The sequence below is a fragment of the Candoia aspera genome, chromosome 2, assembly GCF_035149785.1.
Source record: "Candoia aspera isolate rCanAsp1 chromosome 2, rCanAsp1.hap2, whole genome shotgun sequence".
Lineage (NCBI taxonomy): Eukaryota > Metazoa > Chordata > Lepidosauria > Squamata > Boidae > Candoia > Candoia aspera.
This window is the reverse complement of record NC_086154.1, coordinates 17,227,179-17,340,984: the sequence shown is the minus strand read 5'-3', so window position 1 is coordinate 17,340,984 and position 113,806 is coordinate 17,227,179. Positions and strand designations below refer to the sequence as shown.

Sequence of the window (113,806 nt, the reverse complement as noted above, 5' to 3'; positions counted from 1 at the left end):
AATCACAAACGAACCATAGTTTAGTTTAGTGCATTGTGCAACACTAGAGCGCTGGCCAGTTATGACTGGATTGAATCACTTGTTTATTCCAAACTTATAGCAGCAACCCAAAACCGAGATTTACTGGGTGACATGTATGCATGTTCACATATCCTGCTAAGCAAAAATATGGTCTGTTTGTGATTTTATGTGTTCATGTTTTGTAAACCTCGGGTTACAGCTTAAAATACAAACCCAATTCACTGTTATTTTATAAATCATTAAGCAAATCGGAGATGAGCATGATTATGGTGGAATAGAAATGAAATGAAGCCAGACATACAGTATGGAATTCAGCCCAACATACAGTATTGAATTCAACACAACTAAGGGAATGAATGATTCCAGTTCCTTAGTAACTTTTCTGTCTATGGATCCAACAGCAAGAAAGGAAATGTAGCAGCTGAATCTTTGTATGTTATCTTTTCAGGGCAAAACTCTGAAATAAATGGAAAGCTGGGTGGAAATATGAATCTACTACTTCAGGATATATCACTCTAAGGGCAGTGACTGGCCTGTTTCCCACAAAACACTAAACCATATTGTATTGACATACCAATCGAAGCGAATATTTGTAGCTCAGGGTTGAACTGTGAAGTCCTTGGTGCTCTCAGCCTTGTTTTCTTGCAGACATTTCACTGCCAGACTAGGCAACATCTTCAGTGCAAAGAGGGGGTGAGCCTTGCTCTCAGTTTATATACGTGGCTTGCCCTGCTTGTGTTGGTAGGGGTGTTGTTCTCTCCTTGGGAGCTCTTTGATTGGGCTCTTGTTTGCTGCTTGGTTGATTTGTTGTTGTTGTTTATTCATTCAGTCGCTTCCGACTCTTCGTGACTTCATGGACCGGCCCACACCAGAGCTTCCTGTCGGTCAACACCCCCAGCTCCCCCAGGGACGGGTCCATCACCTCTAGAATATCATCCATCCACCTTGCCCTTGGTCGGCCCCTCTTCCTTTTGCCCTCCACTCTCCCTAGCATCAGCATCTTCTCCAGGGTGTCCTGTCTTATTATGCGGCCAAAGTATTTCAGTTTTGCCTTGAATATCATTCCCTCAAGTGAGCAGTCTGGCTTTATTTCCTGGAGGATGGACTGGTTTGATCTTCTGGCAGTCCAAGGCACTCTCAGAATTTTCCTCCAACACCACAGTTCAAAAGCATCGATCTTCTTTCTCTCAGCCTTCCTTATGGTCCAGCTCTCGCAGCCATATGTTACTACGGGGAACACCATTGCTTTAACTATGCGGACCTTTGTTGTCAGTGTGATGTCTCTGCTCTTAACTATTTTATCGAGATTTGTCATTGCTCTTCTCCCAAGGGCTTGGTTGATTGCCTGAGTTAATAGTTCCTTGATTGGTCTTTTGGCTTTTCAGAGGTAAACAACATTTACATACCATTCAAAAGAGACAATAGAAAAGCCGAAAGACCAGTACACCTCCTCGCCAGGAATCAATGCCCAGATATGCAAAAATTAACACTAGGATTAACACCAGATGAACCATCAAACAGCACAATACATCCTAATCAAGGAACTATCAACTCAGTGAATCAACCAAGCAGCAAACCACAGCCCAATCAAAGAACTCCCAAGGAGAGAACACCACCCCCACCAACACAAGCAGGGCAAGCCACTATATACAAACAGAAAGCAAGGCCCTCTCCCTCTTCGCACTGAAGATGTTGCCTGTATTGACATAATTTCTGTTTTTGGCCATGTGATATACTGTGACTTAAAACCATCATTATGCAACCATACTACAATGAAATGTAAACCCAGCAACTGCCTTTAATACAGGGATCAGTAAATTCATGGACCTCCTGAAATCTATCTATAGACCACAAAGATGTCTGTGGACCCCAGCTTAAAAACCCCTGCCTTTGATCCTCCAACTGCTGAATTCTAATCTTAGCTCTAAATCAGTGAAGGGATCTTTGAAATACTGTTAATTAACAAACATACAAGAATGTTCATTTAAATAGATTTTAATGCAATGACACAACTTTTTCGGAATTAAAATATATACAAATCTGTGGACTCTTAACAAAGGAACCACAACTTACAAAATGCAAAATTCGTCAATATAGCCGCAATCTGGAAATCATTTACAATGCTGCCTTATATATTTTTACCCACAAATCCAAAAATTTTTGTTAAAAGTCACTTCCACTTTGCCAATATAGCTGAAGTGAGTAATTGATGAATTACAACCACAATCTTAATTCAGCAAACTTTACCTTATATTTTGTCCACTTCTAGTCAATGAGTCTAAATTGCAATGCCTTTCTTATAGCAAGTCATAAAATTACATCAATTTAGGCTTGAGGCAAGGGCTGCTTGAATAGTATTCCTTGCTTTCTCTTTCTCTCTCTCTCTCTTTGCAGCTCATTCAGGTGCAGGCATAATGAATTAAGGAAACAGGATAGTATTCTCTTCTATTGGAAACAGGATAGTTTTACTACTGTCTACCATGTAAAAAATCTGGCTAAACCTGTAGCTTGGTGTTAAGCACAGGTTCATAACCATCTCAGAACCACAGAGTTTCATGGGACCCTGATGGTTATCTAGTTGATCTGCTACTATATAAAATTAGCCTTTCACAGCTGCCTAGCCTTTGCTGGAAGATTCTAGGTACAAAATGCTGATCACATCTCTATATAACTAGACTCTATTCTTCAACTGCTTTTATCAACACGTTTCCCTAATGTTCAACCGAAATCTACCACGCACGCCTTGTGTAGTAGCAGATAAGATTTTGCTGTCAATACATATAAATTACTATTGAGAAATGTTTGATGATTTACTAAAATATATATAAAATACTATAGTGTCCAGGTTCAATCCTTGCCCTCTTCTGAGTATCATGTAGGATAAGGCCCCTACACAAGGTCTTAAGAGAGCCTTTTCCAGGCAAGGCAGAAATTTCCCAGTAGATTGCCAAATATGTAGTCCAACCCCCTATTAAATGCAAGATTTATACAGGCTACTTAAGCAGCTGCTGCTTAAATATTTCCAACAAATATATTCCTAATCTTTAAACAATCCTTCAAAGGCTGACTTGAATCTGTGCAGTCAATCTTAATCAAATCCAAATTGATAGGGGAAAAACAGAGAAAGAATCCAGAATGGAATTCAAAGAGAGTGAAGAATTAAAAATGCAAATATTACAAGAGTAAGAACGGATAACTGATCAACTGCTACAGCTACCCATATTATGGGTACAACCCTACATATAAATAACCTTGCAGTGAACCTCCCTAACATAGCAGGCTTTTCTTCTGAGCAAACATGTGCAGGATCATACTCCAAACTGCTATATTGCATCAAATATATTCAATGCAAGGAAACGTTTTTTCCAAAACCAGTGAGCCCTTTAGACTTTGAAAAGATACAGTTATGATGAAAAGGGAGAAAAAAAATAATTCACTGATTAAAAAAAGAAGACTGTACTGTTTTACAGACAGAACTTTCTAGCATGGATTGTTGACATTTTCCCCCTTCTTTTCTTCATCTCTAAAGGCCCATTTCACTGTCTTTGTCGTCCTCCTGTAAGGCAGTTCTTTTGCTGTGATGGTGGTAAATACCAGACATGCATTTCTATTTCTTCCCTTCCCTATAAAGACTGAGAGAGAAAGCAGTGAATCATCCTATCTCAGTTGTCAATGTATACTCTATACCCCCATTTCATCCTCCACAGAAAGAAAAAAAGATACTAAATACACTGAAGTGGCACTACAGCTGTATGGAAAGAAATCATGAGGAAGCAGATGGGCAACTAATCAATCAGGGTCAAATCAGAAAATGGAGGACAGGAAGGCTGTTGGACTTGAGTTCACTAAGACAGCAGCAGCATTGGGCTCCTCTCATTCATAGGATTATATTCCTGCTTGTCTTTTTGTAGCAAAGAAGCTAGCAACTGACTGCTTTCTTCCCAATCCCCTTTTCTGCCATTCCGTGGCTTTTATGTTGTGAGCTGTCTTGCAGCAAGTTAAAAAGTTCTTTAAATGGTGGAATAGAAACACCTCAGCTAAATAAAATCAAGCATAACTTGAAAGAGACTGGTTTCAAGATACGGAATTTTAAAAAAAACAGAGTTAATGTATTACAATCTTAAATATTCTGAGGTGGAACAAAGACGGATCAAAATGCTGAGGACGTGTTTCTAAATAAATGTTGAGGGGAAAGATAATTAGCACAGGTAATACAAAATTGAATACTTGAGAAATGTATTGCTTTTAAATTTATATTTATTCATTTATTACTGGGGCTTATATGCTACTGCAATCAGAATGACATGCAATCAGGGGCATACATTCCACAGTTCAGTAAACGGATTAAAATAATAAGGCCCAGAAAATCCCATATGGCAAAAAAAACCCCATAGTATATTGTATTAATATTTCATCTGCAACCAAAGAATAATAAAAGTGCAGAAGACTGTTTCAAATTTTCTCATATTTATATATATCTGAAACCTTTGGTTTGGATCCTAATTTTTATCTCCGCAAAACTTCTTTTCACAGAAGAGGCAAACTCCTGAAGCCTTTTTTATGCATACAACTTTCTTTGTTTGGATGGAAGTTAATATTGTAAGCAGAGCAAAAAGATCAGATCCCAGCCTGATCTTTCTTCTCTGAAAACTGAAATTCTGCTTCTTTTAGAAACTAACTTCCAAAAGGACATATGGCTAGTATCGCATATGCAAAGCAGACCAACATACTGCAGGCAGCACTTCACTGACACATTTTCAGTTCTGTATTTAGTCCCCACACTTTAAAGAAAGGATAGATTACCTCCCCGTGGAATTTAACTGAACGGAAAATAAAAATGAGGGACATATAATCAGCATCGAAAAATGCTACCCAACCCCTTTCGTAATGCACAAATACTTGAATTTTCTCTGGAGCATCGCTTAACGTTAGCTGAGTTTCGGAGGAAGTAAAAGCCTTGTATTCATTCCCACAGAGCCCCAAAGCCCATATCCCTCGTTCAGGGCAACAAACCACGGGTCCCTTCCGCTCTACAGACTCCCTGGCGACACCAAGTGCCCAATCTTGCCCATCCCCAACTTCCACCTCCCAATAATGAATTCCCGAGGTGAATCTCTCACAACCCAGCAGAATAAGAGTGGCATCAAATCTCTCCGGATTGTTGGGCAGCGGCTGGGCCACGTCTCCACGCCTCACACTTCTCTTCTCTTCACTTACCACACAGAGAGGGTGAGCTGTGCTGGGGTCCAGAGTAATGCTGGCTGAAGGGAGAGAAAAACAAGTGTTAAAAGGACTCTGTCACAACCAAGTGCCAGCACATCTGGAAAAGTCAAATGCAAACCGGAATAGGCCTTGCATAAATAAATAAATAAAAATACGGTAACAGAAAATAGCCATTAGGCCCATTTTAATCATCCTGGCTGACTAGTATACAAAGTATACAAGGGATGGGTTCAGGCATTTAAACCGTGGTTTGTTTAATCATGGTTTATTGAATAAATCATAATTGGCTTGATTTGTACAACACGCTAAACTAATACCAATTAAGCCACCTTATGGCTTAGGCAGCATGTGAATCCACCCAACAAGTAGCAAATACAGGTGGTCCTCATTTAGTGACTGCAATTGGTTCCAACAACTTAGTCGTTAAGCGAAATGGTTGCTAAGTGAACACGTGACTGAGAGACGCTGCCAAGATCTCTGGTTGTTGCCCTCTCATTCAGATAAAGTTCTCTCGTACAGTGTCCTGTGCCTGACCCAGTTTTCCCTTTTCTGCCCCTTGCAGGGCAGGGAGATTGCTTAAACAAGCTACCTCTCTCTCTCTCTCTCTTTCTATATATCTATAGCTATATCTAAATCTTTATTAAACTTTTAAGACAAAAGGTAAAAACTAACAAGAACTAATATTTAGAATAGAGAGAGAAGTCTAAAGAAAGAAGTAAGAAAAGAACCAAGACAAAAGTGCAGAAAAAAAGGAATATAAAGAAATGGCTTCTGATTTTCTTCTACAAGAGTTTTCCACAACCTATTTTTTTCCCTACTCATCAAACCCATACATCATAATTTCATTTTTTCTGTTTCACACAAACGTCAGTAAGGGGTTTCCAATCAGCATTGAACTTAGACAATGTCTTATCTCTAACTAAAGCTGTCAGTTTGGCCATCTCAGCAAGTTTCATCATCTTCACCGTCCATTCCTCCGATGTGGGTAAAGCCAAATCCTTCCACCCTTGTGCATATAGTAGTCTTGCTGCAGTTGTCATATACAAAAACAGATGAACGCTTTACAACTAGAGTAACCAGTGTGGCTATCTAAAGGTTGCTCTGTAAGTGCAGCGCTTCAGATGCCAGACTAAACTGGGGAGTCCCAGATTCACTTTGCCTTAAGCCATGGAAGCTCACTGAGAAATTCTGGACTAGCAGCAACCTCTCAGTCCAACCTACTTCGTATGGAAAGATTGGAGGAGTGAATGCCATGAGCTACAAGTAGTCCTCATCTTATGTCCATTCGTTCAGAGACAGTTCAAAGTTATGGTGGTGCTAAAAAAATGAACTTACAACCAGTCCTCGAAATTCTGGCAGTCCCAGCATCCCTGTGGTCACTTGATTGCGATCAGGGCACTTTGGTGCCCAGCTCGTGATTATGACATCACAGTGAGCCACAGTCACGTGATCGCGATTTGTGACCTTCCCTGCCAGCTTCTCACAAACAAAGTCAATGGGGAAGCCAGCAGGGAAGGTTGCAAGTCGCTCCAGCCACTTTCTATCCCAACGACTATGCTACAGAGTACAAGATCCCAAGATCTCATACTCCATAGCAGCCTCCCTCAGCCCTCCATAGTGCGTGCCTTCCTGCAGCAAACCCCCAACCGGTGTACGGCCTCTGCTGGCCCTTCCCAGGCCTCCCCCGCCCAAATATGGCCTCCACATACCCAGCTCCCTCCATGGAGCCTGCCCGCAGCACTCCCCACCTGCCTGCAGCACCCCTGCGCTCCTTGCCTGACATTCCCACCTCTTCCCAGTTAATGACTCGTGTGGTCCTGGGGTTCCAACAGCAACCAGGACTGCCGTCGTTAAGCAATGTGGTCACATGATGTCACACTTTACAACCGCATCACTTAGCGACTGCAAGCCTGGTCCCAATTGCTATCGTAACCCGAGGACTACCTGTAATGGAGAAGGGGACAAAAATGAACAAATGCTTAAATGCAAACTATCTAGATGCTCCAGGATGTATGGCTGACTGTATGACACTCCAGAAATAAAGTTTGTTTGTTTAAAAGACTTATATGGCCACCCATCTTATGAAATACAATGCTGGGTGGCTCACAGCAAATGCTTCTTCTAGCCAGATAGCATGAAATAGAAGCTGGGATGATGCTCCTCTAACTCCTTTCTAATTAGAAGTCACACTAAGTTACCATTTAATTAGTTTTGTTTTGGCTTAGCATGTTGTGTGAACCTAGCCACCTACAGCAACATCCTCCTCCTCCTCACGACTTAGTGCAATATGTACCCCAAGCCAGTATATCCTTAAAAGGTTTAGCTGCCAAGAGTTGAGTGGTGAAAGCAGCCAGTTATGAAGAAGCCAGGCAGCTTCTTCCAGAGCAGAGGGCCTTGAAAATTTCATTGAGGCCTGCAGAAACCTCAGGGCTATTGACATATGGAGGCCTCAGAACGAAACACTGTGCTTGCCATCTAAGCGATTATGCCACTAAAGAATGAACTCACCTTTTTTAGCTGATGTTTCCATTGATCCTGCTTTTGCCAATTCAGAGTTCATAATCACTGCAGGGCAAGGAGAGGACAATTTAAGCATCAGAAATACCTACTTGTTGATACTGAATATGAAGAGAGATAAAACATCAGATGCTCCCAGGAAAGGATGGAAGTACTGGCACAGCATTAGTTAAGGTTCTGCCTCTCCCGCCTGAGGCCTGAAAGCGGGCTGGGTGACCTTGGGCCTCTCTCTCAGCCCACCCCACCTCACAGGGTTGTTGTTGTGGGGAAAACAGGAGGAGGAAGGAATGTTAGGTATGTTCGCCACCTTCAGTATTTATAAAACCAATAAAGACGGGATATAAATAAATAAATAAACATTACTGAAACTGTTCCACAGAACAGTAAGTTGGTTTCATTTTTTAAGACCTAGCCACCTGACTGCAAAACAACAGCTAAATTTGAAATATGCTAAATTAGATTTTACTACAAAAGAGTTTTAACATTCCAGAATAGAAATATATCATACAGCACATACATGCCTTACATCTTATATGTAGCACCTATATAGAAAATACCAATGGATCTGGCTGAGATGTATCTTGTCCCCTGAAAAGTACAAAACATGGAGGGAGGAGGCTAAGGAAGAACCGAAGTCAGAACACAACCGATTCCTTTCCCACTCTTGGCATGCTTATGCCCCAAATCAATGCTTTTCCCTCCTCTTCACTGAATTCTCCTCCTTCCCACCAATCCTAGTTCATACGTTCCCTTTCTCGACAGAAAGCAGAACCCACAATAAACAGACCTATTCATAATGGGCACTTCACCGTACTATGTTGGGCAAAAAAGAAGGATCTTCAGGTTCTCATAAGGCAATAGTTAAAGGTAATCCATAAATATTTTAAATGAAATTACATGTGCTATTGTTGTACCTTGACATTTTTCCAGAGCTTCCTTTATCACAACGTTCTTCAGACTAAAATGCCCAAGCTGCTTTTCCAGACCAGTCGGAGAAGAGGAAACATTCACCAATCGTGGCAGCTGTCCATTCTTACATCTACAGCGGATAGCACAGAATTACTGGACCGCAGTAATGTAATTGATATATTCAGGCGACAGCTTGATTTAACATGCGAGATCCCAAACCTCCTTGCCACCCGCTTTCCAAACCATTAAGACTGTTTGATGTCACAGAATATTTATCAATATTCCAAGTTCTAATGGGGAATCCTTCTGCTATGAGGGATGAGAGGTATCTCTTTGTTTGCATTGGGCCTGGAGGCAAGAAGAATGCTTACTACAGAGAGAAATATAATGATTTAGGGTTGAGACACAGCACAGATAAAAATCTGATCATTAAAAAAGACTGAAACCTCAATAGCCTAGTGTTTCTCAACCTTGGAAGCTTTCAGATGTGCGGACTTCAACTCCCAGGATTTCCCAGCCAGCATAGCCACTACTCAGAATTCTGGGAACTGCAGTCCACATATCTGGAAGTTGCCCAGGTTGAGAAACACTGGCCTAGGGACAGGAAGGAGAAATAACACACATAAATATACACAGTCTTTTAGTATACAAAAGATGCCAAGAGAGCTAGTTTTAACACTCACTCATTCTCTCTCCCCCCCACCAAATATTGTCTGTAAAAGAGAATGAAAAAAAACCCAGTCTTGATTAGGCTATTTATCTTTGATACTCCTCTTTCCAACTTAGGAACTCATTCTGGGGGTTTAAAAAAAGCAATACATCTCTTTTCTTCTTTAGGCTGCTCCATGGATGTGGGACTTACTTATTCATTCCTTTATTCATTCAATTTATATAGCCGCTCATCTCAAACCTGTGACTCTGGGTGGCTAACAATCATAAAAACAGTTAAACAATTAAAACAGCACAAAAGAAATTAAATACAACTAGGAGCCAAGAGGTATTAAAATCCATCTACGTCAGCACAACCAGGAAACGGGGCTCTTCGCATACTTGGGGATTCCAGTGCAGCCCTCCTCACTCCTTGAAAAGGGAGGTGGAACGTTCCTTAAGTAGACCAGCTGTAGTGCTTAGACCATATTTCAGCCTCTGTGGAAGATACAGTATTCCTACCCTTTGCTCTTTCCTCAGCAGCCTTCTCCAGCCTGGGAGCTCTCCAGATGAAAGGGCCTCAACTCCAAGAATTCTTAGCTAGCATGGCCATTGTTGGAAAGAGTGCGAAGTGAACCCCATAAATCCCAAAACTGGTTCACAGCAGTGGCCTTAACGATGGAGGGTCATGGATGGCTCAAGGGAAGAAACCAACATTCATTCTTCAGATCACAGTACTGCCTCAAGAACTTTAATAAAAGTGAACTTAAGGCAAGTTTAGCCCAGTTCCACAGACAGTGATGAAGTCTGCAAAAGAGCTACCTACCTGTTCAAGATGGTCCTGATGTCCTTAGGAATTGAGAGAAACAGAAAGATCAGTCTCACACTTGTTGTAAAATATTGTCTAAATGCTCAGAAATAAGATGGTAAATAAAGAGAATATAGCCTAGTAAAGATCTGGACTAGTATCTGTTTAAAATCCATTCCAGCCTTGGCTAAAACTTTTGACCTTCACTGTTTGGGCCCAATAAAAAAGGTGGATTATAATGACTTACTACCCAAGGCTGCAAAGCTCAAAATGACAAGAACTGGAAACAAAATTTACAAGTATCTGCATATATTCATATAGTGTTAAAAAATTCCCATTTTCGAAAAAGAAGGCTTCTTATCTGCGTAAGATTTTATTCAACAATAGATGGTATTGATGTACTACCACAGTATGCATAATTTTGTGCAAGTAATAAAAAAAGGATGAACAGCAAAATAGATACGTGTGACATGTCCAACTGTTTCCATTAACCTTTTAGTTTAATCTCTTAATCCCCAAACAAATTTAAACAAAGACCAAATTCACACAACTATTTTTACTCTAATTTTGCTCTTAGGATGATCATCTGACTACTCCACTTCCATTTTCCATAATAAAAATCTAGATTATAGGCTCCTTAGGCAAAATTTGGGCGGGGGCCTCATATTTGCTTTGCAAAGTGCCATGGATGAATTATGAGGGGTGTTACATATATTGTTTTAATATATCTCAATTTCCGCCATTTCTGCCCAGGCTTGAGCTGTTAGCTTTATCATCCACTTGAGAACTTCAAATTCCCAGAATTTATAGAAGGGTGATCAGTCAGAGGGCAGAGTCTAACATCTTTTTTCAAAAGTGTCTATTTCCACATTTCTTTAGCTTTAGCTCTAAAAACCAGGAGTTTTAAGACATTCTCACCTGCAAGAATTCACTTGCTGGCTGCTGACACTTCTCTTCCACCTCATTGATCAAAGCATCAATGCGATCAGTCTCTTCTGAGAGTTTAGTAGCTTCTTCATCCCTCTTCTGGACAATCTCCTTGTCAATTTTTTTCAGCATGATAATCAGATATTGCTCGATTTTGTCAAGGAACTCATGTATTTGATTAAATGCAGATTCTACTTTCTGCTTCTCTGTTTGTACATCATCCTGTGATAAGAAAAGGGGCAGTTAGGATGGAGGAAAAACAATGCAAGGAATGTCTTCACTCTCTCTCACAGCAGTCCTTTACATGGTGTTGGGCATTCTTCATAGTGCCAGGGGCTAAGGATGCCAAGCAAATATAAACTGTCTCCTGTGAGCTATGGAAATGAATTGCATATTTTAAAGACGGTCCAGCTTCATTCATTCATTCATTCATTCATTCATTCATTCACTGGTAATCCTCAATTTACAACGGTAATTGGGACAGGAATTACCATCACTAAGCAATGCGGTCGTAAAGCATGACCAACTCCATCTCCACCCTTTCCAGGTGCCTGGGGGCTGTGGGGGCCTGGATGGGGAACAACAGGCTTCAACTGAACCCTGGTAAGATAGAGTGGCTGTGGACTGATGGCTCCTCGGGTTCCAGGAAGTTGTCTTCTTTGGCTCTGGATGGGGTGGCACTTCCCCATTCGGAGCCAGTGCGGAACCTGGGGGTCCTCCTGGACTCGCAACTCCTGCTCAAAGAGCAGGTGGCAGTCGCGGCCAGGAGGGCCTTTGCACATCTCCAGGTGGTGCGCCAACTACGCCTGTTCCTGGACCAAGATGCCCTCCGAACAGTCACTCGTGCTCTTGTCATCTCCCACATAGACTACTGCAATGCGCTCTACATGGGGCTACCCTTGAAAAGCATTCGGAAGCTTCAGCTGGTCCAGAATGCGGCTGCGCGGACAGTTATCGGGGCTGTAAAGTCAGCCCATGTGACACCACTGTTACGCGAGCTGCATTGGGTACCAGTTGGCTTCCGGGTCCAATTCAAGTTGTTGGTTATCACCTTTAAAGCCCTACATGGCACGCGACCAGGGTACCTGAGGGACCGTCTCATCCCCATAACATCGACCCGTCCCACCCGGTCAGGCAGGGAGGGCATGCTATAGACCCCATCAGTAAAGGAATTTCATCTAGCGGGGTCCAGGAGGTGAGCCTTCTCTGCAGTGGCGCTCGCCCTTTGAAACATCTTGCCCCCGGAGTCGAGACGGGTTTCCTCGCTCTCAGACTTCCGGAAGAAACTGAAGACCTGGTTCTGCCGCCTTGCTTGGGAGGGGGAGAGCGATAGCTCCACCTGGGGATGGCTGGCACCATAGCACCTCTTAGTGACTGTGTTCCATCTCCACTTGGATTTTACATTTGTTTTTATGTATATTTTAATGGTAATTTTAGGTGGTCATGTTTTTAGTGTTATTTTATTGTAAACCACCCAGAGTCCCCCATTGGGGGAGAGGGGCGGTGATATAAATTTAATAAATAAATAAAAATAAAATAAATAAACTCACTTAGCGACAGCAATCCCTGCAGTCCTGGTTGCCATCATTAACTGAATCCCACGGTCATTACGCAAGGCAATTTCCTGCTGGCTTCCCACAACCAAATTCAGTGGGAAAGCCAGCAGGAAATTACAAGTCTCAGGCCTGCAGGTGGGTAAGTGGCTGCTGTGGGGTGGGGGGAGAGAGAAGGGGTGGAAGGGGGTGCATGGGGGTGCAGAAAAGGTGAGAAAAGTGCATGAGGGAGGGTTGGGGAGGGTGCAAGTGTGTATGAGAGAGGCACCATGCAGGTCAGGTAAGGTGCAAGGGGGTGCACGAGAGGTGCGGTGCGGGTCAGGAAGGCTACGCAAGGGTGCAAGGGGGTGTGCGAGAGATGCCGCGTGGGTTGGGGAGGGTGCACTAGGGTGTGAGGGTGTGTGTGAGAGGTGCCGCGTGGGTCGGGGACAGTGCAGGAGTGACGCCGCGTGAGTTTGGGAGGGTGCACGAGAGGTGTGCCATGGATTAAGGGATGTGTGTTGGGGTGTGCGAGGGACCGGAACGGTGTAAGCACAGAGGGGCTGGGGGAGGGTGTGCAGGTGGGGGAGACTCATCCCAGCAACTTGCTACCTTCCCTGCCAGCTTCCTCTTTGACTTTCTGGGGAAGCCAGCAGGGAAGGTTGCAAATGGCAATCACGTGATCACTAGGTGCCTGGCAACCGGTTGTAAGTGCAAACTCATTGCCAAGCACCCAGATAGTGATCACGTTGACTATGGGGGTGCTGGGACGGTCAGAACTTCGAGGACCTGTCATAACTAACATTCATTCAGCACCATTGTAACTTGGAATGGTCATTGACTGAATGGTCATAGGTTGAGGACTACCCGTATATACAGTATTTTGTTTATACAGCATATTTCACACTCGAGCTTCTCATGAGATTTGTACTTTTTTCATATTTAGTGGACCTGCATCATCATAATGTCAGATTATTCCGATTTGCAAATATCTCTACCCTTGGAGGGTAAGTACATTTGTGGATACAAAAAAAAACAACAACAACCCACAAGTGTATAGATTCTCTGCACAATATATCTCTCCACTCCAATGGCAGAGGAAAGAGATATCACTCATCTTTAAACTGTTCACCAGAAGCAAGAATCTCCAACCTGATCAGCCTGGCTCCTGCACTCCAAATCTTCTTTGGATTCTTTTAGTTCCTTTCTTCTCTCCTTCAAAGCTTTCACATGGTTGGCAACCTTTTTCTGAACAGACAGAAAATATTTGTTTAGGATGCTCTTAGATGTTTTGCAAAGGTTTTTTGTTTTGTTTTGCATTTAGGCAATTTACAATCCTAATTTCTGTTATGATTTTTCAGTCCTGAAGCCTGCTGAGTTCAATACTATTGACATTCATAAAAGCGTGCCTTGATCAGAGCTAAACATTTTCAAGAGAATCACATGAAGTTTTAACTAGCTCTTCTTTGGGTAATCATATTGATAACAGTACCAGAACAGTATCTACATTACAAAAGTAAACAGGCAGTTTGAGGTGTCAACCATTAACCAACTGGCATTTATTGTCACTGAAGGCTCAGATTAAAAGCCTTCAAGCAGCAGAATAGGACAATAAACCGCAAGAAAGAATCAGTAAAACAAAAATAATCTATATTCAATCTCTCGAAGTTTAGAAAGGTCCTTCCTTGAAACATTGTTTTTCACAAAGGCCCTCTGTGAATCCAGAAAATCCTGGCTGATATTGGCTTATAATCATTTTCTATTTATCTGCACTGTACTCAGTTAGAAGCTCACACTAAATAAAATTACCGTAAATCAAAAGTAGCAGAGCTGAACAAAGGGGTTGCCTCTCCATCGTGAAAAACTCTGCTTGGAACAATCCGAAAGGTAGCCAGAAAGGGTTTCATTTTAAGCAACGTGTGAGGTATCGTAGATTGCTTAAAAGTCAGTAAGATTCGTTTACTGCCAGGCAAGCTTGGAAGCCACCCAACCATGCACAAATCTATGTGCCCATGGTGGCAGTGAAGAAGCTGTCCCCAAAAAGTTACAATTGCTCTTTTGGAGACCCAGCGACTAGAATTAAGGCTGTTCAAAGATATACGGAGAGCAACCTGATTTAATTGCGAAGGATGAGTAAGCTTTGATGAGGCAGCTTCTTTATCTGTTTGCACACCTGACAGCCATTACATGACACCAGCTTGTGATTTATTATTACTGAGTCCTGAGGATTGTCGCTTTGCTAATTTGTCTGTTTGGGCCTGAGCTTCAATAAAGGCTGAGAGTCTTTCGGTATGTTTTTCTGCAAAAGCCTCTTAAAAAGAGTTGCTTTTTAATAGATCCAGGTTATTTTTAATGGAGAATAAGTGCTTGCATGCTGAAATAACGGTTTGTGCTGTGAGTTAACACTGTTTTGCCAGGAACAAAACTGAGCCATCCCATGTCAACAGCTTCTCCCAGTCTTTACCCTGTGCAATCTCATTCTTACTTTTTTTAGAAGAAACTGGAGAGTTAGTGGAACAGACTGAAGAATGATAGGGAAGGGCTGGCATAGAATCGGACCAGTCTTTTAAACCATCTCTAAGAGAAACAGAAAGCTCCAATAATGGCTGTTTTTCTATTTCTGTTTGTAAGGCCCATTCAAGAGGCTCAAAATTATTAGAGACGGAAAACGGGGTGAGTTTACTGTTTCCTTTGGTAGGAAAAGTTCATCCGTTTTGGGCCGTTTGGCTGTCTTAGAAGAATACTGTGAGCCAGGACTGACTCTGTGACGCTTCTTCCTTTTCCCCATTCTCCTGAGTGAGAAACCATTTTTCTTCTTTCTTCTCAGTCCCTGACTCCTACCTTTTTCCTCCCCCAAGAAGTTATGGATGTATAAGTGATACCGTTTGCTTACCTTAAGAAGTCTTAACCAGCCCTAAACCGAAAAAGCAGGAATATAAAACAAGGGCTCACAGAGGATGATGTTAATAGGTTGCCATCTTGCCATGGGTAGTGATTAGCATTCACAGCTTTGGTTTCCTGTCTGGACTACCTCAAAGGGCTGAAGACTTGGAGATGATCCTCACCAATCTTGCAACAGGCTCACCCACGCAGGCCAAACCGGTTGCAATCTTTGGTACAATTATGAAAAGGGGCCAAAAGCAGGTAGCATGCCTTGTATGTTAACCCACTAGGGCAGTGTTTGCCAACCTTGGCACCTTTTAAGATGTGTGGACTTCAACTCCCACAATCCCTCATTGAGCATGCTGGCAGGGGGATTGTGGGAGTTGAAGTCCATATACCTTAGTTGCCACCGCTGCCAAACACTGCTCTAGGGAGCTGGACCCTCTTTCCAGGGTCCATCTGCTTGGACAGCGAGTCAGGCTCCCCCAGCCAACCTCTCCCTTACCTTGTAATCCTGGGCCGCCTCTTCGATGGGGAGCATGGGGTGGGCTTTATGCACTCGGGACTCCCTGCAGATAACGCAGACGGGCGTCTCGTCCTCCTCGCAGAAGAGTTTCAGCGGCTCCTGGTGCTTCTCGCACAGCCGCTGGCCCGCCAGCGACGCGGCCGTCTCCAGCCGGAGCCGCTTGGCCACTTCCACCACGTTGCCCAGCTCCCGGTTGGGCCTGAAGCTCCTCTTGCGAGACCACCGGCGGCACTGCGGGCAGGAGGTGTTCTCGTCGTCTGAGCTGCCCCAGCACTGGGCGATGCACGACTGGCAGAAGTTATGCCCGCAGTCGATGGACACCGGCTCCTTGAAATAGTTCAGGCAGATGGAGCAGGTGATCTCCCTCTGCAGGGATTCCAGGGGGCTCTCGGCAGCCATGACTGGAGGGGGCGGGCGGGCAGGCGGGGACGCCGGCTGCACGCGCCTCCTTCGTCGTGTGCTTGCTCGCAGGAGCTGGATTGGTTCCGGGGCCGCGGAGAGCGCGGGGATAATCCGCTCCCCGCGCAATCTCCCTGATGCACAAGAGCGGCCTCCCCCGATCGGGCCGGGGGGACCATTCGCCCGGCGCGCGCTAGGAGGAAGGCAGGACTCGAGGGACCCCCCCCGCCCCGCTACGAGAGAGCGGATTCCGGGGGAGGAAGGAAAAGACGCGTGTCGGCCTGTTACAACGCCGTGAAGAAAGCAACATTTTTGCAGCAAGGCTGGCTGGGGAGTTCTGGGAGTTGAAGGCCACACGCCTTAACGTTGCCGAGGTTGAGAAACACTGGTCTAGGGGAAAGAGTAGCTGCGTGTATTCGTTTATCGGATTTTTCACACCATCGGCATCAATCCAACTCAAGGGGGAATATTTGGAGAACTGCAGGGCATTGCATCCAAAGTAGCTTGGAAAAGGGGAGGCTCGCTTACTTTCGTTTTTACGTAATCTCGTAAGATAACGCCCCCCCCACCCCCAAGTCCTGCTGTGCTGCCTCATCCTGGCGAGGGGGGCGGGTTGTTCCTGGGAGGGTTGAGCGAAGAACGTCGGGAGTGTATGCCCAGAGTTTGTATTCCCAGCAGGTCACTCAAGGTGTGAAGGTCACCCCAGCTGCCCAGCTGAAGCAAGCAGGTGGCTATACTGGGCAGCAGCGCCATAGGAAGATGCCAGAGGCGGACGATCACTTTAGTGACAATGGCAAAGGCATCAATTCATATTTGGGAGAAGGTGTTGGTAAACCACTTTTGTATTTTTACCAAGAAAACCACATAGATAGGAAACTGTGTCATGGGAAACTATTTGTCAGTGTTTCTCAACCTTGGCCACTTCAAGATGTCTGGACTTCAACTCCCAGAATTCCCCAGCCAGCCATGCTGGCTGAGGAATTCTGGGAGTTGAAGTTCAGACATGTAAAGTTACTAAGGTTGAGAAACACCAATCTATGTGGTCACTAGGAGTTGAAAAGGCACATGAACATAACAGAAATCACCATACTGACATATTTTTGTATTAACTGCCATTTGGACATAAAAAATACCCTTTTCCAAATGGTCCTTTAAAACAAGCTTTCCTTTTTCATTGCCTATGTGTTTATGTAGGCTTATAGGTTTGCATGTTTGTAAATACGTTCTCTGCTGATGACACTACTTTGATAGTTGAAAATGCAAATGATCTGTAAGGTCTTGTAATGAAAGTCAAGGAACACAGTGAAAAATGGGACTGATTACGATGTTTTAGGAACTTGGTGTTCAGTTTTAGAATATCTCTTGTGGAGAATGTGTTTATAAAATAAAGCTAGGTAACAAGATTTGTAGCTAGGCTGTTTATAAAACTGAATAGAACATATACAATATCGCAAGGAAGTCAGCAGAGCAGCTGCTGCTCCGTGGCCATGTTAGCCCCACCCCCCTGTGATTAAATATAAAGGCGACCAATCTAAAATATAGCAGGTACTGCAACTAGCCTTAGAAATGACTGAAACATTGAAAGGGTAAATATTTTCTGCCTTTTAGCATCAACTATCGTCAGTAAAGGAACCAACCCTCAAGAAATGCACTGACCAGCACTTGGTAGGGTAGCAATGAAGACCATGGAAAAGATATTAAGATACGGTGATAAAAGATCAAAACCATGCAAGCAATGGCTTTCTCTCTGATATTCTAGGGAAGGAAAAGTTGGATTTTGAAGAAGCGGGATAAAAACAGTTTTGCCACTTTTGAAATTTGGTGTTGGAGAAGCCTGAGAATACCGTGGGCAGTCTAGAAAACAAGGGGATCATCAGATAAATCCACCCAGAGCTCTCATTCAGGGCATATAAGACCTGGCTCAAATTATCCTACTTTGGGCACATTTTGTGAAGACCTGCTCTCTGGAAAAGTCTCTGATGCTGGGAAAGGTGGAAGGAAAGAGAAGAAGAGGATGAGCAGCAGCAAGGGGGAGGGAATCAGTTACGGTGGTGATGGGGGCACCACAGAAAGACCAGGTTAGGGACTGGCCTTCCTGGAAAAGATCTATCTGTGTTTACTAAGTCAACACCAACCAGATAGAACATAATCAACCAAAGACTCATCCAAGTATCTTTGTGCCAAAATAACAGTGATGCAGACTGGTTTTCTATTACTTCAACACTGGCAGGGTGATGCTATGAAGAAGTTATAATGTCTTCTAATCTATTTTCTGTACTTTTAATATTCCCAACATAATAATTAAAGACAGGCTGTCATTGACTGTATATGGCATTTTATTGACAACTGAGGTGCTTCATCCCCCAACAATCTTGTGCGAAAGTCAACAATACTCCTATTTACACACTGAAAAGCTGCCCCTAGATCACAAAGGAAGGCTTGTTTTGCCACAGAAAGGGGATGTTTGGAGTTTATTCCTCCAAATTTGTCACAAGACACCAATCTCCTAATACAGGAGTATGAGTGTTGAAGCATCTTTTTTTTTAATTTTAATTTTGCTTTAACATACGTACAGTATATAAGCACAATCAGGAAATGAAGAAGAAAAGAAAGGCATAAAAAGATTTACAAGCTGGGACGAACTAAACAAGAATTTTCCAAGTAACATTAGATTAGTACTATTACATATAAGGATAATCTTTTATCAATGTTGTTACTAAAATCAAATCAATAATTAGCAAAGTCAACCAATATAATAGGAGTCATCAGAATAAATAATGTCTATCTTATAGGAGTTTCTGTTTAATGAATCAGACAAAATCAAGTATTCTGAAGCCTTATGTGAAGCATCTATTCTTCTCTGTCACTTGATTTGACTCTATTATTTTCACCCTGTTTTTCAGTCCATAGGGACACTTGTCTAAAAGAGAAACCCAATAAAGGGTAACATCATTAAAAATGAGTAATAGACAAAAACCAGAGGCATCAGATGATGTTCAAACCAACTTCTTTGACAAAATGATAAGGACCTGTTACAACATGAGGGACTGGTGAATGGACAAAAATACACAACTTTGCAGGCTACTACATAATTAAAGCCACTTGTTCTAATCCACTTCCTAGATTACAGTGCAGACATCATCCACATTCAGTGTCGTATACACAACATGGCACCACACTGATCTACGCTAATTACATCTGTAGAAACCACTTCCACTTTTTAGTACTTGCAGCTATTAGTGCAGACCAGAACTTCATTCAACATGCATAATTCTTCCTTTAAACCCCTCTCAATTTCAGATTTGATGTAATGCCATCTTCCTCAAAGGAAACTCTTCAGCCATCAAGCGTCAGCTGAGCAAGCAACACCTTGAAAAAGGGGAAAATTCTCTCGCCAGCAAACAATGCTGAGGAAAAAAGGAAGATTGAATCTTTTGTGTCAGCGTTGAAGAATTCTACCTGCCCCCTTTCATAATCCAGAAATACTCTGATCCTTCTGGGAGTGCAAAGGAGCGGCAGAGCTGTTACAGGTGAGGTGAGCGCCTGGTATTGACCGAAATCTCCTTGCAAGGCCCAAATCCCTTCCTCTGGGGTGAGTTTGAGTTCTATCTTCCTTCTCACAGAGCCCCTGGCTACTCCTATGGCCCAGATGCCTCCATCTTCCACATTGACTTCCCAATAGTGTCTCCCTGCTGTGAATCCTTCACAACCCAGCACACAGCAAGAGGACTTAAATCGCTTAGGATTATGTGGCACATCTGTCCGGGTGACATCCCATCTCGCACTTTTTCGATCCTCAGAAATGATGACTTGGGGGTTTGCTGTGTCCTTGTCAAGGGTTATGTTCACTGCAGGGAGAAATAGAGAAAGAATGAATGAGACAATTGAAATGGAAGACGAGGCACTAGTTTTATCAAAATGCTAATATAAATAATCCAGTTAGGTGACAGCAGCTAACCAACTTTGACTGATCTTTGATTTTTTGTACTGAAGGTAAACCTATAGCACATCCATATTCATGCAATATTCACCTGGATAGAATGACAAGAACTGAAGTCAGAAGTAAAAGCATCAAGCTTGATCTAGTGCATTAAACTAGCTAACTTATCTCAAATCTTCCTGTAACAATAGCCATGATTTCCTTACAGAGCCAAAGAAGCATGAACAACTTTACTTCAAATATGTCTGTCACATACTTACCCCATTCAGTTCCTAGTTCTGATGGCAGAGTGTCTAAATAAAAGGAAGAGAAGAAGGGCATTTCATTATGAAGAAGTTAACTTTCAAAATGGCTAAAGATATTAGACTCTGAGCATGCTTGCAATGAATGACTGAAGGCAGTTCATTCTGATGGTATCGAAAAGTGAACTTTGCCAGAAAACAAGCCCTTTATTTATAGTGTTTTGTTTTAATTTGTATGTGTTAGAACTTAGCTGACTTTGGCTGATCTCTAAACAGGGGCAGTATATCAACAGAAGGCTATAGAGAAAAATAAATATGTTTCATTTGAGCATTTTGTAATACTTTCAAAAGAAGTTTAAGTTAGATTTTTCCCCAGTTGTTCCATCTGATAGAAACCACAGCTGTTGAGTACCGACTAGACTGTAGCCAGGATATGGCTGCAGAGACAAAAGAGGTGTGAGGAGGTTCAAGGGAACTTCAACGTTTCAGGAAGTATGGTACGTATCAGAACTACATAGCCTTAATGTATGTAGGGGAAACATCTCAAACAACCCAGTGAGGTCTGAGCATGACCACAGAATCCAGAATCTATCTGAAGGGGCAGAAAAACTAAAGGGAACATCATACAGAATCCTAAAAGAAGGCATGGCTAGCTGGTTGACCAGAACCCTTCCCATATGTCGTTATTTTGCTGCTGAGTCTAGTCCTAACTCATATAGCAGATCTTTCGTACCTTTGAGATTCTTCAGCATTTCTGCAAGCACTGTATTTTTCTCGGAGAACTCCTCTAGTCTCTTTTCCATCTTGACTGGCATCCCCTCAGGGACTTGAAAGGGCTCCTTATCAAACCTAGAAAGAGAAGGATCAGGTCATTTTCCTCCCATGATGCTGACGTCTGACTAAGATGGTTACTCTTGCTAGTCAGGGTTGCATGACTTCCAATTAGAAAAAGAGCAAGACCTTGTTCTAAAATGACTCATGCAACCCTTACTAGCAGCATTAACCACGATGATAATATTTTAATCAAGTTATTTTCTTCTGAAACCCTACAAGATCTGCAAACCTGTGAATAGAGTGATAATAGATGAACTGCCCCACTTTATTAACAGAGGCTGCCCATCACTTACATCACTGATGCTTTCTGTTTATCATGACAGCAGTCTATATCCAAGGAATTGGATTAGCTAGAAATTAAACTGATGCCCACATCAATGTACAGTTTGCTCTCTAATTTTCTTTTTACTACCCTATTACTGGTTTGGATCCAGAGTATTTAAAGATTTATATCCTGCCTTTTGAAGCAGTTTTCCCCCAAATTTTTTGGATACACTGACATTAGTACACTGAGTTAGTCACGGTAAATGTGAGTGCATTTGTTGGTTTGTTTATTGGATTTGTCAGGGCACTATTAAATCTAATCAATGCATTATTGAAACTGGCTTTAGTAGAATTTTGAGGAACCATATGGATTGGGGTGAATTGTTGTTGGTTGTGGCTATTATACATAATTTCTACCAACTAGCCAGACTGTTTTCTCATTTCTTGCTTCACCAAGGCAAAATAGGTGCATTATTTTTTTTTTAACCTATAATCAGGAGTCTGGTAGCACCTTTTTGGACTAGCACATTTTATTAAAAGGCTTTCATGAACTGCAGCTCATTTCATCAATTGCATGGAGTAGCTAAACTGATGTAGGATTTAACTTGGGATGAGGGAACAGAGAAGACGGGGTTGTTATGAGATGCAGGTTGTAAGTACCTTATCAACTATTGTAATGTGTTAAAAACCCATTACAATATGTCAAGACCTTCTGAGATGGCTTGAAGACGTTTGATATATGTGACCCGCAGTCTCCCCCTCAATTATGCTGGTGAAGTTTGTTTGTTTCAGAACAGTTCCAGGAGGTTAAAACGCACCGCTATTATTTTGTTCAGTGTTGCACCCCAATGTCAAACATGCATCTATTCATTCTTCTACACAAAGTCTGGCCTGTTTACTCGACATAGAATCCAGAGAGGCATTTCTGGCAGATGATGACACTTATCACATTTGAAGAGCATGTGCGGTGCCTCTAATCCTGTGTCTGAAGTTGTTGGGGCTTGTGATGGTGCTGTTGATATAAATATGAGGGTAAAGCAGACATTTGGTTTGTTACAGGATCTGGTTCCCATGTTAATGTCATTTTCCTGCTGTTTCTGTTTGCTTGTGAAAATCTGCTTCAGGCTGAGTAGTTGTCTGTATACAAGTATGGGCCTGCCACCCAGGGCTTAAGAAAGTGCAATGTCCTTGTCTAGGATGGGCTGTATCTTATTAATAATGCCTTTAAGTGGCTTGAGTTGTGAGCTATAGGTAACAGCCAGTGGTGTTCTGCTTTTGTGGTCTGCCTTTTAGTAAGTCCTTCTGGTAACTGAGCTGGCTCTAATGATTTGTCTGTCAATCTCACTGGGTGGGAAGTTTCCTGAATACTTCATTTAATTCAAATTTTTAATTACAAGTGGGGGGATGAAAAGGAACATTAAATAATTTCTGTGCCTTTCAACTGGTAGCTTTCTGTCTTATGACATACCTCTATATTTTGGCACAAATAGAAACTGGCACCATTTTGAAAGAGGCAGTCTTTGTCTCTCTGCATTGCTAGCATGCAAAGGAAAAGAAAATTTTATTCTGAATAGACTGTTCTTCCTGATTATCCATCCCAGTGACACTGGTGCTTTTCTCAGAAAGGGGATCCACGTAAAATGTCCTTTTTTCATCTCTCTGGAAAAGAATGACACTGTCTTTTGGCTAAGTGGCATTATATCATTTGTTCATGCCTCAATGCATTATTTTGCACCCAGAAAATGTATTAGTGAATATGTGGACAACACGTGGTCCTCACTTGCTTCCTATGCATCCTACAAAGCAACACCTTTTACTTGCTGTCCAGATGACCGCATACTCACTGCTATTAGTAATGAAAGAAAACTGTAATCTTAATCAGGATTGTTGGAAGGGGCAGAATCAAGAACTCTGGGGGGAAAGTTAGCTTTTCATCCTGCCCCTCAGCACATCAGATGATGTGACCAGGACTTTGTGGACATGATCTGTTCCCAGCTCTCAAAATGACCCACAAAACCCCCCACTCTCCAAAGTTTGCCCATCTGTGTCTAACAACAAACGTCTGACAAGAATTCTGTGAAATGCAATCCTGTAAAGGTAATGGCTGTCTCCCTCCCACTTTCTAGTGAACTTTTTTCCCTACAGTAATGTAGGGAAAGCTTCCTCTTGTGCAGCATGAGGAGCTTAGAGACTTCTTTCAACTGAGTTAGCAGACCTATGTGAACCCTGGAAGAGAAGCAATCTTGAAATAGGATAGCCACACCGGTTTCAATAGTGGGGAGCCTCAGAGATAGAACTTGTGCTTTGAAGGCTCAAACCCCCAGGTTATTCCAGACTCCCCTCTTAAAACGCTCTCAGCTAATCAAGAGAAACTCTGCCTAGAGTTACAGGGGTCAGAACTGACAGTGAGGATCTGTCTTCACAACCCTGCATAAAGATGCCTTGCTAACCCCTTTTTCAGGACATATCCTCATGGCCCTGCCTTCATCTCATCCCAGTCCACTCTGAAGGCAGCTTATGTCCTATTTAACTGTTCCCATTTTAGTGTCCCTCTCCTCCCAATTTAAGACTTGCTATAGCAACAATCTCCAACACCTCACTGATGATGATGGTGGTGGCCCACTCATGAGCTGGGATCTGCCCAGCTCCTCTTGGCTGTTCTAGGTTGCTGCCGACACACCTTCTCCTCTCTGGTCACTGGGCACTGCCCTTCACGGACATTTGGGCCACAGCACAGAAGAGGGCAGAAACCACAGATGCATCTGTCCCCTGAATGCCTGACTGGGCATTACAGACTTCTTACATTACAACATAATGTTATGTTTTCCTGGAAGAGTTCTAGACCCTGTTTTAAAGGCATATTTGTTGTTATTTTGAAAGAGTGCTAGGCGTGTGTTTAAAAAACGGACTAGCCTATTGATCAATTTAAACCAAGGAAGAGGGTAGGTGTCTGCCAGCTGTTTGTTGCTGGTTTTGTCCCAAATGAATGTGTTACAAGTTTTCTGCTACTTCTGCTGACAAGGGGTTTCATACAGCCATATTTATTAGTTCTATTGGGGTGGGGGGGCTCCATGGCCTAGCTCAAGAGGGCTGATGGTTCACAGCCTCTTTGCTACCAACACTGCATTCCTTGCAGCACTTAGTGACTTGGGATATTGCGGGGGGGGTGAAATTGTCAGAGTTCCGCCTTCAGCTTGAGTGACAAGTCACAGAAGCAGGGACTGCTGGCCACAGAGAGACACTGCCAACGCTGCCATTCCTTTGCAGTCCTTACTGATCAAACCCTCCTGCTTCACCTGACATCTGGCTGATAGGCTGCGTGCACAACAGGGAGCACGGGTCAAAGCAAGAGGCTGCTTTCCTGATGGTGCTCACACCCCCTCCACTTGGCCTGTTGGGTTACTTCTGAATATAGGTCTAGTGCTCTTCTAGAAGAGAGCTAAGCCGGTATCCAAACAGCAGCCCAGTTACCAGGTCACGTAGAAAGGAGGGGTGTGGGACAAAATGTGAATTCACCCTTAAAGCCCAACCCCCTGCAGTGCAAGTGCAACCTATCAGACAGACTATTTTTTGGACACTGGTTTAGTGCTCTTCCAGAAATAGCTGGAAGTGATAGGGTACCTATGTAGAGAACCTCTGCTCCGATGACCTATCACTCAGGTGACTTGAAAAGTAGCTAAATCCTCTATCCCAGACATCTGTCCAAGCTGACTCATCACATGTTAAGGATGTGGTGGCTGATTTTCCTGCTGGCTAGCGACACTGCATGGGAAGGGAAATAAAGCCACAGCAATCCACCAACCACTGCCCTTAAATTGTCCCACATTAAAACTCTAAGGGCAGCACCAGCCTCATCTCTGAGGCAAAATATTATTTTTGTCAGGGTAGATGTCTGCTGGCTCAAGGACCACAAGAATGCTACCACCACGGCTGTGAGGAAGAGCCCGTATGTGGGTCGATGTCTAACGCAGAAGCCGAATGCTTCCGAAGGCAAACTATCTGCCCCCAAATGAGCAAGGGCAACCTTTGAGGAAGATGTGCCTCGAGTTGAGAGTGTGGAGCCACATACCTGCACAATGTGCTTCTGATATCCTAGAGAAAGAGAAGTGTGGGTGGGGAGAGAAAGACAGGAACTCTGCATGACAATGAATTTAACAGCTGAGTCTCATTAGAGCCACTGTATCTGAGGAACAGAGAAAGTATGTTTGAGAAACTAGTGCGACTGCTTTTAAGTCACCTTCTAATCACTGTAAGGAAAAGAACACCAGTGGGGAAATGAGTGAATCGGAATGAAAGCATACGACAATACACAGATCTGGTGGTGGTGGTGGTGGTGGGGAGAATCGTAGGCATTACAGAACAAATTACACCAATGCTGCTGGAAAAAAAAATACACCTAACAACATTGTTTACTATTTCATTAATGTCCTCAGATGGCATGAAATGTTGAATATATATGATTTTGTTCACCCAACACATCAGTGCAAAATATTGTACTGCTTTCTTGGTCAGGAAGGCAAGATGGGGTGAAACATCAAACGTTAGTCTCAACAACGATCGTTCAAACTTTACTCTTCCCACCCAACGTTATTGGTTTTACACATTTAAACATCCAAGCAACATGCATGCAAGCCACTGCAGCACCAACAGAGGTTTTGCCAGGGAGCATCTGCAAAGGATGGACATTTGTTGTGACTATAGATGGGGGAATTTTGACCGGAAATCAAAACTAGCCCCAGTTCCATTTCAGATCTGTAATATTAGCAATTAGCAAGGACTACTCAGCAGGGTTGCTGTAATCTACTCTCTCTGAGGATACAAATGTAATAATAAAGAAACACGAAGAATTAAAAGCTTTTGCTTTGGGGTTTATATTAGAAGATTTTTTGGTAAAAATTGCTCTTTGAGGATTTGGAAAAAAAACACTGCATACAAAGCGGCAATCAAGATAGAAAGAGATTCTACTTCTGTTGCTACTTCTTAGGGATTTGGTATGGGTAAGGCAGGATATGGGATAGTCATGCAGAGGCCTAATTCCATCTATGTTTTTAGAATATGGATTTTTAAATTGATTTCCGAAAGTACTTATCTTTATGGACTTCTCTGCATGAACTGAGAAATAACCTCTTCAAAAACATGGAATTCTTTATCTTCTATTTACTTCTTTATATAATAGAATCATAGGATATTTGGATTGAAAGGGAGCTTGGAGATCATCCAGTCCAGGGTTTCTCAACCTTGGCAACTTTAAGACACGTGGACTTCAACTCCTAGAATTCTGGCGGCTGGGGAATTCTGGGAGTTGAAGTCCACAAATCTTAAAGTTGCCAAGGTTGAGAAACACTGATCTAGTCCAACCCCAATCCCAGTGCAGGAATCTGCAATTACAGTATCTCTGACAGATGGCCATCCAGCCTGTTTAAACACCTCCTGTGAAGAGGGTCCATCCCACCACCCAAGGAAGTTATTTAAGGCTTCATCCCAGTGTATTTGGCACACCTTCTTTTCAAGTTTCCCCTCTGAAGCTGCCCCAATCTCACCTGAAGGAATTCACTGTCCGGCTGCTCTACCTTCTCTTCTATCTCATCAATCAGGATAGTGAGAGCAACGATTTCATCAGAAACCTTTGTGTCGTATATTTTCTGATGCTTGACAATCTCCCTCTCCATCTCCTTCAGCTGAGCCAGCAGAAGCTTCTCCTGCTCATCCAGAAAGTGATGCGCTTGCTCAAATTCCATCACCACCTTTTGTCTCTCAGTGTCTGTCTGACTCTGTAAAAGAACGGGGAGGGGAATGTGGGGGAAAAAGGTAGGGCATGGCTTTTGGATGTGAACGTTGAATCCAAATTGCATCCAAACATTCAAGCTGCTGAACGTTTGGATGCAATCTCCTAAAATAGGTGGGCGAGGATCTGAATTATTGGCTCTGGAACCCAGCTTCCCAAAGCAGCTGGTCAGACAAAGCTAAGCAGGTCATGGTCAGGGTGGGAGACAGCCTAAAATCCCATGAACCACACAGTTTCCAAACTCTTTAAAAATATAAAGAACTAGAGGGAAAAGAAATGTGATGTTGCATGGTAAGCCTAACAACAAGCTTCTGGGGTGGGGCAGGAAAAATAGAGTACAGCAGTGTTTCTCAGCTGTGGCAACTTTAAGACGTGTGGACTTCAGAGCGCTTGGGGAGGGGGGAATGGGAGAATTTAAACATCCAGGAAGCCAATGAAACCTGACAATAGAGTCTATACTAACCAGGGATTCCTGATGTCTAACCTCGCCAGCCAGTTTTAATCGCAGAAGTTTCTCCAGCTCTTCCTTCAGCTTCTGCAGACGGCATTCAATTTCCTTCTAAAGAAAGAGAATCTGAGTTTGAAATATTTCGCGACTGTTCATTGTCCCCTTTCCTCCCTGATTAGTAGCTAGCAGTACCTGGCTGAACAAGTTAGGCAAGGTAGAACTTGGTTAATAAATGGATGGGAGACCACCAGACAATCACTCCTGATGTGGCTGAGTGTGTGTACCACATCAGGAACTAGGTGGCAGAGCTAAAACATATGAATATAATACAAGATGTAAATATTATGTATTTGACTTATATAATCTCAATAGAACTGTAGAATTATTGTAACCAAATTAGTGAACTGTGAAAAGAAATTATTTAGTTAAGGTATAAAACTGCATTACTTAGGGAGTTGGAAATCCATTTCCTTTCTTTTAAACCTCTTCTTTTCTTTCTTCTTTCTCCTTTCCTTTTTTCTTTCTCTTGTTTTTGCATTTTATGTTTATTGTTGATTTGTCATTTTATGTTTGTATTATTTGTGTAAATAATTTAATAAAGACTACTTAAAAAAAAAAAGGAACTAGGTGGCAGAGCATGGAAAAAATTACTGTAACTTCCAGAAGCAGCTTAAAGGAAATGGCAAGGGAGAAAAGGTGGGGTTGTCTGAAAGAGCAGAGTTGGGTGATACCCAAATATTGCACTAAATCAAGTGGGGCAACAAGCCGTATCTTCCTTTGTCTGAGATATCTTCATCTCATCTCAATGGAAAATGCATTCTGTAAAAAATACCAGCCTGCCAATGGATGCACAGAGCCTTTTTGAGTGCTGGGCAATTGCCCCGAACAATACCTAGAGAGGGCCTCCCGTTTAAAATATAATTTCCTATCTGAAATTATCAGACGGATCAGTATTTTCCACTGAAAGCAGCAAAACCTATTGGTTAAAATACAATAATATAATAATAAATAAATAATAAAATATAATAGTAAAATATAAAATATGACGGTAAGGCTTATTTCCGGCTTCTCCGCATGCTACGGACTGAGGGAGGATGCAGGGAGAGGACACGGGAGGAGCGTCCGGATGAGGAATTTGCCCTCCCCCGACCTCAGCGGATCTTAAGCCGGCCCTGGCTGGAGGCGCCCCGAAGGAGAGCGACCGAGCGCAAACCCGCTACCTTGTAGTCCTGGGCGGCCTCTTCGATCGGAAACACCGTGTGGCTTCGGTGAGCGCGCGCCTCTCTGCAGATGCAGCAGATCAGGCTTTCTTCTTCGCTGCAAAAGAGCTTCAGCGCCTCCTGATGCTTCTCGCACAGCGGCCTCTCCTCTCCTCCTTCCTGCCCAGCGGCCCCTTGCAAGGCGTGCAAACTCAGCCGCCTGGTGATTTCTACCACGTTTCCCAGCTCCCTGTTGGGCCTGAAATTCCTCTGCAGGGCAACTTCCCGGCACTGCGGACAGGAGAAGTTGGTGCCCTGCTCCTTCCAGCACTGGGTGATGCAGGCGCGGCAGAAGCTGTGGCCGCAAGGGATGGAAACCGGGTCTCGGAAATACTCCAGGCACACGGAGCACGTGGCTTCTCTGTGCAGGCTTTCCACCGGGTTCTCCATGGCGACCCAGAGTCCCCCTCTCCTGGCCCCGGATGGATCAACTGTATCGGTACCCCGGGCAGATGAACTGAGCTACGGAAAGGATGGGCGCTCCGCCTGCTGGAGAAACGTCACCTTCTCTGTGCTGGCGAAGGGGGCTTTCAGTCCCTCTACCCTGATATCCAAAACCGCGGTGGATTTAGGGCGGGGAGGGAGACGGGGGGGCTCAGGAAGCGCAAGCCTCTACAGTCGACCCCCTCGAGTTCAATCAGGCGCGTCTGGAGCAAGGCCCGAAGCCTGCAAGGCATCTCTTTGCGGAAGCCCTCGCAGCCCCCCGCTCTGTTCCTCACAGCCTCGGGCGGCGCCGGTGCGGAGCTCTGGGGCTGCGCCTGCCCTATGTTCGAGCCCCCTGGAGGAAGAGCTTGCTCGCCATCAAGCCGCTCCTCAGTTAGGCGGCTGCGTGCCAGAAAGGAGGGCGGCAGCTCAGGAGACTGGCAAATTGCATTCCTTTCTAAAATGCGGGAGTGGCGGGAGCGGGGAGGCTGCCCTCGGTCAGCGTTGCCAAGGGTGGGAGGGGCGAGGCGGGGACTGTAGTTCCGCAGCTAAATGTCGGAGACAAATCTGTGAGAGGGAACTCCTGTTCCATCCCATTTGCAACTTGCAAGTTTTCTCTCCCTTCTCAAGTGGGGATTCACTTTGTCTCCTCAAGCAGGACGCTGAATTCTTCAGTCTCCCAACACTTTAGGATGGGTTTGCAAAGCGAGGTCAAGCCCGTATGGCCATGTTCAGCAACGCTCCTTGGGCGAGACCCCGATACTCAGGAAATGGGGTGTATTTATAATCAGTGTGTTGTTTATTCATTTAGTCGCTTCCGACTCTTCGTGACTTCATGGACCAGCCCACGCCAGAGCTTCCTGTCGGTCGTCAACACCCCCAGCTCCCCCAGGGACGAGTCCGTCACCTCCAGAATATCATCCATCCATCTTGCCCTTGGTCGGCCCCTCTTCTTTTTGCCCTCCACTCTCCCTAGCATCAGCATCTTCTCCAGGGTGTCCCTTCTTCTCATTATGTGGCCAAAGTATTTCAGTTTTGCCTTCCCAATCTTAAACCAGTCCGTTGTTCCGTGGTCTGTTCTTACTGTTGCTACTTGGTCGTTATACAGATTCTTCAGGAGGCAGACAAGATGACTTGGTATCCCCATACTGCTAAGAACTTGCCACAATTTGTTATGGTCCACACAGTCAAAGGCTTTAGAATAGTCAATAATTTATAATCAAGCAAAAAATTAATAATGGAGTTCATTACAAATTAATTATAAAAAGACAACACTTTAAAATAGACCCGATTTGCTATGCTGTACCCACTAAATGTTAAACCACAGCTTCAGCCAGGTGTAGCTGCCCTGCCCAATTTCCTCTTGAAGCCTAACCACAAATTCGAAATAGAAAGAATTCTGATGTACCTATTTCCTTCTAGTGCTTGCTAAATATTTACTTTAAACATTTATTACTATGGAAATGGCTTAGATTCTTCCACAGTTGTGGGGAAATTCAGGCTTATTTCCGGCTTCTCCGCAAGCTACGGACTGAGGGAGGATGCAGGGAGAAGAAACGGGAGGAGCGTCTGGATGAGGAATTTGCCCTCCCCCGGCCTCAGCGGATTTTAAACCGGCCCTGGCTGGAGGTGCCCCGAAGGAGAGCGACCAAGTGCAAACCTGCTACCTTGTAGTCCTGGGCGGCCTCTTCGATCGGAAACACCGTGTGGCTTCGGATTCCGTGTGGAATCCCACGTTTCCTCTTTAGCCAGGAGTCTGGAGTTCTGCCAATCAGCCCCAACAATACTGTCTCCCGACAGGACTGGGCAGGTCCCACACTGACTTCTGGTACACAAATCTCCATTACCAGCCCTTCTACAGTAGGTACCTCTGTTCAATCGTTTCTTTTCACGTCCTTGTCTGAGCCCATAATACATGGCTTTGCACTTTCCACGGCAGATTTTAACTTTTTAACTACTACTTTCTTTTTTCCTTACAAAGCTCTGATGTCTTTTGCAGTCAAGTGGTGTCCTTATTGTTCATTCAGAAGTTTCATTGCTGTTGTTGTTGTTGTTTGTTTTTGTGAATCCTGAGGACAAAAAACCCCCTCAAGATTTCTGTTGGTTTAGTGAAAGCAGTGAGAACGTAGCACTGTTTCCCCAGAGGAACACTGAGCAGTATCAGCCGGAAAGGAACAGGGCGTTTAACACGGACAGCCATCATGTCCACAGAGGAAATGACAAGAAGACTCAAAGAAGAGCTGATCTGCTCCATTTGCTTGGGATATTTCAGTGACCCAGTCTCCATACATTGTGGGCACACCTTCTGCCGAGCTTGCATTACTAAATATTGGCATTGGATGAAAAAAAACCACTTCCACTGCCCTCGGTGTAGAGCAACCAGCCGGAAAAAAATCCTGAAGCCCAACCGGGAGCTGAGAAACATTGCCGAAATTGTCCCAAAGCTGAATGAAAAGACGGAAGAAAAAGGAAAGATGAGAGGGAGGATGTGTCAAAGGCACCAGGAGCCGCTGAAACTTTTCTGTAAAAATGACCGAATGGCGATCTGCATGGTGTGTGACAAATCTAGAGAGCACAAGGACCACATGATGTTTCCTGTGGAGGAGGCCATCCTAGAATATGAGGTAAGATCAAACATAATCCAAGCTAGATGGCTTATGCTTTTCTGTTTTGGCTAAAATGTACACCCCTTTTTCATATATCCTTCATTTGTGGTCTGAGATGTTCAGTACGCTAGCTTTGTGGTTCTCTGCAGATTGGTTAGTTGGCAGTTAGTAAATGAAGACTCAGTTACATAATGAGCTGGTACAATGGCTGCTTATGGGGATATTTTGGTGAGGGGAGGACTCAAAATGTCCCTTATTTGTGGCAAAATCGATAGAGAGTCTTGCTATCTTACTTCCTCTGCTGTAGCCAGATGAAATGTTTGCTGATGAAGATATTAAAAGACCTGGAATGTAACTGCCAGTCAGAGTACAGGTAGTCCTCGAGTTACAACCATTCGTTCAGTGACCGTTCAAAATTACGGCAGCACTGAAGGAATGGTACTTACTCCCAGTCCCTGAAGTTATGGCCGTTGTAGCACCCCTGTGGTCGTGTGATCAAACTTTGGGCGCTGGGCAGCCCACCCGCACTTAGGACTGCAGGGGCGCTTCAACTCCCACTCCTGCCTATCTCCCCCAGCATCTCTGCCCTTTTGGCCACCCTGGACAGTGGCACTCCTCATCACCCCTGGGCCTCTACTTCAGCCCAGTGCTGCTGGGGCCAGCCACCCCAGCACTACAGTGCAAAGCCCCAACCCCCCACCCTGCGCTCTGCCATCCCTGCCATGTCCAGCTGACCTTTGCCGTCTTCCTTCTCCTGCTGCTGATGAGGCTTGCCCAGCCTGGCCCTATGCAAAGCAGTTGGCAACTGGGGCTGAAGTAGAGGCTTGGGGGCAGTGGCGGCTGGCCAAGACTGCTGAAGGCCCTGGGCCTCTACTTCATCCTCAGTGCCGGCACCACAGCTGAGGGGTGCCACTGTGCAGGGCAGCCAAAAGGGGGGAGATGGTGGGGGGAGTTGAAGATGAGGCAGTCGCTTACCCTACCAAGGCTTGGAGCTGGGAGGCACCAAGCCTGGAATGGCTTGGATCGGGGTAGGTCCTCGCATAATGACCCGTGGGATTTGGTTAACAATGGCAACGGGGACTTCTGGGATTTCTGTCGCTAAGCAATGCAGTCACGTGACGCCATGCTGTATGACCGCATCACTTAGTGACAGAAATTCTGGTCCCAATTTCCATCGTAACCCGAGGACTACCTGTACTTTAAAACTGGAACAATTGAGGATGATGTTACGCTGTCCTAGCTCTGCTGGGGACGAGACAAAAGCCACAACATGAGAACATGGCAGAAAAAAAGCAAGCACCAAGACCTATTTTTTGCAGGGACATCTACCCTAAGAAAGGGTCATGTGACTGTTGAATGGAGCATGGGGTGGGTTCTACCCTGTTCTTCTTGTTTACTTTTTCTTTGCTCTTGTATCCAGCTGGAGGCCCCAGTGCTGTTTTTTTTTCCACACATGGGACACTTACAAAATTAGCCAGATGTCTGTTTCATGCTACATGAAAGCACTCCTCAAAAAGCCAAAATAAGCAAATAAAGCCTGTGCTTGTGAACTGCAGCAAAACAGCACAGGGTCTTAATGGTTTATTATCATTTTTGCTGCCAAAAGTTTCTTCAAATGATCTTGGGGATAGGATAGACCAGCTTTCCCTAGAGTCTGGTGTCCTCTAGTCATATTGGTCTTCAACTGTAATAATCTCCCAGCTGTTGGCAATCCTGGCCCATGGATTATGGGAGCTGAAGTTCAGAACAGGCATACGTTGATTATTCGTGGTTAAAGTTTATGGCTTAACAAGTTATAGTTTCCATATTATTCTTGAAAGATGGACATTGAGAATGGTTAAGTCTGGAATGTAAATATATTACATGAGTGCCTGGTTTAATCTTAAACGTGCTAGTTGGAAGACTGAACAGAATCGCTTTGTGTGAGATGGGCGGCCATATAAATATGATTAATAAATAAATAAACTCAATAAATAAATAGCTGGATGCTCCACATTGGGAGAGTAAGGGGCCTGTTAAAGATTCTCTTTGAAGGGGTCCAAGGCCACAAGGTATAATAAGTCAGAATGCTGTTCTCCCTTATTCAGCAAGAATTCCAAGACCAGCTGGTATCTTTGAAGAAAGAAAAGGAAAAGCTCCTTACATTTCAGGCGGTGAATTCAGCGAGGAGCGAAGAGGCCCTGGTAGGTTCTTGAATTTATTTACTAGCAGAGGGGAAATTGCCCTCAGTCTGTCTTTTAGAGGACAGTAGTAACCAAATGTTTCCCTGCTGGAATTTATTGCAGAATACAATAAATGCTGAGATGCAGAAAACAGCATTGGCCTTCAAGCAGGTAGATCAATTTCTTGATGAACAGAAGCAGCTGCTGCTGACTCAGTGGAAATCACTCCAGGTAGCAGTGAAGAAACAGCAAGTACACATGCCACAATCTCAGAGGAGGTTTCTTGCCTGGATAGCCTGATCTCTGTGGCAGAAGAAAGATGGCCCCTACTAGACTATGAGTTTTTACAGGTTAGGAAGTTGACACTATTTTCTCTTGTGGTAAATGAGAGTTCTCCTATGAAAGATGGGATGGGAGAATAACTCCGGGACAGTTCTTGAAATTTAGAACAAGAAAGTTGGGGATGGACAGACCACCAGTGTTTTATGTTAGATCCCTCTTCCCCAAACTAGTCCCACTAGACGTGTTGGTTTTGCCCCTTCCTGGGCAGCATGACCAAGAGCATCGGGAGGAAGGTAGTTTGGGGGAGGCAAAGTTAGATAAAGGTAGCTTAACAAAACCATTGCTTCCCATGTGGGATACCTACGAGAGAAGCTTATAAAGTGATGTGTGGCATAGGAAAAAGTGGGCTTCCTCTCCCATAATTCCAGATGTAAGGCTGGATTCACACATTGCTTTGGCTAATGGTTGGGGTTTCTAAGGTATAATTGGTGCTGTTATGGTTTGTCCCATAAACCATCATCAAAACCAGACAGTTAATGTGCTCTGTGCTAATGAAATTAATTGGGAAATAAACACTCATCCTTGAAATGGCACCATTCACATAAAAGAAGGGGTATCAGAAAGGCTTAGGGCAGTGTTTCTCAACCTTGGCAGCTTTAAGGTGGGTGGACTTCAACTCCCAGGATTCCCCAGCCAGTTTAAAGAGCTGAAGTTCACCCATCTTAAAGCTGCCAAGATTGAGAAACACTGGCTTAGGGGAAGCTGAGGAAAAACTCAGAGCGGGTTTTGCACACTCAGTAGCCACAGCGTGCTGAGGGCCTGTTAAAAGAGAAATAGGAGGCCAAGTCATGGGGAAAAATGGAACAAATTCTGGAGGAATTTGAAGACCTGGCTTTGCCACCTGGCTTGGGGTAGGGAGGGGAATAGTCATGCCTGGGGCTGGCTAGTGCCCTAAAGTACCCCTCCCACGCAAAGACTGCATTAGATCATAGCTATCCGGACTTCGTTACTTGTAATTGTGACTTGTAATTTGTTACTTGTAACCGTTTTTATACAGTGCACTTTTATATACTGTAATTTTATTATATATTTATTGTTTTATTGATTATTTTGCTGTAAACCTCCCAGAGTCCCTCTGATGGGAGGAGATGGGCAGTGACAAATTTGATAAATAAATAAACAAACATTTTATTTATTTATTTTTCAGATTTCTATCACTGCCCATCTCTCCCAAAAAGGGGACTCTTTTAAATAAAATAAACTTTTATTTAAAAGGGAACTCTTTTAAATAAATAAACATCTTGGAAAAGGGCTAGTGGCTCCAGTCCACATGGCAACGTCTTGTTGTAGACTCTGCTTGTATTATGTAACGCTAAACTATTTCTTATCTCCCTCTCTCAGGAGGTGCAGACCACACTGATGAGGTATTGGTCTTCTTTGTCTTCTGATTTGTGCTGGACTGTCTAAGAAATGAGAGCCAGTTTGGTGCAGTGGTTAAGGCACCAGGCTAGAAACCAGGAGACTGAGAGTTCTAGTCCTACCTTAAGCTCAAAGCCAGCTGGGTGACCTTGGGCCAGTCCCTCTCGCTCAGCTCTAGGAAGGAGGAGGCAATGGCAAACCACTTCTGAAAAACTTTCCCAAGAAAACTGCAGGCACTTGTCCAGGCAGTCGCCAAAAATCAGACACAATTGAACAGCAGAAAAAAAAATCTAATAAATGCATAGACGGAAAAATAAAATGAAAGCTGATGAGCAAAACGGTGGGGCCATCAGCTCATAATAAGCTCCATTCCTTCTTAAGTATAATTAGAGGTGGAAGCCATTCTCCTGTTGTGAGACGGTTAATGCCAGCAGCTGAACAACCTGCAGCCTACAATTCCCCTCTCGGTGGCCCACAGAGGCCCCTCTGATCAGGAACACACAAAATCGATGGTTGCCATTTTGAGATGGGGAAATCAAACAAAACCTATGGTGTAAACTCATGTGCAAAAACTGTGCAGCCTTTTAACCTCTCCCTAAAGTCCAGCTCCCCATCTGTGCTCTGGCCCCACCTAGTACTCAGCCCTCCCCAACTGTTTCGTGTTATCTTTGCCCATCAAAAATTTACACCCCCCCCCCCGCTGCTTTATGCCTTTCTGACATATCTTAGGGCAAAAGCAACACAAATGGTCCATATGGGCCTTTTCCACCTTAGAACCATCCACCCATTCTACATATAAAATTTTCCTTCCTTTTTCAGGTTAAAGAAAAGGAAGTTTCAAGGGTTAAATTATTTTTTCCCTGGAGAGGAAGAAAGGCTTGATTTTCTCATGAGACAAAACGGGGTGGTCACACAGACTTTGTGGGAACTCAAAGGTATGAGTTTAACATTTAAATATATGTTTAGGTCCAACTTTCTAAACAGAAGTACGTTTCATGCATGTAGAAACAGAAAGGAACCTTAAATGCAAGTTCCTAAAAGAAGTGATGTGTTTTGCTACACTCTATGCAGCACAGAATTAGCGCTCTTCCAAAAGAGCATTAAATCCATTTCTCTAAGGTGCCTGCATACAATATGGTGACCACCTTGAAGAGCGCTGGTTGGACATTATGCAGGCAGATGCCTCTGCAGAAACCAGAACCAGGCCAGGCCTAAATGGCCACAGAGGGCAATTCCCAACAACTGCAAAGAAGGGGACATGCCTGCAGCAGCCTAAAGTTGCCAACAGGAGCTGGGCAGATGCCAACCTCTGACTTTGTGAGCAACCAAATGGTCAGCAAAGCTGCCAGATCATATCTTCAGCAAAAATTGTCTTGGGAAAGCAGGGTAAACATTTTAAAACTGGAACAGCTAAAGAGCCTCAAATGTAGGCTGGAAGGAAACAAAATCAACATCATGAGAACATGGCAGAAAAAATTATTTCTCATGACACCTTCATGCCATAGTTAGATGGAAACGAAGATGCATATTTTATTACTGCAGAATCTTTTGTGAATTGCAGTCAACTTCCTAGATGCATGGAGTGTAATTTGGTTGACAGAAGCCTCTGGAAATAATTATTTGTTTTTAAAAAATATGTATATACTTCATCTATATAAATCCCCAATTTGTCTAGGGTAATGTTTAAAAAGCAGCATTAGAAAATAGAAATAATGAAAAGACCAATATTTCTGGGAATTAATGGCTTGGAGCGTTGATGTAAAAATGCACATATTCATGCCCAAGCCGGGGGCCATTTGTACCCCAAAAAGTCATCAACTACAATATTCCCTCTCATTGTATTTTTATGCTGAGAAAAGCAATATACACATTTCTCACTGTTTAAAGCAACTTGCTTGTCAGTAATTTCATTGTAAGGAAAATAGAGACTTCCAGTTTACTTGTGACCATAATATAGTCATTAATTTGGTCAAGCAGTTGCTTAGCCACATTACATTCATTAGCAACACTTCTGATTCAACAACAAAAAACTGCTTTAGAGCAGTGTTTCTCAACCTTAGCAACTTTAAGCTGTGTGGACTTCAACTCCCAGAATTCCCCAGCCAGCTGCCAAGGTTGAGAAACAGTGCTGTAGAGCACAACTACATCTTTTCCCAGGATTGCACAGAATTGTACTTTCTGTAGCTGGCGTACAAAAGATGTGTGTGCAGAGTAGTGTTGCAGGTATGCCCTGGTGTGCTCTAAAGCACCTTTTTTGGCTTTGGCTATGGAGCACAAGTATTGTCACTGGTGTTACCACTGTTTTCTATAACATTGTAACTGATTACTTCTTTCTCTAGCTCGTCTATCTTCAGAACTACAGAAAGAACCTCATGAGTTTCCAACAAATTTTGAAAAAGAAACAAAGTGGCAGTAAGTTTTTCCTTCTACCTACAGTTCTGTAATGTGGTGTGGGGGTTTTTTGCACCCTTGAATGTCAAAGCCCCAACTCACATTTATTTAAAATAAATAAAGGAAAAGAATAAAACCCACTGAGATACAACCACAGTACTGGTAGTCCTCGCTTAACAACCTCAATTGGGCCCAGAATTTTGGTTGCTAAGCAAAGTGGTCATTAAGTGAAGCTGACCCAATTTTATTTTTGTGGCGGCTGTTACATGAATCACTCCAGGTGTTAAGTCATTAAGTGAACCATGCGGTTCCCCATTGATTTTGCTTACTGGAAGCCAACTGGGAAGGTTGAAAATAGTGATCACATGACCGTGGGATGCTGTGATGGTCATAAATGTGAACCAGTTGCCAAGCGCCCAAATTGTGATCACGTGACTTAGGGGATGCTGTGACAGTCATTAAGTGTGAAGACTGGTCGTAAGTCATTTTTTCCAGCACTGTTGTAAGTCCCAACTGTCACTAAATGAATGGTCATTATGTGAGGACTACCTGTGTCTTAAACAAGTACATCATTTGTCTTTACCATGAGATTTGAGGCATGTTTTGGAGGTCATCCAGACATTTAGATTTGTGGCTTCCCTTTTATCTCATCTTGTTTTGGAGAGTATTAGCTACTTAACTACAAATTAGTCATTGGCTTGGGCAACACATGAAGCCGCAATTGGATCATGGAAGTTTCAGGTCCCCCCTTGTTGGGGAGATGGGCGGTGTTACAAATATGATAAATAAATAGACTGTGGTTATGGGCCATATAACACGCTAAGCCAATGGTGCGTGTATCAGAAGGACAGGCTGATTTGGCTTTTATGAGCAGCTTAATTAGAACTACGAATGGGAGTGAAAAGGTGTGTTTGCATATATTATAGACACAGAGGTATGCTCGCAAGCAAACCAAATTAACACACCAAAACAATTATATTCTCCTTTGTCAGATGCAAAAATAACAGTGTATGGGAAAGGATAGAACCAGAATAAAAGGAGAAGTAGAAGTCATATTTACATTGTTAGATTTGACCTGGGTTAACAGAGGGGGGAGATGGGAAGGAACTGCAGTGGACAGAGACGGGAGGTGTAGAGAAAGGAAGAGTTATATATTTCACTGTATTGTAAACTCCAGCTACCTTCAGTTGTTCTACGCAGCCTCAAAGGTGCTCAAGGGTTAATTTTTTAAAACCGTTAATGTTAAGGGTTAATTTTCAGTCTTTTCTCAGAAGAGAGCTTCCCATTTCTGATCTAAATAATTCTGAAGATGAGCCCTTGAGGGTTCCAAGGTCAAAGTAAGCTCATTCCTACTGGATCAGCAGGTAGGCATGCATTCTTCTGCAAGCAGAACATGTTGACAGTCTCATCTGGAGTTCTGACCACATACATTAAAGTTCACCTTACAAATTACCTTTTTACTTATTTTAGGTAGGGCAATTTTTTGAATTGTTTAGGGCTTTTCTTCTGCCATCCACACCTCCTTTCCAGGTCCCTGGCGTAAATATAAAGTAGTAAGATACCCCAGGGGAGGCAGTCACTTTTAGCAGATACATTAATCCCCTGCCCCTGCATAGTCTTGGACCTCTTGTTTCCACTAGATGTTCTACCATGGGACAGGGAGGGGGAGGAGGAGGATTCCAGCCCTCCTGCTGCAAAAAGAAAACAGTTCCAGCATTCTCATCTTCCAGCAAATAACAGGAAATTGGAACAATACCAAACAGCAGTTGATGCTTCTGATTGTGGCCCAGAGAGCAGAATGCATTCCTCACCATCTCAGCAGCCTGTTAAAAGGGCACCAGTAGGAGACAGTAAGTGCACGACAAGGGCTTTTGCCTGTATTTTGCCCTCCTTTCTCAGCTTTCATTAAAAACAAACAAACAAGAAAATGTATCTCGTGTAAACAATGGGTGCAAAGGCTAAGGTCCCCATTTTTGTTATGCCCCCTTCCCTCATAAACTTAGTGTGATTGTTTAGCTAATGGTAACTTCATCTGCAGACGTTAGCGGTTGATAATACCATGACAAGCAGGTGTAAAGGAAATATTCTTTATTTCCTTAAATGTTAGCAGAGTCTGCAAGAAAAACCTCACAATAATCAGTTTCAGCAATGGCTCATGTGCTATGAAATAAATACTGAAGATTATGCTCCCTTTCTAATGCTCTTCTCGCCTAGCTAACATGAAGAAACATGAAAAATCATCTCCGTGCTCACTATCTTAGGTGGAATTATGTACCAAATTCTTGTAGTGATACTTCAGCAGAAGCAACACATCCACTGTAGGTAAAGGTAAAGGTTTCCCTTGACATTAAGTCCAGTCATGACTCTAGGGGGCGGTGCTCATCTCCGTTTCAAAGCCGAAGAGCCGGCGTTTGTCCGTAGACACTTCCATGGTCATGTGGCCAGCATGACAGTCACAGAACGCCGTTACCTGCCCGCCGAAGCAGTACCTATTAATCTACTCACATTGGCATGTTTTCAAACTGCTAGATTGGCAGGAGCTGGGACTAGCAACGGGAGCTCACCCCGTCATGCAGATTCGAATCGCCGACCTTCCGATTGGCAAGCTCAGGTTTAACCTGCAGCACCACTGCATCCCTACATCCACTGTAGTACCTGCTATATTACTTAAAAATGCTTCACATCTGTGTAAACCTGCCTGCTTTCTCCTTCCAAACTACTTTCTATCAAACATCAATAAGGGAGTGAAAAGAAGATCAATACAAGTAGCCCTCGCTTAATGATCACAATTGGGACTGGAATTTTGGTTGCTAGGTGAAGCGGTCATTAAGTGAATCCAACCAGATTTTATGACCTTTTTGCGGCGCTTGTTAAGTGAATCACCATGGGCATTAAGTGAACCACGTGGTCATTAAGCAAATCATGCAGTTCCCCATTGATTTTGCTTGCCAGAAGCTGTCTGGGAAGGTCACAAATGGCGATCATGTGACCACAGGACACTGTGACAGTCATAAATGTGAACTGGTTGCCAAGTGCCCAAATCGTGATCATGTGACAACAGGGTTGGTTGTAAGTGTGAGGACCAGTCACAAGTCCATTTTTAGCAATGTCGTAAGTCCGAACCATCACTAAACGAATGGTTGTTAAGCAAGGACTACCTGTATGTAAAATATTTGGGTGTCTTGTGCCTTTTAGGGTTTTTCCCTTCTTGCATTACTTACTATGAATTCTTGGGAATTTGTCTAATTGGTTTAAGTCTTACCTACTGTGAGACACTGATGATCTCAAAGAAGCCCAGGGATCAGCTGATATCACCGATAGTTCCCTTTGAATGCATCCATGCAAAGCCAAACCAAAGCATGTTTTGACTAAACTCGGTCTGTCAAAACTTGCCTCCTCTTCTAACCAACTCCAGTCCCAGCTTACTTTAAGAAAAGTGATTGGTGGATGTTTTTTCTCCTAGTTGCTGAGTTGGGTGGGAGGAGGTGGTAGATGCCAAGGGAATCTACCTGCCTTTGATATGCTCTGTTCTCTTAAGGAAGAACAGCACCATTCCCAGCATCATGTCTATGGTAGGATAAAGGATCACCAGCGAGGGCAGCAGCAATGTCTACGATGGGGCAGGGGGAGAAAAAGCAAGCTGCCATGACTGCCCTTTTGACACCCCCCTTCCCCCCACCGCACCAAGGCTGAGGGAGGGCAGCATATTTTATGCCTGGTGGTTAGCATTTTTAAGTCAGCCTTCAGTATAATTATACTGAGGAACAGCCTTCAGTATAATTCAGTCTTCATCCAATATATTTCACTGATTCTATTTTATATGTAAATTTAGCGTGCAAGCCTGCCTTCTCAGGTGAATATAGCAGTTAGATTCTGGATGGATCAGTACCAAATCAGCCCACCTCGTAGATTTGCCTCTAAAAAAACCCAAAACAAAACATTTTGCAGGCCCCGCATCTGTCATCTAGTCCCTCCCTTTAATTTTTTTTTCTAGCAAGAATCTTGAAGAAAAAAAAAAGAAAATTAAAGGGAGAGACTGGATGATAGATGCTGGGCCTGCAAAATGTTTTGTTTAATAGGGTTTCAGATGTAAAAGAAAATAGGGCATCTCTTTGCCCTATTGAAGCTTGCTGGACTTGCTGAAATTCCCTTTGTCTACACAATTGTTGTTACAGTGAATGGCAGCTGATCTCAGAAAAGCTAAATGGCTTGAACTTGGTTAATACCTAGATGGGAGACTACAAGGAAATCCCTAGGAAAAATTATGATAAAAGACATTGCAGTTTCATATTACTGTGAAGAAAATGGTCACCAGAAATCAAACCCAATGCTACCTTGTTGCACAAATGGTAAAAATACCTGAGTCCTGTCTGCTTTTGCATCTGGTCCCTAGTGTATCTGCTTATTTTTTTTTCCTGCTCTAAGCAATGAGCAGCCATATTCACAGAGCATGTTTAGACCTCATTTGGCTGTTCAGATAATTGATCCTAAATCCTTTGTGCTTTAGCAAACGGTGCAGTTTTTTCAAGCCTCCTGATATATCTTCTTCCAGGATAGGTACTGTTATTTTGGTACATATGGTTCTATTCTTAGACATTGATTGCAATTACTACATAGGAATTAAGAAGTCACATTTCTAATTTATTTTAGAGATGCTCTACGGAGGAATTTGTTTACTGTTCCTCGAAAGTAAAGCCCTTGACATGAATTTATATCTGTTTTAACTATATAAAGCTAAATAATAATGTGTTATCTGTCTTGAATTGCAAAAGATTAGCTAAATTGCTTTTTTTAATATTCCATCAAGTGCCATTAAGTGGTTTCAAACCCTTTTTTCCCAAATGAATGTATCATATTTCCAGATTCTTTGAGTTCCAGTGGCATAATTTAAATTCCTGTTAAAATATGTTTCACACATTGAACCAAGCAAAAATATGGTTTCTTAGCCTGTTGCCTAGCACTCTGTATGAGTAGACCTTGCAGTTTATTGAGCAAACCATGGCTTCTTGGCCAGTTTTGAGCTTGTTACAACCAGCAGTCTACAGTATATTCTCCCTGGTGGCCCTACTTCCTGATCTAAGGCCCATGATAGGAGCACCCATGTAAGTCTCCTGTTGGGATTGGATTGAAATAAAAGCCAGGGAAACTGCAGACCACTGGAGAGAGAAGAAATAAACAAAGACAGAAAGCTTGCATAGATAGTAATCATCATTTGGTGACTGCCTCGTTTAGTGACTGTTCACAGTTATGACTGATGAAAAAGTAAAACTTATGACTGAACCTCACATTTATGACCTTCGCAGGTCTGTAAAGCAAAGGAAAGCTGAAGTAAGATCATAAGCACATTTGCAGTTTTACTTAGTGGAAGCTTCACTCAACAACCAAGTTGCCAGTCCCAATTGTGGTCATTAAAAAAGGACTACCTGTACAGTTTTGCCATCTTCAAGATAAGTGTAAGTTTTCTGTATCATGCAAACATCAACATTTTTCTCTCTCAAGGAAAAAAAATCCATGAAATTGAATGAGAAGGGTCAAAAATGCTGATTTGGGGAGGCACAGGACTGACTTCATAACTTGTCTAGAGTCATAACAAATCATTAAAATAAAAATAGAGGGCATGGTGCTTTTATCTCCCACCAGGCAATCTTCTGCATAGTTATTGGGAGCAGCAGAGGAATTTACTTTGGAGGAAAGATTTGTAGGTTTGCACTGGTGTAGCACACCTTTCTGTAAATCCTGGCGAACCTTTGAATCGGGATCTTAAACAGTATCCCTTTTTGTAAGTATCCCTTTTTATATCTCTGCCCCAAAGCAAAGGGCGCACTATGCTTTAAAATAAATAAGACAGGAAGTCGGTTTGTAATTCTGCTTTCAGCAAAGTTGGCCCTCCAGCACTCCTTATCAACAAGCCAGCTGGCTGCATTGCTTGGCCCACCATCACATTACAAGCCTTAATTCATTCTTGCCACAAAATGTGTGTGTTCAGAATCGGTTCAGCTTCCTCTGTACAGCCTGCAGGGAGTTGTTGTTTCAAGCATGCCGTGGGGATGCCTTCTCAGCCACCAGAGGAAAGAGTGACACAACCAGGCCAAAAGAGAAATTACGGGTTCTCCCACAGAGAGAAACATGGAAACGACCAGTCTTCTGAGATGGCTGAGAGAGCAGGTTTTGTGCTATCTCTGCCAGGAGAGTTTCAAAAATCCATATTCATTGCCTGGAATTCCACACACAAGCCAAGTTTACAAGAAAGCAGACTTCTCGCACCTCTAACAGTGGTCTAGAAAAGGCGATTTCAGCAGGTGCAGTGCTACTCCAGTGAAAATTTGTCTTCCACAGCAGTTATACTATAAAATCACAAGCACCCTGTCCTCCCAGGCATCGGGTCCATATACTTGGGAATAAACTCCGTTGCTATTCATGAAACTGGCTCTTTATAGGCCTGTAGCCCTATTGTAGGATGAGCTTCCCAGCGTTAAATCTAAACTCCAACAGATAGATGATCTTTCGCGTACAGGCCAAAACAGGCTTTAGCGGTGAGAGGGGTGCTGCTCATCCACAGAACCCAAGGCTGGAGAGAGCCGAGTTCACACACCTTAAAGCCACCACGGTTGGCTTATACCGATGGTTAAGGCATCGGCTGGATTTCCCAGGACTGACCGCACCGCAGAGTACCCAACCGTGGTTTAGCCTAGTTTGGTGTACTGTGCGCTGATGCGAAGGTAGTCGGCGACAGCGCCCTGACATTTTAGCCTCCCCTTCACCAGCACGCTCAGGCCGCAGGAAGCCCGCTCGCGCTTTCGCTTCCCACCGCGCTCCGCCTTGAACAGCCCGCAAATCGAGACCGGGGCTCCCGTTTGGCACTCCTTCCCCGCGCCGTTCACACACCGGAGGGCCCCATCAACCAATCAAACCTGAAGCCACAGAAGACGACTCCTCCCACCGCCCAGGTTGGCCGGTTGGAGGAAAGCGAGAGTTTTCTAGGAAACTTTGGGCGCTGGGTCCGCGAAGCGCCCCTCCCCGCCCACCCCCCTTTCCGCCCTCCCGGAGCGCTGGAGAGGACGCGGGTCGCTCCCCTCCAGGCCATGGGAGACCGGGAGCAAGCCGTGTCTCGTGTTCAGAATGCCCCGGAAAAGCGGGTCTCCGAGACAAGGACGTCGGAAGGGCTGAGTCTCCGAGCGGCCGAAGGGTTGGCAGAAGAGGCCCTCTGTGAGAAGCATCGGGAGCCCCTCAAGGTTTTCTGCTGGAACGACCGCGCCCTCATCTGCTTGGTATGCGACAAATCCAAGACGCACCGGGCCCATCTGGTCCTTCCGGTGGAGGAAGCAGCTCAGGATTACAGGGTAAGGCAGCGTTTCTCAACCTTGGCCACTTTAAGAGGTATGAACTTCAACTCCCAGAATTCCCAGCATGGCTGGCTGGGGAATTCTGGGAGTTGAAGTCCACACCTCTTAAAGTGGCCAAGGTTGAGGAACACTGGGTTAACCTGCTGGTTAAGGCATCAGCTGGATTTCCCAGGACTGATTGCACCACAGAGTACTCAACCATGGTTTAGCCTAGTCTGGTGTACAGTGGAAACCCAGCCTAATTATCCTAGCTTTTTCCCTGAGAAACCTAGAATGATGCTCCAGAACCTGTTCCTTCAGTCCCCCATTGAAATCAGCTTCCCAAATCCCATGAGATCAAATATGTATGTTCTGTATGATGCATCTTCCCCAGCAAGATGATCTCCAGAAATGCAAGAATACAGTTTCTATCATCCCCCATCCCTGTAGTAAACAGAAGTTGCAGTTTGACCCATCTACAAGGGTTCCTTGCAAGAGTCTTCCAAACGAAACAGTTCATTGGATCTTAGCTTTGGTGCTGGCACTCAAATCAAGCTTGACTCCTGGTAGCTTCTTGGACACATCCATGTAGTTTACTTGGCAACAGTATGGAAGTGATTTGTCATTGGCTGGGATCCTGGTGGTCTTCCATCCAGTGCTAAACGAATCTTACCCTGCTTAACTTTTGAATCCAGACAAGATTATCATTATCATTATTACAAAATGTTTTTATGACAGTTTGTAAGAGGTGTACTGTGATTTATTCTTAGAGTTAGATCTAATCTTAGGTCTAGACTTAGACCTAGACTTAGATCTAATCTTTCCTCTGCAAGATCAAAAGGGCAGTAGGATTTTCCTCTTGTTTTACAGCTCAATTAGGTAGGCTGAATTGTGAGATTGTGGCATGAGTGAGAAAAAAATTGAATGAGAGTCTTCCCAGGATCGATGCACACGTTAGTCTATCTAGCCAAAAATCAGGAGGAGTCTGGTAGCAGCTTTTCAGACTAACACACTTTATTACAAGGTATAAGCTTTCAGGAGCTACAGTTCACTTCATTACACGCATCAAGTGTCTCACTTTTAATGCATCTGCATAACCACCTCATCTCCCCTCCCTTTCCTCCCATCCCAATTAAAATCCTACATCAATCTAGCACAGTGTTTCTCAATCTCGGCAGCTTTAAGATGTGTGGACTTCAACTCCCAGAATTCCCCAGCCAACATGGAATTCTGGGAGTTGAAGTCCACACATCTTAAAGCTGCCGAGATTGAGAAATACTTGTCTAGCATAAGCCTGGTAGGGTGGATGGAACTCCTTGTTTGATGTGTTTGGCTTATGGTTCCATATGTTTTAGTATTAGTTGGCCGTATTATTCATTTATTTCACTGCAATTTTTTTATCTTGCTCTGTTATATTGTGAGCCAAGCAAAGTCAGTGTGGAGTTGGATAGTGCCCAGATCAGTAAAATAAATAGCCAAAATGAGAATTGCAGAGCTGTGCCTCGGGCAGTAGCAACAGACTGGGTGTTCTTCCAAACAGCCAAGCAGGATCAGACTTGGTTAGTACTTGGATAGGAGACTACCAGGATATCCCAGACTTGTAGCTAGATTGGACAGTTGGGGGAAAAAATGTCTCAGAAAAAGGAATGGCAAAGCACTTCTGTGTTGTTGTAAAGGAAATAACGTGGATATGTCTGTGAAATCACCAATAGTCAAGCTCAGTTTGAGGGAGATTTATTTAGTGTTGGTTAATCTACTTTTCCCAGTTGTCTTCTCCCTGCTTAGGAACCTGCAGAGAGATCCTGGCAGTTGACAGGCCTACAGTATTTAGCCTAACATCCTGCTGTCCACATTAGCCAACGGACTGCCTCATGGAGACCGTTAAGCAGAACCCAAGGTGGCCAAGTCTTGTCTCTACTATTGTTCCCCAACAACTGGGGTTGACGGGCATTTTATACTTTAGCCCAGGGCTTCTCAACCAGGGTTCTGTGGCGCCCTTGGGTTCCACAAGAGGTCACTAAGGGTTCCCTGGGAGATCACAATTTAGTTAAGAATTATTTCCAATTCAGGCAGCTTCACATTAAAGAGGCAAGTTTCATTCTTTATTTTTATTTTAAAAACACTCTTATGCATACAGTATGCACAGGCCTACACATGAAACAAATATAATAGTTTTGTAACTTCTGGCCTATATTTGAGCCTGAATGTGCAGGGGTTCCCCGAGGCCTGAAAAATGTATCAAGGTTTCCTCCAGGGTCAAAAGGTTGAGAAAGGCTGTTTTAGCATTTCAATAACTGTGGGGAACAATCTTAACAGGTGTCCAAAATGGTTTTGTTTGCTCAGGAAGAGATCCAGATCAAGCTGCAGAATCTTAAATTGGAGAGAACAGCTGCTGAAAGATCAAAGCAGATTCGAGAGAAGCAAATGGCTGAGTATTTGGTAGGTAACTTGTTCATACTAGGGAAAATAATTACAGTGCAGCAGTTTCTCTTTGCTGCAGAACATTCTCCACTTTGTTGACTTTTGCACATTTCCTAAAATAAAATATGGTTTTACCTCAAGTTTCTGAAAAATAATCATGAGCAATCTGTGTCCATTTAATCCAGAATGCAGGATTATAGCCTATAGTTGCTCTCTGGCTTTATTTAATTTATTTCATGCATTTGTTACATTTTACACCTTGCCTTTTCACTAGAACAGTGTTTCTCAACCTTGGCAATTTTAAGATGTGTGGACTTCGACTTCAACATGGACTTCATGGCTGGCTGGGGAATTCTGGGAGTTGAAGTCCACACATCTTAAAATTGCTAAGGTTGAAACACTGCACTAGAAGCGTAAGGTGACATGCTTGTTTTTTCACCCTGTGAAGTAGGTTGGGCTCTAGTGACTGATTCACAGTCACCCAATTAGTTTTGTAAATGTGTGGGAACTTGATCCTGAGTCCCATAGTCCTGGTATCACAGTCTAACCAAATGGAGCTTGTCTTTCCAGTTCCATGTAATTGTTGTGTGGGTCTGTCTCTCCAAGGGGAAGAGAACAGAGATCTGCTTAATCATCCCCGCCCTCACCCCCGCCAGTCTTTATCTTCATAACAGCTATATCTGGCAGACTGTTCTTTGTCACACAGAAAATGGTGCAGATGGTCTTTATGGTCAGAAACTGTAAACCTTCTAGAGCTACTTGTCTAATTTATCCAGAAAATCAAGACACGTGTGAGCAAGGTTTCAACTTCATCCATGCGTCGTTCATGCAAACTTATGCACAGCCATTCATACCTATCTACCTCAAAGATTAGCTGGCCAGCCTAGGTCCAAGTTTCAGGAGAAGCGAAGCAACCTTAGTCTCGTTGACTTTTTATTTTCTGGCCTGTTTCTCTGTTGTCTGCAGGAAGACATCAAAGCAGAAAGAGCAAAGATTGTGCAGGTGTTCCAGCAGCTCCGCTTGTGTCTCGAAGAGCAGGAAAGTTGTCTCTTGGCTCAGCTGAGTGAACTGGAGAAGGAACAGGATGAAACTAGCACCAGGCTTTCAACCAACATTTCTTTTCTCAGTGACCTAATCTATGATCTAGAGAAGCACTGCCAGAGGCCTGCGGGCGAATTTTTGCAGGTGGACATTCTAGGGTTGTGTTTTTAACGTAAACTGTTGAGGCTGTTTCTCCCTGGGCCTAAGCATCTGTGCAGCAAAGAGGGCAGTCTGCGCTGCGCATTTAGTCTTAACTTCAGCAAGAATCTTGTGACCCTGAGTTTTCCCAGAACCCCCCTGACATGTTCTTTCTTTAGGGAACAAACCCAGGGGGGAAAAGCTTTGAACCAGGCCTCTCTCTGCTCCGTGGAGTGTTTCTAAGCATTTTGGGAAGAAGCCTACCTTTAGGATCCTCTTCCTGCTTCAAACTATCTCCCTTTGATCTCATAAAGTTATATGTTATTTTTCTTTCTTAAAAAAAAATAAAACTTTAAAATTGTTCTGAACAAGATTGTTGTCTAATAACCTTTTCCTCTTCACAAAGTAACTCAAATGTCTCTGGTTTTTCTAGGACCTCAAGGAAACTTTAAGCAGGTATGTGATTTTTAATTCTTCAGGGCTAATAAAGAAATGGAGTAATTACAGGAAAATATAATAATTTTCCTTTCTGCTCTCCTGTGAGCTCCGTCTAGAAGAGAGGAAGCCCGCTCCTATTCTTTCTTTAAAGAGGCCAGCCGGAAATTAATGTGGAGACAGTCTGGCTGTCCTCCTTATTTTTCTCTTACTGGATGGTTGGAGGCAACTCAAGCATCAGGGGAAGCCACAGAGCCAAAATAGTTTGGGACTTCTCTGATCTCCTAGGTGTGAAAAGGGCGAGTTCCTTTGCTCCCAAGAGAAACCTGTTAACCTGGAAAAAAATCTCAGTGCCATCTCTCAGCAAAGTGGTCTATTAATGGAAAACTTCAAGAAATTTAAAGGTATGGAAGCTACGCAAGAAACACATTTCTGTAATTGTAGGGTAAACCCTGTTCCTGTGAAATGATCTCCACTAAATGGGGAAAAAAGAGAGGGAAGAATAGATTAATTCTCCGGACTTGCTCTAGATTTAATGAGAATTTCTACTTCCATGAATACTGAAAGAAGCTATAGATGATAGCAGAAGTATTTAAATTGAAACTATGTTCATCCCACATTGCCCTGAAGCATTATGGTAATGTTGAGGGTATTGTGGGAGATTTAGATGGCAGCTCCTGATACTGATTTACAAGTAGTCCTTAACTTAACGACCATTTGTTTAACAACCGTTTGAAGATATGATGGCATTGAAAAAAATGACTTACAACTGGTCTTCACACTTATGACTGTCACAGCATCCCTGTGGTCATGTGATCAAAATTCAGGCACTTGGCAACCAGCTTGCACTTACGATGGTTGCAGCGTTCAGGGGTCGCATGATCACCATTTGCAACCTTCCCAACCTTCCCCAGCAAAATCAATGGGGGAAGCTGAATTTGCTTAACGACTGCGGCAAAAAAGGTCATAAAATCAGGTGTGACTCACTTAACAACCACCTTGCTTAGCAATGGAAGTTCCAGTCCCAATTGTGGTCGTAAGTCAAGGACTACCTGTACCATTACCCAAAACATTTTGTGAAAGGTCCATTTTATGTATGGATCTGCTGTTTTGACTGTGAAAATGCAGTTTTAAGCATGTCAGTAGTGTTTTGAGTCTACAAGAAAGTGTTTTGACACCTGTTTTGAACCCAGAACATATCAAAGCAAAATAGTTTGCTTACCCTGAGAACCAGTCACTTGAAAAAGATGATTGGAACATCAGTCACAAGAAAAAGAAAAATTCTAAAAGAGGAGTAGGACCAAGGCAGACATCTCCTTGAGGATGAACTATGGAATCCTGTTACATTTCAGGAAACAAGAGATCGTACATTTTACTACAGGTAGTCCTCACTTAATGACCATAATAGAGACTGAAAAACTGGTTGTTAAGCAGTGCAGTCATTAAGTGAGTCACCATGTGACCAGATCCAGTTTTACAACAATTTTTACAATGGTCATTAAGTGAATCCAGCTTCCCCAATGGATATATTTTGCCAGAAACTGGCAAAAAAGGACATAGATCGTGATCACATGACTGCAGGATGCTGCAACTGGTTGTAAATGTGAGGCAGCTGCCAAGTACCTGAATTGCGATCACGTGATTATTGGGGTGGTGCGACATTTTGCGACGGTTGTGTGAGTACAGATCATAAAGCACTTTTTCCAAGGCTGTCGTAACTTCGGACCATCATTAAACAAACAGACATTAAGCGAGGACTACCTGTAATGATCTTGCATGAGACCCTCCCTTGTCTCTGAGCATGTGGCAAGAAGTTGTGCAAAGAAACCTCAATTTTCTTTTTCTGGAGGAGAGGCAGAGAAGTTAAAGCTGCCCAGATGTTGCTGAACTACATTTCCCAGCAGCATCAGCCAGCATGACCAGTGATGGGGAATGCTGGGAGCCCCAGGTATCCCACTTCAGGTCGGGAGCATGATGTTTAGGATTGTGTTACCTCTGAACAGGAAAGCCGACCTGCTTAGAGGTCCACTCCAGATGCCACGTTTGATCCTTAGCTCCATGCCCAATGCAGCTAACGGTGCCTTCCGAAGAACTGCAGGAATCTCTTGAACACAAACTCTCTGAATCTTTCAAATTTTCAGAATTTTCTTTCTTTCATAGGTTCTAGGGCCCCGTGGGGATACATTTTTAAGTTTTTCCCACTGGGAATTTTGGATGGATGATTACAAAGACAGACAGGCAGGCAGACAGATGTGTGTGTGTAAAAAGATCTGCAAATTCTCCAATGTGCTCTTGATAGAAGGACCAACCCTTTGCCCTTATGTCTTGTCTAGAATCATTGACAGATGCATTTCAGAAAGACAAGACTCAAAGGCTAAATGCCGTCCTCATGAGCCAGGTTGATCAGCCGCAGGCTTTCGGGCCCATATCGCATGATGATGCCCTGATAGCAGATAAGAAAGGTGATGCTGGCTTGGTGTCATTTGTTTTTCGTTCTTGCACACCCTTTGGCTTGCAGCTTGGGCGGGATGAAAAGGTTGCTGCTTCTGAGGCTTGGAGAACATTCGTGTGGAAAAGGTGCTGCTTGGGATGCTGGTTTTCTACAACGCGGCCCTGTGCAGCAAGGCCCTGCCTGTGCACGATGCAGTGGCATGAGGCCAGCTGGTTGGATGGGCTTCTTGCAAATAGGCCGTGGTGCATACCAGGTGTGTTCTGAGCATTAACTAGGAGGCACCATTTCTAGAGTGCCTTACAGAGCTCAATACATTTCTTTACATAACAAGTAAATGGGCACACGCTGTGTATGGCCCCAAGGCAGGCCGCATTAGGAACTGCCAGATCAGGAGCTTGATGTAGACAACCTCTGGTAGCTCGGGGCCACAATTAATATACCTTGGGAGAAGCTGGAAATGAGTTTGCTTGCATCACACTCAGAATCAGATTTTCTAGGGAGGGTTTAAGACAGTTGAGAAGCAGCAGGAGGAGGAAGACAGTGATTTTGGGGGTTATTTCTATGTTAAGCTTAACCCTATGAGGCTGCATTTTCTACTTTAAACGGTAAGAAATTGCATGGCTCATTTTTCACATGCATAATGTTCTGGGGCTGCAGATGTCTCATCCTACCTTAAGAGATGATTAAAAGAAAGCTTAGGAGATGCAGATACTAGTAGGTGATCTCCAAAATAACAGTTGCATGTTGAGGTTGTATAGTGGATGCTGAGGCTTCGGGCAAATGAACATTCACTGTTGCTTGTGAGCATCTGTGTTGCTTTCCTGGCAGGAACAGCTTTTGCTTTAATTGGATAATTGAGAAGTCGGGTTGGAGCTAAGAAGACAGCCTGACCATCGCCCTCCTTCTGTGTCTTTCAGTCTCCCCAGTCAGCGTGACCTTGGACTCACATACAGCCAATCCCCATCTCCTCCTCTCCCTGGATCGGAAGACAGTAATGCACCTGGATCACGCGCAGACCTTGCTAGACAATCCAGAGAGATTTGATTCTGAGCTCTTTGTGCTGGGCTGTGAGAGCTTCTGCTCTGGGAAACATTCCTGGGTGGTGAACGTGGAGCAGGGGCAGAACTGGGCCGTTGGCATCGCCCAGGAGTCTGTGAAGAGGAAGGGGTGCCTCAGCCTCAGCCCAGAGCAAGGCGTCTGGGCAGTGGAGCAGTGCTGGGGCCAACTGCAGGCACTGACGTCTCGCTGGACCACCTTGTACGTGCTGAGGAAGCCCAAGAGGATCAGAGTGTGCCTAGACTATGAGGGAGGGTGGGTGGCGTTTTTCGATGCAGAGCTGGACGTTCCCATTTTCACTTTTCCGCCTATCTCATTCAAGCAAGAGAGGGTTCACCCTTGGTTCTGGGTGGGGTCTGGATCTCAGCTCACCTTATGCCCCTGAGGTCGTTCCTGGCATTTTGAATTTCAGCAATTGGAGAAGTGTTGTTTCATCTTGGACCTCAAGCAGCAACGTGACAGTTGGCTGGAGCTACTTTTGTTACCTCTCTGTCTACAGAGGAATGCCTACTTTTTTGTTCCGAATTTTTAGTTGAAGCGTTAGGTGTCACAGAAAGCATCGGTCGAGGATATATGTTCATGGAAGGAGTTGCAATTGGTCAAACTGGCTTTTGACTAGCAGAAAGCTGTGATGGGGTAAAAAATATAGCCATTTGGAAATGTTGACATAGTTGGACACACTTACCTCACAGTAAAGTTGTCCTGCCCTACCCCAGCTGTAACGGAGCGCAAAATAAAATAAATGTGCTGGAGAGGAGGCCAAGTAGAACATTTAGAAACGCAAAGCATATGTTTCTAGCCCTCATGGCTGATGGAAAGGTGCTTGGGAGAAATTGTGAGATGGCAGTTCTAATTTAAGAATTTAGAGTCAAGCTGAAAGCCTCACCGATGGCTGCCGGCCTTTTTGGCAAAATCTGAAGTCAGAGCCTTCAGCACACAGCCTTCTGGGACACTGCAGGTAGATTTCCATCCCCACCTCCCTCTCGCATGTGGGGGATAGGAGAGCTTCGAATCTTGAAACTCCTACACCCTCCCCTTCAACTCGTTTTCTTCCGCTACAGGGGCTCTATATTAATTCCAATGCAGAGTTTTCTGCATGAAGTAAGTTGCATCTCAACTGATAGTAGAACTTGCTTTCTTTTTCCACCTATTAATCGGAAATTATCTCCTCCTTTTCACACTGAGTTAGAAATAACACGTAAGTTTTAAAGTTGCACTTGAAAAATGAATCTTGCAAGCAAGTAAAATCATGTACTTCATTTCTGTAAGGCTGTTCCATTGCGCAATGCTTATATTGATTTGTCTTGGAACGTAACTGATTTCAATACACGTGGATTTTCCTTGTTTTGACATTTTTTGTAACTAATCTTGCGCAGACACACCTACTTTAAAACAAAAACCCATGCCACCACTGTGAATAACTCCAAATTGCTTCAAGGCTGCAACTGTGCTTCGGTTCGCACTACATAAATTCACTGCACGTTTTAAGCCCACCGACTGGTGATTTTTACAATTTGTACTTTCAGATACATGTGAATCTGTTACTCTGAGTTTAGCCAAATTTTGTTACATCATATGCAAAATACAGTTGATTGATGCATCCTGTTAATTTTATGATTTGCACTTATCCATATATGTGTGATCTGGGATACATTATTGATTTTTGTGATATATTGGTCGTGGACTATATTTTTTTCTCTATTTTAAGCCACACGTGAATTCTGCTTCTGGCCTAAAACATGCGCTACAATCCTTAGAAACCATGTGCTGGTTTATGATTCACTGCCTTTCCCTGATCGATAGGACTACACAACGTATGGCCCATGAGATCCTGCTTGAACACCTACCTAGCCAACCAATACTAAAGGCTGAGTGAAAATAATTCCCATTCCCTCAGATGAAGCTGTCAGATAAGTGGGTGGAGGATTGCAGCCTTATATATGCTGACTTCCCAACATGGTGTTTTCATACTGAAAACAAATTTATTTCATAGAGTTAAAGCATACTGAAAAGAGTTATTGAATGTTTAATTTAGGTGCTATCCAGCTTCCATATTTCTCTGGGTGGCTCACAATAAAACAAAATAAAACAATACAAGATAAAATAAGATGGAAATCTGGCCACTTAAAACAACGAAACACAACACCTTCACTGGGGCTTCATTCATCCTAGCCCAAAGTCTAGGAGACTAGCTAGGTCTTTAAGGCCTTCTGAAACTCCACCAGGATGAAAGCCACCCAGATCTCAGGGGGAACCTCATTTCATTTCATCTTCTATAAAGCCTTACAAGTACATACAGTTAATATACAGTTAAGCACTTTGCCAGCATTCCCACCAGGGGTTGGCATCTGAAGGCCTTGACTGCAACATCCAGAGGAGTTCCACAAATTACTTCAGAGCCATCTGAACCCATGTTTAATATTACCTTAAGACTATCTTGGAACATCTTAAACCATTTAAGAAGTTATTTTCTCAGCCTTTACCTACCTGTCAATTTCTGACCAACACAGAAATCCACTATTACACAATAGTTGTAACCCATTCACTGCCCATCAAGACCCACATCAAACATACCTTCCCCTTACCTTCCGCTTTCTGCAGAGTTAATGGATTTCTCCTTGCCTGGGAGTGGGTGTGGTTGAGAGGGCTGACAATGGCTAGTCATGGCATTCACATACAGTGGATCACACAACTATCACAATACTTTATCCCCCGCAATTTGGATTTACTTTACATATTAATGTCTCTGCAGGTTTCTCCTAAGTTTTTTATATTTTTTATTTTGTATGTTGGTTGGCCAGAGTCACTACTGCAAGATGGGTGGCCATATAAATTGAATGGATGAACAAACTGAATGAATGAATGAATCTCTCTCTCTTTTGGCCCAATATGGATGGGTTTAGCAGGTTCACATGATATGCTACCCCAGTGTTTCTCAACCTCAGCAACTCTAAGATGTGTGGACTTCAACTTCCCTAGCATGCTGACTGCGGAATTCTGGGAGTTGAAGTCCCCACATCTTAAAGCTGCTGAGGTTGAGAACGCTGTGCTACCCCACTGTTCACTTGATTAAGTAAGTTGTGTTATTTATTTATTTCATATGGCATAGCAGAATGCAGCATTGTTGCATAAAAATTGCAAAAACAATATATAAAAGTGTATAAAATATAGGACATTGGGACAATAAATTATTTCAAAAACACGCAGTACAAATGATGAATAAAATTATGAATAAATTATGTATGAGCAGTTGCTAAAGTAACTAAGCCTATGGCCGGATATCTAGATCGTTTAGCCATTGGACAGCAGTACCCACGAGATGAAAAAGTTCTTGCAGGGAGCCAGGAAACCTTCTGGGAGGACATTCCATCGCGATGGGAAGTAAAGTTTGTGGGACGTTCCCACAGTCACAGTTAGGATTTTCAACCAGCCCCCATTTATGTTTCCAATATCGGCACCTGCCATGATTAGTTTGAATCCCATTAAGCACAGTCCAGTTTTTCCTTGGGAGATCAAAGCCATAAGGGTGTTGTGCTGGATCAGACACTAGATTAAACAGATCTGGGTTAGAAGTTGCCCACTCCTGGCACCATGCTGTCTCGATGTCAAAGTCTCCTCTGACTAATTGCTGTCCAAGTTTCCACGGGTTCCAAGATTTGAGTCTAAATGTTTGATCATGGCAATCCTCGTGTATAGGTAATAATCAATTTGCCTCGCATCTCTGCCACTCCCTTTTTAAAGCAAGTTATCTTCTATGATGTGGGGGTGGTGTGTTGGATAGTACCAGTAGCCATTCGGAAGGCATCGATTTAATGGTTCCTGATATTAGCCTCATAGTGGCTTTGCTGGGTGTCCACTGCTTTTATATGAGCACTGTTTAAGCATACAGGACTACAATACTCAGCTGCCGAATATACCAAAGCAAGGGCTGATGTCCTAAGAACTGTGGCACTTGCTCCCCAGCTGGTGCCATGAAGTTGGTGCAGAACATCGTTCCTAGTTTTTATTTTATTTTACCCATGGTTTTTCTTAGGTGTTCCCTACGAGGAGGAGTTTGAAGACCTGGTTCTGCCGCCTTGCTTGGGGCGGAGAGGGGAATAGACCTACATGGGGATGGCTGCTATAGACCACTCCTCCCACACTTGGACTGCTTTAGATTCTCCTGCCATTTGGACCTTTTTTACTTTTTATTCTTATTTATATTTTTTATTTATCCATTGGAGTAATTTTATATTTGTATATTTTATTTATTGTATGATTGTTTTAATCAATTATTGTAAACCGCCCAGAGTTCTCTGATCAGAGGATTTGGGCGGGCATAAATTGAATAAAATAAAATAAATAAATAAATAAAGTTAAAGACCAATCTAGGGTCACTCCTACATACTTTGGATTGCGATTGAACTTCAGCAGCTGATTCCTAAATTCCACTTTTGGTATATAACTGGCTTATCTCTTGTTCAAATGAAAACAAGCAACCTCCGTTTTATTGATGTTGGGTTTTAGCCTCCAAATTTCAAAAAACTTATCCAATAACTTTAAGTCATTTTCAAGGGGCGTTGAAATCACACTTTGGCCTGTGTGAACCAGGCCAAAGGGGAAGCGCATCCTAACCTTCAGACTGGCCCACAGAGAGTACACCTAAAATCAATGCCATAAAGAGAAGAGAAAAATCTCAAGCTCACAAAATGTGACAAGCATTATACCAATCAGGTAAGTATTGTTTCTGAAACTTACACCATGATGCAGTGCAGAATGGACCTCAAGTACGAGAGACTCCAGAAGGCCATTCAACAAACAGCAGCTGTCTAGTAAGCAGCTGGGGAATGTGAACTTCAATTTACTATTTTTACTGAAATATGTATTACTCTTTTGGTTATTTCCAAATACACTTTTTCTATAATTACGGCTGTACTATTATTTGAATGGCCAATTATGTTTGTATTGCCTTGATCCAAAAACATGGAATGGAAGATGGAGGAGGACGGGAAGAAATATTGTGTACTGCACAGCTAATATATTAGAACATCTCTCCATAAAGAGGGTCTCCTATAAGACCAGTAAAAATTCATCATCACTGACTCCATACAGCAAGTAATGGGGGAAGAGAGGCTGACCTTCCTCAGATGCAAAATACAGTGCAATACAGTAAGGTTTGGATTTTGCAAGAAACAGTAATTTGATCCATGAGGTAGAATCATAAACATATTTATTCAAAACCAGCATTTTCCTTGTATGTGTGGCTGTAATCTTATTGCATCATGAAGGCTCTCCAGTCTGACTATTGTCAAGAAAAAAAAAAACATTTAACTGAAACTGTGATCCAGTGCACACTTAACTGGGCATAAACATCTGTTGCAGCTCAAAGACTAACATATCTATTGCAGCATATTCTGTGTTTCAGAGATCCGCTTTGTCAAAAACATGAAGCAGACATGGAAGTGTAAGTGGCCCAATACAGTATATATAGAGAAAGATTTTGCTGGCAAAATGAAGTTAAAAGATTAAGGAACAAAACAGAGTTCTTCGTTGTCACACAGCAAAAATAATTATGGACTTCTAGTAAATGAAAGAGATTCAAGTCAACCGGGATTTAAGAGTAAATGCCAAGAACTTACTTCTGATTCAGAAAGGATCCTGCAATAAGACTGCAGTTCTAAACCCATTTGGCCTGTATTTTCACATGGGGGGGTATCAGTTTTAAGAGGCAAAATGGATGGCTTAAGCCACAGAGGTCCTTGAGGTACCTACATTTCATCCCTAGAAACTGAGCCTCCTCCTACTCTGAATTCAGACTCCACCATTTTTAAGTGCAGCTCTTCATAAGCCATCCAGAGTCCAGTAAAGCCTTCAAGATGGTGGGGATTCCACAGCCCTGTTCTATGGGAATTATTCATAAATGATCAAGTTCTGTAAAAATGCAACTACTGCATCTCATAGAAGTAAGCAGTAATAAACCCAGTCATTATATTTGATAAAGGAGTAACAAAAACCTGGACATTCATGTATTTATTTTAAAAATACAGCTCCTCTCCTTTGTTAAGACTATTCTTCAACTTTAAAGTTTTATTAAGACAAGGGGAAAGGGGCTAATGGAATGTGGTTATTAAAAGCCAGCTGGAGTTCTATTTCTTTGAAAGTAAATAGCTGATAGTACATTCACACAAGAGCTATAGAAAATAGGTGGATGTCCATTCAAGTTGCTTCTCCGTACCTTTGGTAGCCAGAAAATGATTAAAGCTCTTCTTCCCCACCTTAAGAAAAGTCTATTGTCTTTAAATTTTAGCTTCACCAGGGGGTCTTACCAGTGAGATTCATCATATTTAAAAAAATAGAAAAAAAACACCCCAAACAAACTTGAAAAAAAAAACCCAATTAGAAACACTATTCTGCCTCAGTTGTCCTAAACAGTATCAACATTTTACATTCTCGTAAGACAGATGGTTCTAGCTATATATTGTAAACAGGTCAAGAATATAACTTTTCATTAAACAGCATCAGAACAACATCAGAAGTTTGTAAACCCTCATTGTTGCAATGGTAAGCTTAAAAACATGCTTTGTAAGACAACAGAAGCCAGAGAAGGACTAAGCAAGGTTTCTCAACAGCCAGAGAATAATATCCTGGTCTTGCAGCTGTTCTTGCTTTTTTCTACAGAAACAGCTCCATACTGTTACCTCAACCAACACAGACTTTAAGTTACATAAGGTATCCTGGCCATATAACTTACTGTCATTTTAGGGAATCGTTTGAAATCTCCGGGAGCAGAATTTTCTTTTGCTTTCCCATGCAGAGTAAAACACACCCACCATATTCGTACAAGTTTATGGTAATAAATGAAGTCCCACTGGACGGGATGAGATTTACTCCCATGTAAGAAGCAGAAGATTGCGGCCTTAATACTTTAAACTTTCAGCAACAAAATGTCCCAACAGAGCTCTTCAAGAAGACTCTATTTCTTGTACCCCTGGAGCAGTGACATCTGTGCCAGGACTTTTTGCAGTGTTTTTCATGTGGACTCTCCGATGGCTAACCAGGTGGGAGCTTTGGTTAAATCGCTTCGCACAATCCGGACACTCGTAGGGCTTCTCCCCTGTGTGGATCCGCTGGTGTTTGTTCAGGTCTGAATTCCGGACAAAACTCCTCCCGCACTCCAGACAGTTGAACGGCCGGTCCCCCGTGTGCATCCTCTGATGCGCCAAGAGGGCTGAACTGTAGCTGAAAGTCTTTCCGCAGAGCAGGCACTTGTAGCGCCTCTCTTCCTGATGGGACTTGCGATGGACCAGGAGCTGGTGCAGCATGCGGAAGGTCGCTGGGCAGTCAGAGCAAGCATGCAGCTTCTCAGTGTGCGTCTTCTGGTGGGAGATGAGATGCGATTTGTGGCCAAACCGCCGGTCGCACTCAGTGCAGATGTATGGCTTTTCTCCGGTGTGAGTCCGCTGATGGGCGGAGAGATTAGAGCTGGTGCTGAAGCATTTCCCACAGTCCTGGCATTTGTAAGGTTTCTCCCCCGTGTGGGTCCGCTCGTGGGCCCGGAGCTGGGAGCTCTGCCGGAAGCCCCTTCCACAAATGGCGCATTTGTAGGGCTTCTCCCCGGTGTGGATCCGCCAGTGCTTGATGAGCACCGAACCTTCGCTGAAACACCTCCCGCAGTCTGAGCAGACATAGGACTTCTCTCCGGTGTGGGTCCGGCGGTGCACGATCAGCGCTGAGCTAGTGTTAAAGCTCTTCCCACAGTCGGTGCACTTATAGGGTTTCTCCCCGGTGTGCAGCCTTCGATGGGTTAACAGGCTAGAACTGTGGCGGAAGCTTTTCTCACACATGTCACACTTAAATGGCCGGTCATTTGGGTAGATTTTCCGAGGGCTGTTCTCATAGTCAAAACAAATCTCCTCTGTGAAGGGATTCTGATGAACGTCCAGATCCCTCTTCAGATTTTTCAATGGCTTAGGCTCCAGAAAATCTTCACCTTCCTCAGATAAATTTCCTGTCGGCTGTTCCACATCAACCAGCAAGGGGTCCCTTGGCTGGGGAGTTCCTTCATCCCCTTCTCTCTTGATCCAGTTTTCACCTGCTAAAAGAAAGAGAAGCTGCCCATCAGCCATTTATCCTCTACTGTGAGGCCAAAAGGAATTTCGGATTTTGACCACAGAGGAACAGATGGGGAGAAAGTGTAAAAAAAAAAAAAAGGGGGGGGTGGGACTTAAATCTCCTTCTGCACTCAAGGAATTTGCATGGCTTCTCCCTAGTGGAGATGCTCTGATATTTGCTGCAATCTTAAATGCCAAAAGAAACGTAACTGCACTGAAGGCAGCTGCAAAGTCTAGCTCCAGCATATACCCTCTGAAGGCCAAGGAAATGGGATCTGAAATGTATAGGTAGTCCTCGCTTAAGAACCACAATTGGGACCAGAATTTCAGTTGCTAAGCAAAGCGGACATTAAGCAAATCTGACCCAATTTTATGACCTTTTTGCAGTGGCTGTTAAGCAAATCACGGCAGTTGTTAAGTGAACCATGTGGTTCCTCATTGATTCTGCTTGCCAAAAGCTGGCCGGGAAGGTAGAAAATTGCGATCATGTGACCACAGGACACTGCGATGGTCATAAATGCAAACCTCTTGCCAAGTGCCCAAATTGTGATCATGTGACCGCAGGGATGCTGCGACAGTCACAAGTGTGAGGACTGATCATATGTCAGCTTTTTCAGCACTGTCATAAGTGCGAACTATCACTAAACAAATTGTTAAGTGAGGACTACCTGTATTATATTCTTTTTCTGACTGTTCCCTTCAGTCCCAAGTTGCAAGGCTGAGACAGCTGTTGAACCGCTGGTTCTGTGGGTTCAAAGGGAAAGTTAAAGCCATTTACTGTACTTGCAAATCCTACCCTGGAGGTAGGCAGTGACTCATATGAACTCTTAGATAGGATGGGGAGGGGAAGAGTTGGCCAGGCAAGGAACTAAAAAAGGTGTAGCTGAAACAACTGTGTGTAGATATTGTTCTTCTTTTTAGCATTTGTCCTACTTGGTTCCAGGGTCTGCTTGCCTAGTTCACATGGCAAAGGCATCAGTGCATGTTGAGAAAAGGGTTTGTTCTTCAGCCAGTATGTTGCAGAGCTTGATGTTGTTTAGACTTGAGAGTGACTGGCCCATGTTCACCCAACTGGCTTCTGCGCTTAAGGGAGCACAGAAGCTGGGTTTTCCCATTCTTAGTCTAGCACCTTAACCATCTGGCTCTGCCTGTGTATGTATTATTCATTTATTTAGTGAGATACTACTAAGCCAATTTGTTCCTCTTGTGTTAGATAACAGAAGGTACCTCATACCTTGCTGGGTACTCACATGTTAAACCAAAACAACCAAATACACTTGCAATGTGGGGATTTAGTGCAATTATGAATGAAAGTTATGTGTGACACACCATTATGGTTTTTTTTTAATGGCTTGGTTTAGAACAAATATTTGACTGGGTTCACATATTATATTGTGTGTTGTATGAATCCCCATGGTTGTAAACTATAGTTTATGGTGGGGGGCGGCCAGCCCACTGTTCTATACCCCATTCATCATCCATGTTGCCAAAATTCAGTGGCAAAATTGCTGACTCTCAGAGGGATGAATTTTGGCACAAAAATTCCAAAATAACATTGGGAAATCTGATGGCAAAATGTACTTGTTTCTACCCTTTAAATCCCCAAACAATCTTGGAAGTGGTCTGTGCTGCTGCATTTAGTGGAAAAACGGCAGATTGCAGCAAGAGCTTCATTTCTGAAGTAAAAACATTGCAATAGAGCTGGAAATGGATACACCAAGTCTCTGGGAGGTAAATCATTCTCATCTCCAAATTTAATCCCCACCCTGACCTATAAAAATATGGAATAGATTGCCGAACCTGCTTCCTATGGGGATTTCACTGAATCACAGATGACCTCTGGCGGCTCACTGTTGGATCCATATAGTGGGTTGCCATCTCAGGCTGAAAATGATGATCCACTTCTGGCTATGTTTTACCATGCTGTGTGCTTATCCAGCTGAGTATGAGTATGTAAGGCCTCTTTGGGGATGTAGCCTCACCTTTTTGGTATTTAATTTATATGCAAACACATTTGTTCAGATCCCTCCCTCTTATTTAGTTTGGAGAACTGGGACAGCCAGGCACCTGGCAGCATGGCCACCAACTATTTGCTTACAGTTGTCCAAAAGACAAGCTGCTGGTCACTGTTTGGGGCAGGAGACGGTGAGTTCTAGTCCCACCTTAGGCGCAAGGCCAACTGGGTGACTTTGGGCCAGTCCCTCTCTCTCAACCCTTGGAAGGAGGCAAGGGCAAACCACTTCTGAAATCTTGCCCAGAAAACTGCAGGAACTGGTCTAGGTAGTCATCCAGAGTCAACACTGACTCGAAGGCACACAGAAACAAAACAAAACAAAACATACAACAAAACACTTAACATGTTTTTGGAATCCAGTCTGAAACCCTGTAGAGCCCAAAGTTTATGAATATAAAAAATCATACATTAATAAATAGGAATTATATGAGAAATAGACAGTTAACCATCTGTACCGCTCCCTGGTGATTGAACTCATTCAGCTCATATATTTGCTGTGTCACTTCAGTAATAGCATTTAGCTTCTACCCACCTTTCTTTTTTTGTCTGATGAAGAGTGCTATGTTAATCAAGAAGCTTGCCCAACCTGTCTTCTCTTAAAAAGGCACACTCTTCAGAGTGTTTGCCTCTGGGTGGCAAACGTAGGATTAAAATCAACAACAATAAAACACAGAATAAATAATAACACTAACAAAGAGAGTATAATAGCACAAAGGTACCCGGGAACAATCCAATACAATCCATAAGGCCTTAGTCATAACAAGCCACATTGATGGGCTCACCCAACCTCCAGGCCCCAGACCCAAGGGAATTAAGATTAATTGCCTAACACTTCTGCTATAATCAAGGAACTTTTAAAACTAAAAAGATAAAACGAGTGAGTAATTTTTGACTCATAGGAGGCAAAGCTATAGATGTGACCCTGTTGATATTTAGGAAATTTCTTAAAACCTGGTTCTTTCAACAGGCTTGTGGGTTCCAGGGAAGTAGGGAGCCCACTGCGCGTGGGCTACACACTGGGCTACACTGTGTGTAGGCTGTTGATCCATTCTCCCATTGTTGTTGTTGTTGTTTATTCGTTTAGTCGCTTCCGACCCTTCGTGACCTCATGGACCAGCCCACGCCAGAGCCTCCTGTCGGTCGCCAACACCCCCAGCTCCCCCAGGGACGAGTCCGTCACCTCTAGAATATCATCCATCCATCTTGCCCTTGGTCGGCCCCTCTTCCTTTTGCCTTCCACTCTCCCTAGCATCAGCATCTTCTCCAGGGTGTCCTGGCTTCTCATTATGTGGCCAAAGTATTTCAGTTTTGCCTTTAATATCATTCCCTCAAGTGAGCAGTCTGGCTTTATTTCCTGGAGGATGGACTGGTTGGATCTTCTTGCAGTCCAAGGCACTCTCAGAATTTTCCTCCAACACCACAGTTCAAAAGCATCGATCTTCCTTCGCTCAGCCTTCCTTATGGTCCAGCTCTCGCAGCCATATGTTACTACAGGGAACACCATTGCTTTAACTATGCGGGCCTTTGTTGTCAGTGTGATGTCTCTGCTCTTAACTATTTTATCAAGATTGGTCATTGCTCTTCTTCCAAGGATTAAGCGTCTTCTGATTTCCTGACTGCAGTCAGCATCTGCAGTAATCTTTGCACCTAGGAATACAAAGTCTTTCACTGCTTCTACATTTTCTCCCTCTATTTGCCAGTTATCAATCAAGCTGGTTGCCATAATCTTGGTTTTTTTGAGGTTTAGCTGCAAACCAGCTTTTGCACTTTCTTCTTTCACCTTCATCATAAGGCTCCTCAGTTCCTCTTCACTTTCAGCCATCAAAGTGGTATCATCTGCATATCTGAGATTGTTAATGTTTCTTCCAGAGATTTTAACTCCAGCCTTGGATTCCTCAAGGCCAGCTTGTCGCATGATGTGTTCTGCATACAAGTTGAATAGGTAGGGTGAGAGTATACAGCCCTGCCGTACTCCTTTCCCAATCTTAAACCAGTCTGTTGTTCCGTGGTCTGTTCTTACTGTTGCTACTTGGTCGTTATACAGATTCTTCAGGAGGCAGACAAGATGACTTGGTATCCCCATACCACTAAGAACTTGCCACAATTTGTTATGGTCCACACAGTCAAAGGCTTTAGAATAGTCAATAAAACAGAAATAGATGTTTTTCTGAAACTCCCTGGCTTTTTCCATTATCCAGCGGATATTGGCAATTTGGTCTCTAGTTCCTCTGCCTTTTCTAAATCCAGCTTGTACGTCTGGCAATTCTCGCTCCATGAACTGCTGAAGTCTACCTTGCAGGATCTTGAGCATTACCTTACTGGCATGTGAAATGAGTGCCACTGTTCGATAGTTTGAACATTCTTTAGTGTTTCCCTTTTTTGGTATGGGGATATAAGTTCTCCCATGGTCTTATTTATATTTGTGTTTTAACTGTTTTAAATACTTTTATGGTTGTATTTTATTGTTTTATTTGATCGTTTTATTAGACACCGCCCAGAGTCACGGAGGCGAGATGGGCAGCTATATAAATTTAATAAATAAAATAAAGGATGATTTCATCCAGATTAAGAATCGCCATGTGGGAAGGGTAGCAGACCCAAATTCAGGAGAAGGGTGCCTGTACCTTGCAAGGGGAGAGAAACCAACCCTTAATTCTGGAGCCTGAAATGGAAAAGTGAGCAAACATTTCACAAAGGAAAAGGCTCCCTTGGGTGGGTCTCGCATTTTTCCCGCAGGTTTTGCATTTTCTCTGCACTCGTCCACACCTGCCTAGAAGCCACCCCAATCAAGGCAGCGGCCAGCAAAATGCTCCATAATCTTCTTCTTTCTGGGCAGCCCATTCCTCGGGGAGGCACCCGCGAAGTTGCCCGGGCCCTGCTTCCCTCCAGCGCCATCCCAGGAACTTACCGGGCTCCATGCCCACGCGAGGCGCGCCGCCTTAGCGGACTTGCAGCCCCGAGGATGCCCCAGGGCGCAGCGACCGAGACCCGATGCCCATCTCAGAGTCACTTTCCGTCCGAATTCTTGCGGCCTTTTGCGTTGCCCCGCTAAGCATGGTGGGAAACGTAGTCTTAAGGGAGAAGAAGAGGGATGCCGCGGAAAGGCACTCTGGGAAGTGTAGTTCTGCGTGGGCCGCTGACTAAGCGGTCTTTCCTGAGAGCAGGGGGGATCCCGTTTGGGGAGGGGGGGTGGAGGTGAAGCGAGGGACTTGTGGACAAGGGCCCCGGCCCCCCCTTTCTGCGAGCCGGCCTCCAAACGCTGCAAGACTGGCTCATCAAGCCTTGCAAAAAGAGAAGCCACCTTTCGACTCTAGAGAACCTTTCTTAAGGGGCATTTAGAAAATTATTTTTCTAAACTTTTCAGCGCTAGCGAACATCGGTTTGATTTTCTTAAATGAGTAATGCCAATGACTTTTTTAAAAAATAGAAGGTGGTGTGGGGAAGGAATATTGAAATAAAAACATGCTTAATAATGTTCTATTTTTTTCCTTAGGTGTATTTTATGTATATCCTGGATGTACTAAAAGTGAAGTCTCTAGACCAGTGTTTCTCAACCTCAGCAATTTTAAGGTATGTGGACCTCAACTCCCTGAATTCCCCAGGCAGCAGAGTTCTGGGAGTTGAAGTCCACACACCTTAAAGTTCCCAAGGTTGAGAAACACTGCCCTGGACAGTGTATTATGTAAATTGTATGAAATGTTTGAACTGGTTGCCATTTTCTTCTAAACACTGCCTTACTGGTTTGATGCATGACCTTTGAATATTCCTAACTACAGTAACAGTTTCTCAGAAAAAGGGCTCCCTTTTGGTACACCCTATGTGTGTGTGTGTGTGTGTGTGTGTGAGAGAGAGAGAGAGAGAGAGAGAGAGAGATTGATTGATAGATTGATTGATTGATTGATTGATTGATTATGTGCCTCAAGTCATTTTCAACTCCTAGCGACCACGGAGATAGATTTTCTCCATGATGATCTGTCCCCAACCTGTTCTTTCAAGTCTCCAAATGGTGCACTCGTTGCCTCTGTAGCTGAGTCCACGCACCTTGCCGCTGGTTGTCCTCTTCTTCTCTTTCCTTCCACCTTTCCCAGCATCAGAGCCTTCTCCAGAGAGCTGGGTCTTGGCATAAAGTGTCCAAAGTGGGGGTGGGGTGGAGGTGGGGGTATGTGGATGTGGTGTGTGTTTATTATATATATAAATTGATCACAATGTGCTGTATGAACTTGCATATGAGTGCATGGTTTAGCAGCCTTTGGAGGGAATCTTGTGAAAGAAAAGTTTCAGCATTGGATTCTAGTGTTTGTGAGGCCCAAAAATTCACTTTCAAAAATATGGCAAAGGATAAAAGAAATAGGACAGGATCTTAAATACCTTTTCCCTTCAAAGTTGATCTTCTGTGAGTGTTCATGCCAAATGCCTTCTAGTGATTATTTTCTCCATCTTTTGAATGTGATGTCCAAGGAAAGATCTGCAAAAATACCTGGATAAAGTGATTTGTTTGGTTAGCAAAATGGAATGGATCCAAAGCCTACAGGACCCAGTCTTAAGGAAACTTAATTTAGAGCCCTCTCCATCAACTTGATGTAAGCGGTTAAGTTTAGAGTCTATACAAGTAATAAGCTTATTGTGCGCTGCCAGCTGAAAAGCAGGAACTAAAACATATTATGTTGCACGATCTGCTCTTGTTCCGTGCACACGTGTTCAGAGGAATTTGCAGGGTATATTCCGGCACTGGGGCTTGTACAAGAATTAAAAAGCTGTTGAAAAACGGTGAAGCAAGAAAGTACCGAAGCAGAGTACAATTAGGAGTGCTCAGGGCAGTATGGAAAAGTGAAGAAAAACAAAACATGATAGAAGGAAACACTTGTCTAATGATCTTCTGGTCTCCTCTATTCCCAGCGTTGTTGTTTGGGCTGCGAAAGGTCAAATTGGCTAGCGCTCCGGAAAAAAAGAGATCTACAGTACTCTGTGTAACCTTTTAAAAAGGTTAAAATAGAGCAAAAGCTTACGCGCGCCCAACGTGGGGCTCGAACCCACGACCCTGAGATTAAGAGTCTCATGCTCTACCGACTGAGCTAGCCGGGCTGCCGGAGTAATTATTCTCCAAAACTTAACTTCACATGAAAATCATTAAATCTGTGCATCTTTCCCTCTGTATTTATTTTGCTACTGTACTTTCGTCTCTGCAGATGACGTGAATCTCGGCCAAAACAGCCTACTTTAGAAAATTGCTCCGAAGTTCAGCATGCAGCACACCCCAAACTCCGCAAAAGGCTGCTTGATCACTTTGATTTGAATTCCCCTTAATCGTTGAATATATCACGGAAAAAAAGTTTGCGTTAAGGTGTAGACCTCCGAAGAATTGTGTTTGAAGATTATATTATATTATATAATTATATTACTGAAGGAGAGCAAAACAGAGAGCTGTTTCTGCCCGGTTTCGAACCGGGGACCTTTCGCGTGTGAGGCGAACGTGATAACCACTACACTACAGAAACCAGCTGCTGCCTTGGGTTTCCCTCTAGCCTTCAATACTCTGGTGCTGGAGCCAAGACATTCACAAAACATTTTGCAGAGTTTGTTGTGATTATATTGATCCTCCAGAGGCAATCAACAGATATTTTTAAAAGTATCCTGCAAACCGATTCTGGGAAGCAGCCTGCAAAGATGGAATACAGGAGGCTCTAACCATCCATTTTGAGAGCCTTCTTTATTAAGTCTCCAATAAAATCCGTATGCATCCATAACTACCCTATCAAATATAAGGGTTCTTAGCCAGCAAAGCTGCCTGTCCTTTCACCTAATCCGGTGTGTCTCAACCTTGGCGACTTGAAGATAGGTGGACTTCAACACCCAGAATTCCTGTAGCTGGCTGGGGAATTCTGGGAGTTGAAGTCCACCTATTGTAATGGTTGCCTAATCCCAAATACTCAGTCTCACAAGCTCGGGCTTAAGGATAACTGATTTATTAAAGGAATAGTATGCAAATACAGAGAAAGCTGAGAATGAGCAAAAGCGCGCCAAATACAAACTTAAAAGCTTTGCCTGTGAGCCAGTCCCGCCCCAATCACCCGTCAGTGCACACCCCCTCCCAGGTGCTAGAAACCGTTACACGCGCCTGGGAAAGTAACCTTGAACAGGAGCGCAAACCCAAACACACATTCCAAGGCTTCAAAACATCGGAAGGCGGAGGAATGGAAAAAGCCTGAAAGGGCGAAGGAACACGGGAAAGAAGTTGACATGTGAAACGTTACAATGTTAACAGAACATTGAAACGGGGAACATGACACCTATCTTCAAGTCGCCAAGGCTAAGAAACACTGACCTAATCGATTCAAGGGCCTCCCACAACTGGAATCAGCACTGTTTCCATGCAGCCATAGGGACGAGAGGCAGCAGTTTGTTTCGCTCCATCATATCTAAAGAAGCTACTGTTTTTCTCTGGCTGCATAGCTATTTCTGTAAGGATCAGTGTGTTCAGTTCCATTATTTTATTTATTCTATTTACAGGCTGCCTCTTGGGAGTGATGGATTTCCAATAAAATAAATGCAATAAAATAATTAATGTTTTAATATTCAACTCTAAAATGCATATGAAAAAACGAGGTTAAAAAACAGGCAGCGTTAGTAGAACACTGTGGATTACAAAGAACTTTTTCACAAGTGTGGCCCCATGCGTGTTGACTTGGGACTGTTACCCCCTGGGCTTAAGATACATATGGGAGGCAGGGAATAATTAATTAATTCATTAATAATTATTAAAGATAAAATGCATTTTTCCCCTCCCTACAACTACATAAAAATATGTGACACTTGCAAAGTGCATATTTGATGGTTTTGCCATCTATACTTATTTGTTTATTTAATAGGGCTTATGTGCCATTCAAGCCTGGCAGAACTCTCTGGCCTGTTGCAGTACAAGCTTGCACTGAAACAGACATGTCATGATTTTCACAAATGAAGACAACACTAGATGTTTCCTCACTTCCATAGTATGTTCTTGCTACCCGATGCAACAACGTCCAGAGAGATATTCATACTATCTCATTGGTATCCGGAGTGTGACAATTTTATTTCTTCAACATGAAACACCCTTGAAAGGAATCATGTCAAGTATCGCACATATGACTAAAATATTTTTTTTTCCAGTTCCATTTATAAAAATGGTCAGGTCTGCCTCCATGTGAAAATCTATTTATGTGGCCATTAAGAGTCAACACTGACCTGATGGCACATAATCAATCCATCAGCCTCCATGTGCCTTGTCCGAAAAATGAAGGGAGATGGAATTTTAAAAAGAGACAGATTTTGCCACCCAACTTCCTCTATTCCGTGTTTCCTTCCTCGCCTTCCATTTTACCCTTGCTGTCACATGCTGCAACTTTACAGAAATGTAATCATCTCCATCTGCTAAATAAACCTTCCAACGATGAGTTCTTGTAGGATAAGGAAAAACCACGTATTTATATAAAATAACGTTTATACAACAAGTTGTCCTAAAAAGTCAAACACAATTCTGTAACCCAAAGATTCACTTTGGGTTTATATTTCAGTATAAAATATACCACTGGAGGAAGGGGAAGGAGAAGGGGAGGGGGAGGAGGCGGAAGAAAGACGGAGAAGAAGACGAAGAGGAGGAAAGAATGGAGCAAAAGCGTAGAATGCAATAATTATGAGCGAATGCAAGAACATTTTAAGGGTTCGAAAACGACAGCGCTCCATTCTCTATGTAGCATTAGTTTCCTCTAACTTGGCGGTGGAATCCTGCCCAAACATAGAGACTAAAATAATAATATAGAGTGTATCCAGACTTCCGGTGCAATTGTGGGAAACCTGTAAAGCCGGATTTTCCGGCGTGTGATCATAGCGACGTTCGATATGGAAGCGTTATGGATGTCAAAATCGTTACGGACTTCTATAGTGCCTGTTTAAAACGCGCGTCCTTGGCCCTCCGCTCAACTGCGGGCACGGAGACTTTGCTGCCGGCAGACAGATCCCGCACATTAAACGCAGCCCGGCGCACCTGTAGGGGCCCCGGCGAGGCGGTGCTGTACCATAGAGAGGAGCCACAGGCTGTCTAGAACGCCTCGCAGGCGTTCTCCTTCTCTTTCAGTTCCGGTGTGAAGGAGGGGAGGTAGTTTCGTGGAGTTCGGTCGGGGCGTCGTCTGCCTGGCACCGGTGGTTGTTACTCTTGGGGGCGGGCAAGGCGGGGCGCGAGCTTCTTGGCAGGGCGGCGGCTCGCAGGACCGACAGTTCCCGGGGCCGGGCGAGCGGGAAGGCGCCGCGGGGGCAGGAGCGAAGCGGGCGGGTGCCCTCTTCCCCCGGGAATCTTCGGGGAGGGAAGTTTTCTGCGGCGAGGAAGCAGGAAAGGGAGTGCAAGTCCTGGTAGGGCAGAGAGAAATATCTGGCCTGGGGAGGAAGGCGCTCCTTCCAGGAGGGGGCTTCTGGGCAAGGAGGTGTCGGCGAGCCCAGTCGGCTGGGGCGTGGGCTGTGAAGAAATTGGAGGTCTCATGGCAGCAACGGTAGCTGCAGGCTGTAGCTCTGGGGGCCCGCGGAACCCTGTCGCAACCCTACACGAGGAAGCTGTCTGTGCCATCTGCCTGGATTATTTCACAGACCCGGTGTCCATCGGATGTGGCCACAACTTCTGTCGTGTCTGTATCACTCAGCTTTGGGGTTCGGGTGATGAAGAAGGTGATGATATAGGAGCATCTGACTCAGAGGGGGGTGTGGATGATGGGGGGATAGATGACCTGGGGCCTGAGGAAGATGGGGATTATGACAACGATCTGGAGGACAATGATTATTTGGGCGATGGGGATATAGGCGAGGAGGAGGAAGATGATGTATCCAGGGATGAGTATGATGATGAAGATGATGATGTGTGGGACGATGATGACAGAGACTACTGGGACCAGGAAATGTGGGATGATGGTATGGGGAATGATTTATTTTTCAATAATTATGATGATGATGAGGAAGTAATGGATGAAGAGCCAGAGGAAATGACAGAATATACTGTGAGGGCAACTCCACCTACTGCTCCGCAGCGTCAGTCTTTCACTTGCCCTCAGTGCCGCAAAACTTTTCCTCATCGCAACTTCCGCCCCAATCTTCAGCTGGCCAACATGGTGCAGATCATCCGACAGATGCATCCACAACCGTTGAAGCCTGTGATACCATCAGCTGAAGCAGCGGACTTGGCAGCAGCCGGGGATTCATCAGGGGCACCGTCTGCTTTAGCTGCAGGTCGTGTGCCAAGTGCTGAGCGAACCCTATGTCAGAAACACCAGGAGCCACTTAAGCTCTTTTGTGAGGCAGACGAGGAGCCCATCTGCGTAGTGTGCAGGGAGTCACAAAGCCATAAACACCACAGTGTCATGCCACTGGACGAAGTTGTGCAAGAATACAAGGTACAGCACAGAACAAGTTGATGTAAATGCTAGTATGTAATCTTGTTAAATTGGAGCCTCCTGTGTTATAAAAGCATTTATACTATTATTTATTATTTAATTTATACAGTGCCCATCTCACTATAAAAGTGACACTGGGCAGCTTACAAATAAAAGTTATAAAACCATTATAAAAAATAGAAAAAGCACAAAACTAGAAGATGAAAGAGAAACTGAAAAGCGGAGAGAGTGTCTTTAAACCAGCAACCCTCAGGGCTGCCTATCACTCTTGGATCCCCAAGCTAGTTGGCAGACCCAGGTCTTGACGCTCTTCCTGAAGGCCAAAAGAGTGGGGGCCAAACTCACCTCAGGGGGCAAGATGCTCCATAGGGCGGGCAATGGCAGAAAAGGCTCTCCTTGACCCCACCAGTTGGAGTTCTTGGCTTTGACAAACAGCTGTGGCATACTAATATGATTACAGAGTTCCTGCTTTGCCTACAAAAAGATCCCTGGATGATGTGCTTATACAAATGTGTAAATCGGTACAAGATACTCAGTAAAAATTCTCTTATTTGGATGCTCTGAATTCTAATTTTCTGTCAAACTATAGAAGCTACAAATTTAGATCATTTAAGAGAGACATGGAATTTTGTGGAAGGCTGTAAGATTGTATTGTAATGATAAGAAATCTGTCTGTATCAGATGTATCCAAATACAGTATGACAGCTGTGTTGCCAGGAAATGAGGATTTAATGCTTATTTCTCTGAACATTGAAATTGAGCTTTAAAAATGTTTCTGCCAACTGCTGTTTTTATGCTTGTAGGACATAAAGACAAGTTGGCATTCTAGTTATTCTAGTTGTTTTTAGGCTAAACTCCAGGATCACTTGGATCCATTGAAAAGGAAACTGGAGGCAGTTCTGAAGCAGAAGTCAAGTGAAGAGGAGAAGATAGCAGATCTCAAGGTAATTTCAATATTCCCTTAATTCTCTTACGTTTTCAGTCAATCTCTTGTTTGAATGATCACCTTGCTCTTAGTGTATATTTTTGTTCACAAAACTTGGATGAAGAGGAAATGTCTTGGTCTTAGGAGCAGATGGTCTTTTTTGTATTAAGAAAATGATTCCTTTGGGATTCCTTATCTTGAAGTCATTGATTTATAGAAGTAGAAATCCCAGATTCCTAACTGAGATACCTGGGATTTGATCTGAACTTTAGAGACCTGGTCTTAACTATATTTTATGGAGAATAGATGGCTTTATCTGCCAGCAAAGAGTATTGTGCACTCCCATTCTTCTGCGTGTATCTAAGAGGATCTGCCAATATTACCCCTCAGTCTAAGGGTATATGGAACCGTAGATATTAGAATGGGTGTGGCCTTCTAATTTCTTTAGTGCTCCTTAGGGCCTAAACAGAGGTGATGTTAAATAATATTTCATGTTCCACCCAGGAAAATGCCTAAAATTGTTGAGATTAGCAGAATTGATTTCCCTTTGCAGAAAGTCATTTTTCTTTCTCTCATTGTAAACTGTATAACTTTGGAATTGTTGTCTAGAAGAAAGAATCTTAATAAATTATATGAGTGTTGGTTGGTTTGTTCACTGTGATTTTGTCTTAAGAAAGACTTCTGAGGTGGGAAAATGTTTTCTGTCTTTCCATCATGAACAAGCACAGAAATGACTTCTGCCAGTCGCACAGATTGCCATGATTGCTGTTGTTTATAAAGACAGGCAGGTGTTATCTGGTCCTGCTGCCTGCTAAAGAAGCTGAGATAGGTTTAATGTGCTCTGCCATAAAGTGGCGCAGTCCCATACCTTGGCTCTATACCCTCTCAGGGTTGCCTTCCTAACCATCTCCTCATCTGCCACAGAGCAAAATGAAACTTGATATGAAAGAGTTTGAGTCAGACTTTGAGCGGCTGCATCAATTCCTGATTGGAGAGCAAGCCATGCTGCTTCACCAGCTGGAAGACCGCTATGAGATACTGCTGGCCAGCCAAAGTAGCAACATCACTCACCTGGAGGAGCAAGGCGCGGCACTAAACCGTCTTATTGCTGAAGCAGAAGACAAGAGCAAGCAAGATGGTTTGCAGCTGCTGAAGGTAAATCTCTTTCCCCAGTTGCCTGGATTCAGATCTGTGACTGGTCCCAAGTGTACCTGGTTGTTGTAGTGTTAATGAATTAACACAAAGATTCAGGCTTTAGGTGGCTGGATTTGTTAAAAATATGAGTTTGCCACGTGGAATATATATTGCTTCAGAAGCTACTTGACTTGTTGTCTATCACAAGCATGGCTTTAACAACCCTGATGGTAGTATATTAGCATAGCATAGCAATGATCTAAAAGACATGCCTGCAGAACAGTGATGTGGAGTTGAGCCTTGGCAGACTCAGAGAATAGATCTCAAACGGGGAGGGGAAGACAACGCATGGACCACAGCAGCACCCTGCCCAGGCTGGGGAATTCTGGGAGTTGAAGTCCAGACAGCTTAAAGTTGCCAAGGTTGAGAAACACTGGTCTGTATGAATGCTAAAAGTGACTGTGGATTTTAAGGAAGTTTTTTCAGCTGTTTAGGACAATCTCCTACAACTATTGTTTCTCAGGTTGCAATGTGTTGAATTTGGTGTATGTGATACACTTACTTTGTGTATGAAAAACTGGAGTCACAAATGAAAAGGAATAAAAGTTACGTGTTTGGGTGTTGCAGATATTCAGATAATTCAGTCTGGAAGGGGACTTGACTGATACTCTGTTCAACTGGACAGAACTAGAACTTGAAAACTTGAAAATCTGTTCAAATCATTGCATGGAATGAGATGTCTCCAAATCAGTTTGTGTGATTTGGATGGTACTAGACACATGTAGAAGTGGCTTTTTCTGAATTATCTTCTCTGTTTGAATTAAAACAGATTGATCAGGAGGTAAGGACTATTAAATGTGGGAGACAATAAAAATCCAATTTCGTGCTGATTTAGATGGCAGGTAGGACTTTTCCAAAGCTGGGGTGGTTCTGAGGTATGCTCTGGGTCTGTGTGCTAGGAAATGCCATCTGGCAGGGCCCAAGCAGAGAGCCTTTTCTCTCGTGGCACCCACCCTCTGGAATACCATTCCATCAGATTGGTCCTGATCCTGTTGGCCTTTCTTAAGGCCTTAAAGAATTAGTTTTGTCAGTGGGTCTGGGGGTCAGGAGATGTGACGGAGCCCATATATTGGTCATGCTGATCTATTATTATGAGTTCGCTTTTATCCTGGCTGCTGTTTCTATGTGTTTTTCTGTTCTTTCTGTTTGTTATGTTGTTCTTTTCATATTGTTAGCTGCCGAATTTGAGATGGGCAGCCAGAGACAGACTGACTCACTCACTCTCTGGTTAGATCAGAGGTCCCCATAATTTATTGATTAATACCCACATAGTCTTATAAGAAACTCATAATACTTTTAAATGATGCTGACCGTGTGAGAGTTTTGTGGAAGCTGGTTTCCTAGGGCAGGAATGCTGATTGCCTCAACAATCTACTGCTTCCGAGCACCAAGCCTGAGAAACCAAGTTAGGAGTCCATTAAGCCATAGAAAAAGTGGAAAGAGAAATGCCAGGTTTAAACTACAGGAAATATTTATTTAAACAATTTATATAGCTACCCATCTCACCAAAGACATGTTGGATGGCATACAAAGATTAAGACCAAAAACCCCAAATCCACAGTTCGTAAAATCAGTATATGGCTTAAGGAGAGCACTTACGACCTGGCTCTTTCCCAAGCATTGGGATAGGGCGAGGTTAGAGTGGAAGTGTCAAGTCAAGTCATGTTTATTACAGCCATAAGGCCAGACATAATAAAACCATACAATAGCAACAATCTTACATTTATACATATATATATAAAACAAAAACAATTAGTATACTACAATCTAAAATTAAGAAAGAAAATACTAAAATAAATTGAAATAAAATACTATGTTAAGAAATTCTAAATCTAAGCGATGGTGCAGTGTATTGTGCAGATGGTAGCACAAAACTGGGCAACCTGGGAGGATATTTTCGGGTCCTTGTCTGAAAGAAATAGCATTAGATAGAAATCACACTCCCTGCCTGGAAATTTCTTCAATAACGGATATATTAGGATCTGTCGAGAGTCCTTATATAGGGAACAGTATAACAGCATGCGGCTTAGGGTTTCTATTGAGCCGTCACCACATGGACATAACTGAAGGTGCATAGGAGTACCCTTAAAACGTCCAAAAAGAACTGTTGAGGGCAGTCCGTCCAGCCTGGCTAAAGTAAAAGCTTTACGACATTTCAGAATTGTGATAGATGACAAATAAGAAGCTGGAACAAACCCTTCTGGAAGAAAATGACAAATATTGGGGTGTCGCGCCTTGCTTAAATTTGTTTGGAGATCTATATCCAAGAGTGGAAGAGAATGTGTGGGTTGCATCAGGGAAGTGTGGCTGTGACAAGTTTTCCTGTTTTTTGATTATTGGTTTTATTGTTTTTTGCTTTTATTGTGTATGTGTTGTTTTATTCTCGGTTGTAAGCTGCCCAGAGTTTGGTTTAGGACGGGCAGCTATACAAATGTTTTAAATAAATAAATAAAATACTGTAGAATACACCTGGGGTCAAAAACCCATTCTACTTCAAATCACTGGAACAATAATATGCCATCAAGCAATGGGACTTGCTTAACCTCAGGGTTAATAGCTGTGGGAATGTCAGTGTCTTTAATGCCTTAAGAGAGGCCAACCGGGTTGGGCCATCCAGATCTCAGGGGGCTGTGGGGGGGATGCTGTTCCACAGGGCAGGCGCAGTGACAAAGATATATGAGGGGACCGCACTTTCAGATTAAGAAGGCAATCACCTGCTTAAAGTGGATTCATCCTGGTATGCAGTATATCTAGCCATGCTGTGTCGAGGTAGCTTCTGTCATATTCAAGCCAGGAAGCCTGACAGATAGTATTTCTTCAAGTAAAGATTTTTGACAACAAGGCACATGATTTTGAACCCCAAGACCACCCCCCCTCAGAGCTGGAAAACCCTTTCCAGAAAAATTCTACAGAAAAAAATGATTCCCTTCTTTTAAGCTATTCATTCTGTTTTATAAGACTTAGATGTATAAGCATCCTAACCTCTTTTCTTTTCTTCCTTTTTCTAGGATTTCAAAGGCACTTTAGTCAGGTTGGTTGAATTTCTTTGGGTTCTTTCTGCTTTACATTCCTGAGGTTTGTGCTTCAGTTAGCCACGTTGCGTATGAAAGTCTCTTTAGAATTTAATGGCTTTTCATACATGCCTTTGAGCCAACTCTTTTCATACATGCCTTTGAGTGATAGAGGTTGAGTACTCTGGAATATCTGTAAGGATCATCATACTGTTTTGTCAGTTGGTTTGAATTTTGTATTAATTGAGTTTCTCAAGGTTTTTCTTGCCAATTGCCCATCAACAGGAAAACACACAGCTCAAAAAAGTAGTGTGAAAACTTGGGATAGATCAACTTGTTTCAAGTTAAGCAGTACTGAGGTTCATTAATGCATGTATGGCAGTCTGCCTGGGAAACCTACATCCACTTATCTGTGCTTGGCCATGGGGGAAGAGTGTGTGCGGCAGGATCTTAATCATTTCAGCTCAAAAGATCATGACACTGGTAACATGCAGCTATAATTATTTTATAATTATTTTAGTGCTGCACCGTTAGACTATGTTACCATGTCATTAGCAAGGTTAATATAAGTCAGTCTTGCCCAACCTCCTGTCCCCTGATGAAATCCTCTCACCGTCACCCAGACACCATCAGATTATTACTACATTTAACTTTTCCAAATCATGGGAATTTGAAAAGCTAAAACTGTGGCCATTCCAAAACTTGGTGAGAACATCTACGGAAGACCTATCCAATTATATCCTTTCTGCATCAAGAGGCATGCATTTCTATAAACGGTTGAAACCATCCACAGAATGTGTAGCTAATCTGGGGACCAGGGAAATGGCAGGATTTCAATACTGTTCTCTATTGTGCTCAGGGGTGGTATTTGTGGCAAGGCAGTCGGTTTTGTTAGTGTGGGAATACCTGGCCATAGCCTGGTAATTGACAGATCACAAGTCATGTTTAAGCTGACTCTTGTGGGGGACAGAATAAGTGAGTCCAGTGGAAAATCTTTATACGCATGTAGCCAGAACTGCTTGATCCTGTAGAGATAAGTAGATTTGAGGAGGTGCAGATAATTCTCCCCAACAATGTTTCTTTTTCTTTTATTCTCCTTCTACCATTTTAATGATTTAATCTCCTTGCTTCTGTTCCATTTCTGTGTTAAAATAATATGGCGAGCTTTTAAAAAATAGAGAAGATACTACTATAGCAGCAGAGTTAACTGGAAGCTAGGACTAGACTCATCTGGTCCAACATGTTGCATTTTCAGTTCTTCTTATTCAATGCTTTTCTTGCTGGTAGCCACTCATCTCCAGTCTTGTCTTACATGTTTGCTTTCTAAATGGTCGCTTTGTCAGGTGTGAGAATCTTACATTCCAAGATCCAGAGATGGTGCCAGTGGATGCAGGGAAGAAATATCGGAACTACTTTCTGATAGATATTTTAATGAGGAAGATGGAAAAGGTCTTCAGCAAAGCCCCTCAAGGTAAAAGACACTGAACTCCTTTTCTCTTGCAGTTAAGAAATGCAGACTAGCTTCCAGCAATGTATTCATCCACTGCCCAATGGAAGCTAAGAATGTATGGATTATATATAAAAAAGTCTTACCAATGGAGGAGTAGAAACTGTGCAGGAGTAGCACATACAATTCATGCTGTGAAAGTTTTTTCTTCTTAGACCTCTATCCTGATGTTTTGCAGGAGTTCAAAGTGACATATAGGGAGCTCCCTTCATTTTATGCCCACAACAATAACCCTGTGGGAGAGGTTGGGCTGAGAGAGTGTGACTGGCCCAAAGGTGTCCAGACAGTTTTTGTGGATGAGGATGGACTTGAACCTGGATATTAGTCCTAGTCCAACATTTAATCCTTCTACCACCACACTGATTCCCAAAGGAGTAGGTGGAAAAACTTTAGCATGAAGAAAGGTTTTAAACCCTCACAATAAATTGTGTAGGTAGAGGAACAACGATGCCTAATGGCGGTGGAGGAACAGGTATGAGGAGGCTATGGGAAGACTTACTAAAGAAGCATTCATTCATAGGAGAGAAAATTATGATAAAAAGAGACATGTGGAGGTAGTTTGATACGTTAAGCTGTATGACAAAAAATGGCAGATGGTTGGAGGTGGTAGGAGATCAGTGTTTCTCAAACTTGGCAAAGGCTGGCTGGGGAATTCTGGGAGTTAAGTCCCCACATCTTAAAGTTGCCAAGTTTGAGAAACAGTATAATAGATGGACCAGATGAATAGGGACGTTGGTTGTGTGAGTAAGAAGGAAAGACAAGAAAGGAGATTTTGAGGAGCAATGACTTTGAAAAGTGAGGAAGAGAATTTTAAAACTGCATGGTCCTCCTACAAAGCTCAATGCACATAGCATTTGATCTGTAAACCGGGAAGTTGTGTGTCGATTATAGACTCATTAGGTAGCTTTAAAGAAGAGACTGTTTTGAAACATCTGCCCTACAACTTTTCTGTGTGTGAATAACAGCATCTGAGCCTTTTGTGATAGTACCTATTATTGAGACTGTGTAAAATACTTTGAAAGTTCTGTAGAAATTCTGTGTAGTATTAAAAGACTGACGTAGTGCCTCTTATGTCATGAACCAAATTTACTTTCAAATATTTATATTTATATTTATATTATTGATATTGATATTGATATTATTTATATTTATATTTAATGTGCCTTATCTGCCCAGAGCCGTTTGGGCAAGCAGACATTGAATCTGAAAGATACCTCTGTTGAGTTCTGTCTATACAGAGCAGTATTTTTCAAGCTTGGCAACTTGGTCTTCAACTTCTAGAATTCCACTGCCAGCATGCTGTCTGGGGAATTCTGGGAGTTGAAGTCCACATATCTTCAAGCTGCCAACACTGATACAGAGAACAGATGTTTTGCCTCCTATTTATATTGCTTTGCTCTTTTTCTCTGCCAGCTGATTTGACCCTGGACCCTGAAACCGCTCATCCACAGCTGATGCTTTCCTCGGACTGCTGCAGTGTCCAACTTGGGGAATACTGGCAGGATCTGCCGGATAACCCCAAACGCTTCGACTCTGACTACTGTGTGTTGGCTTTGCAGGGCTTCAGTTGTGGTCGCCACTACTGGGAAGTGGAGGTGGATGGCCAGCGAGGGTGGGCCGTGGGGGCAGCCCGCGAATCGGCCCGACGAAAAGAGAAATCCAGCGGTGGTTCCCACCAGAAACGGGAGATCTGGTGTGTAGGAACCAATGGTAAAAAGTACCAGGCTTTGACTACCACTGAGCAGACATCCCTCTCTCCAGCTGAGAATTTACGGCGCTTTCGTGTCTACCTGGACTACGAACGAGGCCAGCTAGGATTCTACAATGCCGAAAGCATGGCTCATATCCACACCTTCAACGCTTCGTTCCGCGAGCGCGTCTTCCCCTTCTTCCGCATTCTTTCCAAGGGGACCCGCATCAACATCTGCAATTGATGCCATTGCGGCTGTTGCACGTAGCTGAATTTATCCCTTGAGGCCTCTGCTTCATCATAGTCCTCCCATCCCACCTAACTATGCCTGATGAGTTTCTCACCACCTTTGGACTTCGGTGGGTTCCTTATCGAGCTCTTATTTTGGATTCCTTTTTTCAGGGATTCTTCCCTTCTCTGAATCCAGTTTTGCACACTTCTCCTTCTCTGGTGCTTGACCAGGTCATGGATCTGATTTTCTCTCTCTTGGCCCAGATCCATCTTAGCAAAAAAAATTGTGCTCTCTCCCCTTATACCTTTGGGGTATAATCCCATGTCAGCTGATTATACTGTTTCTCATCTTTAGATATTGGAGTCCTTGATCTTTAATTTCTCAGACTTTACTGAGCATGCAGTCTTTCAGTTGCAAGGTTGGTGGGATCTGCCACGGCTTCTTGGCTTGGGCTTAGCAATCCAAAACTTGTTCTTGGCTTTCCCGAAGACACCTAAATCTTCCTAGTCAGGCATTCAAGACTTCACTAAATTTAGGCCTATGTATGGTAACTTTTCTTTTTTGAATTTTACTGGTCAGACAAGATGACTTCCATCATGTTCCATGTTCCAACTGTTCCAACTCCAACATGGGGTTGGTTCTAAGTCCATGCTTTAAGCAGGGATGAGGAACATGTGGCCCTCCACGTGTTACTGAATGACAGCTTCCAAGAGGCCCAGCAATCACAGCCTATGTTGAAGGATACAGGAGTTGTGGTCCAGCAACATCTGGAAAATGAGTAGCCCCAGTTCTATTTCTGTGTTGCTGTCACCAGAGCCCAGATTCCTGCAGTCCTCACAATAGCTTTTTATTTAAAAGTAATGACACAGAAATATTTTGGCAGGTCCCCAATGCTATAGCCCTTCTTTAATTGCTTTAATGCCTGTATTCTGATTTCCTGTTTTTGCAATTTACTACTATCAAATTAAAAAAAAAAAAGAATTGCAAGTTCTGGTTTCATGTGATGACCCAGTTGAAATGTCTCCTGATCTTTGATGTTACTCCCATCTCTTCCGCCATTTATCTATTCTAAAATGTGATATGCTGGCCATTTGGAGCAATGACAGCACCAGTTGCTGTTGAATGTCAGTGTAGAGCCATGATTGTAGACGTGTGTGCTATCCCACCAGATGCTGGGACTTCATTATTGCTGTCTTTCTTGTTCTTTCCTGTCTTCCCACCATCTGCTATAAATAACTTATTTTAGTCACTCACGAAGTTTTAGCCTCCACTGTGGAGTCTTGAACCTCTGGAGGCTTTAGCTATTCCAGCTCTGTGTGGTTTTTTAAATTCTTTTTGGCTTGACAGAGCTGCTTCTGAACTATTTTTCGCTATAAAAAAGATCTAGTTTTTTGGAAAAAGTTGAGAGATAAAGTAATAAATGACTACATGTTAAATGCTTTGCTGTTATGGTTTATTTGAATGTTGAAAAAATTCTTTGAAATATTTAATGAAAAAAGTGGCTTAGGGTTGTTGCTTTTAACAATATGGAAAATTCTTAGAATATTCTTCTAGAAGGGCTACACAATTCAGTATTTTTAGTTAAAACCAAGCCTGAGGTCTGGAGTAGAATGCTGTGAAAGTAAAGCTTGTTAATAATCCTACTGGGTAGTGCTGAGTCCCAGCGACAAGTTTGACTGTTCACTTCTTGGGCAGATCCCAGGCAAGGGAAAGTAATTTTCAATTGCAGTGAGTAAAATGTCTCTTTAATGAAAGTCATAAAATGTTTTGATATGTTGGACAGTATATTAAGTTCTAAACTCATACACTAAATCTACGATTACAAATTATTCATCACCATTAGATGCTTTAAAAAAAAAAAAAGGATTGGGACATGGATTTACAGTAATGGAGAATGCGCCCTACAGTTCATCCCACCTGCTCCTATGTGGAAAAAAGACCCACCTCCAGTTTCATGTCAGTGCAGAGAATTCCATAAATGAAAAGAAAAAAGAATCAAAGCCAAACCATAACAAAGGCAGTAAGACAAAGCAGGTGAAGGACTGATGTCCTTTGTTGGCTGCATTGCAGTTCATTCCAATGTTGTTTTCCAATGGTGGTAGAGAGAATCCTCCTAAAGCTGTTCTACTGGAGGAAAACACCGTGCCGAAAAGTTTGGCTTGACAATCTGTTGAAGGGCCTGCCTGCAGAAGGTTGGATGCGAAAAGCCCTCACAAGAAGTAAATTCCAAGAGCTGGTCCAGACAAACCAGAAAGGGTGAAACTTAGCAAAATGCATTCCCGCATCTACTCAGATGTTTCCTACCAACATTTTCCAATGCCCAGTAGCTGGCTGGGGATCAGTGACAGAATGTGACAGCCTCAATGTGTCAGTTCTAGCTAAGGTTTTGTTTATGTCCCGCTTGTGTTACTTTTTCTAATGAAGGTTTGCAGTACACTAAGGGTAAAAGCAGTACAGCCACATACATAACCAGCCACGAGCCATAAAAGCTAAAAATGGTGGGACCAAGCAGAGACGGAAGCAGCCAACTTTCTACTTTGCTTTTTTCTTAGAGCAGTGTTTCCCAACCTCAGCGGATTTAAGACGTGTGGACTTCAAGTTCCAGAATTCCCCAGCCAGCCATGCAGGCTGGGGAATTCTGGAACTTGACGTCCACACATCTTAATGTGGCCACGTTGAGAAACACTGATCTAACCCCTTAGCATGTAACTCGGATTGTAACTGCTCTTAAAGGCATTGAAAATGGGGGACCGTGACATTTCTAGAAAAGTCAAGGCTACTTGTCCATTTTATTAGTGGTTCCTTTCCTTATTTGTGGTTCCTTTCCTAATAATCTCTAAATGGGGTCTTTGGCCTTTTTAAACTGTCGCTACCCGCATTCACTTGTTTTGCTGAACTTTTCATGTTAGCTTGGGCTGTCTTCCTAACTGAAGGGATTATAACAGTGAGTGGAGGTGTCCGCAGGATCTGATGCTTTCATCCAAACGAGAAAATGATTATCTTGACACAAGTGTCACCCTTTTCATGTGCACGTGAGGCACCACAAGGCATATACAAAACGGGCTGAGCTTGCCTTGCAGGGCTAGTTCCACCATTCACCCCCCTCAGGACATCTGCAATGCTAAATTCAAACCTCGTTGATTACGTGCCATCAAGTCAGCGTCAGCTCTTAGGGAACACACACATTTTCTCCATGATGATCCGTCCCTAACCTGGTCCTTCAGACCTTCCAAAACACACTGAGGGTCAGCCAAAAAACTACCTCTGGAGGGAAAAATTTAAAAAAATGTTGGATGTTATGTTCCTGTAAAACGCACAGACCACTTCCAGCACACAAATCCTTCTTTTTTAATTGAATTATTTGTACATAATTAATAGTTTGTGCCTTGTGGGCCAACAACTGCACTCTCTCATCTGGTCCCAATAGTGACCTGCCAGACACGAACCAGGTTATCTGTGTAGCCAGCGAACAGAGTCTGAAAGGAGAGGAGAGAGAAAAAAACAACGTTCACAAAAGGATAAGGCAGGAAGCTAAATGGATGAACTGAAGGGCTGATTTAGGCAACCCCATGGCGCACAGTCACATTAAATCCCTTCACGTGCATCACAAATGCAGATCTTGCATGTCAGTCCAGTGCAAAACTGTCCAGTCTAGCCTTCCTGAAGCGGCTTGGACTAACACCTAACAGGACGACTCAGAGGACACTCCAGGAGACACTACTTAAACCTGAGAGGAAGGACTAGGGGGGAATAAGATGCAATCTTTCCTCTTTCCTTGTGGAGTTGAAAGTGAGAAATGAAAAAAACAAAACTGCATCCTGCATCGTGTGCGCTAAGCTCCCTCCTCCTGTGGGTTGGCAGCCTACAATATCCTGGCGGTTTCTTGAAGTTCTATCTCCCCGCTTGAAGCCCTTGAAAGCTCCACACCCAGAACAAGGCGAAACATGCAAAAACCGCTCACCATTTATACCAACAGCTGCGCGCTGGTGGCGCTCCCAACTATTCCTGCCATCCGCGACTCCCAACCACGAGACACGACACTGTAACTAAAGGGCTCTGAGCGGCTGCTAGCCCAAATGCTTTTTCGCCTTCCTGGGCAATGAATCTTTTGTACACAATGCAAGGAGGAGCGAATATGCTCAGGATGCCTTTTCCTGCTCAGTAACTCAATGATTTTATTTACTTACCTTAGTATACAAAAATAAACCACAGAAAGTATGCCGGTGATTTAGGAACTCAGGGACCAAGCACGTGGGATTTTCACCCCTACTAACACCCCTTCTCTAACTAATTTCCCTTCAAAGTAAAGCATGCTGCAAGATCCTATGTGCAAGTTACCCACTCAAAAGTGCAGCCATTGGTCAAGCCTCCTGCCCTCCTACAGGTACTCCTCAATTTACAATTAGGACAGGGATTTCCATCACTAAGCGATGTGGTTGTAAAGAGCAACCGCAACACTTAGCGACAGCAATCCCTGCAGTCCTGGTTGCCGTCATTAAGTGAATCCCATGGTCATTAGGAGAGGCAACTTCCTGCCAGCTTCCCACAACCAAAGTCATGGGGAAGCCAGCAGGAAATTACAAGTGCATGGTGGGGGAAACACTCCAGTGACTTGTGACCTTCCCTGTCAGCTTCCCCACTGACTTTCTGGCAAAGCCAGCAGGGAAGGTTGCAAATGGCAACCATGTGATCGCGGGTGCTTGACAACCGGTTTTAAGTGCAAACAGGTTGCCAAGCGCCCAGATCATGACCACGTGACGGTGCAGGTGCTGCAACAACAGTAACTTTGGGGACCGGTTGCAAGTCCCTTTGTTCAGCACTGTTATAACTTTGAACGGTTGCTGAACGAACGGTCGTAAGTCGAAGACTACCTGTAGTGGAGAAAGCAACTACATGATTCTTCACAGGCCACTGGGATTCTCATCTCTTACCTGCCCATCAGCAGACCAGGCCAATGAGGTGCACTGAGGGGGTTCTGCCTTGCTGCTGGTGGTGATCACTTCCTGTTTGAGCTCATCCACAATGATTTTACCTTCCAGATCCTGTGAGAAAGTAAGATTGGAAGCAGAGATCAGAGAGAGGAAACCATGGGTTCTCCTCAATCTCCAACTACACTGAGAGGAACAGGCTCAGAAACAGCCTCTGGTTTTCCACATGGAAAGCAATGTCAGATGGCATTCTGGGTTTCATCACAGCATAAATACACCCCCTGGCCCCTACGCTGCTGAAATCACAGCACAGCCACAGATAAGTCAGGAGCGCACAATGCTAACTCAAGAGGCGGCTCTCCCCATCACCAGCAAAGATGAAATCTCTCCGCTGGTATGCCCACGTCCTCTAATAACCCTTCCTTCCCGCTCTTCTCTAGCCGTCTCCACTGAGTGTCCAATCTGTAAGCCTGAGACAAAATTTACACCACTCTTAGGACTGATATGGCACATAACAAAAGCCAACAGACAGCAAAGAGAGGCACGGATACCTCTCTGAGTATCGATATGACACTGTGCCAGAAGGAAGATTCCTCTATTAATGTAAAATTAATGCTCCAAGGCTTTGCTGTTGTTTTGGCCCTTCTGTGGCATATTTACTACTTTGAGCCCATGGGCATGGGTTGTCTTAACTGTTCTTCTCTGCACGGGAATGAGGACACACGGACTGTTTCAACGTACCCATATCTTGATGCTGGGACCAGTGGCGGCACACAGCCAGTAGCGGTTTGGGCTGAAACATAAGGCATTGATGATGTCCCCACCATCCAGTGTGTAGAGGTGCTTCCCTTCATTCAAGTCCCACAGCATTGCCTGCCCATCCTAGAACAGAGACAGAAGTCAACTGATAGAGCCCATTAGCCCTATCAATAGCAAACTTTCAAGTGCTTCTCCAAAGCCATAACAAAATATTCTCCATTTAAAGGACCAAAATGCAAGGTCAGAAATAAAGCTGAACCAACATGCTACATAATCCCCCTTCACACCACAACTTCCCTGGAGAAATTCCCTCTAACACCAAGTCTATTTCTGGCCAACATGCACACATTTTACTGTATGCAGTTCCCAAGTGAGCAGGATATGAATATGAATGTCACCAGACAGATCCATTTTTAATAACAGATGAAAGTCTGAATTGGCCACATAATAAAATGAATATACAGGTAGCCCTCGCTTAAGAACCATTCATTTAGCGATTGGTCCTCATGCTTATGACCGTCAGTGAGGCCATGTGATTGCGATTTGGGCACTTGGGCAACTGGTTTGCATTTATGACCATCACAATGTCCTGTGGTCATGTGATTGCTATTTTTGATCTTCCCAGCCAGCTTCCAGCAAGTAAAAACAACAGGGAACCACACGATTTGCTTTAGCTACCATGTGGTTCCCTTAACAACCGCTGCAAAAAATTGTCTTAAAATCAAGACAGATTCGCTTAACAACCACATCATTTAGCGACCAAAATGCCAGTCCCAATTGTGGTCGTTAAGCAAGGACTACCTGTATCACAAGCTACTATATCTTAAGCTTATATACTTAATTGTGGACCTACCTACATCTTCTCTGGACTCAAAGAGTGTTTTAATTAAGTGTTGCCCTATTCTTCATTTAATGAGATAAATTACTTTCTCCAAAAAGGGGGAGAGACCTCCCATATGAAATTAGGACAGCTCAGAAACAGAGTGAGTTATCTGCACGGGGATAAAGTCAGATGGCGCTCGTGTGTTTCATCACAGCTGAGCCAGATTTCCTGTAACCGATAGGGATGGAAAGGAATGTCACCCACTGTAATGGTTGCCTATTCTAAAACACTATCAGACTCATGAGTAGGAATTCAAAGATATCTGATTTATTAAAGAATAGTATGCAGGATCACAGAGAAAGCTGAGAATGATAAAAGCGCGCCAAATGCAAACTAAAAACCCTCGGTGCAAACGAGATCCCTCCCCCCGTAGAATCTTCCCAAGCTCACAATCCCAGGTGCTCCTAACCGTTTCTGATGGTCTGCGGCAAAAGTCCTTGAGCAGAGCACATAACCCAAACGCATTCCATTGTAATGAACACAGATACAGAGCTTGGCACAAGGTTTCACAGCAGCTCCCTCCCAAACAGAAACGTGCGTCAGCACCACGGCATGTGAAACGTTACGATGTATAAACTACATTGAATCAGTGAACATGACACCCACCAGGAAAACAGCTAGGATGAAGAAATGGCACAGGGAGCTAGGTAAAGGTAAAGGTTTCCCTTGACGTAAAGTCCAGTCGTGTCCGACTCTAGGGGGCGGTGCTCATCTCTGTTTCTAAGCCTTGGAGCCGGCGTTGTCATAGACACTTCCAGGTCATGTGGCCAGCATGACGACTCGGAACGCCGTTACCTTCCCGCCTAAGCGGTACCTATCGATCTACTCACATTTGCATGTTTTCGAACTGCTAGGTGTGCAGGAGCTGGGATGAGCAACGGGAGCTCACCCCGCCGCGCGGTTTCGAACCGCCGACCTTCCGATCAACAGCTCAGCGGTTTAACCCGCAGCGCCACCGCGTCCCTACAAGCCACTAAATTCAAGCCTCCCCATTGCCCTTTTAAGACAAGGTACTGTATACCTCAAATACCCCTTTCTAGTCTTTCTAGGAAAACCACCACCAAAATGAGATTTCCAAAGAAACTGGTTTTGATCCCTCACTGTCCTTAGCTAGGAAGTGGTTCTCACTACTCATCCTAAGAACACAGCCACACTAAAAGACATTATCCACGGAAATTAAAATACGGTGACGGACTGAGCTGCTCCAGTGAGGATTCCTCTTACCTTATTAAGGGGAGGGAAAGAAATGAATTGGTCCCACTGAAGAGCTGAATCTCTCTCCTTAGGGATTCAGCTTCTGAGCCACTAATTGCAGACATCGACTCTAATGATGCAATTAAGCCCAGAGTCACTTCCATAGTGAGATGGGTGGTGTATAAATTTAATAATAAAAATTAATTTTAAAAGATATTGGGAGGAGTACTTTCCCCTTACATATCCTGAGTCAAACAGGGGGCAGCTGTTAGTTGTAGCCAGATTCTTTTTCTCTGCAGAAGGCATCTGCCTAGCCAACTTTCATTGGAATTCCCAATTTTATAAGCTGGAAAACGGAAAAGGAAAACCACGAGGTTGTCTTTTAAACTGCCAGAGTGACCTACCTTGCCACCAGAAGCACACAGTGACCCATCAGGAGAGACAGTCACTGTGTTCAGGTAGCCGGTGTGCCCAATGTGGTTAGTCTTCAGCTTACAATTGGCCAAGTTCCATACCTACAAATTGGAGGAAACAAACCCATATAAGGAAGCTGAAGGTTTCAAGGTCTGGCGTGCAAGGGCTAGACTGCAGAGAGGAAGTCAACGCCTGTCAGTAGGCAAAGTATTTAGAGATGCACTAGGTTTGTGTCTTTATAAAAAAAACGCAGTGAAGTCTTTTAAGATACCTGGAAGTGAAGAGAATCTCAGCCTACAAAAATAGATTCAAGTCTACTTAAGATAACCAAAACATTTCAGGCTGGAGGACAATGGGACATGCTATTATTTTTAAATGTTTGCTTCCTTCATGAGTACCTCTTCAGCAAATCTGATGGATTTATAAGCTCCCAGTGCTCTCCTACCCCCCCTTCCCTGATATATAACAGGTGAAGAGGAATGAAAAGATTCTAGGTTGTTCATAAACCTGCAAGGAATCTCTTTTTCATGATCTGATGGGTTAGATGGGGATCCCCCAAATAAAAGAGGCAGGGGCTGCAGATCCCAGACATTGATTCCTCTCACCTTGACCAACTTGTCCCAGCCACAGGAAACAATGATGGGGTTGCTGCTGTTGGGGGAGAAGCGTACGCAGGACACCCACTCAGAGTGGCTTTCGTCCTATGGGAGAGAGAAAAAGAATAGGAAAGCAAAGCATTTCCACACCCAATCCTTTGGTGCTACACTTCACTAGCAACATAACAAATTAAGCTATAATTTATAAAAAGAACTTAACCTGTTGTTTCACAATCCCTATTTGAAAGTATACACTGGAACAACTAAATTGTATTAGCACATTCTCTTTCCATTACTTTTGCCCCTGCAATTCCTCCCCTCTCTTCTGTGTGTGTGGTAGAAATTTATAATAAATACATTCCTTGAACAGTAACACATTTTTACCTATGAAATTCTAGTAAAGTGTCTACTGTATGGATTTTTTTAATCCATTCAATTGTGTCCGATTTTCAGAGACTCCCTGGACAAGTCCCTGCGGTTTTCTTGGCAGTTTTCAGAAGTGGCTTACCATTGCCTCCTTCCTAGGACTGAGAGAAAGTGGCTGGCCGACGGTTACCCAGCTGGCTTCATGCCTGAGGCAGGACTAGAACTCACCATCTCCCAGTTTCTAGCCTGGTGCCTTAACCACCACACCAAACTGGCCCTCAATATGTAGACAGTGCTACATAAATAAATAATATTAACTAAAAGCCAACTGAAAGCATCACACTTCCCTTCCAAAACCAACCCACTTAAGTGCCAAGGAATCTTCTCCCTAGTAAATCCAACAGAACCAGAGCTATCTTTGAGAAGGTCAATGTTATGACTTCATCCTGTCGATCTTGCACTGAATAGACCTGTGTCTATGATCAGCTAAATGTCTTGGTGCTTTTCAAGTCAGACATGGCTGTGAGCCAACTGTTCATTTATCTAAGATCATCTTAAGTGGCACCTAATTTAAAGACTGTCACGTTAACTGAGCTTTAAAGGCATCCAATCCAAGGCCTGGAAGGAGAGGCTTACTTGGACGGTGTACTTGCAGACACCCAGGGTGTTCCAGAGTTTGATGGTTTTGTCTCTGGAGCCTGAGACGATCTGGCGGTTGTCAGAAGAGAAGGCCACACTCAGCACGTCCTTGGTGTGGCCCACAAAACGACGGGTGGTTGTGCCTCTGAAAGGAAGACAATCTGGCACTTTAGTTCCCTGCACTGGAATGTGGTAGAGGAGGAACCCTCAAAAGAAAGCACTTCTTTCTCTGCTTCACCATTTCACCTTTAGCAAATCCCAGTACTGTCCCAACTCTTAAGTCTGGGCCAAACCCATCCCTAGGGACTATAATCTAATTAATTTATTATCAATATATTGGTGTTGCTTTTCATGCCACTTATCATTTGAATTACACAACGCATATAGCCTTCAAAGCAAACGAAAAATATTTTTCCCATTACAATAGCAAAACATATCCTTGAAGCTCAATGGGGGCTGTAGATGTGTATCAGGTTTAATCACTGGGAGCGTAAAAAGTAATCAGAAAAGAACTCGGCATATAAATCTAGACAACAAGAAATTCGCAGGGAATTAAATTAGCACTTCCCGAGACACAGAAGCAATGTTTTTGTTTTACAATTTGCACTCACGTTGTAAGATCCCAGAGACGCAGTGTGCCATCCCAAGAGCCGGAGAGGGCAAACTGCCCATCTGACGAGATAACCACATCACTGACAAAGTGAGAGTGGCCTCGTAGGGCTCGCTGGGGAATCCCATAGTTAGTTTCATCTCTTGTTAACTTCCACATGATGATGGTCTTGTCTGTAAGAGGATACAAAAGGTTTTCCTTTACATTAAATCTCAACCCAGGAGAATGCCCGGGAAAGCAAAATAACTGATCCCCACCCTACTACCTACTGCATCTAAGGTCCTGCCTTTCATCCTGCCCCCAAGTTTAATTCTCAGGATGGTGAAAAGCACATCTGAACTCCACAGTTCAAGCTGCAAGTATAAGGGTTTCATTGGATTAAGAGCTCTCCCCTGATCAGCAGATCTTTTCACACAAAAAACTATCAGCTCTGGTAGAAGGCTAGTTATAAACAACCGTCCTGTCTTTTAGTCTGAATGACAGTGGTGAGCACCATGGTCCACCAAACACCGCTTCATCCAATTCCTAGTAGTTTTCAGCATTGGCTGAAAATGAGTGAAGCGCCAGTTTCCAACCCGTTGAACATGAAGTTAACTCTTCAATGTAGAAGTATATTCTACATATATGACAGTCACACAACATAATCTAGACCCTATTAAGAATGTAACAGCCCAGGAACAAGACTACTGCCAAAATCTTCCCACTAAAAGTAAGTATCTTCAACTAAAAGTGGGTTGCTTTCAACCATCTGAGGAATGGTTCAAATTCTAAATGGAGCTATCCTGACCTCATTTCCAACATGAATTAAATTCACACTCAAAAAGGTTTTGTACATCCCTACTACTCAATCAGCAAACTCCTTAACATCCTGGACAGAAGAAACTTTCTCATTCCTTATGTTCCACGGTGTGAAACTGTCCTCTTTTAATCTGTTGTTGTTTATCCGTTCAGTTGCTTCCGACTCTTTGTGACTTCATGGACCAGCCCATGCCAGAGCTTCCTGTCGGTCATCAACACCCCCAGCTCCCCCAGGGACAAGTCCGTCACCTCTAGAATATCATCCATCCACCTTGCCCTTGGTCGGCCCCTCTTCCTTTTGCCCTCCACTCTCCCTAGCATCAGCATCTTCTCCAGGGTCTCCTGTCTTCTCATGATGTGGCAAAAGTACTTCAGTTTTGCCTTTAATTTCATTCCCTCAGGTGAGCAGTCTGGCTTTATTTCCTGGAGGATGGACTGGTTTGATCTTCTTGCAGTCCAAGGCACTCTCATAATTTTCCTCCAACACCACAGTTCCAAAGCATCGATCTTCCTTCTCTCAGCCTTCCTTATGGTCCAGCTCTCGCAGCCATATGTTACTACGGGGAACACCATTGCTTTAACTATGCGGGCCTTTGTTGTCAGTGTGATGTCTCTGCTCTTGACTATTTTATTGAGATTTGTCATTGCTCTTCTCCCAAGGATTAAACCTCTTCTGATTTCCTGACTGCAGTCAGCATCTGCAGTAATCTTTGCACCTACCTCTTTTAATCTACTCGTACATTAAAAAAGCACATAGAAAAACATCCTCCACAGAAATGCTTTGGACCTCCATCTTTGCAGGTTTCTAAACAGCTGTTGTTGTTCTATTTTTACCCTGCCTCTTTTATATATAACTCAAGTTGGTGAACATACCTAATACTCCTGCATCCTATTTTCCCCAGAACAACAGCCCTGTGAGGTGGATTGGGCTGAGAGTGACTGGCCCAAAGTCACCCAGCCAGCTTTGATGCTTAAGGGAGTTATTAGTAACTTATTATTATTTTCCCTGCTTCTTAGGCACTATAATCTAATGTTAAAGAGGCTACAGTTCTTCTCTAGAGAAGGAGAGGCATAAACATTATAATACCATGCAGGCTCCACCGATGTAATTCTAATTGCCCCCAAGTGAGAAGTGAGTTACTCTAAAATGGAGTTGCCTAATATGAAATACTCACTGGACCTTTCCTGTAATCCAGGAAGGGGCAATAGGTGGACAGGGTGATCTCAGTAGATGATCAGTAAACATTTCTGATCCCAATTCTTTGATAATGGCTAGAACTGGAAAATAAAGGTCTCTATAACAAACCACTAACAAAGTTACTGCACAAGAAGAGTTGGTGGGAGGGAGGACGCCAGGAACCGATTTGTGCACTGTTTAAGTCCTTATTGGCAGAGTTCTGCTCCTGATCACAAATTATCTGGGCTAAGCACATGGTCAGGCATTTTCTTGAATACATGCTTTACCTGGCTCTAGCTGATACTGGCTCTCTATTTTACACCTGGATCTAGCTGATACTCCTTGGAATTCCAACCAAAAAAGACAAAATATGCCTTGCAAGCCTCTCCTCCCCGCACTATGGCACCAGCTGGAGATTTGTAACAGTCCCACCCTCACAGAAACTGTTCCATTTTCTTTCTTGACCCTCTCCTGTCCCATCATAATTGCAGGACGTGTCTTCAGACCTCATTGAAAAGATCAGTAGACAATGTCAGATTTAATCATTGGGACAGACGTCTCTCCCCTCTCATAGATTTCGAACCGTCCCGCATTCTGAACGCAACATCCCCCTACTATTCGGCTTGTCCTAATCCTCCTTACTCAACTCTTCCTAATAGTTTGGCCTAGGGCTCTTCCTACCCCGCTCATCCTTAGGACACCATGGTCTCTCCCCTAATTGCCTCCACCCGATCCACGGCAGATTTTCCTCCAAAAAGAAAACTGATTCACCAGGTCATGCAAGCCACGCTGCCCCCGCGGATCGCCCATGCGAAATCTGGTCTCTTCCAGGGTTTCTTCCCCGACATGGTTTCTCCCAGTCTATTCTTTCGGCCACCCCTCCCCCTCCCCCTCCCCCTCCCCCTCCCCGTGGACTGGCCCGTCCTGCTCCTCCTTACCGCGCGAGGCGGAGAGGATCATGTCTGGAAATTGCGGGGTGGTGGCGATCTGGGTCACCCAGCCGTTGTGGCCCTTCAGGGTGCCACGCAGGGTCATCTGCTCCGTCATGGCGGCGGCTGAGAGAGCTCGAGCGCCCGCGGCAGACGGAGGATGGCGTCGGATTCAGCGACGGTCCTTCGCCCGTACCTGCCAACTCGCCCAGGCCCGGAAAAAGAAAGGAAGAAGTAGCCTCTTCCGGAAGCGGAAATGGTTTCTTTTCACGAGCTCCGGTGCCGGGACCGTACAATATGGCTGCCTCCAGAGACCGCCTGCATGTTTAAGCTGGGAAGTTTATAAAAGATAAAATGTAAAATGTCTCTAAGAGACATTTCATCGTTAGTAAAAGGCTAGGTTGCAGTTGTACGTCTGAAATAGGATTCTTAGATAACGCGGTGGCGGTTGAGGTCCTATAAAATATAGCATAGGCAGGAGAGCGCTAGCATCTCACTTATCGCGATGTTTTTAGCAGGATTTCTCCGCTTATGGCGAGATTTCGATTGCCTCTTAGGAATTCTAGCATGTAAAGTACTGTAATTGTAACTAGCGGGCAGAAGTTCGTGAAAGCCCCTTCAGAAAAGGCGAGCTCGTTACTGTTTGATCCTCCCAGCTCTCATTCAGGGAGAGAAATTTAGGAGGGCTGAGTTCGAAGGAGAGAGCGCTCTCTCCATTGAGGCAGGGAGAGAAGCTTCTCAAAAAGTTTCAGTCTGCAAATAGTATTATAGATCTAACCCACGTTTATTCAGAAGTAATGTTCAAAGAAAGCCTCGTGTGGTGCAGAGTGGTCGGCGGCAGTATTGCAGCCGAAACTCTCCCCACGACCCGAGTTCGATCCCAGCGGAAGCTGGATTCTCTCTCGGGCAGCCGGCTCAGGTCGACTCAGCCCTCCATCCTTCCGAGGTCGGTAAAATGAGCGCCCAGCTTGCTGGGGAAGGCAATGGCAAACCACCCCGCTAGAGTCTGCCAAGAAAACGTTGCAAAAGTGGCGTCCCGCCAAAGGGTCAGACATGACTCGGTGCTTTTACAGGGGACCTTTCACCTTTTCAATGTTCAAAGAGGATTTGTACTCTAGTCTCAGGCCTTTAAATTGCATGGATACCTTCAAAGATGAAGTAGCGTCTGGGGGACTTTCTGGCAATGGCACCCAAGTTCTAGTATTCCTTCTCCAGGGAAATTTGGGAAGCGTTGCCATGTTTTAATATTTTTGGAAGCTATCTTCATAGAGGAAATCTATGGGGTTGCTGCTGGACACCAACTTGACAGCACATAATCAACTTTATAAACTTGCTTTTAGTAAATCATTAGAAAAAATAATAACAATATTATTTCTATTCACTGAACACACCTCTATTCTAACGGTCCACTAGTTTCCAAAACTGGTGACAGGCATATTAGAAGTTTTGTATGAGAATGTGCCTTTCTTGTGCAATGCCTATTAAAATAGATTTGTCTGTCTTGATCTTGGCAATGTAGAAAAGGAAGCAGCACCCCTGCCTCAAAGCAAATTTGGGAGCAGAGCGAATTAACAGAAAGCCGTGGCTATTTCTGCCACGGATCCTTTTGCTATTATCAATCTACCTCTAAAAATGGATATCCAGCTTTCCTCCAAAAGATGTTTAGGGAGGAAGAAATACTGGGATGGTGGTGATGATGAGAGTAGTAGTAGTAGTAGTAGTAATAATGATATATTAAACTTGTATGCCACCTGACTCTCAATGACTCGGCAGCTCACAACAGTTAAACACATTACCATAAAACGTAAAAAATAAAAGATGGGGGGGGAGACCTAAAATGGGAGGAATGGGCTGATGCAAAGATCTGATTGGCTTATGCTGGCGAGGCAGAAGAAATAAGGAATGGAGTATTAATTTCATTCCTCTCTTTTCACCTTTTTAAAGCAAAGATTTCCTTTCCTTGGGTGGAGTAGAACTTATGTGAGCCAGCCTGCCTTCCCTCCTTCCTTCAGCAAAACCATCCTGTAATCAGCTTTTTGTTTCCTTCGTGCCCAGAATGGAAGTACGCATGAAACAGACTTCACCTGTATCTGAAAGTCTTCTGCTTGTCTACTAGAAGTTCAAGGGATCTCCAGTTGCTGTTGGTTTTTCAGCTTTCCTTGGCCTGAATTTTTCCAGTTATGTTAAATTACAATTCCCATAATCCATAGCCAGCTTGAGCTATTATAAGGAATGATAGGAATTGTACTCAAAGATACCTGAAAAGGCATGAGCCAGCAGTGTGCTGCAGCTGCCAAAAGACCTAGTGCCATCTTGGGCTGCGTCAACAGAGGTATAATGTCAAGATCATGGGAAGTCATAGTTCCACTTTATGCTGCGCTGATCAGATGGCACCTGGAATAGTGTCTCTTAGTTTTGGTCTCCACAATACAAGAAGGACACGGAGGAGTGCAGAGGAAAGTCACAAAGGTGAGGTAGGGGGCTTCTTCATAGAACAGTTAAAGGGACGTGGTGTGTTTAGCCTAAAGAACAGACAGCTAAGGGGAAGCATGACAGCAACCTTCCAATACTTGAAGGGCTGTCATAGGGAAGAAGGTATGGAATTATTTTCTGTAGTGCCTGAGGATAGGACAAGGGCCAAGATTTTGAAATCAAGAGGAATTTTGTGACTGGGAGAGCTATCAAGCAGTGGAACAGCCTGCCTTCTGGAGTCACTGGTGGTGCTCTGTCACTGGAGATCTTCAAGCAAAGGTTGGACAGCTATTTGGGATGGTCTGAGGATTCCTGCCCTGGCCAAGAGATTGGATTAGAAGACCTCTAAGGTCCCTTCCAATGATTCTATGGCATGTTGGGGAAGTTGGTGTAAATAGGTGAGGATTTAGGTGGTGTAAATAGGTGAGGGTTTTGCCTAGAGTTTAGGAAAAATACGCTTTGATTCTGTGAGTTCAGAATGCTGCCTACATCATTTTGATGTGTAAATGCAATTTAAAGGGAAGAAATTGTGGATTTCTAGGACTAGGAATACAGAATGCTATCCTAGATTTTTCTTTAAATGTATCTGAGATTATAATGAATGTAACTGTTGATTTTAGGTTAAACAGTTGGAATCAACTGATGGGTACTGACTGAAGACAACTCAGATTTAGGGCAGCCTAATAATAAGCTCACACAAACTTTAGCCTGCTTCCCACCATCTTTTTTTCTTCTGAATTAACTTACTAAGAGACTAGCAACATGGAAATACATGTTCATTTTTAAATTGTTTCCTACTCATTTGCTTTGCTTAGGGTAAATCTAGGCCACTGGTTCAGAATTTCCATTCAGTAAAATTACAACACCCCAGTTAATTCTATAACTTGTGAGTGGACAGCTTTTCAGTCCAGCCTCACTCTATTCGTTATGGATGTGAGTCCTGGACTCTGTACTGAAGGCACTTCAACCAACTGGAGAAATTTCAAGTGTGCACTCTCTGCTCCATCCTTGGCATCCGTTGGCAAGACCGTGTCTCCAACCTGGAGGTCTTGGATCACTGGGAGTCCACCAGCATCGAGTCCCTGATTATCAGAGCCCAGATGCGGTGGGTGGGACATGTCATCAGAATGGATGTCCACCATATGCCTCGCCAGTTGCTCTATAGTGTGCTGCAGTCTGGGAAGAGACCTTGAGGTCAATTACACAAGCGCTACAAAAACTCTACGCCGCGCCATTGTGACATCCAGCCAAGGGAACTAGAAGCTGCGGCTGCTGATGGAACCCGCTGGTGAGCCCTGTGCCAAGAAGCCTCCACTGGCTTTGAAGACCGGAGCCGCCAAAAATTGATAGAAAACCGTGAGCAGCATCACAGAAGAACGCCCACAGTTACTACAACAACGGACTTCCAGTGCCCCCACTCTGCGTTTCCAGACCGGGACTGCAGAGCCACCTCCGTGTCCACAGAGGGACTGCCAACCTCCAAGGGCTTTAGGAGTTGTGCTTGAAAATCCCCCTCCCTGTTTTGTTTTTGGGAGACTTAGGTGCAAAGTTAAGTGTTCTGTTTCTGCAAAACGGGAAGTGGAAGACTGTGCTGCTGAAAACAAGAGGCTTTGTTGCTTTTCACATTTGTCTGGATGTGGAGTGCTCTGCTGTCACAAAATGGGAGCTACTGGGTGGCATGGAGTCACACCTGATGCCATAATGCTGTCATGTCAGGTAATTTGGGGGGGAGATGGGCGGTAATAGAAATTTGAATAATAAATAAAATAATTGCAGGAGTTAGGGATGTTGGAGTACAGTTGTGGCTCTTGGCAATTACATGGTTCTATATATATTCTATATACGGTGTGTCTGCACTTACATACCCCCAGCAGGACTGGTTGAAGTGGTACCAGTATGGTAGACATAGGGCCACCATCCTGAAACACCTGTTGACATCCACAAAATCTGAAGGGGGGGGGAGGCTGTGTCGCTATGGTCCACTGTTTCTCAACCCCAGCAACTTTCAGAGGTGTGGACTTCAACTCCCAGAATTCCCCAGCCAGCCATGGAGAATTCTGGGAGTTGAAGTCCACACCTCTGAAAGTCGCTGGGGTTGAGAAACACTGCCATGGTCCCGTCAAGGAGCAAAGCTGGTCAACGCAAGACAGCCTTTGGATGTGGATTGCTCATAGCTTGCCCAGTTGAGGCGAAGCACCTGAGGTGGAGCATCTCACCAAAACACTATGCCCCTTGTAATCCATTGGTGGCCACCTCTCCCCTTTTCCTCCCTGTCAGCAGGTGCTAATTTTGCCACAATATCCTTACTGTATAACATAAAATTAATGGTCTTGGCAATCAGTATTCTGTATAATTGGTATACAAATCTATCTAGGTTAGTGCTGAGCATCCAGCAAACTACCCAGAAGCATGGAGGCAGGCTCAGTATAAAAATTCAATAGCAGCTGTAGGGGAACACCCCCCACACCCGCAGTCTGGAGATTGTAATTACCAGGGTTGTACACACTTTGAAAATGAGGAGGAAGAAGTGCTGCAGACATTGGTTAAGGGCAACCCCTCTCTGTTCTCCATTAGAGAAGTTTGACTTTTTTTTTCCTGCTTTTGCACAAGCCTGAAAAACAGATGCTCTTTTAAGAACTCCACTGATTGAAGTTAAGGTGACTGTTAAAACTGTGACACCTTTTTCCAGGCTTTTTTCCCCCCAGCCTGAAAAAGGTTGGGCTCCTCCAGGGAGAAGGAAAGAGGTGTCACTGGACTTGGGTGAACTCCCAAGCATTTCTTCCAAATTATTTTCAAAGCATCCACCGCTCCATTACAGCATTCCTCTGACCATCTGACTGTAGCTCTACTGAAGTGACTCAGCTCAAGAATGCTTCTGCTGAGTTGTGGGATTCATTCCAGGCATGCTTGCTTATCAGCCAGAACAGCTCACCAAACACAGCTGAGTTTCTGTAGTATAGTGGTTATCATGTTCACCTCACACATGAAAGATCCCTGGCTTGAAACCAGGCAGGAACAGCCAAAGGTTTTTCATCTTATAGGGAATATCAATCAAAATGACATTTAATGTTTTGTTTTACAGATAAACTTGAATAGATCCATCCATAATAACATTAATTCAGTTAAATATTGCTTGTTTCTAATTATTGATAGGTTTATACAGTCATTAATACAAATATTGCTTCTTTCATGTTTTATTCTGAAATTTAATTAGAAAGCCCATGAATTTAGAGAATATTTGTAAAAATCAAATAAAGTGTGAGAATTGATCTAAAAAAAAAGATGTGCCAGGTATTTAAGTTTCCATTTATTACTTCTTACAACCAAGTGTAATGAAAAACTCAGGGTGTAATAGTTGCCTAAAAGCTCAGGCAGTGGAGCTGATTAGAACTTAGTCCCTGAATTTGGGAGAGAGACTAACTTTGCAAAGTGGCTTTTTCACCCCTCCTGACAGCATGAATCACAAATATTTCAGGCAAAGTGAAAAGCATTCATTATTTAAAAAGCACTTATTATTTATTATTAAAAGCATTTATTATTTATTATTCATATATCATATATTCTTTTCCCATAATTTTGTTTGGACTACAAAACTGCAATCTTGTACCCACCTTGGAGTAAACGTTACAAAATTTGAAATTAGTAGGACTGTAAGTATGTATGGGGTTGAACTGACATGTTAGATTTTAGATTTTAATTTTCAGTTAAAACAGTTCCAGAATAATGGAAGTTGTGGTCCAACAATATTTGGAGATCCATGTCTGTGAATGGCTGGAGAAGTGAAATACAGATCTAATTCTTGTCAGACTGGGGTTATTGTTTTGGGGTCTTTTTTTTTTTGGTCAAAACAGGTTTCTATTTTGTTTAAACATGGTGTTTGAGATGACACCCATCATGTTTAGTTAGACATTTAATTATCTGAACATTTGGAAAAAATAAAGCAATGTTGAGTTTATGGAACTTTCAAACAATCATGTTGACATTAGATTTGCAGATGACATAGTTTTAAAAACAATGATTTTCAAGGGGTAAAGAATTGGAAATAACAAGGGAAAACAGACACAGTCTTTTGTCATTATATAACAACATAAACTGAGAGACAGATACTTGGGTTGTATTTAAGGCTACCATTATTTTCATATTCAATTTTTTTTCTCCTGAAACATAACCATCACATCACTGAAATATTTTGGAATAGACCAGAGTTTGTTTCAGTTATGCTATGTTGGTTAAAAGAGGACAAATATATCTGTTCCCTTGGGTATCAGCATTATATAGGACCAAAATAAAATTGTGCTACTCAAAAATGCCAAATTACCCTTTTTGAATGTTGATGTCCATTGCCTGGATATTTACTCAATATTGAGTAATTTATATACAGTTTTATTTCATGTCAATATTAACAGTATTCAATCTGTATAACGACCAAGTAGCAACAGTAAGAACAGACCATGGAACAACGGACTGGTTTAAGATTGGGAAAGGAGTACAGCAGGGCTGTATACTCTCACCCTACCTATTCAACTTGTACACGGAACACATCATGTGACATGCTGGGCTTGAGGAATCCAAGGCTGGAGTTAAAATCGCTGGAAGAAACATTAACAATCTCAGACATGCAGATGATACCACTTTGATGGCTGAAAGCGAAGAGAAACTGAGGAGCCTGATGATGAAGGTGAAAGAAGAAAGTGCAAAAGCTGGCTTGCAGCTAAACCTCAAAAAAACCAAGATTATGGCAACCAGCTTGATTGATAACTGGCAAATAAAGGGAGAACATGTAGAAGCAGTGAAAGACTTTGTATTTTTAGGTGTGAAGATTACTGCAGATGCTGACTGCAGTCAGGAAATCAGAAGACGCTTAATCCTTGGGAGAAAAGCAATGACAAATCTCGGTAAAATAGTTAAGAGCAGAGACATCACACTGACAACAAAGGTCTGCATAGTTAAAGCAATGGTGTTCCCCGTAGTAACATATGGCTGCGAGAGCTGGACCATAAGGAAGGCTGAGAGAAGGAAGATTGATGCTTTTGAACTGTGGTGGAAACTCAGGAAAATTCTGAGAGTGCCTTGGACTGCAAGAAGATCAAACCGGTTCATCCTCCAGGAAATAAAGCCAGACTGCTCACTTGAGGGAATGATATTCAAGGCAAAACTGAACTACTTTGGCCACATCATGAGAAGACAGGACACCCTGGAGAAGATGCTGATGCTAGGGAGAGCGGAGGGCAAAAGGAAGAGGGGCCGACCAAGGGCAAGGTGGATGGATGATATTCTAGAGGTGACGGACTCATCCCTGGGGGAGCTGGGGGCTTTGACGACCAACAGGAAGTTCTGGCATGGGCTGGTCCATGAAGTCACGAAGAGTCGGAAGCGACTGAACGAACAAACAACTAACAGTATTCAAATACCTGCTCTCCCAAACACTAGGCATTGTCCAATGTCCTTTTGTAAAAACCTTCTCTCCTCTCCTTGAATAGAATGTACCTAATTAATTATACTAATTAATTATATTGGTAGTAGCAACTCAGATATCAGATGTTCTTTAGTGGGTGTACTTAGACATCAGGTAAAAAATGGATTAGCTGCCCTGGCTGTTTAAAACATATTTACTATCTTAAGTATTTTATATTTCCTCGTATTTATATTTCATTGAGCTTGTAGCTGCACAATTAAAATTTTGTGTTAAAAACTGCTCCATTAATTTTTCTGTAATTAACACTGGCATCACTGATAAAACACAGAATATTAATATTTTAATAACTTTTGCTTGTGAGCAGAAGGCTTTAAACTTTCATGACACATGTTAATCTGTGATTTAGTCATGTTTACTAGTTAAACCGCAATTGTCAAAATACTGCTGCGGGGGAACACCACATAAAACGTGATCTCCCTCTCCCATTTCTCTATAGTGAGACAGAATTGGGTCTTGCCTTTTCAAGTTCCGTGGCAACTCAATAGTGACGTAAACCTATAGGGTGAACATTACCTCCGCCGCTAAGCGTGACGTGCCTCTTTTATTACACCTGGGCGGGAAAAGAAGGAGCGAAAAACGGTGGAACCCCCCCAACTTCTAAACCTTATGAAGCCTTCCGAAACAAGCGAACAGACAGTAAGGATACCGATAGCTGTTTTTAAAGACGGCATGAAAACTATTGACTCTTCGATATGCGGAGGAGTAGTGGACCTGAATGAAAACTGACTCTGCTGAGGTCCTCTCCTGCGGTGCGCCAACTACCTCAGGAAACTGAGAAGAGCGGCGGTCGATGCCGTTACGTCAGACTCGAGGCTATATATATTTACATCCCCTGCCCGACGTTGTTCTCAGTGGGAGCTTTCGGTGCTTAGTGAGATTTCGCGTCTCTGTTTGAGAATGGTTCACGGAAAGCGGCAGGGAAATCCTGCTGAACCTTCTACCGCAAGTACCTCGACTGCTAAGGAGAAAAAGAAACGAGTTTCGGGCTCTCTCTCGCAGCTGATTCTTCAAGTTTTAGAAACTTGCAATTCCCGGAAAGGTATCTCGCTGGCTGCTCTCAAAAAGTCGCTGATCGAAGCTGGGTATAACCTGAGTAAGAACAATATCCGCCTCAAGAGGGAGCTGCACAATTTGGTCTCCAATGGGGTGCTGATCCGCGTCACCGGCAGCGGCGCTTCTGGCTCCTTCAAGTTCGGCAAGACTCGGACAAAGAAGCCGAAAAAAGCGGCTGTCAAAACGGCTAAAGGGAAAAGAGAGCCTCAAAAGGCCCGAAAGAAACAACCGGCAGTTCATAAACCCAAAGGTCTCCAGGGTCGTAAGTCTCCCCAGCCTGGAAGGAAACGTCAGGTGAACAAACCTCCCGCAGGGAAAGGGCCTCATTAGCGAGGTCCTCGCTTTTGCTAACCAAACTGTACAAAAGGCTCTTTTAAGAGCCACTCCGGAATCGCTGAAAGAGCTAGTGGCATTTTCGGATCAGGTCTTTTGCAGAATACCAGTAAACGTCGCCCCTATTGAACGGTATCAGGCTAATACTAGATTCGCGTACTCGAAAAATCGAGTATTTTAAAAAACGCTATTTTAGTAACGTTTGATTATGCAAAGGAAGTTTGTGTCCAATGGCAATTAGGATTCTTTTTTTCCAAAAGCCTCAATATTTCCTTATATTACAAAACAGATGTAGGATTTCAGGATGACAGTATAATCCAAGCATGTTAAATAGGACTAGTAATACAGAAATGCAGCCTGAGAATGAGTTTCTGGCTGATTAATCAGGTAGATTCAATATTAAAGTTATGGCAGGGAGTAAAATGGGGGTTGCTATCAACAAAGCTTATTTTTGTGAGGGGGAAAAGGTAGTATTACTATGGGAGAAAACATTTGTGAGGCTTGGGGTCAACTGAAGTTTTTTCTCACCAATATTAAAGGGGAAAATAACGATTTCACGGTTCTTTCCAAATCTAGAGGCACAGATCTTATTTCAGTGATTTTGGTAGCAAAGTTAGGCATATTTTATTTCTCTAAAATATAGTCTTTGGCTCCTTCATGCCCAGTATAGGTTGCTTTCTTCAAGTCCCTCTTAAAGACTAAATATATGCAATAATGAAAGTTGATTATTTATATTAGAACAAAATAACATTGCTATATTTCAAACACTTTATTCCAATAGCCCCTTAGTGACTACATTTCTGTCAGTAGTTTAAAAATTGGCAGCCCTTTTAACACATGGTAAAATTCAGTTTCAGAACCTTTGAAGACACCATTTTGCAGATGGAGACTAAAAATACAACTCTGAAAAACGATTCTTAATGATGTAGCTTCAAATATTTTATAGTTTACACCACCAGTCTATCAAAATAAAACTTGAACTGGTATCAGCACAAACCCTAGGCAAGTGGGTAAAACTGATTTGCTCACACACTATAAACATTATTTCTATTGTTTGCTTTCAGACTGGCAGGACCCTTTTGATTATCTATTCAGACACAGACCTGAGCAAAAATGGCCAATCAAAACCCACAAATCAGCTTTCCATCCATAATTAATTGTCTTTTTCATTATTCCTTCAGTTGTTCAGACTTTGAAGTGTGTGGCTCTAAAAAGAACCTTTAGGCCTCAATAGGGCGCTTAGTGCTTGGGGCTGTAAACTTCACTCCCTTTTGGCCAAAGCAGCATTTAATTTGCTTTGTCACCTCCAGGCCACCCAATTCCCAGGCGACTCTGGGCGGGCCCTTTTCGAGTTGACCTGCTGCTTTACCACTTTTGGTAAAGGGTCCGGGTGCTGCAGGAAGATGACCATCTGCACGTGGTTGGAGGTTGTAGCTTATTCGACGAGTCTTCTTGTCCCGGGCTACGTTCCCTGCCGGCTCTTAAATTCAAAACCTGGGCGCTCCTCTCCCGATTCACTTGGCATAAACCCTTTTTCGGAACTAGTTTTCTCCCCCGCCCCCACAAAGCCTACAACCCTGCCCTCTGGAGCCAACTTTACGCCCCCATTTTCCCGCCACTTTTTACCACGCCCAGGCAAAACATCCCCCCACCCCACGGCACAATATTTATTTTAAGCCTCCTTAAATGTCATTGGTTAAAGTCTTACGAAGGAGAAGCTATTTTATCCAATAAGAAACAAGCCCGGTTTGTTGATGCTGGGGGACGAAGAGATCGTAAATTACCTAGGCAGCCTACTGTATCGAGCGTTGAAAAATTAATCCTGTAGTAATTTTCGTCCTTCCATGGATTTAGGGCGCCAAACCTTAGGGGGCGCCAACGAGGAGCCTTATTCTATACCCGAATGGCCATAAAATTAGTGAGTCCCCAATCTTCTTGTTTCCGAGGAGGTATCTCAAAATTTAAGTCTGTCATGTTCTGTCTTAAAATCAGGAGAAGTCTGGTAGCACTTTTTCAGACTATCACGTTTTATTAAAAGGCATAAACTTTTTAGCTCAGGAAAGTTTGTGTCTTTTAATAAAATGTGTTAATCTGAAAGGCTACCAGATTCCTGATTTTCGGCCATCATAGATTAACACAACTCTCTTCCTAAAATGCTGTCCTAGACTCCCAGAATTGGAAGAGGCACTTACCCCATTGAGTTCAACCCACTCAATGGCAGGAATCCAAGTTAAAGCTTCAACAGAGCCTACCATTTTTCTAGAAACCTAGTTTCATTGTTAAACAGCTCTTAGTGCTAGGACTTTTTATAACATTCAATCACAACCTGCTTTTCTGAAATTTAAATCATTATTCCTCGTTCTGCAGTCTGGAACTAGAGAGAATGGGGTTTGATTGTTTCTGAGACATCCTGTTGGGTATTGGAAATGTGCTATTATGGCATCCTTGAGTGCGCAGTCCTCTTTCCTCAACACTGAACCTTCTCAGGTCCCTCAATCTCCCTTTCTAGGACTTTGTTTCCATTCTCTCCTCCTCCTCCTCACCCTTGTCTGAACCTCTGTGCCTAAATTCATTAAAATGGATTCAGTATTCAAGGTGGGGTCTGATCAACATAGAGTAAAGATGAACGATTACTTCCTATGATTTGCAAATATACCTCTGATGCAGCCCATCATAGAATAGCCTGCCCATTTGCCTGGAAACTATTTGATAGGTAAATGAGATTTTTTGTTGTTTATTCATTTAGTCACTTCCGACTCTTCGTGACTTCATGGACCAGCCCACGCCAGAGCTTCCTGTCGGTCGTCAACACCCCCAGCTCCCCCAGGGACGAGTCCGTCACCTCTAGAATATCATCCATCCATCTTGCCCTTGGTCGGCCCCTCTTCCTTTTGCCTTCCACTCTCCCTAGCATCAACATCTTCTCCAGGCTGTCCTGTCTTCTCATTATGTGGCCAAAGTATTTCAGTTTTGCCTTTAATATCATTCCCTCAAGTGAGCAGTCTGGCTTAATTTCCTGGAGGATGGACTGGTTTGATCTTCTTGCAGTCCAAGGCACTCAGAATTTTCCTCCAACACCACAGTTCAAAAGCATCGATCTTCCTTCTCTCAGCCTTCCTTATGGTCCAGCTCTCATAGCCAGATGTCACTACAGGGAACACCATTGCTTTAACTATGTGGACCTTTGTTGTCAGTGTGATGTCTCTGCTCTTAACTATTTTACCGAGATTTGTCATTGCTTTTCTCCCAAGGATTAAGCGTCTTCTGATTTCCTGACTGCAGTCAGCATCTGCAGTAATCTTTGCACCTAGGAATACAAAGTCTTTCACTGCTTCTACATTTTCTCCCTCTATTTGCCAGTTATCAATCAAGCTGGTTGCCATAATCTTGGTTTTTTTGAGGTTTAGCTGCAAGCCAGCTTTTGCACTTTCTTCTTTCACCTTCATCATCAGGCTCCTCAGTTCGTCTTCGCTTTCAGCCATCAAAGTGGTATCATCTGCATATCTGAGATTGTTAATATTTCTTCCAGAGATTTTAACTCCAGCCTTGGATTCCTCAAGCCCAGCTTGTCGCATGATGTGTTCTGCGTACAAGTTGAATAGGTAGGGTGAGAGTATACAGCCCTGCTGTACTCCTTTCCCAATCTTAAACCAGTCCGTTGTTCCATGGTCTGTTCTTACTGTTGCTACTTGGTCGTTATACAGATTCTTCAGGAGGCATACAAGATGACTTGGTATCCCCATACCACTAAGAACTTGCCACAATTTGTTATGGTCCACACAGTCAAAGGCTTTAGAATAGTCAATAAAACAGAAATAGATGTTTTTCTGAAACTCCCTGGCTTTTTCCATTATCCAGCAGATATTGGCAATTTGGTCTCTAGTTCCTCTGCCTTTTTTAAACCCAACTTATACATCTGGCAATTCTCACTCCATGAATTGCTGAAGTCTACCTTGCAGGATCTTGAGCATTGCCTTACTGGCATGTGAAATGAGTGCCACTGTTCAATAGTTTGAATATTCTTTAGTGTTCCCCTTCTTTGGTATGGGGATAAGTTGATTTTTTCCAATCTGATGGCCATTCTTGTGTTTTCCAAATTTTCTGGCATATAGCATGCATTACCTTGACTGCATCATCTCGCAAGATTTTGAACAGTTCAGCTGGGATGCCATCGTCTCCTGCTGCCTTGTTATTAGCAATGCTTCTTAAGGCCCACTCAACCTCACTCTTCAGGATGTCTGGCTCTAGCTCACTGACCACACCGTCAAAGCTATCCCTGATATTGTTATCCTTCCTATACAGGTCTTCTGTATATTCTTGCCACCTTTTCTTGATCTCTTCTTCTTCTGTTAGGTCCTTGCCATCTTTGTTTTTGATCATACCCATTTTGGCCTGGAATTTACCTCCGATGTTTCTAATTTTCTGGAAGAGGTCTCTTGTCCTTCCTATTCTATTGTCTTCTTCCACTTCCACGCATTGCTTGTTTAAAAATAATTCCTTATCTCTTCTGGCTAACCTCTGGAATTTTGCATTTAATTGGGCATATCTCCCCCTATCACTGTTGCCTTTTGCTTTCCTTCTTTCTTGGGCTACTTCTAGTGTCTCAGCAGACAGCCATTTTGCCTTCTTGGTTTTCTCTTTCTTTGGGATGTATTTTGTTGCCACCGCCTGAACAATGTTGTGAACCTCTGTCCAGAATTCTTCCAGGACCCTATCTACTAAGTCCAGTCCCTTAAATCTATTCTTCACCTCCACTGCATATTCCTTAGGAATATTAGTGAGCTCATATCTAGCTGATCTGTGGGTCTTCCCTAATCTCTTTAGTCTGATCCCAAATTGTGCAATGAGAAGTTCGTGATCTGAACTACAGTCAGCTCCAGGTCTTGTTTTTACCGACTGTACAGATGTCTGCCACCTTTGGCTGCAAAGGATGTAGTCAATCTGATTTCGGTGTTGTCCATCTGGTGAAGTCCATGTATAAAGCCATCTCTTAGGTTGTTGGAAGAGAGTGTTTGTTATGCAGAGTGAGTTGTCTTGGCAAAATTCTATCAGCCTGTGTCCTGCTTCGTTTTGTTCTCCCAGGCCATGCTTACCTGTAATTCCAGGTGTCATTTGACTGCCCACCTTAGCATTCCAGTCTCCTGTCATGAAAATAATAGCCAAACAAAAAACAACTGTTTCACGGAGCCACACAGAACAGTTGGAAGTCTGTCTCCTTGATTCTCCTCTGGTCAAATCATCCCCTTCACCTCCCTGCAGCCTGCCCCAAACATTGGCTGGGCTACTTTTTCAACTTCTTCACTTTTTTCCCTTCCTATATCAGGACCCTTTCCCTGTTCTCAGTATGAGTCACCCATTCTTCCTGCTATTTAACTTCCTCCATTTTCTGTCAGGTCCCCCAGTCGTCTCCACCCCAGTCCTGATCTGGCCATTCCTTCCTCCCCAAATACTCTTTTGGTCTACAGTATTCCAAATGTTTCCACACACCTGTAAAGGAATGTAGAGATGACCTTGGGAAAGGAATGGATCAGCTGTTTAGAAAGGAAAAAGGACAACTCAGTCCTGGGAAAGTGGAAAATGTCTGAAAGAAACTCAAAATAACTTCTCCTTGATTCTGTTTGGATCAGATGAGGCAGGGAAAAGCTCTGGCAGGCTTTCAAGATTCTGTTGTTATACCCTACAACAGTAAAGTAGCACTCCTGGAATCCTTGTAGTGTTTGTTTCCTGGCCTGGCCTACATCAAAGAGTTGACAATATCCCAGTGGGTCTTCCCCAGTCCCTCCCATGTTGAGCTGCCCAGTCCTCCATCCCTTTTCAGGAACTTCTACGATGGACTTTCCCTTTTTCTTGGATGGTCTAAAACACTTCACAAGGGACTGGTGTGAAGCAGTTATCACCATGGGAAGATACTGCTTTTCATAGATTTTGGATTATGATGGCACCCAAAATACAGTGTCTAAACCAGTGTTTTTCAACCTTGGCAACTTTAAGATGCGTGGACTTCGATTCCCAGAATTCCCTAGCCAGCATGCCAACTGGGGAATTCTAGGAGCCGAAGTCCATGCATCTTAAAGTTGCCAAGGTTGAAAAACACTGGTCTAAACAAAAGCTCATGTCTTGGGAGGAGCTATATATGGATGTGTGTGTTTCATAGTGGAAGGTGAACGTGTTATTCCCTCATACTCCAGGCCCACCTGAGCAGCAGGGCCATAAATGATGCTGATTGTTGATTTTAATCCAGAAACTAATTAATGAGGTTGTTCTGGAAGGTTTGGCCAGACCCCAAATACCCACTGTACAGCAAGGCAAAGTAGTGAGGCTGAAGAAGATAAAGGGTTTATCCAAAAACCAGAATAAAAGTAGGGCTCTAATGTCATGTCAGAAGAAAAACCATTCCTTTTTAATACCCCTGTTATCTAATTCAAAATCATTTCACAAACACACCACTGTTAACCCTGCATGCTGGCTGGGGAATTCTGGGAATTGAAATCCACACGTCTTAAAATTGCCAAGGTTGAGAAACACTGCCTTAAAAGAATCTGCTTCCATGCCACATCTTTAGAATTGTCCCCTCCCCTTCTGCCACAGAATAAATCCATAAGCCACCAATATTATTCAGTGTTTCCAATTTTCATTTTCTGTCATGGGCCCAGCCTCCCACCCCATTTCACGCCACCCAGCTTGGGTAGAGCCCTCGGAAGGGCTGCAATTTTGCGGGCATGTGACACAAGCAGAATTTGTTGGGATAACACTCAATGGGGCTTGCCATAATAGCACAATGACTTTCCTTTTTTGTGTTTCAGAGCATTGGAAACTCTGGAGGGGAGGGTCATAAATTCAGGAACAACGCTGAAAGAGAGTGAGCAAGCACTGATTGGCCGGTGTTCTTAGAGCTCCTCTACAATAGCTGAAGGGCCTGCAAACTTAACATCCTGGCATTTGTGGATGGTGGCATTTGTGGATGGTGAGGGCAAGTGCAAGACCTGTGGTTTGGTTTAAAGGATGCTGGGAGTGATTTACAAAGGGAATTCACCACCGTGTAGCTCAAGATTCCAAGTGGAGCAGAAGAACGCAGGTGGCTAGAGGCTAACACCTTTTTTAAGCAGCTCCTAAACATATATAAATGAAATATAGATTTTAAGATGCCTGTTGTAGGCCACTTTGCCGCTCTCCCAAATTACAGAGCCTCGCTTGTGGTTATGAAATCATCCATTGTGAATGGTACCTGGGGCCTTAGTTACCTTTATTGCATGTACCTGTGGTTCTAATAGATACAAGGAAGACATCTGCCTCTGAAGGCCTCCATCCTTGAGGTTTGGTTCTGTTATCTTTTCAGGACTCTTTTAGAATTGGATGAGGTCCCCCTTGGTACGTGAAAGGCAGCTCTCCTCCGGCGGCGACTTCTTCGTTGTTTAGCAGAGTAGGTCTTTACCCCTCTACAGTAGGCTTTTTGCTTTGCCAGGAGATTGCCCTTGTAGTAGGGGCTGACTTGCTGTTTCACCGGAGGAGGAAGCCCTCTCCTTGAAGGCCCGCATCTTTTGGGAGCTTTTTCCTCAAGAGGACTTTGGGCTGTCTTGAAAAAAGACGCAGCACTACTCTTGCGGTTTCTGCTGGATCTCCTTAGAGCAGAAACGGGTCTCTGATTGGAGTGGTGTGATCCTCGAAAAGTAGTAGTTTTGCTACCAGCAGAATTCAATTTTTTAGCAGCAGAAAGGGCTCGTGGACAGAGATTTGGTGTTCTTTCAGCAGATCTGCTTTGGCTGATGGATCTCCTGGGCGGCTTTTGTCCTGCCTTGAGTTTCTGATTGGGTCTCTGGAGCTTTCTGCTAGTTCCCCCGGCCTTCCAGCTAGATCTCTTCGCTTCTTCAGCTGTTCCCTTTGCCTTTGCAGAAGCACCCATCCCTGCCTTTTTCATCCTTACAACTTTCTCCAAGTCTCCAGATATTTTGGTGGCCTTTTCCTGGTACTTCTTGACTACAAAAAAAGTTGAGCCGCTGCCACATGTCATACGCACCAGGGCACCTTTGGACACCAAAGATTGTAGTTTCCTCTTAATTCTAGGACAGTGCCTCCTCACATCATATCCCTTTGCACTGAGCACTTCTTTCAGCTCTGCGAAACTGAGGCCATTGTCCGACTTACAGGATGCGATTGCTTTGATCAGAAGCCCTGAGATGCTGGGCAGGGAATCAATGGACTTCCAAGGAATCAAACTTCCCTTATTTTGCATTGAGCCTGCTGCCATAGTTGTCTTTGTGGTGAAATTAGCAGTTTCTTTCTTACTTTGACCAGGCACCTTTCGCCTAGAAACTGGTGCCTGCATTCCTACGGGCATCATGACCTGGGTCATCATCCTTCTCAAGGGCTCCTGCCTGCTGCTCCCCTCTGCCAAGCCTCTGCTGAGACTGAATCATGTACTTCGTGTCTGAACTCTTTGTAGAGCTGAATCTGACACAATGGGATTACTCACTCTGGCTTCTGTTCCTGGCAACCAATCACTTGGCTCACTTCTATCCCTGAGAACTCATCTTTCATAGACATTCCCTGCCCACCCCTACATTTTCATCCTATTAAAAAGCGGCTGTCACCACAGGGATCAGCCAGTGACACTCTTCTCTACATGCCTCTGTGTAACAAGAGAAAGCTTTTCTTTTTAAATGATAGCTTTTAGCTGATCATGTGAAGGAATGAAGAGCAGGTTTAACATAAGCTTTCCTGTTAATCATGGGGTCTTTTGCATACGCCTCACACCATACAGTACATACAGACCCATCAGGCTATATCCTCCCAGCAGAAGCAATGTTACACAAAGCACAAAAAACGATAAATAGATGGAGTTCTCTCTTGGACAAATGAAGTTGGATTTCTACAGTTACTGCTAGTAAAGCCTTGATTGTATTAGTTTCTTCATTTAAATATATTTTGCTTCCAATTTATGCTTCTCCTCCCAAAACAAACAGGCTTCTAGATCTTTACTACAGTAGTTTTTTATAAGAGTTTTCTGTCTCTTGACCCAAGTCATCACCCAGGGCAAGCAGAACATTTCATTATCCTAATCCATCTGGAAATGAGCCTAAACAAGATGCAGGGTGGCTTTGATTCCCCATACGGAAGCACCGTGTTCTCCAGAAGCAAAGCAATTCTCCTTGGTGAGACAAAGAGACAACCTAGTTCACCTTGACAAGGTACTTTGTGTCACTTTGCAGCCTCAACCATGCTGTAAAATTATTCTGGGTAATTTCCAGGTTAGTTTGCACTTCACACATTTCCAGTCAACCTCTATATCCAGATCAGAGCAAGCACACACACCGCTGAAGTTCAGGCAGCGAAAACATAGCTTGATGTTTGTCATCTTTGTGAGTGTAACAGAATGACTCTTCCTATTTTCTAAGCATAGGAAAGCCTGAATGGGTTGTGTGTGTGTGTGTGTGTACAAGTTCCTGCAGTTTTCCTGGCAAGATTTCAGAAGTGGTTTGCCATTGCGACCTTCCTAAGGCTGAGAGAGAGTGACTGGCCCAGCTGGCTTTGTGCCCAAGGCAGAACTAGAACTCACAGTCTCCTAGTTTCTAGCCTGGTGCCTTAACCACTACACTAAACTGGCTTATCTTAGTCACTTATTTTGGTTCCCAGCCCCACATTTTCCCCATTTTCAGGAATATTAAAATAGAGGGGGGAAATCCCTTGGATGATTACTCCTGTATTTAATAATTTTCCCCTTCAGAATGAATCCTGGCCAACTAAAGCCTGTATTTTATTGATGTTTCCATAGTTCAGCTGATTACCTCACGGAATC

General features: G+C 43.5%; 7 protein-coding genes, 1 long non-coding RNA gene and 2 other non-coding genes across 11 annotated transcripts; 4 read left to right on the top strand and 6 right to left on the bottom strand.

Annotated features, from left to right (window-relative positions):
• Nucleotides 1-2,000: 2,000 nt before the first annotated feature.
• Nucleotides 2,001-16,565, bottom strand: LOC134488987 (zinc finger protein RFP-like). The gene is made up of 7 exons (XM_063291367.1): nucleotides 15,974-16,565; nucleotides 13,738-13,833; nucleotides 11,045-11,275; nucleotides 10,145-10,167; nucleotides 8,676-8,800; nucleotides 7,753-7,809; nucleotides 2,001-5,282 (listed from the first exon to the last, which is right to left on the bottom strand). The coding sequence occupies exons 1-7, from the start codon at nucleotides 16,391-16,393 to the stop codon at nucleotides 4,765-4,767; spliced, it is 1,470 nt and encodes a 489-aa protein (XP_063147437.1). The 5' UTR covers nucleotides 16,394-16,565; the 3' UTR covers nucleotides 2,001-4,764.
• A 2,759-nt stretch (nucleotides 16,566-19,324) lies between these two features.
• Nucleotides 19,325-31,432, bottom strand: LOC134489929 (zinc finger protein RFP-like). The gene is made up of 9 exons (XM_063292806.1): nucleotides 31,256-31,432; nucleotides 29,753-30,136; nucleotides 29,127-29,627; nucleotides 27,922-28,017; nucleotides 27,214-27,444; nucleotides 25,743-25,765; nucleotides 21,309-21,424; nucleotides 20,594-20,626; nucleotides 19,325-20,241 (listed from the first exon to the last, which is right to left on the bottom strand). Exons 1-9 carry the CDS (start codon nucleotides 31,430-31,432, stop codon nucleotides 19,730-19,732), a joined length of 2,073 nt encoding a protein of 690 aa, XP_063148876.1. The 3' UTR covers nucleotides 19,325-19,729.
• A 167-nt stretch (nucleotides 31,433-31,599) lies between these two features.
• On the top strand, nucleotides 31,600-38,501 carry LOC134489928 (E3 ubiquitin-protein ligase TRIM17-like). The gene is made up of 3 exons (XM_063292805.1): nucleotides 31,600-32,212; nucleotides 34,282-34,377; nucleotides 38,397-38,501. Exons 1-3 carry the CDS (start codon nucleotides 31,790-31,792, stop codon nucleotides 38,499-38,501), a joined length of 624 nt encoding a protein of 207 aa, XP_063148875.1. The 5' UTR covers nucleotides 31,600-31,789.
• A 1,599-nt stretch (nucleotides 38,502-40,100) lies between these two features.
• LOC134488982 (uncharacterized) lies at nucleotides 40,101-41,181 on the top strand. Its single transcript, XR_010067066.1, has 3 exons — nucleotides 40,101-40,298; nucleotides 40,663-40,770; nucleotides 41,101-41,181. It is a non-coding gene; the product is annotated as an uncharacterized LOC134488982 (long non-coding RNA).
• A 4,313-nt stretch (nucleotides 41,182-45,494) lies between these two features.
• Nucleotides 45,495-54,065, top strand: LOC134488981 (zinc finger protein RFP-like). The gene is made up of 7 exons (XM_063291363.1): nucleotides 45,495-45,788; nucleotides 48,114-48,209; nucleotides 49,158-49,376; nucleotides 49,804-49,826; nucleotides 50,094-50,209; nucleotides 52,139-52,267; nucleotides 53,175-54,065. The coding sequence occupies exons 1-7, from the start codon at nucleotides 45,531-45,533 to the stop codon at nucleotides 53,696-53,698; spliced, it is 1,365 nt and encodes a 454-aa protein (XP_063147433.1). The 5' UTR covers nucleotides 45,495-45,530; the 3' UTR covers nucleotides 53,699-54,065.
• A 4,440-nt stretch (nucleotides 54,066-58,505) lies between these two features.
• LOC134488975 (zinc finger protein 239-like) lies at nucleotides 58,506-66,454 on the bottom strand. 2 transcript variants are annotated; one of them, XM_063291356.1, is made up of 2 exons: nucleotides 66,326-66,454; nucleotides 58,506-61,387 (listed from the first exon to the last, which is right to left on the bottom strand). In XM_063291356.1, exons 1-2 carry the CDS (start codon nucleotides 66,333-66,335, stop codon nucleotides 60,255-60,257), a joined length of 1,143 nt encoding a protein of 380 aa, XP_063147426.1. In that variant the 5' UTR covers nucleotides 66,336-66,454; the 3' UTR covers nucleotides 58,506-60,254. The 2 variants fall into 2 exon arrangements, with proteins under 2 accessions (XP_063147426.1, XP_063147427.1); XM_063291357.1 differs by having other exon boundaries at nucleotides 58,506-61,384.
• Nucleotides 66,455-68,426: 1,972 nt separating this feature from the next.
• On the bottom strand, nucleotides 68,427-68,499 carry TRNAK-CUU (transfer RNA lysine (anticodon CUU)). The gene has a single exon. It is a non-coding gene; the product is annotated as a tRNA-Lys (tRNA).
• Nucleotides 68,500-68,839: 340 nt separating this feature from the next.
• TRNAV-CAC (transfer RNA valine (anticodon CAC)) lies at nucleotides 68,840-68,912 on the bottom strand. Its single transcript has one exon. It is a non-coding gene; the product is annotated as a tRNA-Val (tRNA).
• A 2,765-nt stretch (nucleotides 68,913-71,677) lies between these two features.
• On the top strand, nucleotides 71,678-82,822 carry TRIM41 (tripartite motif containing 41). Its single transcript, XM_063291353.1, has 6 exons — nucleotides 71,678-72,827; nucleotides 73,676-73,771; nucleotides 74,677-74,907; nucleotides 77,955-77,977; nucleotides 79,301-79,428; nucleotides 80,878-82,822. The coding sequence occupies exons 1-6, from the start codon at nucleotides 71,925-71,927 to the stop codon at nucleotides 81,396-81,398; spliced, it is 1,902 nt and encodes a 633-aa protein (XP_063147423.1). The 5' UTR covers nucleotides 71,678-71,924; the 3' UTR covers nucleotides 81,399-82,822.
• A 1,888-nt stretch (nucleotides 82,823-84,710) lies between these two features.
• On the bottom strand, nucleotides 84,711-94,919 carry RACK1 (receptor for activated C kinase 1). The gene is made up of 8 exons (XM_063291358.1): nucleotides 94,689-94,919; nucleotides 91,777-91,948; nucleotides 91,163-91,310; nucleotides 90,170-90,265; nucleotides 89,555-89,665; nucleotides 87,056-87,196; nucleotides 86,318-86,428; nucleotides 84,711-84,862 (listed from the first exon to the last, which is right to left on the bottom strand). The coding sequence occupies exons 1-8, from the start codon at nucleotides 94,795-94,797 to the stop codon at nucleotides 84,797-84,799; spliced, it is 954 nt and encodes a 317-aa protein (XP_063147428.1). The 5' UTR covers nucleotides 94,798-94,919; the 3' UTR covers nucleotides 84,711-84,796.
• Between the last annotated feature and the right edge of the window lie 18,887 nt (nucleotides 94,920-113,806).

Bases quoted from the DNA above. Each gene is read 5' to 3' on its own strand.
- LOC134489929 (XM_063292806.1), bottom strand. From the start codon at position 31,432: ATGGAGATTTGTGTACCAGAAGTCAGTGTGGGACCTGCCCAGTCCTGT. The intron at 27,445-27,921 runs GTTAGTATAGAC...GTTCTTTTACAG, and splicing joins TTAGACATCAGGAATCCCTG to AGTCAGACAGACACTGAGAG. The intron at 21,425-25,742 runs GTATGTGGCTCC...TTCTCTTTCTAG, and splicing joins ATCAGAAGCACATTGTGCAG to GTTTGATAAGGAGCCCTTTC.
- LOC134488987 (XM_063291367.1), bottom strand. From the start codon at position 16,393: ATGGCTGCCGAGAGCCCCCTGGAATCCCTGCAGAGGGAGATCACCTGC. The intron at 11,276-13,737 runs GTTGGAGATTCT...TTCTTATCACAG, and splicing joins GCAGGAGCCAGGCTGATCAG to GATGATGTACAAACAGAGAA. The intron at 5,283-7,752 runs GTGAGTTCATTC...CTCTCCCTTCAG, and splicing joins GGAAACATCAGCTAAAAAAG to CCAGCATTACTCTGGACCCC.
- LOC134488981 (XM_063291363.1), top strand. From the start codon at position 45,531: ATGGGAGACCGGGAGCAAGCCGTGTCTCGTGTTCAGAATGCCCCGGAA. The intron at 49,377-49,803 runs GTGGACATTCTA...TGGTTTTTCTAG, and splicing joins CTGCGGGCGAATTTTTGCAG to GACCTCAAGGAAACTTTAAG. The intron at 49,827-50,093 runs GTATGTGATTTT...CTGATCTCCTAG, and splicing joins CTCAAGGAAACTTTAAGCAG to GTGTGAAAAGGGCGAGTTCC.
- RACK1 (XM_063291358.1), bottom strand. From the start codon at position 94,797: ATGACGGAGCAGATGACCCTGCGTGGCACCCTGAAGGGCCACAACGGC. The intron at 91,949-94,688 runs GTAAGGAGGAGC...ATCCTCTTACAG, and splicing joins GATCCTCTCCGCCTCGCGCG to ACAAGACCATCATCATGTGG. The intron at 87,197-89,554 runs GTAGGTCACTCT...TCTCTGTTCTAG, and splicing joins TGTGTGCTTCTGGTGGCAAG to GATGGGCAGGCAATGCTGTG.
- LOC134489928 (XM_063292805.1), top strand. From the start codon at position 31,790: ATGTCCACAGAGGAAATGACAAGAAGACTCAAAGAAGAGCTGATCTGC. The intron at 32,213-34,281 runs GTAAGATCAAAC...TCCCTTATTCAG, and splicing joins AGGCCATCCTAGAATATGAG to CAAGAATTCCAAGACCAGCT. The intron at 34,378-38,396 runs GTAGGTTCTTGA...TTCTTTCTCTAG, and splicing joins CGAGGAGCGAAGAGGCCCTG to CTCGTCTATCTTCAGAACTA.
- TRIM41 (XM_063291353.1), top strand. From the start codon at position 71,925: ATGGCAGCAACGGTAGCTGCAGGCTGTAGCTCTGGGGGCCCGCGGAAC. The intron at 73,772-74,676 runs GTAATTTCAATA...CATCTGCCACAG, and splicing joins AGAAGATAGCAGATCTCAAG to AGCAAAATGAAACTTGATAT. The intron at 77,978-79,300 runs GTTGGTTGAATT...TCGCTTTGTCAG, and splicing joins TTCAAAGGCACTTTAGTCAG to GTGTGAGAATCTTACATTCC.